The sequence below is a fragment of the Polypterus senegalus genome, chromosome 9 (assembly GCF_016835505.1).
Source record: "Polypterus senegalus isolate Bchr_013 chromosome 9, ASM1683550v1, whole genome shotgun sequence".
In the NCBI taxonomy this organism is placed as follows: domain Eukaryota; kingdom Metazoa; phylum Chordata; class Cladistia; order Polypteriformes; family Polypteridae; genus Polypterus; species Polypterus senegalus.
Window position 1 is genome coordinate 74,045,620 of NC_053162.1, and position 144,179 is coordinate 74,189,798.

General features: G+C 40.6%; 3 protein-coding genes across 7 annotated transcripts in view; 1 reads left to right on the forward strand and 2 right to left on the reverse strand.

Annotated features, from left to right (window-relative positions):
* The first annotated feature begins 11,722 nt into the window (after positions 1-11,722).
* cdh15 (cadherin 15, type 1, M-cadherin (myotubule)) lies at positions 11,723-59,620 on the forward strand. 2 transcript variants are annotated; one of them, XM_039763286.1, is made up of 14 exons: positions 11,723-11,886; positions 38,898-39,056; positions 39,134-39,289; positions 39,361-39,505; positions 39,598-39,779; positions 40,438-40,566; positions 42,669-42,854; positions 44,738-44,982; positions 48,043-48,185; positions 48,662-48,898; positions 51,496-51,735; positions 53,417-53,553; positions 54,634-54,810; positions 58,106-59,620. In XM_039763286.1, the coding sequence occupies exons 1-14, from the start codon at positions 11,836-11,838 to the stop codon at positions 58,310-58,312; spliced, it is 2,394 nt and encodes a 797-aa protein (XP_039619220.1). In that variant the 5' UTR covers positions 11,723-11,835; the 3' UTR covers positions 58,313-59,620. The 2 variants fall into 2 exon arrangements, with proteins under 2 accessions (XP_039619220.1, XP_039619221.1); XM_039763287.1 differs by lacking the exon at positions 11,723-11,886 and adding an exon at positions 26,528-26,618.
* A 4,657-nt stretch (positions 59,621-64,277) lies between these two features.
* slc22a31 (solute carrier family 22 member 31) lies at positions 64,278-113,476 on the reverse strand. Of its 2 annotated transcripts, none has more exons than XM_039763288.1 (9): positions 112,520-113,476; positions 78,437-78,540; positions 76,700-76,854; positions 72,956-73,124; positions 72,310-72,455; positions 71,613-71,721; positions 68,582-68,796; positions 68,247-68,358; positions 64,278-65,523 (listed from the first exon to the last, which is right to left on the reverse strand). In XM_039763288.1, the coding sequence occupies exons 1-9, from the start codon at positions 112,907-112,909 to the stop codon at positions 65,073-65,075; spliced, it is 1,851 nt and encodes a 616-aa protein (XP_039619222.1). In that variant the 5' UTR covers positions 112,910-113,476; the 3' UTR covers positions 64,278-65,072. The 2 variants fall into 2 exon arrangements, with proteins under 2 accessions (XP_039619222.1, XP_039619223.1); XM_039763289.1 differs by lacking the exon at positions 112,520-113,476 and adding an exon at positions 86,257-86,275.
* A 14,792-nt stretch (positions 113,477-128,268) lies between these two features.
* The window catches only part of ankrd11 (ankyrin repeat domain 11), a 402,782-nt gene continuing 386,871 nt past the window's right edge, over positions 128,269-144,179 (reverse strand). For all 3 annotated transcript variants that reach the window (XM_039763291.1, XM_039763292.1, XM_039763294.1), the window contains 4 exons: positions 132,509-132,607; positions 131,605-131,748; positions 131,318-131,410; positions 128,269-130,650 (listed from right to left, as the gene is read on the reverse strand). In XM_039763291.1, coding sequence (XP_039619225.1) covers positions 130,465-130,650; positions 131,318-131,410; positions 131,605-131,748; positions 132,509-132,607 — 522 coding nt within the window. In that variant the 3' untranslated portion in view covers positions 128,269-130,464. The remainder of the gene's footprint in view (positions 130,651-131,317; positions 131,411-131,604; positions 131,749-132,508; positions 132,608-144,179) is intronic.

Consider the following 144,179-nt stretch of genomic DNA (forward strand, 5'->3'; position numbering starts at 1 on the left):
GGCCATATGCACACTCTCTCCTGGATTCCACGTCAGCCAGCTGCTGTACTTCTGGAGCTGATATCAAAATGGACTAGCTGTGGCGTTTTTCACCCAATCACTTCAAAACATGCAAGACAGTAAACAACATAAGTCACATTATTCAGACATTGTTCCAAACGTCAGGCCTCAAACTATATGTTTCAACCTTCAACCATAATTACAAAGGTAATTGAAAACTTGTCTATTATGAACTTAAATGGGACAAATATGTGATAACATTAGGCTTTTAAAAAAAAAAAACAGATTAGTCATTAAACTTTACCCAGGGACAGATGAATACGCATATAAGCTGTCACACACGTGTGCATGGGAGGCAGCTAAAGGACTTGAGTGAAGGCAGTTCTGAGGCATGCCAGGATGTGGCAGAGTGCACTGACTATTATTTCTCCCTTTCCTGTAGACCATTCCCGGGAGATTCCACCTGGCTCTTTTGATGTCACGTCGGGCTTGATCCAATGGTTGATCAAAACATGCTCGATCCTTATGACCTCACTTCCTGTCTTTCCCTTTAAAAGCCTGCCCTTTTTCCCTTTTACCTCAGTCTTGTTTTGGACTCAATGGTATGCACATCAGTGCTGTTTACTGTGAGAAATAATGACTTTTGCAGCCAGGATACCAGAATATACGGGTGGCTGCCCCAAACCTTCATCTGAGTATGTCTCATCTTTGTGACAAAGCTTAATACTGCAATGGTGCTGAACAAGTTATATCAGCCAGGGATGATTTACCAAAAGAATGAGCTATCGTTACATTATCAATAGCATTTGCGACCTATAAAAACAGCAACTCTGCTGCACACGCTTCTTCCAACTAATGCAGCAAAAGGCAGGCAGTCCTTTTAAAGATAGCGAGCCACCTCAAACAGCCATGAAAAGAGGAGTGAATCCATCCATTGGGCCACTTGGCGCCGATGCTACAATACATACTAGCATGAGCCTGCTGGAGGTCTTACCTTGCAAGCAAACGTCTCTGTCTGAGCCAACAAAACAGTGAATGGCAGACCGCTGCTTCATTTTAAGGGTCTCAATTTGTTTCCTTAGCTGGAGGATCTCTAGGTCAACAACTGCTGGATGCGGAGTCAAAGCATAGTCGTGGTCTTCAAGGATTTTATCATCCTCATCCTCGCCCGGTGTGTCATCCTTCGTCGGTCGTTTTCTCCTCTCCCAAACCCCTGGTCTTTAAAGCGGAATGGAGAAATTGTTCCATTCAAACAATGCAGGAATCGCTCCCTTCATTAACAGTTGCTGTCCCGTCTTGCCTGGCTAGTGAAAATACTCTTTTTTTAAAATGCTGGCTACAAACTTGGGTATGGGGACTTACTCTCGAGAATCAGCGGCAAATGTATGAAAATTAAGTACCTTGTTGTAGTTACTGGAAGTTCAACACAAAGGTACACAAAAACATTCAGCTGTGGAGTGATGTGTATACTGAAACTTAAACTTACTTTTCTCTAACTTTTTCACCACTAAGCAAAAATCACAACTGCAGCATGGACAATGGAAGTAACTGAGCTGGCTGAAATTTACTGGAAGTATGTCAGCACTACCATGTGCATATAGCCTGTTTGGACATCTGCAGGACTGCATGGTACTGGCAGTTCAGAAAGGCAGCCCTGTTGGTTTCCTCAGTGTCATCAAGGGGAACTTCCAGGTGAAGATTTTCATATTTAATGGCAGTTCCACCTGACCCCGAAGTGCTTTCTGGAAGCAATGCTTTGGCACTGAAACCAGTCCAAGAGAAAGGAAGCCACTGTACTGGATGGGAGAAGGTGGTGAGAGGACAAGGACAATGTTTGCCTGCTAGGAAGAAAGAAAGAAAGAAAGAAAGAAAGAAAGAAAGAAAGAAAGAAAGAAAGAAAGAAAGAAAGAAAGAAAGAAAGACCTATTTTGGTATCTGTGTGAAAAAGCCTATAAGAGATATTTGTCAGTCAGTCAGTCGGTCAGTGTCCAACCCGCTATATCCTAACTACAAGGTCATGGGGGTCTGCTGGAGCCAATCCCATCCAGCACAGGGCACAAGGCAAGAACAAATCCCAGGGAGGGCGTCAGCCCAGCGCAGGGGGCACACACACACACCCACTCTAAGCACACACTAGGGACAATTTAGGATCGGCAATGCACCTGCATGTCTTTGGACTGTGTTAGGAAACCAAAGTATCCGGTGGAAACCCTCGCAGACACGGGGAGAACATGCAAACTCCACACAGGAAGGATCCGTGAAGCGAACCCAGGTCTCCTAACTGTGAGGCAGCAGTGCTGCCACTATGCCACTGTGCTGCCCATAAAGGGTATTTGCCACACTAAAAATAGTTTATTTGACCCCTGTGTCCATACAGTTATGTCTGGGGTTTGGGGCTTTGATACACCCCCTAGCGGTCACAATGCAAGCAGAGAAGAGCCCAACGAGTCGTGCGAGAGCCACCACAGCAGCAGTGGAGAGAGAGACGTCACATGCACAAGGAAGCCCACGCGCACACATACACACGCACACACTTGTGAGAAAAGTCTGAACTTAAACAGGAGGTCCCTATTTGGAAGTAGGATGATCATGACTAGTGTTGCTACACACCTAATGATCGGAAAACATTAAAAGTGGGATTGGATGGTGGAAACTTTTGTTGCTTTTGTTGGACAACAGGGGGCATCGTTTGGCCAGTCCTGACTGTTAATTTTGTATGCAATGTGGATAGTGAGAAGAGTAATTTTGTGGAGTTTGTGCCCAATTTCGATACAGAGGGAGACATGGGTGACTTGAAGAGCTGTGTGCTTATTATTTTTTTGTAAATATTTGGTTTTTCTCCTTGTTGATTTGCTTTGGAAGAAACTTGCTGGGCTTTATTGTTTTTGGGAAGAAAATGTCTGTTTGTCTTCAGTTATTTTCTTGCAGAGATCCTGAAGGTGCAGACTGTGTAAATATTTGTAAACAATCCCTTTTATTGCTTCTGTTTACATTTATTAATTTTTATTTTTGCACATCACTGCTGCACAAATTTAATATTGAAGTGTATGACACTTATTTTTGAGTATTATTTTTTGCACTTTAATATAATAAAGGACAGTTTTGTTTGAGGTAGCAAGAGGCATAACACTCAGCCACTTGGTGACAATGTTTCATTCAGGCAATGCACCCACAAAAGAGAGAATATTCTGGATTTTAGCTAATCTGCTTCTTGACTACATCTGTCAATCAATCCACATCTCCCCAAAAGGTACATGGTCGACTAACCTGCAGCAGACAGAAGGAAGAAACACACAGAAACACAGGGAGAACGTGCACACTATACAAAGAAAGTTGTCAAAAACATTTCAATTTTCATTGAAATTTATCGCACATATTGTGCTGTACAAAGTTATCACATTTCAAAATCTCCAATTGAAAAGCATTGGCGTATCTGCAGACTTGTTTGTCTTAAAATGGAGAAACATTGTGTGCGACTTCAACTGCAAATTCTCTTACCATTTCAATTGAACCTTGACAGAGTTACACGAACCTCGTTATTTTCCTGTTTATCACCTCCAATAGCCGCTACCGACTGCAGTGCAAATTAGGTCTCTAGTACAAACTAATGAAAACTCATGTATAACGCCATGCGTAGAACTCACACTATAACATGGCATAAGCACAAAAGCGGGAATGTGTGTATGCACAGGAAAATCCAGATGCATAAATCTGTGCGTACGCCAACTTTCACGTTCTTCCGCTACATAAATCCCGATCAGCGTGAAAAGTAATGTACATGCACACGCCTGCTGTCCTGCCCCAACTCCTCCCAGAATTACACCTCTTTAATATGTAAATCAATATAAATAGCCCTTAAGCTCAGCGCTCTGTGAAAAGATAATGGCAAAACCACGAGGAAAAATAGAACAATTTCAGCGAATACCAAGTGCAAAAACATATTATTTGTTGGTTTAAACAGTGGCATAAACAAGAAAAGGAAGCTGATCGAGTGACATAGTGTGCCGGAGAAACTTGAAAGCTCAAGTTCAGAAAGTCGCACAGTGCCCAAAATAAAAAAGTCGTATATCAAAGTCGACGTGAAAAGGCGAGTGGGTGCCCACCGTCTGAGTTTTATATAAAAGCTTATTATGGTACAGAGAAAAAAAAATAGGCACACAGTGGGAAAAAAGCACGAAATGTCAACTTTAATCTCGAAATTTCCACTTTAATCACGTAGTTTATTTTGTCATTAAAGTAGAAACATAAACATCATAAACTTCATCTTAAAATCGTTTAATTTACTAGTTTCTCAAATCTCATTGTAACTAAAGTAGTACGTTAAATGCTTTGTTTTGTAAATGTTCTTCTATGTGCTCTGTGTGTGAATCACTACGTGCTTCTTAAACTGGCTTTCTCTTCCTCCAACTGGACACAGAATCCATTACATTGTGGTATTACACCTCTCTGAATAACTAAAATACGTGAGATGTATACGTGATATCATTTTCATGATGATATCAGTTAAAGCACGTTATTAAACATGGGAAAATGGTGCGTGATTGTGTGCAACCTTCAATGAAATACTTTATTGTAGCAGTACTGTCTCTTTCAAACGTACTAACCTCCAATTCCTGTCCTTCCTTTTCTTTCTCCAAGTAACTGATCGCCACACAATCAGCTCTGTAATAGACGTTAAACCTTCTATAAGCTTAGAACGCCAATTCTTCAAAACATTTAAGGAACATTGAAATATCTTCGTAGTACATGTTTAATTATTCTATCCTTCACGCCAGTCCCAGTGAAGCATACAGTGAGAGGCAGGAACAATCCGTGAACGGAGCGCCAGATCCTTGCTAGCATAGCGACACCGTGTCCTTTAATTATTAATAATATAGATTATTTAAATGAAGTTAAAGTTTTATCTGTATAATATAATAAACATATTTTGCTTCATTTCATCTTAAAAATGATATCGTCATCGTATGTAAATACACGCTTTATAAAGTGGCTCAGATTGTGCAATATTATAACTGTATCGCAAGTTTACAGTGAGGTGATTGTACAAAAGTACAAACTGTTCTACAAGGAGCAGTTAATGGAGTGATTGTGCATTTATAGCTCTTGGGATGAAACTCTTTCTGAACCACGAGGTTCGTACAGGAAAGGTTTGAAGTATTTGCCGTGTGAGAAGCAGTTCAAGTAGGAAGCATGGCAGAGGCAGCATGTGCTTGATGCTGTATACCAATAATTCTGTTTCCGATCAGCTGATCCGCTGTGGCAACCCCTAACGGGAGCAACTGAAAGAAGAAGGTGCAGTGAGAGTAACAACGTTATAGCGGCTATGGTATTTAGAACAGTTTGACCATTCCGTGGACCATTATATTGTTACAGGTTAATTACAATCACATGCATTAAACTAATATACAATATGCGGTTAATTTCATTATATTTATAAAGCTGCGTTAGGGATGTGGATCTGAAAAAGAAAGATAAACCACACAGGAACAGTAGTATTGCTTTGACGCTGGGTGCCACCAGCCTGCAAAACCGAGAGGAGAACTTGCGTACGACAGGGTATGAGGTACTGTGGAAATGTGCGTGGCTTTATGCCAAGTTTAGATTTCATACATCGTGATTTGAACGTGGAAATGTTCGTATGCAACATTTCTGCGAGTACGCACCGTTTATACATGAGGCCCCAGCAGACTGCGTGCGTGTGTGCGGGCAGATCGCTGTCATTGGCTGCTTTCTGTCGGGCGGGTCATTGTCATTGGCTGATTGTGGGCAGGCGGTCAGTCCCTCTCCTGCAAGTCCACTTGGGTGCACGCGAGGAAACCTCAGTATTAGGAGATTGTTACCGCTTTATGAAGGCGAGTCAGCCGCTTCAGCACAAATGGAAAACCACCAGCACCTCAGTCCTTTCAGTGCTTTAAGTGGCAACAGGTAAGTTAACTGTAAAAGTAAAAAATACAAGCAAACGAAACAAACGGTTTTCCAGATAAGAATGAAGTACCCTGTTGCACCCAAGTCGTCACACGCAGAGCAAATAAACATGTATTCCGTATTTACGTCACACTAGCAGAGTCTCACAACTCATCCTTCACTATTACACTTTCCCTTTTTTTGGTGATTATGTTAATTGTCAATTGCAAATTGTCACTGTGTGTAAGTATGGTGTGTGTGTGTGTGTGTGTGTGTGTGAGTGAGAGTGGTCCCTGTCATGAACAACAGTCTTGTCCAGTCTTATTTTCAGCCTTTTGCCCAATCCTGGTGAGATTTTTGTCCCCCCTCAACCCTCAAATGGACTGCGAAGGTTCTAGGAAGAAACTCATTCATTGATAGCTACAGTGCCTGCACAGCCTTCAAGCACTCCTGATTTATTTAAATCTGCCATTCCTATTACAGGCTCATAGCAGCTTAAAAGGAACCAGAACTGGATGGGGTGGCAGGTTTATCAGGCCGTTACTGTCACATGCACAAATGTGCAGTGAATTTCTTACTTGCATGTGCTAGTCAAGGTGTTGCTTCACTCCAGCTCCATAATTAGTGAGTTTAAACTAACTGTGATAGACAACATGGGTTGGCTGGCAACCCAGCTGTGAAGGATGGTTCCTTACCTGGCCAGGAGGGCTTTTTAATGGAAGGATGTGGGCAGACAGGTATCCCGATCAGGTTGGTTAGTGGTACCTTTCCTGGTCAGTAGGTCGTTACAATGGATGGAAATGGGAATCTGCTTCCCAAGGCCCTGTGCTTCCCCAGTACACTGGGTGGCAACATCCCTCTGGTGTGCACCCCGTTGTATGGGAGTTGTAGTTTTGGTGAACATCCCTGTTGGGGTCCTCGGAGGCTGCTGTGAGGGGGTGTTGGGGGTAGACTGTCCTGTCATTGGGAGGTTTTGCCCGACCCAGAAGTGCTTCCAGGATGCAATGCGATTACACCAGAAATGCTCCCAGGTCCAGTATAAAAGAAGCTGCTCCACTTCCCCTAGGAGTGAGAGTTGGGAGAGTAGTGAGACGAAGCTCATCTGAGAGGAGTGAAGAGTGGAAGAGTTGTATTGTTGGAGCTGTAGATTGGTATTTGTGGCAATAAATCTCCTTACTGGTGTCTGGAATTGTGTCTGTGCTGTTGTGTCTGGGATTTGGGATGCTGTAATGTCCTCTAGTGGTGTACATACCTTACCTTGAAACTTACTTTACCCAAACAATTTCAGAACACATTTTTCATTACCTCACAGCTACTAATTATATTCCAGACAACAAATTATACACCAACTGTGGTATTTCAGTTGGATTTTGTCCTTGTTTTAATCAAATCTATCTAAAGAGTGGAAATAAAATTATGTTTTTAAATGCAGGTATTCGAAATCACATGTGGAAAAATGTAAAAATCTGGATGTTCAGGTGTTTATTCTACTTGTGCTAGGGAGTGTTCACCAAGTAGTAGCTGGGGTGAGCTGTAATGATTACATCTTGCCTGAAGAAGGGACCTTAGTTGCCTTGAAAGCTTGCATATTGTAATCTTTATAGTTAGCCAATAAAAAGTGTCATTTTGCTTGGCTTTTCTCCACATTCATAATGGCTAAGACGGTACAACACCCTAGTACTATAAGTTATTAGTAGAATTTTAGATTCGATTCTGTAAGATACAGGGAGCCTGTGAAGGTGGAGCAGGATGGGTTTTATGTGCTCGCTGTTGCTGATTCGAATAAGGACTCTTGCAGCCGAGTTTTGAATACGCTGGAGCTATGATATAAGATTAGAAGGGGGACCTGCCAGTTGGGACTTACAATAATCGATGCAGGATGTGATGAAAGCATGGACAAGTTTCTCAGCATTAGAAAGGGAGAGGAAGGAACGAACACGGGATGCGTTAAGGAGGTGAAAATAAGAAAGTTTCTTAATGTGATTTATGTGGGCGGAATAAGAAAGGGAGGAATCAAAATGACACCGAGGTTCTTTGCAGTAGACGCAGGTCGGATGAGATCACCGCCAAGATGGACTGGGAAGGAGCTCATTTTATTAAGTTGCACTTTAGTCCCAATTTGTAGGAGTTCAGTTTTGTTGCAGTTTAATTTTAAAGAGTTCTGCTCCATTCAGGTATTAATTTCACTGAGGCAGGTTGTGAGCTGAGAAAACTCTGATGAAGTTCGACTTTTAACATTGAAATAGAATTGAGTATCATCTACATAAAAATGATAACCCAGTCCAAAGCTACAAATAATATGGCCAAGGGGAAGCATATAAATACAGAAGAGAAGAGGACCGAGGACAGAGCTCTGAGGAACTCCTTGTGTGACTGGCGCTGAGCTGGATCTGCTTGTAATTAACCTGTAACAATATAATGGTCCACAGAATGGTCAAACTATTCCAAATACCATAGCTGCTTTAACGTTGTTGTTACTCTCACTGCACCGTCTTCTTCTTTCAGCTGCTCCCGTTAGGGGTTGCCACATCAGATCATCTATTTGCATATTACTCTCACTGAACCAATCAGACTATTTATATCACTGTATCTGAGTGTGAATCACAGCTCTACAGCAGCTAATCGGAAAGAGATTTATCAGTATACAGCATCAAGCACACACTGCCTCAGCCATGCTGTCTATTGAACTGCTCTCATATGGCATACACTTCAGAGCCTTTCCTCGCGGTTCAGAAACAGTTTCATCCCAACTGTTTGTACTTATAAGTACAATCACCTCACTGTAAACTTGCAATACAGTTATAATATTGCACAAACTGAGCCACTTTATAAAGCGTGTATTTACATATGATGACGATGTCATTTTTAAGATGAAATGCAGCATAATGTGTTTATTATATTATACACATAAAACTTTAACTTCATTTAAATAATCTGTATTGTTAATAATTAAACATGTGGAGACACGGTGCCGCAGCACTAGGGAGACTCTGGCGCTCCATTCACTGATTGTTCCTGCCTCACGCTGTATTCTTGCTGTGGCTGGTGCAACAAGGGAAAGATAGATGGATAGAATAATTAAATGCATACTACAAACATATTTCAATGTTCCTTAAAGTCTTGAAGAATCAGCGTTATAAGCTTACAGATGGCTTAACGTCTATTACAGAGTGGATTGTGTGGCGATTGGGTATTTGGAGAAAGAAAAGTAAGGACAAGAATTGGAGGTTAGCACGTTTGAAAGAAACAGTACTGCTACAATAAAGTATTTCATTGAAGGTCGCACACGGCGCAGCAACCATCTTGCGTGAGACATGAAAAATCACTGCGTCACCGTGTTCCCATGTTTAATAACGTGCTTTAACTCCTGTCATCATGAAAATGATATCAAGTATACATCTCAGTATTTTAATTATTCAGAGAGCTGTAATATCACAAATGTAATGGATTCTGTGTCCGTAATGATTCACACACATTCTGTACAGCACATAGAAGATCAAATACAAAACAAAGCATTTAACATGCTACTTTAGTTACAATGGGATTTGAGAAACTAGTAAATTGAACAATTTTAAGATGAAGTTTATGATGTTCTACTTTAATGACAAAATAAACTACATGATTAAAATAGAAATTTCAAGATTAAAGTTGACATTTTGTGCTTTTTTCCCCACTGTGTGCCTTTTTTTCTCTGTACCCTAAAAGTCTTTCATATGACACTCAGACTGTGGGCTACGACTCGCCTTTTCATGGTGACTTTGATATGTGACTTCTTTTTTATTTCGGGCACCGTGCGACTCTGTGAACTTGAGCTTTTGAGTTTCTCTGACACGCTATGTCACTCGATCAGCTTCCTTTTCTTGTTTATACCACTGTTTAAACCAACAAATAGTACGTTTTTCTTTGCCTCCACTTGGTATTTGCTGAAATTGTTCTATTTTCCCTCGTGCTTTTGCCATTGCCTTTTCACAGAACGCTAAGCTTAAGGGCTATTTATATTGACTTGCATATTCAAAGAGGCATAATTCTAGGAGGAACTGGGGTGGGACAGCAGGAGCGTGCACGAGAGTTAATTTTCACGCTGACCGGGATTTATGTAGCGGAAGAACATGGAAGCTGGCATTCGCACAGATTTATGCATGTGGATTTTTTTGTGCATAAGCACATTTCCACTTTTGTGCTTACGTCATGTTATAGTGCGAATTCTACGCATGCCGTTATGCATGAGGCCCCTGGATTTTGGCAGTTTGTCCCATACATCCTGGCAGATATTTTCTTTCTCTGTTAGACTGGATGGGAAGTGCCGGTAAACTGACATTTTCAGGTCTCTCCACAGATGTGATAAGGGATTAGGTCTTTGCTTTGGCTGGGTTACTCAGACTCTAGTGGTACCTTGGCTGTATGCTTTGGGTCACTGTTGTTCCTTCAGGTGAACTGTTACCTCAGCTCTGCAGCAGACTTTCTTCAAGGCCCTCTCTCCATTTGACTGCATTCATTATTCCCTCAATTCTCACGTTCAAGTCTTCCTGTCCCTGCTGCCAAGAAGCATCCCATCACATGATCCTGCCACCACCATGCTTGAGTGGAGGGATGGTACCAGGAAGGTGAAGAGCAGTGCCTGGTTTTTGCCATAATTAATGCTTGGAGTTCTGCTGAATTAGCTCAATTTGTGTCTCATTAGACCAGAGAATCTTTTCCCTTGTGCTCTCCGAGTCCTTTAAACTGTCAAATGCCTTTTATTCAAAAGTGGTTAAAAGCTGTCCACACTACAATAACCAACTAACTGATGGAGTGCTGCTGAGATGGTCATCCTTCTAACAGGTTCCCCCATTTTAACAAAAGGACTTCTGAAGCTCTGTTAGAGTGACCATTGGGTTCTTCGTTCCCTCCCTGACCAAGGCCCTTCTTGTCCAGTTATTTAGCTTGGCAGATTGTTACTGGTGGCATCAAACATCTTCCGTTTCACCAATATTGAGGCCATGGTGCTCCTGGGAGCACTCAAAGCTTTAGAAATAGTTTCATACCCTTGCCCTGATCTATGCCTCACCACAATTTGATCGCAGAGGTCTACAAAGAGTTCCTTGGACTTCATTCTGACATGCAGCATAAATTGTGAGACCTCATATTCATCAGGTGTGTGCCTTCCTAAACGATGCCCAATCCACTGGTGGACTGCAGTCAAGTTCTAGAAACATCTCCAGGAGAATTAAAGCAAACAGGATGCACCTGACCACAGTTTGGAGTGGTCTGAATACTATCACTTTTTAATTTTATAATACATTTTTTTATTATAGGGTTATTGAGTGTAGACTGATGGTCAAAAATGGCAAATAAGCATAAATCTAGAACACAATAAAGTGTGCAGACCGTGAAAGGGTCTGCATGGTTTCTGAATCCACTGTTCATCCAAGTCTCCTCCGTGTGAACTGCTTTGACTCTGTCATCTACAGCCCGTACAAATGAACAAACTGGGTGCTGAACTTGTGTTGATTCAGAACAGAATCCTAGATGACTTCCCCAGGCCCGGCGCTTCATGTGCTTCAAGTTGGCCAGAGCACACTGGCCTGAGGAGCGGCATTTCTGCTAGGAAGTGGGCACTTCTGATATTTGACCTTTATTGAGTTGGCGGGTGCTTTTTTTTTTTTTTGTGACCAGCTGCTCCTTCTTTCTCTCTCACTGTCTAAGCAGCCATCTCTCCACCCACCCACGTTTTTCTCTGTCGGGGGCTAGTATTTCAGTCCTACCATAGGCACTCAGCACTTGTGCTGTCATTCATTGCTAGATCTTTTTTTTTTTTTTTAGACTCCAACGTGAAACAAATCTTGTCTAGCCTAGCTCTGCCATAAGTTTCAGTTCCTGTTGGATGGCCCAGCCAGCACTTGGAGATTTTTTAAGCTGGAATCCTGAGCCAGTCCTGTGTGGTGAAGCAGCATGTTGATTCGGGGATTGACAGTCTGCCTTTGGCTATGCTTAGCCTGCCAGGTAAGTGTCCCACCTGCATGGGTATCTTGAGGGCGACCTTGCACAGATTTCTTCTATTGTGCTGTCATGAGAGCATTGCATGTGATTAGGACTGGAAAGTGAGAGGGGGCCATTAATATCTTTGAGAAAGCAACAGCGAAGCTCTAGCCAAGTCAGTCGTAAAAGTGAGGCATACTTGAGTCAAAGGCTTGCAGCACCACAATGTCCTAATCGGACAGCAGACCCCGCTGCTGCCCAGAGAGTGAAAGCTCTTCAATTAAAAAAAAAAAAAATCAAGGTGCTTCTCTTCTAAGTTGGTCAGTTAAACTTTCAATGGATAACATAATGTGAGGAAAAAATGAATGAGTCTAAGCTGGAACTAATATAAATAGAAATGAAGAACAAGAAATATCTGGGACGCTCCAAAGAAATAACTGAAAATCATCCTGCTCTTTTAACACATACTGTACGTGTTATGTGATATTCCAGTCAGGGTAGACTACTGAGGCAGTCTTGTTTTACTACTAGCACAATACTTTTGTTTTTTTTTACCTTTTCAATTTTTTCTCTACATGATTTCACAGATAACAAATATGAGAATGTTTAATCTTTTTCTTCTATGGTTAAAATGAATGCAGACAACCCTGACAGGGTTTACTATTTTATTACTATGGAAAGTGAATGGAATGCTTTTCAACCCAAATGTACCATTTTTACTGAGCTGCAGACACATTAGCTTCACTTCTTTAACTGTCTTCACTTCTGTGCTTCCACAGCGCATAACTCAAATTAATAATACCTCTAAAACACACGTGAACGTCACTTGTTTTCAGGAGCAGGCTGTGCACTATGTTTTGGTCCACAATGCCCAGTGATTTCCAGCTAAAGACCTGAACGTCTTGCAGTTTAAATGCACCACATGAATTACTGATCATTCCTAGGTTTTCTGGGACCACTGCTTTATTAATTATTTCCTGCCAATCCTGCTGCTTTTCAGTAGCCCCCCATGCACAGATTGCTACTGAACACTTCATGAATACTGAATTGAAATGCAATGACCAAATCATAAAATATATTTCCATTTATGGCTGATATTGTGACCCAAACTGTCCAGTCTTGAAGCGATTGGCATCACCATCAGTCTTCATGAAGACCACAATTGAAGGTCTTGTTTTTTCAATGTAGCTGATAATTTGTTGAAGCCCAAGACTACCTGAGTGCACTGCCATGCATGACCTCTCCTCATGGCTGTTCATAACCGCAATATAAGGTGCATCACTGTAGGCGTGAGCCCCCATGCTCGCTGTGCCTAGGAAAGTCCTCACTCCGCACCGTTCTCACACCAATACACTTCCAAGAATGACCTGAAAGACAGCAGTTACACAGTTTATCACTTTTTGAAACATATTCAAAAGTCGAAAAGAAAAAACTTGATATGCTTAGTGCTAACCTAAATTTGATATGTTGAACGTGACATGTTTGATTTAAGCAGGTAAATATCATCGAGGTTAAGCTAAATCTGATTTGTGCTCAAAACTGATGGACATCTAGTATTTTTCAATGCTAATAGCGTACAAAGTTTCATTCTCAAAACCTTTCTTTAATCATTTCTTATGTCCAGAGACTCGAATCCTAACACAATGACGCACAGATACAGACGGAGAAGAGACATCACTCTGAAAAGCAGTGCAGATTGTTCAGGGCTACTTATCATAGACATCTTCTAAACATCTTGTTTGTTCATACTCATAGCGTAAATAGGGAAAGTCAAAGAGTGCAATAAATTATTAAATTAAAGATTGTTTAAATATCTTTTATTGATTTTCTAATTGTCAACCACCAGCTGCTGGACTTCCTAAGCAATGCCTGTAACTTGGCACCATTTCTGATAGACTCTCTTAAGTCACATGTTTATGATTCATGATTTCTGTGGTTTGCATCCTTAAAAAACATTTAATATCAATGAAATAAAACATCTGATAAGATCACCAGTATCAAAAAAGTAATAAAAAGAAGGAAACTGGAATTGTTAAGTCAAATAAACTAAATGCTGATTTCCATGTATCTCACAGCACCTTTCAGATCTATCTGTCGATCATTCAATGTTTCCTTAGACTTCATTATGCATGCGGCTGTTTTTATTTTCATTTCAAGATTCTAGTCATTTAGTCCATGTTTGTCCTACAAGCATTAAATGTGGGGCTGTTTCCCCGATGGTGGTTTCAACTAGCAGGTGTCTTTTCTTACACAAGAACACGAACAAAGACTAAACACGCATTTCAGTGAGAGACAGCCAGTTCTAAAGCAATGGTGGGCCGTGATGAAAGAGAAGCTGGGTTAAAAGCTTGTGCTGGACTTTATTTTAAAGTCTATGTTGGGGTAAACACGCATGACATTCAGCTTAGCAGGCACTTGGATTCATTTCAAAGTTAACCCGCCGCGCCTGCCGTCATCACTTTGACTTTGTGCTGGAGGTGAATGTTGTTTTATTGTTTGTAAATCACACATGAAGGTGGTTGGTGGTCTCAGTACAAAGTATGACCACAGATCCTGTTCCATACGGAAGGTCATGAACCTTTCTACTGATTAATGAAGCAGTGTAAATCAGATGTTTGCTTGAACTTCACATGGTTATGTATTTGGTATGGGTTGGGTTACAGAGATTGATTTTGTCCCATTTAGCTCCAGCCACCCATTCCAGTCTCCCTTAATATTTCTTATCAGTCGTACTGTATCTGTGTGCTACTGAGCAGTCAGGAGGCTCAAACAGGGAGGCATTCTGGCTACCACACATCATGTCTACATCCACCATTTCAGAAAACAGGGTTTGTTTAGTGTTTGCATTTATTGGAAAAACTGAATATTTTCATAATGTGTGATGAATATGTCTATTTAAGCATGACTGTGGCTCTTTATGACAATTAAAAGACATATGAAGGCGTCTACATGTGCATATGGTGATGATGAGGGAACTCGAGCCCCAGTTAGATAAGTGAGTGCCTCTTTAATAGTGATGATGGAAAGCTAGTAACAGGTAATTAGCCAGTAGCTCACCATGATGGGAGGCCATTTGTTCAAAGATGTGATGACCAAGCATGTCTGTTCCATGGGGATCAAAGGCTACGATTTTAGACATGGTGAAAGACAGAATCCATTTGCCATGATAACCGGCAGTTAGCTTGCTCCTAATAAATGAATGTCGACTGACTCCCTCACTGGAGCAGGCAAGTTGCAGATGTGGTCAGCCTTATAAATCATCATTTGGCGCAATCAGATGTACTTGACACTTTGTAATTTAATATGGTGATGGGACAAGTAATGATAATGACGTGAAAAAGAATATGGTTGGAGCTCAGTGTATGCCATCCATGCCACACAATCTGTGACAGACTTTATGGACACTGCAGTTTCACTTGGGATTCATTTCTAAGTTCTACACCAGTGAAATCAAACCGACACTCACAGTAATTCATGAATAAACCAAATGTTCACAGATCAGGGCCTGCTTTGCTTGATCAGTTCACCATATGCTGCTTATGTGAACATTGAGAGAGCCTGCTCACTCTTCATTGGTTTTCTTTGGTGTACTTTGGGTTTCCAACTCACATCCCAAAAGTGAGCATGTTCGGTTTATAGCAGATCCCAAATGGCACTATGTAGGCATGTGTTTACGTGGGCCCTGTGACTAACTGCTGCCACATCCATGATTGGCTACTGCCTTGTACCCACTGCTGTTGGGATAACCATTGGCACCCTGCAACCCTGAATTGGATAAGCAGGTTTGCAAATGTTAAGTTGTTAAAAGTGCCTGATAATATCAGCATTTATAGGTAAACTATTCACAATACGGTCTTTTGCCAATTTATGGCAGACTGAGTTGAAGCCATTCAAACATATGGCCAATGTTCCCTCTAATTTTGTTTCTGTTGAGTGGTTGTGAATACTAAATGAGCTGGCACGTTCTTTTTACAATCCATTTTTTCAATCCCAGTGCACTGCATTAACTTTCCCCCATGAAGTATCGGTAGATCACCGCACAACACAAACAAATGAATGTCGTCGAGCACAGTTTCCTGTAGAGTTTCGGGAGCACAGCTACGTGGCACTTCACCCCAGACCCACAGAGCCTCAACTATAATGACCCATACACTTTGTGACCAACATATGTCCAAATGGCCCATCCCAAATGGAGCCTTAAGTCAGCACATGAATGTATTTGATTTTCTTCGAGAAATACATTATATATTATTACTCAGATGAGTGAATAATGTACATAAAAATAAAAATTCATTTTATTATAATGCATGTGTAAAAGCTGTCAGGCCATGCCCGGTAGTAGGATGGCTGCTCAACTCCAGTCATGCCGACTACAATCTTCCCCCACACCTCCAAAACATTCCTGGCATTCAGAGGATTTTTACAGCAGCTTTACTTGGTCTAAGCAAATAGCAGTGACCTAACCCCAAAAGGACCCTCACACCCTAACTATAAATCAGCATTTCAAAAAGACACAATTGCCCACTCATTGAATGTGCAGAAGTAGTCACCACTTGTAATCATTCCATCCCAAACACAGGCATGTTGAGTGAGTAAGTGAGGAGCTAACACCCCATCCAGGCTTAGGTTCTGCTTTGTACCCGATTCAGCACCTACAGCCATGAATGCAGGTTCAGTAAATGGAGGGTGAGATCATGTTCTGTAAAAAATGTTGAGGCTATTATTAATTCCAAACTGAATGTTCTAACCAAACCTTTCTTTGCATGAAAGTAATTCAGTATTACCGTGTCCTGCAGGAGGGCACACCCCAAATCCAGAAATAAGCCCAAGTAAAACAAGGTGTCAGGATGATGGGTTTATTTAACAAATAATGGAAGGATAACACAAAGGGGAGAATAACAGCCACCTACACGTCCACTAGTGTGAATTAGATAGCCATTTTTCAAGTCTAGGCATGGGATGGCTGGTCCATTTACCATTCATTCTTGCTTCTACCTCCATTCTTCTCATTTTGAGCTCTCGCCTCCCTTTGCGTGCTGAATTCTCATCTGCACTCAACTCCTAGAGGCAAAGAGCCACAAAGATCTTCTAAACTGCAGCCATGTAATACTGTCAGGTGTTTCCTCTGTACAACTTCTACTAGTAGGGGGTGCCACAGAGCCCCAGACTCCAGACACACAATCACAAGTTCATATAAAGTATATGTATTATGCAAAATACCTTTTCAGGTTCTTATTCCAACAACACAATTACAGTCCAAATCACAATCCCAGTTCCCTTCACCATTCCCCTGCAAGAAAGCCTTGTCTACCACATCCCAACTCCAACTCCCAGACTGAGGTGAGATGGCTACTTTTGTGCTGGACCCAGGAGTACATCTGTTGCCAGAGCAATGCACATTGGAAGCACTTCTGGATCAAAAACAGGGAGGTCTTCTCCTAGAAGCACCCTCTGGTGGTACCCAATGACCCCAAAAGACTTGGTCTTCTGAAAGACAAGTCCTATGCACCCCTGTGGTTGTCGATCCTTGGAGAACTGCCACATATTACACTGGCAGATGAATTGTTCCTGGCATACAGGCTCCTTCAGTACATCTATTATTCTTGGACTGGGAACCAACCCAGCTAGGTTGCGCCTCCATTCACGCTGTCCTTCCATAATGGCCTCTCAGCCTGGTAAGAGACCCCTCTACGTCAGGACGCCATTCTGTCGGTCACATCTATCACAACCTAGAGCACAATCTGGTGGCCCCAGGTGCACATGCACTCCCATGCTCTAAGCATTATTGAAAGCATCAGACATCCCACAGGTTGGACTTGTGTGTAGTGCACCAAAGTGCCCTGTGGTCTGCAATTCTGACATCAACATAATACTTTATTCCAGTTAACAAGAACAGGATAGAGGAATAACATCAAACATGTCTTATCTGAACCAAAATACAACAGAAACAAAATGAACACATTCACCCAACCCTAAGTCTTAGCACACAAGAACTGTACAATGTTCACCAACTCACCACTTCTAGATCTGTCAGATGGATTACGAATTCCTGCGTTTTTCCTTCCATCAAAACTGACCCAGTCACTGAAGCTCCTCCAACAGCGGCTTTGTGAAAGAGGTTCTGAACCTGCATAGCCACTCTATACTGAAGTATGATGTTCAATCATAAACCACATGCCCACTATGGTCTGCCTACCTAAAATAGTGTAGGTCGTGTGCAGACTGATGCCCAATCAACCAGAACTGCTTCCTGCCTTATACCCAGCGCTACCAGGGTAAGCTGGTTACTAAAAAGCTGAATGATGGATGACAGTTTGGTAATGCCAGAGCAGCAGGTGGTCCAAAAGCCTTTTTGCTGCAGATCTAACTAAATTGTTTCCCTCAAATATGGTAAATCCACAAAGATGGCCACCATTTCACAAAACGTTGTGTTGCTTGTTTCATTCTCCTTGGTATATGATGGCCGCCTACAACTTGTCCTTAGGCTTTTACAAGGAAAATGGTTGGTGTTGTGTTCCTTTGTGATTGTGATTTTTGTCTGAATATGAGGGTGTGATGTTTGCTTTGACAAGCGGTACGGTGGGTGATCTTCATGATGTTTTCACTAAAGCTGGGTCATTAAGCGTTATGTAAAAGTGGCCATGTCAGTGCAAGCTGGGAGAATGTCGTAGCCCCCTCAATACCCCTCTTCCCTCATTTATGCCTTCTGCTAAGCTTCTGCATTCTGATCTCTTGGCATGTAACATCTACACCACTCCACAGCTGTGCCATTAAACTCGCACAAAACAAATGAAGAGATTCAACACATTCACGACAAATAATATTTCAGTATATGTGATGTATGCTAAGCACTGGAATCTCTGCTGTCTTTTTTCAATGATGTCCTGGACTTCATTGTAGCCAGCAGCATTGCTGGTTGTAGCCAATTTGGAGCCCTAGGTGGGGTGGCAGGGAGGCACTCCTCAATACCCATAATGAGTAGTCATAGTAGCGAGTGTCTGGAGCACAAGCCCCTTCAGTTACATAATTGGCACCCCTTGGCATACATAGCAAGGACTTTAAGCACACCTCTTGGTGTTTGGAGCATGCACTCCTTAACTTTCATAAATGCCGCCTCTAATGGATTGAGAGGCTGAGGCTATAAACACCATTGTGAAGTTTTTGGTGCCCCATACCACCCATACCTAAACCCGCTAGTGGCCAGCAGTAAATAAATTAAATATTATGAGGAACAAGAGAAGAAATGTCCTAAGTGTTGAGTAAAAGGTGGTCAGAAAAACAAAGCTGAGGTGAGACACCAGAAGTGATTTGTGTGACAAAATCAAAGCAAAAATTAAAGGTTCAATTGAAAATACGATGCCAAAGTTCTTAACTTGAACTAAAAACCCTTTCCTTAACTAAACTAATTCAAAAGCCACATTAAAAAACATATGTGTGAAGATGCCACATGCCACTTCAGTGTCCAAACTAGCAACTAAGTAGACAACAGTATGCCCACAAGCAATAAAAGCACAACTAAAAATAGCAAAGAAAATAACAAAGAAAGGTAATAAAAATGAATTAATAATAACCAAAAGATTTTAGAGTATGCCAACATTCCACCATTCAGGGTACAGTACATTCATTACAGAATTCATCTGAGATTCAAGCCTGGAATGAAAAATAAAAACATGCAATCATTTCTAACTCATTTAAAGCAACTTAAATGGCAGTACAGGAATGTTTTTCTTAAAAACTTTCAAACATTTAATCTTCAAAAAATGTACCATTTAGACAAGTCACTCACATAATAAATTCATTACTCTAATAAGCAGGGTTGATGGACTTAGAATTGTTCAGAAGTGCTTTGGAGAAGCACTGTGGTACCATGCTTAGTGCTGCTGACTCTCTCTTCATAGCCGGGCACAGCCACAGTCTATACAGTGTGGAATCGGCCATTCTTGCCACGTCTACAGGGTTTTCGCCTGACTGCTTGAGTTTGTTCCCAGAGGCACACATGTTAGGTGACCTGGCAGCTCTACAGGTTTGGTTGTGAGTGTGTTGCTTCTTGCTGTGTCCCAAGTTCTGCCAGATTCTGTGTCCCTGAAGAACAGACGAATGGATGGACACTCTCAAGCACACCATTTGATTTGTTGTGATCTGACACACTGGTGCAGGTCGTCTCGCTCCACCTCTCTTTTTTTGAATTCCCATGTATTAAATAGTTGAAGCCACACAAGATTTCCAGATCCATTTTTTAGAACATGTTTGAAAAGCCACAATTTATTAACTCAACAGGCTTTGTTCTTCTAAGATTGTTTAAGCTCTTGGCCTAAGGGACATATCAGAGGTTCACTTGTAGACTGGGATCTGAAACACAATTAAGGGAACACCAAATTTGCTTAAACCTTCCTGGCCTTTCAAATGGACCACTTGGATTCACTTGCTGCTACGAATGGACCAGGTGATCAGGTCATTGGTGTAGAAAGCTGATAACAATTCCTTGTTCATTTCTTAAATTAATTGACTACCTTTAAGAAGTCTCTGGACAGTGTTGTGAAAGTTCACACCTCACAAGAACTAGCTCAAAGTTCAGTTTATACAGATTAAAATGAATAAATTCACGTTCACAGTTCACCAGTTCAATTTTGAACTAGTTCATGTTCAGTTCATTTTGGATTTGTTTAAGGAGTGAGAATAAAAGACCCATAAGTTTACTTTTTATCAATTTTGCATGCCTTATATTAACCTATTACAGTGTTCTTGAATAAAATACGATAATTATGAAGATGTTTTTATTTAAATACGCTTTATTGAGTGATACCCAGCAACAAACACGTTTAACCAAATATGCTAATATCCTGCCAGTCAAAAAAGAAATTAAATAGATGCAAGTACTGTATACATATAAATTACCACTCTATTTCCAACCGTGTGACACAAATGGTGATTGTGGAACCGGCGTGTAGGTGAACTAACCTAACCGGTCAAAATCTGCTTCACATATTGCATGTCCAACGGGGAAAAATGTAAAGTGGCCTCGCAAAGTACAACATTTTCCTAATAGTGAAAGCGGAGCTTCACCATGTGCTCGTGTCAGTGGGAGTGCAGCCTAAGCACAAGCAGGCAGACACAGAAAGGGCCAATTTAATTTTACGTTATTATTTTCCAAATACAAATAAATGGCAAAAAATTTGTATGAAATAAATATTCGTAAAAATCCACTATTTGTGATTATCCAAATACCATATTCGGATTCGTCTCCACACCTACATTACAATGTAAGGACCTAAACCAGATCCAGAATGTCACATAAAACTGAACTATCTCACATACAAGTTCTTCACTTGCAAATACGTTACGTTAAGTTCACCGTTCTTAGAAAGATGGGCTTGTTCAATGAACGTGCTCTTTTTTGAACTAGTTCATGCACAACACCAGATATTGGGATAGCTTAGCTATTAGCTAGAAAAAGCAAGGTTGACGAACTGAATGGGCTCTCTCGTTTGTTACATTGCTGATGTTCTTCACTGCTTTCCTTCGTTGAGCTGGTGTCCCTTATAATTATTCACTACTGACCTGTCTACAGGTATGTCCTGCGTAAGGAGACATTAATACTGTGTGATATGGTGTAACAATGGAGGGTACCTAGACATTTCTCACTCTTATTTCATCCCTGATTGTATACTCATTTATACTTTTTGTTGAGTTACTTGTTAAGTACACACTAATAATACACGTTTACACTAGAATTAGAGGAATTATTACAGTGAAGGTGGGCTATAAAATGAAACAATATAGTTTTGTCATGGGCATAATATGTGACAGGTTTCACTGTACTTTGTTCATGTGACAATAATGACCCAATATATTTACATATACCTAAATATAAAATGAAATAGGGATGTAGTAAAGAAATTCCTAATCCTCATTTCTACAACCTGAATGTACATAATAACCGATGAACTCCACTCCTTCTTCCCGTTTGGACAACAGGCTCATTGTTTTCTTCCCGCTTTCTGCGTTTTCTGGCACCGTTCAATAAAAAACAGCTGTGCATTGAGAAATGTTCTCCACTCCTGAAATACAAGCTGCAGCTGCCCCAGCAAATGGATTCTTCAAGTGAACCTGGGGCACACAGCTTGACCGTAATCCCTGCGTCTTCCACGTGCCGAAAAAAAACTGAAGGCATGAAATTCAAGTAACTGCGTTTAGACAGCGCTGAGCCATAAACCCACGGCAAACGGACAGCCGCTCTTGCAGCTATGAAATTTCCTTTATTTTTTTTTTTCCTTCCTTAGTGACTTATGGCCTCGTTTGGTAAATCTCATCTTGGTTTGCAGTGAAACGAAAGAAAATGCTCAACATCTGTGGCCACTGGGGTGAAAGTGCACCTGTATAACAACAGAGAGCGTGAAACACAATGTGTCATGGTGGAGGGCACCTGGTCATGAAGTTCTCTCAAGCAACTTAACAATGGTCAGCTTAGCAGCAGGAAGTATTTCTTCCTAGAAAAAGAAAAAATAAATACTGTAAATTTGAACAACTACTTTTTAAGAAAAAGAAAACCATAATCCTTCTATATAAAAACGATCAGGATTGTCCTTCCGTCCCGTGAGTGCTACGCAGGCGCGGAGTTTCACACACGCCCCGTTCATTTTGCAATGCACGATGGGATTTGTAGTTTTGTTTTTCCAGGTAAAAGATGATTTTCTACTCCAGACTGTGCGATATCTTCTTCTTCTTTCTTACCATATAAAAGCGGTCGGGATTGTCAGTGAGTGGAAAGCGGAGCGGTATTCCGCTTATCAAAGACTAACTACTTGCAGCTTGCGGTACGAAGCGACATGATGTGAGCAGAGTTCTGGTGCTCCCATCGTTCCCTTGCTTTTGTGCACAATGCACTGGAAAAATAGACAAAATTATGTCTCTGGAAATAATTAATGTTGATGGAGTAGAAATGCCTCACCGCGTAGTAAATATCAGGGGGGTTGAAAAGGGCAACCTCAATATAGAAAAAAAGTTTAAATTTCATCACAAAAATAACAGAAACTACGAGTATTAAAGTAATACTGCTCAAATGCAATATAACCAAATTAATGAGTTTGTATAAAATATCAAATTGATCTACATATTGAATTGCCTTGAGAAGTGGTCAATGTAAAAGTCAGCTAAGTATTACTAATTATGTGTTAGAACAGGCCAGAAGGATGAGGTATAAACTGTCATCTGGTCATCCCAGAACTGAAATGAAGTAAACAGCCAGCATTAAACAAGCAAGAAATCACACCCCTGGCGTAACATTGAGGTGCGTTTAGAGATGTGGGTAGTTACTTTACAAGTTGGAGCATTTTAAATTTCTAATCACTTCATCAAAGAGTTTCCGACCTCAATTTTGTTTATTACGCATTTTTGTAACAGCGAATTAAATTCAAAAATAACAGTAATAATAGAATGCAATTACATGTACTGGTAGTGTGCATGGAACATGTTTTAATTCTATCTTACAATATCAAATGGCTGAAGTTGCTTTCATAAACAACAAATTGTAACTAAAGTGATCAAAAGATTCATGTGCTGTTGTTAGCTGTTGGTTGTGGAGGGTCTGAGGCTAATTGGAGTTCAGATTTCTTAAACATAAAATATTTTAACAAAGTACCTTGTGGAGATTTAAAATCTTTCCTGAAGACTCAATCTAAAACTGTTGGATATATCCAAACATGACAGACAGTGGATCATTGTGACACTTTGCCGATAAACGACAGTGTCTGAGGAATATTGAATCATTCCATAATGCAGCCATGAGGTTGTGTTTAGTGTAACGGAAATACCGAGTACATGTTTAGTCACTGCAGCATAAAGCCTCACCGAGCTATGTTTCATACATTTCTACATAAATTTTATTTGTTACTTTTATAGACGTGAACTTTATGTCAGATCTCTGCTTCAATTCATGAGAACTGGCCTGCTGCACCTGAAGTTCACACAGGACGCAGTGTAGCCACAGAGACGAGCACAGGATGGCGTAAACTATTAGCATTTAACGAGAGTTAGTTCTGCATTCTTGTACAGTGATGGATAAATGAACAATATCGTTACTACTGTATTGAAAAAAACATATTATTGTTCGCAAACTGAATAAATAAATACACGTCTAACGTTGCACTGTTTTCATAGGCTAACCCTCGTCCTCCAACCCCGCCCACATCTGACCCCACCCCACGGTGTATTTGCCTCAGTGCGCACCACTGCAGGTGTTTGCTGCTGAATGAGCAAAAGAAAGAAATTAAAAGCATGAAGTCAAAGTGACGACTCTCATGGTAAAATTGAAATAGTAAACTAACGCGAGGTTGAAGTCACACAGAACACTCCTCTGTTTTAAGATAAATAAGTTCACAAATTTGCCAGTGCTTTTCAGTGGGAGATTTTGAAATTTTAAAAATGTGCACAGCACCCTGCATTCAAGATATCTCAAAAAAGAAAAGCATCTATTTGTGGACAGACACATTGCCTAACATCCCCATGAGACTTGTCTCCAACCCTGCCGCTGGCTACTGTGTGTGTGTGTGTGTGTGGACCTCTCCAGGTGAGCGTCTCTCGGGGTCCTTCCAATCTCCTTGCATATTTCACTGCTGACTGGCGACTCTGTATCAGTGCCGGTTTGTTGTGTACCGTGTGCAGACATCATTCCTGCCTTTCACTGGCTTAGATTCTGACGCTCTGCAACCCTAAAACTGGATTAAATGGATTCACTAGAATGCATTTGGGGATTTTTTTTTACAGTCATAAACTCTGTAAAAAATATATTTTTTAAAAAGAGTGGAAACTAAAGCTCCGAAGGCAGATAAATAGTGTTTATTATTAATTAGAATACCATCTTTTTAAAAATGCCATCAAAGAACGTGAATTGTCTCCTGATCAGACTCGCTTCATGTGCCACATATGCCCTTTGACCTGTTTTATTTATTTTATTTTTTTTTTGTATTAGTGATCTAGTTTCTCAACCACTGGGGCAGTCATAGCCTGCAGCTCCTGGGACACGAGTTACTATTGAATATAATGGTACTTGGTCATCTTGGGTCATTGTGCTCGATCCCCTTCCTCTGATAATCACACTTGATTCACCAAGGGAGACAGGAGGTTTGGGATCTGAAGACACGTTCATGGTAGAACGTGGGCCTTGACTCCAAAAAGGTTGAGAAACACTGCTCTCGTGTAATTCCTGGTACTGACTTGACCACCAATCTCATCAACACCCCTGAACTTGATGATAGACCTAAGGTGGACTTCACAACTTCTGAACAACACAGCCTCTCTATACTGTCCCAAAAATATCAGGTACTCAGTTTGGCTAATTTGACTTATTTGGACTCTTATGGAAACATCAGGGAGGCACAACAATTGCAAGACTTGATAACACACACCTATCAGTGAATGAAATCATTTAAACTGAGTCTGAAGTCCAGCAGCAGAATTTACTATTGAGTACTGAAGACTAAATAAGAACTGGGATCATAAAGGCCTAATCAATGCCCACCTCACCAGTCAAAGACAGGTAGGGACAGACTGCACAAGTGGTAGAGGTAATTGTTATCACAGCAGATATATGCAAATAAAGACTTGGATTAGGATTAAGTATGGTTGACAAGGAAAGACTAGAGTGTCTTGGTTCGACAGTCCCACAAGAAGTCACCTGTCTTGGCATGACTGATGCCACTTGGGGAGGTGGCTTCCTTGCTTACAGCCAGAGTACATCAAGGACTTAATGTTCCTGTGTCACAGAACAGAAAACAAGGCCATCCTGGTAGATAACAGCATCCAGTAGATATTTTAGAGCAGCACACCATATATAAAAATGTGGGGTGGGCACAACAGGTCACAGGCAGCAGAGAGGTGCGACACATCCAGTTAGCTCAGTATTGCCCATAAGGCTATTGAAGAATGTTTTGTGATAAACAGTGTCAAAAGGGTCAATAAGAGTCTGCAAGAAGCCACCTTAGTACGTGCAAGCAGGTCATTCAGAATTCAAACCTTAGCCAAATTCATGCTGTGGTGGGATCAAAATACAGTTTGGATCATGCTGGGCAGTGAACACTTCTGGCAGGAGGGGTTAGTTTAAGTAGACGCATGAGGAACTTTAAAACGTGTTTGTGGAGGATACAGACAGCAGGTAATGGGCCTGAGATTGGATTGTGTTCCAGTGGCAGTTTAGAGAGGGAAGTTAGACAAATAAGTAGTGAATCTCAATGGGGCAAATAAGAAGAGCCATGTTGCAATGGTGTGAATCTGAGCTTTAAGAGGTTAGAGAAAGGGGAGCTAGTGTGGGTCCAGGTGTAGGACCTGTGTTACACAGGAGACATGGATCACTCCCACCAGCTTTCTTATGATGCTACACATGGGGATGACGGCTCTGTTTGTGTGCACCGAGACCAGACGGGGGCATTTCTCTAACATCACCCTACCTTCAGTCCGGTGGCCTGATTCCCCTCATCCTCCTCTTTCCTTAAAGCAGAGCCAGGCCTTTACTGGAATGATTGACTCATTTCCTCCAAATTGAGAGAGAAATTCAATCCTCTGTGAGCAATAAGATGGAATCTGCAGGCACACTAGACATGAGGGAAAGCGTGATGGAGGAGAAGTCAGAATGGACAGAGGCGCCTAGCCAATGAGGGTTACAATGTCTTACTTTTCAAACTTTTACAAAACTTGTGTATAAAGCCCATATCGCTAGGGCTCCTGCTAAGGCCTGATGGGCCCTGAACTTCTTGAGCTTCATGGTAGGTCATTTAATTTAAATTTGAAATGGCTTTGTTTTATTGGATGTATTAACTAATCTGTATTTTTCTGTGCATGCTTTATGTAGTTAGTATTTTGTAAACTTTGTAATTGAGGTCTACGTTGATTACTTAGATTTCTTTCCATCTTATATGGCTAGTACAGCCAGTATAAAAATCAAAGGAACTCTAAAGAGCTCACGTTAAGCAGCAGCTTTAACTCAGCCCAGAGTGGCTGCGTGGGTGCATTAGTGTGCCCTGTGGTGGACCACAGAACCCGTTTTAGGTTTGACATCCAAAATAGACCCCGTGATCATAACAGATGGATGTGTTTGGATGAAAGGATGGACAAGCAATGCAAGTACACAAGCATCTGAATAAGAAGATGCCAGCAGATAGCATTCCCAGCACAACCAAAGTTTAGCCCCCCACCCCTTCATCACTTAACTATATTTATCTGCTTTGGTATTTCTACAACATCTCTTAGAATGAATGTAGTGCTCAGGCTTCGTGGTGACTCTGAGAGATTTGCTGCCTGCCCAGGGTTGCTTTCTACTTTTTGCCAAGTGCTACTGGGATTGGAAATCCTGAAATGGATAAGTAGGATGGATGAGTAAAATGAATCCTCATGCGGTAACCGAGTTAACGTGACAGATGGAGCAAAGCCTACTGCTGTGAATGGACGTGCCACTTGACAACTTGAGCTTTACTTCTAATTAAAAGACCAGAGGGCTATTTGCTGGTAATGTGATCTGCTTGTACCATTCAGGTTACAGCTGTGAAATGGCAGCTGGAGAACAGATGAAGAGTCCAGCAAGCATAAATCACACAGGCCTGAGCAGGAAAGGCGCTTTACTTTGAATTGGATTGTAACTGTCTTAACAATCAAATGATGAGACATTATGAATATGTTAGTACAACACAAGACCAATAACCCAGGCAGAAAAAGTACAGTGGGCTGCATTTCTTGCTTGCTTTTTATTTTGCATTTTAAAATATCTTGTGAATGCCAATGTGTGTTTGCCTACAGCTTGTAGATGAACACATTTCTGAATTTATGTGCATCTTTCGTTCTGTTCTAATCCAAAATGTGCACTGTAGGTGGACAAGCAACATAAAAGCACCAAAATGCAAACATGGCTAAAAAATGGCTAGCCTAAGGAATTATGAAGATTAAAGCACACAATGAAATCATTGAAGAAAGTTGCAGCACAGTGAACAATAGAAGCCCTGATGAATAAAGAATCCTGAATGAGATGCCATCAAACAATTAGCTTCCTCCAATGATTTTCGAAACACTGATGTTTGCCTACAGAGTAGTCAGAGGGTCAGCACCTCTAAATATGGAGACGCTTGTGATGGTCCTTCTTGACCACTCAGGTCTGGTTTTGAATGGTGTCTGGTGATGCCACCTCTGTGGGGTATCAAATGCCAGTCCAGACTCTTTTCCCATGTAAGCTTCAGGGTGGTGGAATGAGCTGCCCACCTCCATTCGGAATTCTGACTCCTTACTGTGTTTAAGAATTGACTCTTTTGTTGGCTGAATTTCTGTCTAACTTACATTTGGTTTTTACAATCTAGGAATTGCGAGAAAACTGGTATTTTGTTTGGAGCTCTTCACTTGTGATAATCCATTTTGTAACATAGTCCTGTAACACTTGTTCCCAAACAGTCCCCCAAGCTGATGGTTTCTCGATTATGGTTAACCACTTTTGTAGTCACTTTGGATAAAAAAGTCTGTTAAGTAGGAACAGGTAAATTAGTTGTGGGGAGTTCTGGGTGTAAGGCAGAGAACATTTCTGGTATGGGGCACCAGTGCATCACAGGGCACACTTACATGCACCTTCATGAAATGGGTATTTGGAAGGATCTGAGTGGCGAGGTGGGTACAGAAGCTAATGGTCAGTGTCCATAGACAAAATGGCTACTGACCTGTGACAAAATGATAGCCCTTTAGAGCAAGGACTGCCCATAGTGCATTAGTCACCCACAACAAAGACATGACTTTTCCAATGATTTGTGGGCATCTTTACTGTCAGCTGTGTGGTGACTCCCCAGTGACACAGTCGATGCGCTTTTAGCAGATTCCACAGCCCAACAAAAATCAAACAGGCTTATATTGTTCGTAGTGAGTCGCTAGTCCCAGGCGTAGCTCTTATGTCTGACAGAGTCAGCTGCCAGCAAGCGCCCAATCAGAAATCCAATACAAACAAGTCCCATGAACCATACGAGTCACTGGTGGCTGCGAGGAAAGAAGCCAAGCAAGTGTTTGGAAATGTGCAAACAGAAGAGAGGATCATCAAAATTTACAGTCAGCACAGATGTCCGCTCAAGGCGTTGTGATTGTTATCTCATAACGAAGCGCTCAATTATTATTGTGTATCTTTAGAGTTCATTATTCCACTTCGTAGAAATCTAATGAGTGTGTGTACAGATAATAATAATGCTCGTCATATCTTAGCTTATTTTCTTATAACTGTGTAACGATGTCCAAATTTCCTTTTGGGATAAAAAAGTGTACTTAACCTAAGTGGAAGAAGGAGATTACAACTTCCTCCAGTGTGCTACTCTTTGATGGCTGCCATTGTGGTGCTTTTGTGGCGCAAGACCAGACCTTGAACTGTGATGAAATGTCATATTGTCAAAAGACCAGCAGCCATAAACTGGCCTGGTGAGAGGGAGTGAGCCCTGCACCATAACTGGCATTAATTCCTGCCTTGCACCCAATGCTGCTGGGATAGGTTCTGGCCAGCTGTGACCATGAATTGATTTAAGTAAGTTAGGTGATGCATCCCAGCAGTGAGTAGGCAGCTGGACAACTGATAAGAAATCGTGTGGTGACAGAGCCACTCATGGCTGATGATCTAACAACAGTTGATGTCAAGTTAGGCAGCCTTAAGGATTCAGCTGGAGGGAGGCCTCGTCCAAACCGTTTTGTTTCAAGCCACAGTTTAGAGGCACAGGAGGAATGTCTGCCTACGTGGGGAGCCCTGAACCTCAACCCTGTGGTGGTGAACAGCAGGAATTTGGAGAAATATGAGTAGAAATTGATTACATCTGTTATTTTTATTTCATATTAACACTGAACAACTTTGTAATGTGTAATATGACCATTTGCAGATACCCTCTAACAAAAAAGAAAATGAAAGAAAAAGTGGCACTGCAGCATGTTGAAAAGCACACATCATTTACTTGGACTCCCAAAAAGCCTGAAGCTGTAGGCATCAGAAGTAGCTTACAAAACTGGACCTCTAGCTGGTTAACCAACAGGAGAAAAATATACAAATAAGAGGAGAATGCTCCCTCCACACGGAGCACGGTCATCAGCAGAGTCCCACAGAGGTCTGTCCTGGGATCATTACTATTTCTCATTTATATTAATACCATAGACTTTGGTATATTTAGTAAACTTCTGAAATTTGCAGATGACACTAAAATTGAAGGAAAGGCAAATGCTAAGGACTCAGCAAAGAGAATTGGAATTGGAAATTGCAGTTTAATGTAGAAAAGTGCAAAAGTGGTACCTAAGGGTAAAAGAAGCATTAAAGGACAAAAGACGCTGACGGAGAGGTGCAAAGCGTTTTAAGGTTTGTTGGATCTATGAGTTTTTTCATAGGCTCTGGTAATTCTAGTGTTAATCATAAATAAAAGATGGGAGTCACTGTTATGCAGGAAGAAATCTCTGAAAAGTATTTAGCAGTTTCTGTTAACACAACAGTTCAATCATGAAGTAATGTGTAGAAGCGATTAAAAAAGACAAATAAAGTGTCAGGTTATATCATAAAAACTGTTGAATTTATGTCAAGGGATGTTATATAATGCACTGGTAAGACCACATTTGGAGTACTATGTGCAGTTTGGGGCACCACGGTACAAGAAGACTTATCAGCACTTGAATCTATGCAGAGGAGAGCAACCAAGTGCATCCCAGGACTTACTGTTAAGGACATGTTACACACTCAAGACTCGGAGAATTAAACCTGTTTAGTCTCAAGCAGAGGAGGCTGTGTGGAGACTTAATCCAAGTTTTTAAAATCTTCAAAAGCATTGCAAAAGTAGATCCAGCAACATTCTTTCAGCTTAAGGGTGAATCACATACTCAAGAATATTAGTGGAAATTAAGGAGGAGTGCATTTAAAACTGAAGTCAGGAAGCACTTCACTCAAAGAGTTGTGGGGCTCTGAAACAAACTACTTTAAGAGTTAAAGCCAAAACCTTCACACCTTTTAAGAAGAGTCAGGGCGAGATACTGGGACAGCCTAGCCATCAGCTAAACAAACGAGCTGGATGGACTGAATGGTCTCCTCTCATTTGTCAGATTTCTTATGCTTTTATGTACATCTTTCCTAGCAGTTCATTAATCAGAACATTTCTAAAAGCTAGAGACCGCTCAACACTTTCATCTCACACAGGCAGACCTGGCCATCAGGACAAACCTGACAAATTTCTTCTGCTTCAACTTGTTAACATCCATCCACCTCATTTTGAACCTACTTAGTCTATTACATGGAGCCGGAGCATATTCTAGCAGCAACAGATGCAAAGCAGGAGCTGGGCACGCAATCAGAATTGGCTTTGGGGTGCCATGACTTTGTTTAAGAAAATGGATTGATGGATGCTTTATAAAGGTGGTTTCATTTTATAGCTGAAATGTTCAAAAAATTAAAGGCATGTTCAAATACTTGATTTAGAAAATAAAGCTATGCAGAAGAAAAAATAAGAAATGTTACACACAAGAGGAGTCAAATCCATCTATAAAGCTGGTCTGATTAATTACAAAGTTTCTTAAAATCTTCTCTAGATATTCCTCAAAGCTTTCAGGATCTCTACTTTGATTACATGACCTGTTGATTTGTTTCAAGTTCCCACAACTCTTTGCATGAAGAAATTCTTTCTGGCTCCACACTTAAATGCACTTTCTCTTAGTTTCTACTTGTGTCCTCAAGTAAGCGATTCACTGTTTAATGAAAATAATTAAACATTGACACCTTTGGGAATTGTGAAGATCTGGATTAGGCCCATGTGCAGCCTTCACTTACCCTGGAACAGCAGCTCCTGTCCTTTAGTCCCAGGATGTATTTGGTTGGCCTAATCTGTGCAGTTTCTAGTGCTGCTATGTCTTTTTTGTAGTGTGGTGACCAGAGCTGCCGGCAGTACTGCAGATACAGTCTCAACTGAGCACTGAGCAGTCTGAACATAATGTCTCTTGATTTATATAGAAACACTTTAAATTTAAACTCTGACCATTTATTGACTTTATGTCAATGCCTGGATAGTAGGAAAACTCAAAGTCAAGTCAAGTCAAAGTGAACTTTATTGTCATCTCAACCATATACAAGTATACAGTTAGACGAAATTGTGAAGCTCAGGGTCCACAGTGTAACAAAAAAATGTGCAAATAATTTAAAAAAGAATTAAAATTTAAACACAAACAAGACAAGACATTGTGCAAAGATAGGACAAAGAAGTAGCAGCAATATTGATGTGTAAGATATGTAATATAATAAATAAATAATAAATAATAGATATAGATAATACAGAGATTATCAGTGTATGATAATAGTTGTTTAAGACGTGTGTAAACAATGACAGGTCAGAATGTTTCACAGCAGAAGGATATCAAGAGTGTCAAAATACTTAAAGGTTAGTATGAGATTTTCAGTTCTTTTCTACATGCACACTCATCTTTGCAGGACAGTGGTTTTCATGTATAAAAGTTCTGTTTTTAAAGGTGGTTGAGGCTGTGTGGAAGGTCCCAGGGGGCAGCCTGGTGTTAAGGAGTCTAACAGCTTGGGGGTAAAAACTCTCCTGCAGCCTGGCAGATTTGGATTTGATGCTGCAATATCTTCTCTTGGATGGCAGAAGTGTGAAAAGTCCATGTGAGGGGTGTAAGGGGTCCTGCACAATGCTGCAGGCCTTGCGGACACCGCGTTTGTAAAATATGTCCGTAGTGAAGGGAGAGGCACCCCAATAATGTTCTCTGCTGTCTACACTATCCTTTGCAGGTGCTTGTGGTTGGATATGTTGCAGTTTCCATACCAGACAGTGATGTAGCTGGTCAGGACACTCTCCATGGTGCCTCTGTAGAACATGGTGAGGATGGAAGGGGGAAGAAGTGCTCGCTTCAGCCGCCTCAGGAAGTGTAGTCTCCCTGGGCTTTCTTGATTAGTGATGAGGTGTTGTGTCCATGTAAGTTCCTCAGTTATGTGCAAATGAGGAACTTGGTACTCCTAACAATCTCCACATCTAAACTGTTGATGCTGAGTGGGATGATGCTGGAATTGTTATTGATGAACTCCAGAATAAAAAAATGGTCTATATATTGAGATACGACCTTTTGCTTAGTCCACTCTGCTCTTTTCAACGTTTATTTACCAAAGACATGTGCCATGCAACACATTTGAAGATGAGGAGCTACAGGCTAGAGACAGAAGTATTCCCTTGCAAATAGCACCACTGTGGTTTCGTTTCCATTTTTGTGGGAAAAATGTTGGTGAGTACATTGTTGCGTTAAGGGCGGCCAGGGATCATCTCTTTTTCAGCCCTCTGCATTGTTTGCATGCACAGCATTCCATTCCAACATATTGGGAAAAACTCCAAGTCTAGCTGGACAACTGCAGACTCAGTACAATACTGTTATCTGCTTCAGGCCCGTCTTTCACAAACATCTCTTTGGGGAGAAGAAAAAAAATGCTTTTTAATCACATACTGTGTTTTACCTGGCAAATGTACCTGGAAACAGCTGGCAAGTAACTGACTGCCATCTTAACCAGGACAAGATCTTGACTTTCACAACTACTTCATAACCTGAATGGCATAACATGAAATTAAAATGGACTTGTACTGTAAAAAATATATCCTTTGAAAATGAATAAAAACACAGACAATGTGCAAATAGCCTTGGTGATGTAAAAATACATTCTTGAGGTTAGAAAGCAGAGTTTTTTATTTAAAATCAAGGAACTTGGGGTATCAGGCATTATCGCTTATTCCCTCTAAAAGTGAAGAAGTACACAATTCACTCAGCTTCAGTGATAAGGCAGCAGAACTGGGCAGGTTTGTGTTGTGCTTGACAGGAGTGGACACAGTTTATCAAAACAGGGGACTCCGGGGAAATTTGGGCAAAGAGTGGAGCTGTCAGGGATAAGAAATACTTGACTTCCCTGCACTTTGAGAGGTGTAAAGTGCAGCCGCAGCATTTCTCAGCACTCGCTAATAAGCTGGAATCCGACATATGCATTATATCAGTAAACCTCTGCTGAGCTTGAGGTTCTCACATTGATAGGAATCTTTCTAAATTTAGCCTTGAGCAGCAACTTTGATAAGCATAAAAATGTGAGTGTGTGTGTGTGTGTGTCAGTTTCCACCTGTTAGGAATGGCTGCTCTGGGCCCCTTTTCCGGAGTAACAGCTGTGTTAGGGTTGTCAACGCAGAAACCTCTCAGATGCCTCTGCTGACCGCTGGGCAGGGCATTCCTAGACCAGTGCTGAGAAGAATCCCTGATGGAATTCATCACACACTCTTCTGGCAAAGTTGTTTACTCTTAATCTATTAAGCAATTACTCAATTACAAGTCCATACATATTGTACAAATATATGCACATACATTTATGGTTTTGCTGCCCATTTGATCAAATGAATTCTGGGGTTTAATATGAAATTTACAGATAAGAAACAGTGCTGTTTATCTAGCTGAAGCACCATTAAGAGTGTGAAGCAAAAGGGAGACGTTGACCTTAGGAAGAGTGACCAGAGAACGGCGTTAAATGAGTGCAGCAGATCAGAAAAAGCCAAAAGGAATGAAGGGAGACGCAGTGGGGTGCTTGGGATCCGCAGGAATGATCTTTAAATGATAAAAACAGGAGGTTCACCTGTAAGAGTGTGTCAAGCATGCGAGGAATGGCCAGCTTCTGATAGAGTTCTGTGCCCCAGACCAAAGTGCAAGCAAGGTTGCCAAGATGATCATCACGATTGGATCAGCCTTTAATGATAGAGAGGAAAGGTAGCCAGCCTGGGAATCATGGGTATAGCCGGATGAGATTTTGGGCTTGAACCCTCTCCCACTATATATTCTCTGGCATTTCCAACCGATTGGTCATAGACAGAATTATTATTCATGTAGTCATCCCCCCGAAATTGCTTCCTGGCTACAACCCCGCTCGCATTTTGAAATATTGCTCTTCAGAGTTTGCATCAGTGCAATGTTTCACTTAAGCTGGCACTTAAGTCTTCAATCTGCCTCAAGAATGATTTAAGATATGAAGAGGTAGGGGAAGTGACGGCGAAGGTGGTAGGGAATGAGAACGGCACCCATACACATGTGCCGCAAGGCCGCCCTGCTGGCTGCCGAGAGTCGATTCTACACTTAAATAAAAAAAGGAATAACCTTAGTGGTCAGTCATCACCCCGAAAGCGGATAGTAGATGTCACGTAGTATATGTGTACCAAATTTCAGGTCAGTAGTTCAAAGGGTTTGCGAGCTACAAGTGATTTAAAATCCTGGACAGACAAACGGACAGCCATGGTAGCGTATTATATTAGAAGATATTTGGTTGCTTTTTTTGTAAGTAATAAGTAATGTAACTAAGTTGAGGCAGACCAACCTAATAAGTGCTGCCATCTCACACGCAGCGCATTTTCAGTAAAAACTAAAAACTGTTTCGGGGCTCTGTGACCAAAACTCATCCTCATTTATCAACTCACCACAAAAATCCCAGAGCAACACTCAACAATCAGTGATATGTATAAATAATGTATTAACAACAAATAACAAAACAATTACATGACAACACAAACCCTCTCAAACAACAAATACATTCTGAAATCAAAGCTTAATATTTACAAATCAGGATGCATGATGATATCGTGATTATTGTCCCATTTCAGCAGAAAATAAGTCTGCATTTAAGCCTTTTTAGTCGTGGTAGCCAGAAGAAATCTGTGCTAAGCCGTAACAAATATAAAGTAAATATTCATTACTACCAGGAAATATGGTGGGATGGCTCAGCAAAAAATATAAGAGAGTGAGATGCTTCTCACTTGTATGTCTGGGCGAAATCTCAGTAGGTGCTTCCCCCGTGGCCCTGTGTTCGGATTCAGCGGGTATGAAAATGGATGGATGCTTAGGACTCTAGTTGCGGCCCTCCAGAGCTCCACTCCATTGAGGAGGTTGTCCATTTGAATGTGGATGTCTGCAGCTGGACTCATCTCAGCCGGTCGGCTATGTTTGTGTGTCCCGCACTTCGGTGTTGTCTCTCTCTCTCTCTCACTGTATCTTTTCACATTAAATTCCCATCCTGTCCATGAAGTGTCTCCTCTTTAAAGGTGAACCCATGCCAACCCAAGTTCTCAGGCATGCACTTAAGGAGAGAACAAACAAACATAAGGCCTAAAGTACATGTGGCACTCACTGCTAAAAGTAATGTTCTGCTACATTGCGTTACAGAGAACCCCCAACTACTGGTCTGCCTGATGGCACCAGCACATTCAAACCCACTTGTCCATCTCCAGACAGTGCAGCCATTGGATGTTTGTGAGCATTTAATACAGCAGCCATCAGCACTGTTGAATACAATGGACTTTGCATTTCAACAAGGGGATCTTATTAAACCAAATTAATTCAACTGAAATCATCATTCAGTAAACATCTCTGTTTGCTTATTTGCTGGATGTGTGGCATCTCTGGCACACGTCTGAATGAGATTCTTGTTATTTCAAATTTCACGTGATAACGCATATAATCAGATAAAAATAGTTACACATAATATGAGTCTCACTGGTATCTTGAGTTGACTCACTTATGTCAAGTCTACATAAAAAAATAATTTGTTATTCCTGTCATTCTAAAGATGTAAGATCAGTTTCTTCAAAGAGTGCGAGCAAAACATATTCCAAGAAAAACACCCATCAAAATGCAGCAGATGCAGTCGAATCGCAGCCTTTGCATTTGACTGGAAAAAATAAGCATATAAAAGTGATGTGAGCTGACGTGTCTTCAGATTCCCAGTGAAGTAACAAAATTAGCCAAACTAGCATAAATATAATACGTCTTTCCTCTCTGCAAAATGTAAATAAGATTTTAAACATTCCCCAGGTCCATCATGACAAGAGATTAACAGTGTACTTTATAAAAGACATCGGCCTTCACAGGAGCTGGAGTGCCATCAGAGTTGTCATTACAGTTTACAGGAATGTCGACTGCTTTAAAAACTCCATACTGGCAGAAGCATAAAATGAACAAGTGTCTAGAATAGTTTGTTTCTTTTGGAATATCGAGAAACAACTTGTTTTCATCATCATACCTGATTACAAAGGTATTTTTCTAATTCTCACTGATGCAGGGAGTCACAGATTGGGCACGTTGCAAGCAGCTGCATTAGAGTAGTTTAGTTAAGATAAACTTTATTAAAGACCCCAGGAATAGTGGAAGAATGGTGGAATCAGGCTAAAAGTGCCCCAGGAGAGCACCCCCTGGGGGGATTCGGGGGGATTTTTCATAACAGCATCCAGTTTTACCACCATCTTCTTGTCCACAACAGGCTTTCCTGATAAGTTTGTTCAGGTATTGTGCGTCTTTTGTGCTCAGGTTGCTTCCTCAGGAGACTGCAGCGTAGACCACCACACTGGCTACTATGGGCTGATAGAACATTTCCAGCAGCTTGTTGCACAAATCAAAAGACCTACGTCTCCTTAGCAAGTGCAGTCTGCTCGGGCTGTCCTTGTGCTGTCAGACCAGTTTAGTTCTCTGAACCCCCAGGTACTTGTAGCTCTGCACCACTTTCACGTCCTCCCCCTGAATGGTGACTGGTCTCAGAGGCTTCTTGGCACGTCACAAATCCACCTCTAGTTCTTTTGTCATGCTGATGCACCAAAGGACAAAGTCCTGCATGATTTTCCTGTACTCTGACTCATCTCCATTTATATTCATAAAGTAAAGTACAATTCAAGGTAACAATTGTATTCACAAAGCATTCCCTCCACTTAATGCAAAATATAACATTTCAACTTAAATCGTTTTTTATTCTGGTAGAACCAAGTAAGTGAGAATCACACTTTGGCAGATCATTTACAGACATGATGAGGAACTTATGAAGCATCACAAAAGCTACCAGTAACCCAGTGTGAGTGTTAGTCTGATGTGGTTTAAACACCTCTTAAACTATTGATGAGGATCATTGCTCGTGTTTTCAAGGACTATAAGTCGGAATGAGGTGCTATACACAATAGGGTTCAATTATTGTGACTAATGAAAGCCTCCAAATGTATGTTTCACAAGCTAATTGGTGACTAATAATGAATTGATGACTGCATGCCCCGTGACTGACTGGCGTCTTGTTCAGTGGTTCTTGCACTCCCAGAATTAAGATAACAGATAAATGGATGGTCTTGTATAGTTAAGAAGATTACCAAACTGCATTTAAATAATTTCAACCTCCTTCTTGGTGGAGGCTCTCAGTCCGTTTATTGTGTTGATGGTTTCGAGAAGCTCCTTGTCATATGCTCCCCACGACTACCCCGACATTTCAAAGACATCTGCAGCGGCTCTCATTCCTTTTCTTGAATATCTTCATGATGACAGGTTTGCAGTAACAACCTGTCCATTCAGCCATTTTCTGACACCCTCACCTGGCAGCACTTGACACAAGGAAGCTTTAACATGGACGCCAGTCAATCGCAGGCCACACTCACACACAGCAAGCCACTTCACCTATCTGGCACATCTTTTGCACTTCAGAGGAAACCTTCAGAAATGCCATGTAGTCAGTGACTGGCTGTGAAGGGGACCGGGAAGCTTAGGTCAGCCTCTCATAGCTTCAGTGGCAGAGTCTCAGGATACGCATCTACAGTTATTGTATATAGCGCCCTGCAGGCAATGGTAACTTGTGCAGTGAGCCATATCTCCAGAGCAGCAGTAAATGTTTCAAAAAAATAAAAGTTTAATGTCTAACACAGTTGCTTTCACCATTAACACTTTCACAAATCCTCAATCTTCAGATCATAATCTGCTTTATTGAGTGCTGTCTTTCATTGTAAATATGCAATGCCTTTTCTTTTCTAATGCAGAGCCTTTCACGAAGCACACTACCAGTCAAAACTTCCAGTTTTGCATTCATTAAATGATGTTGCAAGCTGGGGTGGAAGGCTGTTTAAATGAGAAGAATCATGAAAACGGTAGTGGGCATGCTGACAAAGACGAGCGCAGAAACACATGGATAACAAAAATAGACCAGAGCACTGTGGGTACCCATCCTGCACTGCTAGTAACTGACTGAATCTTTTCAGGTGGCTTGTGCAGTGGAAAGCGAGGAGGAGGAGCAGAGCCCAGGCGTCCTGTTTCCATGGCGACTCATAGGGCTGGGGCACCGGGTGAAGAGGGCCTGGGTCATCCCCCCAGTAAACACCCCAGAGAATGCCAAACAGATCCCTAAGAGGCTGGTTCAGGTAAGGCGCCTCACTCATGGAGGAAGCGGATGGGTGGGAGGACAAGTAACCAAATGTTGAAACATTCCTGCTTTCAGATTAAATCCGACACGCTGAAACCGGGAGAGGTCATCTACAGGATTAAAGGTCCCGGAGTCGATGAAGATCCCAAAGGCTTTTTCAGTATTGAGGAAAAGACAGGATGGGTCATCCTGACAAATGTGCTGGACAGAGAAAAGCAAAGCAAGTTTAAGGTGAGTGCCGCCACACTTGAGGAGGGGTCGTCCCGAGTGAGCTTGTTGTCTTCAGCCCTGCTGTCTTTCAGATTAAAGCCTTCGCTTTGGATTTGAGTGGCAAAACACTGGAGGACCCGACTGAGCTAGAAATAGTCGTTGTGGACCAAAACGACAACCGACCTGTCTTCACAGAATCCGAATTTATTGGGAACATTCTGGAACATTCAGAACCAGGTGAGCAGGTCTGAGTGTACACGATAGGAGAAGCAGCCCCCGAATGTCCCTGTCTTGACACTTTAGTGTTTTGTTTGAATGATTCCACTCAGGGACATTCGTCATGAATGTGACAGCAACAGACGCAGACGACATTGAGACAGACAACGCCTTGCTTCGTTACTCCATTCACAGCACAGAGAGCATCCCCCCATTTCGAAACAACAAAACCATGTTTGGGATCGATGGGGAAACGGGGGTCATTTCCAGTCTGGATGTGGGTCTGGACCGGGAGGTGAGTTGCTCATTGGCTTTATAGGAGCATCTTAACACACTTACTGTATGATGTTCACCTGGGAACCACAGGTCAGTCCATAGCATGTGGAGATTGCATGTTCTCTTTGTGTTCAGTTCACTTTCCTCCTGGAGTCCAAATGGCCTTTTGGAAGCCACTGGCCAGAGAGAGAACACAAAGGTCCAACCTCTCACATGAAATGAGCAGTGCAAAGCAAAAGGCAGGCAGAAGATGAGAGTGCATGAAGCTGCTAGGAAGGAGTCGTGGAAACGGCCGACGGCCTTGGAGGGCGGCTGAGGAAAAAAATCATGTTTTTAATGCAGAATAGACCTTAGGGAGCAATATTTTTTGGTTTCCATCCCAAACAAGATAAAAATCCCAAAATACTCAATTTAATGAGTTTTATGTTTCACAATTGCAAAATTGAATGCAAAATGGATTTTAGGGGCAAAACTGTATGCAAAACATCGCTATTTATCTGATAATGTGGGGGCCCGTTTTCATTCAAGCCACTTAGTTGGAAAACAATTGGCAGAGAGGCAAAGATCACATACTTTGTAATGGAAAAGATGTTTCATTTATAAGGAGGACTTTATTTCAATGGTTATGTTGATGATAATCTAAAGCTCTCCATTCAAATGTGTACCTTTGTCTCCAGGATGTTGAAGGCTTCAACCTTACTATTCAGGTGGCTGACATGGAAGGAAACGGGCTGAGTAGCTTTTCCACGGCTCTTATATACATCACTGACATAAACGACAACGCTCCAAATTTTACTTTGGACGTGGTAAGTCCCAGTTTTTCACTTAAAGTGGCAAACTTTTTATTAGATATTCATTTTTTAGTAAACTAAGGGGCTCTGCCGCTCGCATATGGAGAAGCAGATGTATGATTTAAACAGATTGTTATTTTCATGAGAATTGTTACATATGCATAATAGAAGTAACTATTTTAAATTACAGAGAGTAATTAACCATAGTAAAAAATAGCAAAACGTAATAAATTGAAAGAAAATTATGTTTCATGTTATGTTAGAGGTATTCGTTGTGTTATACGCTTTCGTTCTATTTGGCTTTGAAATTAACACGTAAATACTTTTTAAAACTTACACTTTTACTGTAAAACTTCATTAAAAAACAGTATTTGGAATTACCTTTTCGTCAATATAGCATTGAATTTTGATTCCGTGCTTGGACTTACATCGTGACAACTCAACGCATTAACTGCCCGTGAGTGAATATTTTTCTTTCTCTCGAATAAAATGAACCAACGTTTTTGAATGTTTGTCCCCGTGATTTCTTAATTGTCATAGCAAAGGTTATTCTAACAGGAAACTGTAAACATTTTAATACAAACAGCATATCAAGATCTCCTTTGGTGTCTAATGTTATCTGCAATAGATGTACTACATTACCTTTCTTATCGTTTTTTTTTTATTTTACATGTCAGAATTGTTTGACCAATTTTGAATACAACTACAGTAACCTTGTCCTATTGCATAGCCCATCACTCAGACATAAATTACACGATAACATTACGATACAGCCTTCTTTTAACAGTAATTCGGCCGGTGGAAGACCGAATGGTGTTAACGGTTGTAGATATTCTACGGGATATTGTAAGTTGATGCTTTCATCTTCCGCACCATCATCGGCAACTGTGTCAGCATAGTCTATTGTTACATATATAACCAATTTGCTGTGTAACCAATCGACAATTTTCACATTAATTCGTTTGACTTCATCGTTTCTTGGTGCTAGGATTGCCCGTGTACTCATGTCTACTGTTGATAACCCTTCGAGATGAAATTCTTCATTTAGATTTGGACATAATAAGTCTTCTTTTATTGGGAACTTAAAGTGAAGAAAATGTAAAAATGTATAAGAGCTGAGAGCGCAGGAACTGTGTCTGACAAAAGCTTTCACATGAATGAGAGGTGAGAGGACTGTGAGCATGGGCCGTTAACCGTAAGATTTTCTTTTATAATAGAGAGATTCTTTTGAGTATTTTATTGAATTGCTTAATTGTTCCCATTATATCAGCTGAATAGTCTTTATTACAGCGTCTCTCAACCTTTAAGTATTTGCGACCCGAGTTTTCATAACAGTTTTAATCGCGAGCCCCTTACATTTTTTTGAAATGTAGATGCATATTTTATTATACCTTCTTAACTTTTATCGACATTTATCTATATTTATTGTTCTAGTATCATAATGTAGTTTAAGTTAATTTGTTTTGGTTTCAACAGAGGTTTTCCTTTTTCCACATCTTCGCGTCCCCCTAGGGAGGCCCGCCCCACTGCTTTATTAAATGTATTTGTTTTAATAAAGCCATTCAGTGAAGCTAATGTCATACCACAAGAATCCAGTCATCAGCAGTAATTCCAAGTACTTAACATTTCTGAAACTTAAAGGATTTATGAATACAGTATATGCACACAAATAAATAAATACGGTATATACTGATTAATTATCATTAATACCAAACATACTGTCAACTCAGCCATGTGTCAGTGTGGCAATTTTGTGCTTAAATTTGTTGGACATTATTTTTCTTTCAAACTCTGGCTTAAAAATTTTGAACTTCTCATCCATAACTTGTTGAATTTAAACTCTAAACCCCATATGAACAAACCCTTGGGCCACAAAGAATGACCATCAAGAAGAGCTGATCATGCGGGTACAGGATGGCAAGCGTGTCAGGGTCTTCAGCTCTCACAAGTGCGTTCATCACAGTGCAGTACCCCTGCTTTCACGCTCTTCGTCCGAGTCACATTGCTCCAAATTCACCTCCACTAAAGAGTCGCTCCATATTGTCAGGCTCTCCTGAACATGTGAGCCATTCTAACTGCAAGGCTTTTCTTGACCAGCTTCTTTTCCTGTTTTGCAGTTTTACATGTCAGTGCCAGAAAACAAAGCTCCAGTAGATATTGGCAGAATCACAGTGACAGACGAGGATGAGCCAATGACAGACAACTGGTGGGCAAAATTTACTATCACTATTGGAAACGAGGAAGGAAACTTTGTCATCACCACAGATACGCTGACCAATGAAGGCATAGTGACGGTGCTGAAGGTAAGCCTGAGGAGAGGATTGAGGGCTTCATGTGAGTAGATCTGATTAAAGGCAGATGTGACCTAAAGAACTGGAGGATCAGCCTCACCACGCTGACCGTAGGTGTGGGCCAACAAGTATGAAGCACATCAGCACTGGCTTGTGTTCTACAAATACACAGAAAAGTAAGATTGGGGCGCCATCTAGTGGTGAGAAAAAAGTCTAATTTTAAAATACAAACTGCAGACAGAACCCAATGCAACCATCCCTCCTTCATCTGTAGTATTAGTGATATTGTGACTTCTTATTCAACATCTGAGCAACAAGCAGCACACCATCACTGCTATGTTATAGAAGAGTGTATTAAAACTTCAATTTCATTAAAAGAAACTCAAATCAGCTTCCCTGATACAACTCCTTACTTCTCTTTCCAGACACCCTGTGGATAAAAGACCCTTATAAGGGACTCCATTTATCCGATTCAGTTCTCAAGGTGTACATTTAAAGAAATCACTTCATGAAAGGAGCTGCCGTAGTGCATTTCTTTCAGCCAGTTTTATACTCTCTGCGTTGGCCAAGCTGAGTAAGGAGGAACAGAACCTGCAGATAACAGGAAGAGACTGGTGTGGCTGTTTGAAGCATGCCTGCTGTAAATTACCAGAACAGAACAGTGCTTACATCTCACTCTCATGGAGAAAGAAATAATCAATCATATAAGGGAACAGAGGAAGTCATGCAAGAAACAGGCTGCCAGCCTCTACGCTGCAAGCGACGCAAGATGTTGTGCACGTGAGATGAACAAGGATGATAATAGCGTTCAGGCTAGTTGCTTTCATTTCACGCTAGTCAACAAGTGTATTCAGTTGGGTGTGCCCAATGTTTCTTCCCGTGCCAGTGAACACCTCCTGCTCCGTAACATGTGATTGCAGGGTGACGTCACTGGATGAGCATCTGCATGCACAAATAAGGGGGCACTACAGTGTGCCGAGTGGGCTCTGCTGCTCAAAACCAACACTGGCCAGCCATCAAATGATGATGACCTGCAGTCTGGTGAACACCAGGAATAAAGAACTTCCACTTTGTGTATGCCCTCCTAATTTTCTATTTTTATGGGCGTCACTTAAAATAAACCCAACAGCTGTGGCATAAAGTGCCCATAGTCCATGAATAAATGGAGTCAGTTTATTGGTTTAAATTTGAGTAGCCTAACAAACCTTCTGTCACACTTGTCCTTGGGCACTTGCAGAGAGGACCTTTAACACCCCCATTCCAGTCTCCATGAGATCAGGAGAAAGCGTTCTAAATAATCTGGGGTTGCTTCAAAAGTTTGTGAACCACCTGAGAAGTCGGAGGACCTAAAAGCAGTCAGACAATATTAGTTTATACACAGGAGTTCATACATACAAAGAGAAAAGGAATAAGCATCCCAGCAAACAAAAAGGGTCTCACGTACCCTGCAAACTAGAATCTCATCCTTCTTGATCTCTCGGCACCTCTTCCGACTGTTCAAAACTGGCGCTATGTTCCGCAGGTAGTCCAGAGCGGGCTGCGTTGCTCCATGATGAGGGTCCTGTTTTCCCAAGCAGTCTCTGGCACAGGGTGTGTGTGCGTGTGCGTGCCAGTCCTCCCATTAACTTCATATTTACATCCCTGAGTTGTTTGCGGCCTTCTTTTTGTCTCAGGATGGCCTGGGTGGGGGCGTTTTTCTGTCTTCTATATCTTAAAAACCATGCCGCATTTCTTCTAATGTTCTCCTTTGTATTTTGTTAATAAAAATGATTACATTAATAAAAGTTTGATCGCAAAAAGGCAAGTCTCATGCAAATGTCGCTCTAGCAACCATGATGGCAACATTCCAATATGTTTCAAACGTCTCTGCCTCCTCTTTCTTCTTCCTTTTACAGCCCCTGGACTACGAAGCAAAGCCGGCCTACAAGCTGATTGTGAAAGTGGAGAACACGAGCCCCCTTAGTGCGCTGGCACCCAAGGGCCCGCAGAGCAGTGCCACTGTGATCATTTCAGTGCTGAACCACAACGAGGCTCCTGTGTTCCGAACGAACCCCCTGACTTTGGCAATCCCTGAGGGGACACAGGCTGGAACGGTGCTTTTCAGAAATATTGCCTTTGACCCCGACAGACAAGCTCTCAGGTACGCCGTAGCGCTGTGTTTCACTGAGGAGGTTTGTCATGCCCACTTGCAGTCTCCATTGCACCTCTTCACCTAATCTTCATCTCCTTTAGTTAGAGTGCAGAATGTTTAGTTGAACTGTCATCATTCAAGCCTGCTCTCTTCAGGATGTTCCTTATTCAGAATTGTTAAAACATGAGAGATGTTTGTGCATATGGCCCCCCATGTTAATGTGTCCAGCACTTGTTCTAATTTACTTTACTTACTGCTTAGTGTGACGACAGCAGAACATCTTAAATCTGCCACTATTAGCACTGCTATTTTAAAGGTCTGGACCCCAAATACTCCTGAATTACAGCACTGCACATGAATCACTGGAGGCTCTTGGGATGAGGACTCCGCCAACTTCAGCTGCTTGACCGTCTATTAATAACACAGCACTGCACTGCCCAAAGTACAAAGCTCTGCAGCTTCAGGCTGGCTGTGACATCTAGGGACACACGCAATATCTGTTAACTGCATTTTAAAAATTGGCTGATAATAAACGTCCACAGATAAACAGTGGTACAACTTATCAACAGCACACATTAAAGTACCGAGATTGCCGTTTCCAATAACGTGAAGCATTTTCAAATTCTCACTCAACTTATAGCAGCAACACCAACAAGCACATGGCAGGATCAGACCCCATGTAAAATTTGGGATATGAGTATTTCTAAAATTTATTTCTCCATAAATAAGTAAATTTTTGGAATTTTGATACTTTGAGAATGGAAAGGTACGGTTTCTAAAAAAAATAAAGGCGTAAAAGAAACCATTTTTATTTTTGTTTTGTTATTTTTCCGTGAAGATATCGTGTGTGTATGTGGCCTCGGAAAGTCAAGTCCCAATGCGTCACGTCAGCAGCGGTACAAATTTCGACATCACAGCAGTTGGATAAACTGTCACATTTAAAAGTTTTGATTTTGACTCTTAGGCGACTAAAATCTCTTTGATTTGCATCCACGCCTTTTCTTAGCGATTTTAATTTGTTCCTAGTATTTTTTGGCTACCCATTACTGAACCAAACTATCCATACGACTCTGTCACCTGGTCCTTTCAGCCCACGTGGCCTGCCTTATTTCATCACCGTGCGCAGGATGAAATAATATTACCAGATGAAATATAAATACCAGAGCACTATTTGTCAAAATTCTTCAAGATGTGCCTTACGATCCATGCTGTACTTGAAAACTGGAATGTTGCTTTGTGCCAAAAACGTAATAACGCATATCTATATAATAAAAGCCCAGCGCGGTGTCCGTGTCCGCGTTCCTTTTGGCTGTATAGCCGCCCCGTAGAAAAGCCCCAGTCCGTCCCCTCTCAGAATTCTTGCTTACCCCCCTCTGGTCTTTCCCCTTTGCTTTTATTTTTCCTGTTCCCGAAAATCTTTTCAAAACAAAAGTGAAGAAATAGACAGAGCGTCACATTAACGTCTTCTCCCCTCTGCCTATTAAATAATCAATAAAATGAAATAAAAAAATCACGAAAGAAACAGAAACCACAACCTACCCTTACAGCGTCCACCCAGCTTCTGGCGTTACAGCCAAACACGTGGTGTATGCAGGTTATGAGGTGTGCCCGTACTACAACATATTATATTGTTCATATACTATTAACAGGGATCAACTCTTTTGGGGAAGTTCATAACAAAAAAAAAAATTATAAATAACATGTGCACTTGTGTATTTCGAGCCCCGCGTCTGAGTCGGATGGTTCCCCTGGTCACCAATTCGTGTGTTTCACTATGCCCACTATGCCTTTCCGTCTACAGCTACCCATGTGCACTTGTACGGGGGAGACCTTACGGAACAATGCCGAAACGAAACGCAACTAAACCTGCTGCTGCGAGAGAGGACACATTACAGCGTGATCATGAAGCAAAGTGGCAAAGGCTTGACAGTCGCTCGCAAGAAACGGACACTCAGCATTCACACAGATTAGCTCAACGACGCGTCTCTGCCGCACAACAAAAGGCAACTGAAACCCTTTACAGAGAGACAAGACAGATTACGCAGTGATCGCGAAAGAAAGAGGCAAAAGCGTGTCAATGAGACTCCCGACGAGAGGTCCTTACGATTGAGTCCTTCAACTGTGGTCATCCAACGAGCAGCGTAGCGCGCACCAAGTTGCTAGTTTATATATAATACGCTACCGTGGCTGTCCGTTTGTCTGTCCAGGATTTTAAATCACCTAAAGCTCTCAAACCATTTGACCTATTGACCTGAAATCTGGTACACATATACAACATGGCGTCTACTATCTGCTTTTGAGGTGACGATTGACCTCTAAGGTTATTCCTCTTTTTATGTTAATTTTATTTTTTATTGTAGAATCAACTCTCGGCAGTGGCCAGTAGGGCGGCTGTGCAGTGCAAGCGTATGGGCGCCATTCTCATCCTTACCACCTTCGTCGTCACTTTCCCTACCTCTTCAGATCTTAATTCATTCTTGAGGCAGATTGAACACTTAAGTGCCAGCTTAAGTGAAAATTTAAAGAAAACGTTCTAAGTAATTGTAACACAAACACTGATGGTTTTAATGTGAAAGATGCCAACGAAAGAAGAGAAGAAGTGGGCCGCTAGGGTGGAGAAAAGAAGAAAACTAGGAATACTCAAGTCAAGTGTACACACTGCATGTTATCGCGCAGTGCGCCGCTCCTGGTTGACATTCTAAAACCTTTCATCCACATATCTACCCGTGTTCTTAACTCACATTTGTCCAACACGGTTTATGGCAGAATTCAGTTCAAAGCAAGTATCGAGTCTGGAGACGACACTGCACAGTAAACTCCCTCCCATGTCTGCCCCCTTACAGCACCCACACGGCAACTAAACTACAGTGAAAAATCCCAAACAAACATGGCGAGAACAAGCAAACTCTACACAGACGGTGACCAGGCCACCCTTTCGACTTGTCAGGCAGCACCAGGAACCACTAAGCCGCCATCTTTAAGAATTTATGGTGAAGAAAAAAAAAAGTATACAGTAAAAGTGACTTTCTGGTGGGTTTCTGTCTGATACATTTGTCTTTGTTTGAACAGATACGCTTTAAAAAGTGATCCAGATGGCTGGCTTACACTTAACAGTGAAACGGGAGAGATTAGTGCCAAGAAGGATATTGGCAAGGGATCGCCGTTCCTGATTAATGACGTGTATGCCGCTGTTCTCACCGTGTCAGAACTGGGTGAGTCAAGAAGTCCTGGTATATTCTTTCCATTTTATGTGTGTTACGACTTTCTAAATCTATCAATTTAACGTTTCATTGTGTCAGACAACATAACATTGGCCAAGTACTGTGGGCTGTCTGGCACTCAGCTGGGCTTTGAGACAAAGGAAGATAGATCCTGGTTACAGTTGTGTAGCCTTCACCAAGGACAGAAGAGAAAAGTAGGGATGAGAATCGCAATGTCTGAAAAGCGAGCTCTGGAGTGAGTGGCGACAGGTCTGACGGCCCCAGTAAACGACAGACGTGCTAGTCATCAGCGGGGATGCAGAGGCTTCTCCTTAAGCTCAGACAGATGCTCTGTAGATGAGCTGACAGAACAAGAGGCAGTGGTCGATTAAGGGGGAGTGCTTGTATAGACACTGCTTAATTTCTCTGCTTTTTTAAAAGTAAACTGATCACTGTTTTCATATTATTATTTTTTTTTTAATTTACAGGACACGACAGTACCACAGCAACAGCCACAGTGGAGATTACTGTGCTGGAGGTGAACGACTTCCCACCTGAGTTATTCCCACTGACAGGCTCCATGTGTCATGACCCAAAAAAGGGTCCTGGTTTAGTGCTGACTGCAGTGGACCGAGACCATCCACCTCACTCAGCACCTTTTGAATTTGTTCTAGACCCCAACTACCCGGAGCAATCTCAGAACTGGACCATCAACCCTATCAACGGTACATGATTGCACTGCTTTACTTGTATCCACAAAATGAGTGCAAACATATACAGTACAAATAAATGGAGAAATGCAAAATATAGAGCAGATCCCCTATGAGGTCAGATGGAAAGATTTTTTGGAACAGTATAGCTGTAGATGACCCCCTGTGCTCTCTGTGTCTTTCTAGAGGAGTACATACATTAGCAGTTTGAATTCAAGAACAGAGTATTAAGAATTCTGAATTATATTTGAAATATAAAAGCAGTGGGCTTCATGTTGCTGGTAATGTGAATGTAGAACCTTTTATGGGAAGTTACAGCACAACATCTAGAGATGGGCTTCCTTGGGAGTTCACTGGCTCAGGATTCGAGTATCTAAGCAGGGCTATCAAGATCATTATAGGCAACTAAGAGGGCTGCCAATAGTTACTCTTGGGTAAAAAAAGAGGGGTGTTTTTGATGGTCTTTTATTTGTACTTTGAATATGATACAGCATTGTAGGTCTGACTGTCTTGAAATTCATTTATTGTAGTTTAAAAAAAATATCAAAAAAATTAGAATGATAAAATGATCCAACTGCAGAAGATGATATAACCTTGTGAATGAGAATACTGTATTAGAGTATCTCAAGAAAGGCAATACCACTGTACAAACATGTCACACAAATTCATGCATTTCCATATAAACTGCAGTGGAATCTCAGTCGTCAAACATAATTGATTCCTAAAGGCTCTTCAGAAATTAATTAGTTTAAAAACCGTTTTCCAGTAAGAATTAGTGTAAAATCGATTAATCTGCTCCCAAAACCCTGATGATTGCTTATTTAACATTAGAATTTTTGAAGCCTATGAAAAATCACGGCCCACCTTAAATCCCTTCGCACCTCTCCATCAGTGTCTTTTGGTTTGTAAATGCATTGATCAGCACAAGCAGCCTGCTGTCCTTTCCCCCCGCATTGACGGAGCTCAGCTTGGTTAAAAGTTCTTCCAGCTCAAGCCAAGGCTCCTTATCTGCATGTGACATGCCTGGAGTTGTACATAGTAAATAATACAGTATATCATTACTTGGAATGCATGTATTTCGTGTGTGTTCTGTGTCTACAAAGACCTGGGTAAGTGTAGGATGAAAGGAAATGCAAGAAATGCTGAACACATACCCAAAGCAGAAACTTTTTCCATGTTATACTAATAATGATGAGAAGCGTACGTGAAGACTTTAGTCCAAATATCAAATAAACACGTGCATTTTTATTCAAGAATATAACCAAAGTGAAAAACAAAAAACATTTGATTTCCATGTTACTGTCAATGAGTTACAAACCCAAGCTCAAATGTCAATCGCCAGGGAGTTTACACATATTCTTGAATGATGTAGAGGTAAGAGCTGCTGCCTTATACCCCCAAAGGTTCCGGGTTCGAGTCTGTGCGCTCCACTTTTTGAGTAGTGAGCTATTATTATTACTATAAACATATATTTGATTTGAGTCTGTAACACCCAGTGTAAATTCTGGCTACTTGTAAATGTTAGTGCTTGTTTTGTTTTTTAATAATTCAGTTTCATTCTCTCAGTGACGTTCACGTGGTACAACAATCTTGTCTCTCCCTCTCCGAGTTGAAGCCGCTTATCTTCAATCTTTTCACAAGAGCAGCACTGTGGCTCGTGACTGCTGAGAACTATTTATTGTTACCGGCAATCAAAGATACAATGTCCCGTGACCGCTATCAGACTGGACAAAGTCAGGGCCATAGCAACAGACAGCTTCTTCACAGTGCTTTTGCTGGCTAATAGACTGCTCTGCACCACAACACAACTCTGCTTGGCACCACAAGTGAAATGGGACTTCCACCTGCAGCTAAAGTCACTTCAGTATGCGAGTAATTCACCACGCTAGTGTTTAGATCTGGCTACTCTTATATTGAAGATCTTTCCTTCATAAGTACATGCCACCTGGAGCAGATTAGCAACCCTCAGTTGTTTGCTTTTTGTTTCTTTCATTTCTTTCCAAATTATTATATATTAAAACAGACACTTCATGCTGATCACACATAGGTGTAAATGTGTCCATACTAGATGGTGAGCTGTCAGATTTTTTGTCATTTGCATCTCACTGCTAATTGGCAGTTTATTAAGACTTAAAAGACCAATCAAATGTTAAGAATTCTAATGAGTGCTTTAACTAAATTCAAGCACAAATGCTACCAATTAAGAAACTGAGATAGAACAAAGACCTGCTGCCACTGAGGCACCTCCAACACTGTACCCGAGGACCCCTGCTTTAGTATACAATCGCAAGGTTCTAGGAGGGTCCTGCTCACAACAAGGCATTCTGGAGAGGACAACAGCAATGAGGCTGGTTAAGATGTGCCTACACGCAAGGTAAAGGAACAGCTAGAGACGAGCTAACCCTAACCCTAATTTTCTATTCTTCATTTTGTAAAGCACTTTGAGCTACATTTTTTGTATGAATATGTGCTATATAAATAAATGTTGTTGTTGTTTCATTTAGCACAAGAAACTCATGTTAACAAAAACAACTGTAATCCTTCATTTTCCATACCTGACATGGGTTACTACACTTTACTCATGAATATCTCACTTTGTCTTTCCTTTTCAGGCACTCATGCCATCCTGGGTCTGCTTTCACCTGTGGATGAAGGAATATACATTATATCTGTCTCTGTGGAGGACTCGGGTGAACCCACCAAATCAAGCATCCAGGAAGTCAATGTGACTGTTTGCCACTGCAACGGAGCCGGCAGCTGCCAGCCCATAGCAGCCGCCATCTTTCAAGTGGGAGCGGGCCTCAGCCTTGAAGCCCTCCTCATCATTCTGGGTAGCATCGTTCTCCTGCTCTGTAAGTACAAGGACCACTTTGACATCACGTACTGCTTGCTCTAGTTGAAGGGGCACAAAAGCAACATGTGAATGGCCGAACATGTGAAAACGGAATTGTAGTACTTTATACGCTTTACTGCTAAATTGTAAAATTAACACCAAATGTAAGGTTCTGTAGGGTGTAGAAGTCTAGCTTTCAGACATCAGTTATGAAAACAGACATTGTAGATTATGTAGAAATACTTTAGTTAAAATTAAACGAATAAATGATTGTATTGTGAAACGTGGCAATAAATAATAGCAAAATGATACATGAGCATAAATAGTTAAATACACCACATAGTGTTTTCCAGTTTTTATTTCTTTATATATTTATTTAATTATTTCAGTTACACCACACACTACATTAAATATGCCTTAAAACAAAAACTGCCATTTTCCCCCATTAAAGTTGAGAAGGTGGGCTCTAGCAAGTACTGTGTTTTAATTGGTAAATCTACAGAAGACACTTCAAATGCGCAGTCCCAAGGCTCAATTTCAAAGTAGCCACTATGTCCAGTAAATCTGCTGTCATGATTTGGTAGGACTTTGGCTCCTCAAACGCTGCCATTGTTTAATTCTGTCGTTAGGTCTGCTTCCCTCTGGGGTTGTGACCCAAGCATAATCGACACCTCGGGATTAAAAGACGACTAAGAGTTCAAATCCTTATCTGATCTGCAGATGCCAACACTCCAAAGATCTCAAAGTTTATTTATCACTGTGCTCCTTTCTCGTTTGCACTTATGGTTTTGATCCTCTTGTTCAATTGACCATGATTAATATCTCTTGTATTGGGCTTCAGTTTCATTTCGCTTTCTAGCTTTCTTCTTTAATTTGTTATTTTACGCATATCTCCTGGTTTTGCTTAAAATGTTTATCTGCCAGTTTGCTAACAGAACACTTGTACAGTCGTGTCTTTGAGCAACCGCTTCACTGATGATTCACCAATTAAAACATGGGACTCGCTAGAGTCCACCCTCTGAGTTCTGACATGGCGTATTTCAGGTTGTGTGTGGTGCCTCCTAAGTCAACAAATAAAGGAATAATTACATACATTAAGAATTAAGCAAACAAAGCATATGTCTTGTAGCATATTGAATTTAGTATGCTCACCGATCATTGTTTCTGTACTTATTGTCACATTTCACAATAGATTTATTTATTTTCGTATTTATTTTGTCCATGGCCCGGAAAACAGAAATGTGTTACAGTAGCATTCCAGAGTGCAATATGTCTTAGTCAATCAACTGCCTTCACTTGCTAGTCATTACTTTTAATTGCTAATTTTCTAAATGAAGCTCCCCAGATTCGGTTGTGTGCTTCTGTAAAACATAACTAGTCCATAAACTGGCCTAGCAATCAACTGAACGAGGTCACCCACTCTCAGTACAATCATCCATTTCTAATCAGTGCTTGGGTGTCCAGTCGAAGGAAACAAAAACAGAAAAACGGAGTTGTAAAAGACACACATTAGCCCACCTTTAAGTCACCAGTGAGAAAACATACCAGAAAGCAGTGGACGCTGTGGGGTCTGCTTGGTAACAAAACTTTCACCGAGCTGCCCTGACAAAGCTAGACAACGGTGAGGCAGATTAGCACCCAAGGTCAGCACAGAGCAGTAATTAAACTAATGCTCTGCTCGTCTCTCGCTCTCTTTCTAGTGTTTTTGCTGCTAATGACAACAGTGAGCCACTGTCGCCATGTCCCCGTCAAGCAAGGGCTGCTGGGAATATCTGATGATGACATTCGAGACAACATCCTCAACTATGATGAGCAGGGAGGTGGTGAGGAAGATGAGGTCAGTTTTTGCACCTCCACGAGTGGGAATGTTACAATTATTTCAGAGCACAAGCCTAGAACTTTAGTTTTTAGATCTTCTCAAGAGATCACCACACAGTCCCTAACATGCAGGATTTAAAAGATGTGAAAAAGTAGTTCACGTGAGACTGGTTGTGCAGGTTAAGAATCCTATCTGAATTACACAGCATTGTCTGCATCATCTGGGCAATAACGTCAAGGGAAGATCAGAACTCATTTATTGAAAGTAACCCAATACCAGCTCATGGGAATCTAGGATATGACAGCAAAAAAAAAAAAATTATAGATGGTGTCAGTTATGTCATGCTGTCCCAGTTGTGACAGTCCAAAACCTTAGCCAGTAATCCAGGAAAGGTGAAAACATCGACATGGGAGAGCCTGTGTTACAATCAGTCCAGTCTCTTTGTCCAGGACACACAGCAAAGACTCCCTGTGACCTTTTGTTCCAGCTCTGTCTTACTGTCACACCCATATGGCTTCTCCCACAGATTCTTGGTTTCTGTATTAGCGTCAGCAGCAGCAGCTGTGTTCCATGGTCGCCATTTCGCAAGGCAGTTCATGCTGTATGGCATGTCCAATGCACGGCCCTCTAGCAGCGGTTAGGAGAGTAACAGATATGTAAACTGAGCTGCATACCTGGACAGGCGGGTTATCCTGTGCCAGCTATCAGGTAAATGTGATCGCTACTTCTTGATGCAGCTATTTTGGTCAAGGAGTGTAATGAACTCAACACACCTTTTTTTTTTTTTTTTATTAAATTTACTTTATAGTCAGATGTTTACATTTTTTGCAAGTCAAGAAGTGCATAAAGAGTCAGAAAGACAAGCAGTAGAGTTTCAAAACTGAAGTTTCAATGAGTAATTTAAGCCCAGTAAGTACACAGAGAAAGGAGGATTTACCCACCACATGACACTCACTCGTGAGGTGTGTGGACCTTTTCCAGTCGCTATATGTTTTGCATCTCCTAGACTGAATGCAATGTTAGAGGTAAGCAGAGACAGGAAATGTTGTGCACCACACGCCAGAGATTCTGACTCTTTGCTCCTTTGCTTGGATACAGGATGGATACAACATTGACCAGCTGAGAAACCCCAACGATGTCATCCCATCTCCGATTGCCACCATGCCAAGAATGAAGCAGCCTCTCAGGAAGGATGCCCCCTACAACTACCCGTCACCATCCTACCCACGAAAAGCACCTAATGACCCCACGGATATCGAACACTTCATAAACGATGTAAGAGCAGGCCGGGTAAAGAAGGGTCAGAAGTTGGACACGGGGCTTTTTGTGGAAGAAGGGGTGATACACACACACACAAAGTCAGTAAAACAAGTCGTCAAGGCCTGTGTGAAAATTTACATGTTCGTGTTTGGTTAGGTATAGGGCTTCAACAACTAATAATCCACGATGGAAAGAGGCATCAAATTCTAATAACGATTAGTTACCTTGTCACATATCACAAACATTACTTTATGGACCAAGAGTAACGTTAATCTCATTTTGAAACATGGCAGACAGAAGGATGCACATATGGTGGAGAGATAAAGAGAAAAAAAAAAAAAATTAAGTTTTGAGTCATGTCAAGTTTACGTCTGATTAAGAAATGTGTGTCTGTATAAGGAGCTCATTCAGTATGGAATCACAACAGGGAAGCCTGGACGGCAAAAAGCACCCTGAGGTATCGGCGATTCTCTTCTCATTCACATTGGGGCTAATCCAGAAATACTCTCAATGTCTTTTTCTTACCTACTGGTCCAAAATCCAAGTCACCAATGACATGCAAAGCTTCCTTAGCAAAAGATATCTTTTGACAACAGCAATGGCGACTCAGTTCTTCTCACGACATTTAGTGTATAAAGTCAAACCGCACACTTGTGGCAGCTTTTGCAGAACCTCAACGATGGTTTCAGCCCTGTGCCCCTGATGTCAACAACGGCCTTAAAAATGTGAAGGCAGACCATACAGTTAATAACGTCGATTCACTTTTTGGGCAAATGTCATTTTACATCATACTGGTACTACAATTACGATGGACAGCTTTGTACAAGAAATTAATATTTTTCATTTTTAAATAAAAGGCTTGCACTTTTGCATGAACTGTACATTATTAATCAAAATAATAATTGGCCAAATAACTGATTAGCAAAATAGTTATTAGATGCAGACCTTGCTAAGAAACAATAAAAAGAGATGGAGTCATTTTGACAGCTTAGAATTTTCTCACATATTTAACACTAGCCATCCCCGGTGGCTTCGCCCTCAGAGTAGTGAAACAGGACAGTGAGGAGGTTCTCTGCCCAGCTCTCTACTCCTGACGTCATTCTTCCCCCCTCCCCTCGGCCTGCAGCCTCAGTCTCGGATTTACCACAAATATATCGCTCCTGCAGGTGAACTACGATTTTTAGCGCAATGAGTGAAGTCGTAAAATCAACTGGAATGTTAAAGCAAATTATTGAAGAAAAAAAAAAAAAAGATTTCAATCCGTTAAATAGTTCTCTCGTTCGCTAATTGAGCGGAGTTAAGTTTATGCCCCGAGGCAGACGCGTGAGTGAGGAGGGCCCCGCAGCCCAATGAGTCTCTCTCGGATTTTCACTAATAAATCAGTACCGCAAGCGAACTATGATACTTAGCGGGATGAGAAAGTCGCAAAATCAATAGAATGTTCAAGCAAATTATAGAAAAAAAACCCAATCTAAATCCGTTAAGTAGTTCTCTCGTAAAAAGTGGACAGACATACAAATGGGTCTAAAAAACTATAAGAAATTTCACGCCTGGACCACGATATTTTTTAAACCGTTTCTTAGTGAGCACCTATGGGCCAAAGGTAACCTACATTCCAAATTTCAAGTCCCAAGTCCTCATGGTTTGGGAGATTTTGTGATGAGTGGGTCAGTGGTATTTAGCTTTTATATAAATTATCAGCAAAGTGTCGTTACTTGCAATAGTCCAATGTTTCATGTTCAGCAGACATTTTGCTTTGTTATAATGTGTTACACTTTTGCTCCTCTTACTGTGTGCTGTACTGTGCGTGACTACAGTCACTTGAAAGTTAACAATGTCCTTATGGCTAAAATCAGCGACCAGCCTCCTCACTGCGTACCGAGGGCCATGCCATTTCCACTCTGGTAATCCATTAAGAGGACTTCACACACAGTGTGCAATAGCTCACTTGTGTTTAAAAAAATTCTACAAAGAATAAGATATGTTTATTATATCTTTATTATCATGAACTAATTAAACTTACAATAATGGAGGTAACCAGGAGAAGAAATGTCAAAATACTACCCAAGAAAAGCGTTACGGAGAGTCCATTCTATTGTCAAAATGAAAACGCTAGGCAAGCCAGAGCGAGCTCTTGAATAACGATAGCAAAACACCCCACTAGCCATGCAGTGAGTTCTTGAAATTACTCACAAATTCTGATGACCAGGAAGTGTACATTACATTGCCAAGCTTTTATCCCACCACAATGATGACGTCTGTCTGAGTGAAGCTGCACAGCAGTGTTTTCTATTAGCCACTGCTTGAAATGGCGATGTGCATGAAAATCAAATGGTGCCTGGGAAAGATGCAAAAGAAGACGAGAAGGGTCTAGCTACAGATGTCCAGAGCTCTGCCGAACAGCCAATTGGTTTGCACGTTTATGTCACATGGTTTACAGTCAACACCTTAGAGACAGTCACACTCCATGGCACACTCACAACAAGATGCTCCTACCTGACAGTCGTCACCAGTCAGAGAACTTAAACCTTAGCCACAGTGCAAGAATGTTTCATGAGAACAAAGCACAAGGTACGCCTTCAAAATGGCCAAGTTGAGAAAGACAAATTCCCAGGTGTATTGCATGGCATCACTGACGTGTAACATAAAGGACACTAAACATCACGGGATGTGCACAACTGGATTAGCTCCTCATCATAACCGAGCTATGGAGGTCTGCAGCTGGAAAAAGCAACTCTCTGAAAACAAAATCCTAGCTGAACAATAACGTCACATTCTGCAAACCAAATGACTTAAAATTAGCATAAAAGATTTTTTCAGGAAAATTAACAACAAATGAATAATGAACACAAATTGTTAACAGTATTTATTATATACATTGGACTATGGTGTAAAAAACAATTTTTAAAATGTTACATCCATTCAATAAGTGCCAGGAGCAGACACATGGCGATCATACGGACATATCAGGGAACTTACCAAGTCTGTTTTTAAGTTTCATTGCCCCATTTTAGAAGAAATAATCAATACACACACTCCCCATGTGGATCACCCGAAATGTAACTATTAGACATTTTACAAGCCTAATAAAATAGTGAGATACGGGGCGGAGAGGCATTCCATGCTTTAGTGATTCCCACATCCACTGGAGGAGACTTCACAGGGGTGAAAGTTACGACTGTTGCTGGTCCGCCACTCTTCTTTTCCTATGCAGCCTTGCAGTCTGCAAATCTACCTCCGCTCCTGGCAGTCAGACACTGCAGTTCATGTCTTTTTCCTTTTTATTTTTTACATTTTTTTGTATTGTCAGGCCCTGGACGCAGCAGACAATGATCCTAATGTTCCACCCTACGACACTGCGCTCATCTACGATTACGAGGGAGACGGATCCATGGCTGGCAGCCTCAGCTCAATAGCCACGGGAAGTTCAGATGGAGACCACGACTACGATTATCTCAATGACTGGGGCCCACGCTTCAAGAAACTGGCCGATCTCTACGACAGCCACGGTCACTGATTGGGCTTCACAGAAGTGACTGGTCTGCTGCAAGAACATTCGCTAAGCCCCCTTGTGCCTGACCCCTGCTGTCCCAAGACTGACCCCAGTGAATTGCAGAAGACCGTTCACTTAGTTGAGACTTCCATTTCTTCAGCACTGTAACCAGATTGTCACACCCCATATAAGGAGTTTACAGTAGCAGGGTGACATGTGACCGTGTCGTAATCATGAAATGACACTGTAGCCGTTCCAGTCGGCACATCCCTGATTCATTCCTATTCACCACTCCAGTCAGAAAGGAGAAGGAAATAAAGGGAAGTGCACAACGCCCAAAAGATGGCCATGTGGACTCCCCACTCGGTGGATTTTTAGCCCCATTAGTTCAAAAGAAGAAAGAACGCCTGCAATAGACTTGTCTCTGAGCCTGAAGACTCCCCTGCCAGTTCAATTTTCAGAGGGATTCACGTGCCCCCCTCGCAAAAGTTTATGTGGACCAGGCGCTGGGGGACGTTGCTCTTATTTTCAGTATGCTTGATGGTTCTTATTGATTTCTGTTAACACATGAAGTCACCTCAAGGAATGGAACACGAGAGAGTGGGGCCAATGATGGGTCAAAAGGAAGAAAATCTAATTCAGCTAAGCCTTACTTTTTTGTAAAGCCTGGAATGTTAGGACTGAAAGTCAATTCTTGTTGGCGTTTGTCGCCAACCCGCATGGACTCTAAAGTTCAATTTAAAGGACAGTACTAATAATGAAGGGTACACGTGTATGTGGCCTGTAGGTACATAAAAGGACAAGTGAGGAAGATGGACATGAAAAGGCTTGGTATGTTGTGATGGTGAACCACTTTAGTTGTGAAATGTGCTATAAACAAGAAGCAGAAGTCAAAATCATGCACTTGACAAAAAAAAAAAATATCTATTTCTAGTTGCTGTGGCCATTGTAGGGGAAAGTGAGAGGAATCTATTTGCTCTCAATGGGACGATATGGTGGAAAAAGGACAGCGATGCGGGCCTGCAGCCTTTGCCGCCTTGCCTCATGCCATTCTGGGGTTCCTTCTGTTTGGAGTTTACATGTTCTCCCTGTGTTCCTCGTGTGCAGGATAAGCGAAGTGCTGGCGCTAAACTGGCACCTGAATGAATGCGCGACTAAAATCCCATTTGGGGGTTGATGTCTGACTTTTGCTTGAGTTAAGATCTGGGCTTAGTGGGACTTTAAAATTGGACATAGCGGGTCAGAGCATGGCTGGATGGACAATTCTAGGGGGGCTTCATGTGTTCTCGTTTGATGTATTCTTTGTATTAAATAAACCAAACTGACACAAAATGTACAGTTTCATTACTTTCTGACAACTAAAAAGAGTTCCATTTTTATGGAATACGCATACCTGGGAAATGTGACAGTTAGTTTCTAACTAAAGCAAATCTGTTAAAAGTAAGTTCACTGTCTGCAAAATTACCCAGTTATGTGATTACATTAGACAATTACAAATAATAACACTAATGTGAAAAACTGAAGTCACCAGAACGTTGTGCGAGAAGAGAATGAGGTCAGCTAAAGTCAAGTCGAAAGGGTAATCATTACACAGGCTTGTTTATATCGTATCATAGACAGACAGAGTACACACACACACACACACTAATATCTATGAATGCACTGGTCAAGGCACAGTCCACCGGTGTCACTGTGCTGAACCCTCTTCCTCACACAACCCATCCAGCGCTAAGCTCAATAAGATACAAGTAATTAACAAAGAGCCCTGAACAGGCAATGTCTTGCGCTTTCTTTTCCTTAAAGGACACTCAATCAGTTCTCCTTCAATCAGAATGAATGGATTTCTTATTAGTCCATCATGCACCTTCATGTCGACATCGCACTTGAGGTCCGTGTTAAGCCTGAACTTTCTGGAGGAGTCTCTTAAGTGACTGTGGTGATTGCTGTGAGTGCCTGTGAAGTTAAGGCGCCGTTTGCTGATGGTGGGTGCTGTGTTAGTGATTTAAATAAGCAGATGAAACGATCAAAATACTAGCGAAGTGTGTCAGGTGAAGGGCACCTCAAATCTTTTTATTTCATACTTGGATTTCACTGCATGCATCTGGCAATACTGAACCGACTGACTGATTCCCTGACGTTAGGCCACTGCATTTTGCCCACAGTGTTACATGTTTATACTGACAGTTTTTTATTAAATACTTAAAACAGACGGATATATCAAAAAGTTCATTAACTGTGGTCCTATTTTTTTCAGAAATAAAATGCAACAACATAACAACAACGTTAGATCATTACAGATTTGCTTCCATTTCCTCACAAACGGACGTGTAGATTCATGAAAGGGAGGCCTGATGAGTCTGCACTGTAACTCTGGAGGTGCTCAGTCAGGCCTCTCCGCTCACTCGCTGTGTGATTTATTAAAAAGTACATTAAATGAAACACGGTGTATTGAAAGGCGCTATAAAATCCAAACTTCAAGGTACATGGTAGTATTCTTTAATGCAGAATTTCGAGACTTTGATATCAGTGTTACTTTGGAAGTGAGCAGGAAATGGCAACATACTGGATATCCCAGGAGGACATTTAAAACATCTACTCTCTCTATATACACGTATATAAAAAATCCTAAGCGTAAAAATGCAACGATTTTGTGCAACAATTTTTATCACGCTTTAAATTGGCCTTATTTTAAAACCTACATATATATGTTTGATATCATTCTTTTCAGAATTTATCGAACTTTAACGTGATGTTAGATTTTCAGATTCTTATTTCATTTTTAAATTATAAACTAAAATATCAAGAAAGTCATGGTTTTTAATATCAAGAAAGTTGTGCTTTTTAATTTCAATAAATCATTATTATTTCAATAATTTATTTTAATAATTCAATAAATTACATTATTTTTCTTTCACAGGAACAAACTATTTAAAAAAAAAAATCTATTCAGAACACCACTGTTTGTATTCAGGTGATTTAGTCAAGTTACGATGACCCACTGCATACCACTTTAGTTTTCACGTGATTTTTCCTGTTATTTAAATCAGTCATTTTTTTTTTTTTTAAGTTTTTTTATCTATAAGAATGTCAGTTAAAATGAATGGATCGTTTATTTAGTCTCCTATAAATACTCATCGAGCATAGTGAACCTCAGTTTAACGGGTATACTCCAAATCGGTAAGAAAGTACATAGTTTATTCTCATTTCATGATTTTACTCCGTTAAATATAAATTTTTCCTTTACATATTTATAGAATTTCGTGATTTTGGCCGCAAGTGGGGCAGCCTACTAGGCCGCAACTGGGGGTTGGGCACTGAAGGCACTGGGGGTGTGGGCGCTTGGCCCCCTAGTTTAGGTTATAAAAACAAAAATGTCTCAAGTGATCTTCCTTTGGAGCGTTTACTGAGAGACGTTAGAAAGACAGCAGGTTTGTTTGTCTTCTGCACTTGCCCTCAGTAAAGCAGGCTAATGTATACAACGGTAGGAGAAACAAAGACAAGGGGGCCAAAGCACAAGTGTAATGAACCTCAAACAGTGAGGCATGAAAGGTACAAACCGGATTCCAAAAAAGTTGGGACACTAAACAAATTGTGAATAAAAACTGAATGCAATGATGTGGAGATGGCAAATGTCAATATTTTATTTGTAATAGAACGTAGATGACAGATCAAACGTTTAATCCGAGTAAATGTATCATTTTAAAGGAAAAATATGTTGATTCAAAATTTCACGGTGTCAACAAATCCCAAAAAAGTTGGGACAAGTAGCAATAAGAGGCTGGAAAAAGTAAATTTGAGCATAACGAAGAGCTGGAAGACCAATAAACACTAATTAGGTCAATTGGCAACATGATTGGGTATAAAAAGAGCTTCTCAGAGTGGCAGTGTCTCTCAGAAGCCAAGATGGGTAGAGGATCACCAATTCCCACAATGTTGCAGAAAGATAGTGGAGCAATATCAGAAAGGTGTTACCCAGCGAAAAATTGCAAAGACTTTGCATCTATCATCATCAACTGTGCATAACATCATCCGAAGATTCAGAGAATCTGGAACAATCTCTGTGCCAGGGTCAAGGCCGTAAAACCATACTGGATGCCCGTGATCTCCGGGCCCTTAAACGACACTGCACCACAAACAGGAATGCTACTGTAAAGGAAATCACAGAATGGGCTCAGGAATACTTCCAGAAACCATTGTCAGTGAACACAATCCACCGTGCCATCCGCCGTTGCCAGCTGAAACTCTACAGTGCAAAGAAGAAGCCATTTCTAAGCAAGATCCACAAGCTCAGGTGTTGTCACTGGGCCAGGGATCATTTAAAATGGAGTGTGGCAAAATGGAAGACTGTTCTGTGGTCAGGCGAGTCACGATTCAAGTTCTTTTGGAAATCTGGGGCGCCATGTCATCCGGACCAAAGAGGACAAGGACAACCCAAGTTGTTATCAACGCTCAGTTCAGAAGCCTGCATCTCTGATGGTATGGGGTTGCATGAGTGCGTGTGGCATGGGCAGCTTGCATGTCTGGAAAGGCACCATCAATGCAGAAAAATATATTCAGGTTCTAGAACAACATATGCTCCCATCCAGACATCATCTCTTTCAGGGAAGACCCTGCATTTTTCAACAAGATAATGCCAGACCACATTCTGCATCAATCACAACATCATGGCTGCGTAGGAGAAGGATCCGGGTACTGAAATGGCCAGTCTGCAGTCAAGATCTTTCACCTATAGAGAACATTTGGCGCATCATAAAGAGGAAGGTGCGACAAAGAAGGCCCAAGACGATTGAACAGTTAGAGGCCTGTATTAGACAAGAATGGGAGAGCATTCCTATTTCTAAACTTGAGAAACTGGTCTCCTCGGTCCCCAGACGTCTGTTGAGTGTTGTAAGAAGAAGGGGAGATGCCACACAGTGGTGAAAATGGCCTTGTCCCAACTTTTTTGGGATTTGTTGACACCATGAAATTCTGAATCAACATATTTTTCCCTTAAAATGATACATTTTCTCAGTTTAAACTTTTGTTCCGTGATTTATGTTCTATTCTGAATAAAATATTAGAAGTTGGCACCTCCACATCATTGCATTCCGTTTTATTCACGATTTGTATAGTGTCCCAACTTTTTTGGAATCCGGTTTGTACTATGAAATGTCTGATCGTCACAAAATGAGTTCATCACTAGCTATAGCACTGGAACTCACTACTAGTTCTGGAGTCATTACTGGTCCATGAGAGTCCACCATTTGTTCCAGAGCCATTAGTCATTACTAGTCCCTTACTAGTACACTTTTCTACTTCTTGAACTCATTACTAATTTAAGAGACATTACCTCAGGATCTCTTCCTAGGTCTGCAGTCATTATTAGTTCAACTCACTAACAGTTCTAGAGCCATTCTTAGTTGTAGTACTAGATCCCATTACTAGTTCCAGAGTCATCCAGTCATTACTAGTATACCTTTATAGTTCTTCAACTCATTACTAGTTCTTGAGACATTACCATTTCATTAGGGTCCATTCCTAGGTCTACTAGTTCTTGTACAACACCTCACTAGTGGTTCTAAAGGCATTACTAGTCCATGCTAGCTATCTAGCTATCTATCCATCCATTACTAGTTCTAGTATTTGAACTCATTACTAATATGAACATTACTGTGAAATCTCTGATCACCACAAGACCATGCTAGTTCATGAGCTCACTACTAGTTCCAGAGTCACTACTGGTCAAATTAAAGTCCCTTTGCAGTTCTAGAGCCATTAGTCATTACTTGTATATCTAGCAGTGCCCTTTTCTAGTTTGTGACCTCATAAGCAGTTCATTGCTAATTCTAGTAGCAGAACGTATTTCTAGTTCTAGAGTCATTACTGGTATCTCTTACTGATACGTCTTTTTCTAGTTTGTGAGCTCGTTACTAGCTCCAGTACTAGAAGCCACTACTAAATTAGCAATCCCACCTATCTCCTAAAATAAGCTCATAGCAGACCACCGGAATTTCAGCAGCATGTTTATTTAACAACCCTTCCAGACAAAACCGAAGAGACTGCTTTGGTACACTTAGCATGTGCTCATGTTTCTGCGTTTACATTCTACAAATTAAAAAATGCATACAACAGCACCTTTTTTTTTTTTGGTAAGAAACACGATGAGTTACCTGAGTGGAGCGTTTGAGCTTTGGTTGGACTTTCTGCACACTCGCGAATGCTGGTGTGCATTTTGTGCACAATGAAATCCAGTGCTAGTGTCATAAAGTGTAAAGGAATGAAAAAAAGACATTTCACTGTGAGCAGAAAGCCTGTCCGTGTCATTGTCACCCTCTTAGAAATCACGTTCACTTGTGGTTACCAAGCACGCTTAGCGGGTCCAGCAGAGGGGCTTCCATGTGCGTTCAGAATTAAAGTAAGAAAAAAGAGAGAGGTCAGCCTGAGGCTTCTAAAGGTTTGCACCATTGCTATGGCGGTGGTGGCAGCAGGCAGGTGGTTCTGAAATTCAGTAGCCCCCTAACAGCAGTGACACCAACAGTATGGTATAATTTTGGGGTATCAACCTGCGTTTCAGGTCATGCTTCCCAAAAACTGGGAAGCCCAACTGTTCGATATAAGCAGTGCACCGTTTCATTTTCTTGGAGGTGGAAAAGGTTGTAGCTTATTCCTGGTTCACAGGGACGTATACAAGAAAATGAAGCAAAAAAACATCAATGACATCAATGTTCCTTTGCCAACCTCGCAGTTCACATCCCTAAAACATGGTGGCTTTTTCAACGGTTTCCTTTTGAAAACACAACTACCCTTAAGGAAGGTCTTCACTTAAAGCTGCATTTTCAATCCCATGTTGTTCTTCATTTTTCTCCAGGTCTGGAGGAGCAGGCGAGACCATCGGTTCAAATGGGTGGCCATTGCTTCCCAACATCTTCTTGGTGGCACTTACCAAGCTCGAGTAGCTATCCGAGTTGTAGTCCGATGTACTTTTAGGATGAGAATGGAGGAGGGGGAGGTCATCCTGCTCACGCTTTGAAAGGAACAGCGGTGGTCTGTGCAGAGATTCTCCATCCTTTAGCGAATCTGGCAGAGGTTTGCGCTTGCTCTCAGGAAGCAGCATGATGCACAGCACTGACAGTACTGCAAACGAGGCAAACACCACATGATGGAGGAAGTAGCCATGAGTGTCCTTGAGATCCATGAGGGATGATGTGGCCTTGCCAATACAGGCCACCGCCAAAATCAGCCCAAGACCCGCTCCCCTGTCAGAAAAGTGGATAAGCATAAGAACCAACACCCAATACAAGAACAATGCATGGCAAAATAAAGAAAAAAAAAAAACCAGTTAACTGAACACAAATAATTACGAGAGAGAAATGAGGACTCATGGGAGCTCCCTGAGAAGCGGTGGACTTTCAGAACTGAAACCCATCCCGTGGCCCCCACTAAAGGGCTGACATGACTAACTCTCTCAGGGCCTGATGAGCCTGTATAAATGGGGCGAGCATGGCATTAAGCGCAACCCCCGAGAATTGATTTGTTTTGAGGCCCTGCTTCAAGGCACAACAACAGACCTTTCTCGGTTGCCCTTTAGTTCAACTTTCCTACATTAAATTGTTCTGTTTGGTGAAGTTCTTTAAAGCTGCAGAGTCTGCAGGGCTGGTCATTTACGGCATGCACGGCTCTTCTTATGTACAGTATGTTACTGTTAAAATTATTGCCGAGTTTTTTTTTTACACCATTTGTGGATTATTACATTCGTCACATGTTAAGGTTTTTACAAAGTACAAATCTTGACGACTGTGTGGTGCAGTGTTGGGGGCCGAGTGAGAGACAGAGCTCAGCTGACGTCACCAAGTAGGGCTCTGCTCAAAGTGTTCAGAGGCAGTACCTGGGAATCTCCTATGAGCGCTTCTGAGAGGCCGCTGTAATCAAGACGTCATGGGTTTGGCCACCACAGGTCACCGACCCATATGAAAGTGCACATCGTGAATTCTGCTGTAAATCCTTCATAATACCCTTGGTGTAGTTGCACTGTGGACAGGTGGAGGGTAGTGTTGTGGCGCTGTGCAGTATGATGGGGGCTGAGTGAGAGACAAGAGCTCAAAGTGCTCAGACACAGTATCAGCTCAGCCAAGGCTGAGAGTCGCCCTTTAGCACAGCCTGGTAAGAGACTGCTTCTGAGGGCCATTGTAATTGAGATGTCGTGGCTGGCACAGAGTAAATCTGCAATCTGCAAAAGAGTCCATGACAAACTACTTGGCACTACAAGAGGTGGAGTGTGGTATGATGGAGCCACGCAATAAGGTGTGGGGCGAGTGAGAGAAAGAGCTCAGTTGACGTCACAAGGAAGTGCTCCGCTCTCAGTTTTCAGATATAGTACCTGTTTGGCCAAGGTCAGGATTCTCCTATAAGTTCAGGCTAATAACAGACCACCTCTGACGGCCATTGTAATTGAGAATTCACTGGTTTGTGGCTGGCCACCCGCAGTTACCACAGAGCAAATCTGCCAACTGAGATGGACTGTGGTGGAAGTCCATGACAAATAACTTAGCATAGTCGGCACGCTTTGCACTGTGGAAAGGTGGAGTGTGGTGTGGCAGAGCCATGCACTAAAGGTGTGGGGCGAGTTGACATCACCAGGAAGTGCTCCACTCGCAGTGTTCAGATATACGACCTGCTCGGCCAAGGCCAGGAGTCTCCTATAAGTTCAGGCTAATAACAGATCACCTTTGAGGGCCGCTGTAATCCAGAACCCTCAAGGTCCCTGGTAAACTTTCAGCTAATAAATAGCGGATCACTGCTCTCTGCTCTCCTTTGGCACAAACAGAGGATGGAGTGGCCACATTTACTTTTAGAAAGCAACAGGAGAAACGGACTGATCACCTTAGCACTGTGACCACAGACACACCAGGTTTCAACATGTGCACAGGGAAAGCTGTACAGCCAACCCGAACAAAATGATCCCAGAAGGACTGATAGTTATTGACCCCCCCCACCCCATATATCCAATAATAAAAGAATATTTCATGGTGTACCTGAGCGTTGGGTGACTGAAAGTGTTTCCTACACAAAGCTTCTTCTTTTTAGCTGCTGCTTATGTTTTCATTTTCCTGAGTACAGTCAACCCAAACAAAACGACTATAAAAGTGTGGATATTTGTTAATTTATCCCTTGCATTTATAGATTATTGTGTAGCTTAGAAACTACAATTTCTCCTTGGGATAAGGAAACTATTTATCCTTCGTCTCTATTTTGATCTATATTTGGCTAAAGCCTTTATCCATGGAGACTTATAAGATCACAATACTTTAAAATTAATTAGCTTTTTATTTTTTTTAACAGATGGCGCACAGGCAGAATAAATAACATGCTCAGGGTCAAACAGTGAACAGGGGCCTCGTGTTTTTAGACCTAGCGCCTTAGCCGCTGCACCACACTGCCTTATTTACTCTCATGGTCAGCCTCAAATGAATCGCTTTGCTATTTTAATACACTTAAACCAACACAGAGTCCCAGCAGCACTGGTCATAATGGCAGGACCCCACTGCAGGACAAATTCAGTAATACTGGGCTAACTTTGACCTGCCAGTTAACCAAACATGTAGATGTCTGGGATACGCGGGGAAACTGGAAAACATGGGGAACCCATGGAGCTTACAGGCAGGCAGCACGAGCCACTGTAACGGCTCAGATGGTAGGGGTGGTCTCGGTGCCCCCCCCCAACCCTTCCACCCAGCATTTGAGTCACATAAGAGTCAGTGAATCCTTACAATTCTGATTACAGCTAAAAGCCACTTATTAAGGGATTTGTTTGTGTTTCTCTTTTAGTGGAACGCAGGCACAGATGACAACAGTGAAAAAACATTAAAGTCATGTCACTTCCTCACAAAGCATTTTCCACCACTTGTAGATGCAAATAAAACAAAACTATGTTTCTCGTCCAGGTTTGCACTTTGTTCTTGCATCTACCAAATGTTCTCACCTAATGACAGTGGGCAGCACCTCACTTGCAAAAAATATGCTGAGCATTGCCATGGCGTGGGAGGCCAGGAGGCCAATAAGTGAGAGCAGCAGGACAACTCCGTCTTTGAGATCTGCAAAAGAGAGGAGCAGGTCGATTCAGAATTTAAAACATGTTTTGGACTCCATTTACAAGTAGTTCAGACTGCTGGCCCTAACATCTCCACTCAGGCTGACGGCTTTCTCCCATGTTTCAGCAGTACTAGTACAGCCGGCCTGGTCTACTTTCTCATCACGTGCAAGGTGTTAAGATGTGTCGGCGGATTAAGGAGAGCGGAGATCTGTGAAAACACTCACACTGTGTTAAAGCAAGCAGAAGCAGAGAGGCCATGCCAGTCAAGATGCTGCTCAGGAGAAGGATCCCACGGCGGCCAAAGCGGTTTACTGAGATACACAGTAGGAAGCAGGCCAAGCCTCCAGAAATGCAGCGGAGAAAGTAGCTGAAATAGAAGTCTGCTTGGAAGTTGCGCAAGTTCCTCGTGAAGCAGTACTGGATCCCGGTGCCGATGAACCTGCAGGAAAAGGAGAACGAAAAAGTGATAAGCTGCCAATATAACGTTCTATTGGTCTCATCTCAGTTCACAAGTACACAGACGTGAAAAAGTAAGAACACCCCAAGGAAATTGCTGAACAGGCAAACAGGAGACCTTCAAATAAAAGGTGCTGTACCTGAACAAGTGACACATAAAACTGACATACTGTATTAAATCTCATAATCTAAGTTAACACCAATGCAGGTTTGTCACATGGAAATAGTAAGTAAACCCCTACATTTATCACTACTTCAAATCCAGAAAATTAGAATTAGATGTTCCAGATTAGGTGCCAATGATAAGAACCTCCTTAGCGGGTATCCCGAGGGTCTGGTGTTCCCTTTGCTATTCGTGTATGGGGTGCTATCATGCCGAGGTCAAAATAGCTCTGAGAAAGAAGAGTGTGGATGGGCTTGACTCTGGCAAATTGGTCAAATTAGCTGAAATCAATCGTTCCACCATATGGAGAATCATCTGTAAGAGGTGTAGATTTCAAATGACAGCTAATTTATTCAGGAATGGCCAGCCCAGCAAATTCAGCCCAAGAGCTGATTGTTTCATACTAAAATAAAAGCTAAACAAACCTAAAATTTCATCACGGGAAACCTCTGCAAAAGCTGGTGTGACAGTTCACGAATCTCCAACCAGAAATGGATTGTACAAATCTGACCTGTATGTGAGCCATTTCAGGAAAATGTTTTTGCGGCCCAAAAAAAACCCATCAGATCAAGACTACAGCTTTCCACTGAAAATACAGGCAAAGACCAGACTTTCTGGAGCAGTGTGCTCTGGACAGATGAACCAAAGATACGGTTGTTCGGTCATAGTAACAATGTTTGGTGCAAACCAAAGATGGCATCTCTGGAGAAGACCCTCATATCAGCTGTGAGCATGGTGGGGGGAATGTTATGGATTGGAGATGCTTTACTGCCTCAGGGCCTACACAGCTTACAGCCTGCGTCATTTCAAAGTGTGCTTGAGGAGAGTGTGAGGCCATCTGTCAGAACTAGTAGTGGACCTCTGAGCACAGTAATAATCTGAAGCACACTAACAAATCTACAAGAAACGTTTCAAAAAAGAAATGGAGGGTTATCTTATGGACAAGCCTAATCACTTGAATCCCACTGAAATGTGAGATTTGAAACATGCAGTACGTGCAAGAAAACCCACAAACATCTCACAGCTGAAGGAATTTGGCACTGAGAAGTGGTCAAGAATTTCACTGCATCAATGTCAGACACTGATGGGCAGTTATGTAAAATGCCTACAAGCCGCCAATAGGGGCTTCGGAGGCTGTACATATATCTGTCCACATTTGTGAAGAATTAATGATTGAAAAGGCAAACTTTCTTTTTGTTTTTATTCAAGGTTGTCACCTTTATCCATAGGCGCTGTTTGCATGGAGATCTACTGTTGGCCTCTTCAGATACGTCAAAAAAGTCAACAGCTCCCATGGGGGTTACTTACTGTTTCACATGACTGCATGTAGACAAGAAGAAAACGGCCATCTCAGTGATTTATGGGGCATTGTAACTGGCACTAAAAACTGATCAGGTAACTTAAGAGGCGAGTTTCATTATCATCTTTACATTTAATTCTTCTTTTTGACTGGATGGTGCCGCCATCTTTAAATAAAATACAGTGGAAAAAATTAGATGCACCCACTGACACAGCCGGCCATGAGGCAGCACTTCACGCTCAAATATCTTAATGACCTACAACCCCAAAACAATTATACATGCAGTTAGACTTTACCTCAGCGTTATAAACTTTACATAAAAGATCAATTGTACTTCATAACAGCCTGCTTTATAAATTAACTGAAGTAGAATTGTTACTAAATAAATATGTTTTACAAAATATGCTAAAAAGTACAATTCCCTATGTTATTTCCTCAAGTACGCAACTCCAGTAACGAAAGTAAAGGAGGAAAGCATGCATAATGGAGGACATATTCAAGGGAAATACAACTGAAGCAGCAAGGCAGCAATTATTTTTGGACAATCTTACAGTCAAAAATGGCCCTGAAACATAAATAAGAGAAGCAATAAAAAAACTGCAGAAATTCAAAGTAACAGCAATGTTTAAATAATAGTTTTATGTTATTTTCATGCAATTATTATATTAGGCTCTGTGGTACTCCTCGGGCGGGTTGACATTTAAGCAATCCACGGAGACCTCAGCGTTAACGTTTGTAATGCGTATGTCTCAGTTATATGGGATTTGTAAAACCAGTGCTAATGTCTGTGGTACACCATCTGTTGGAATGACACATTCAATGCATTTTATTACTAAAAACAGTTGTGATGGAAAACACAGACACTCAATCCTTTTAATAAGGTGGGTAGTAATATATTCTTGATTCTTAAAAGTGTGAAATAAAGTGAAGAAATATTCTTCAAAATCCTTAACCGGATATAACTAAACACCTGCTAGTTCCCTGTACTTGTATTATGTATTTGTGCAAAACAGCTCATCTTTAATAATTTGACACCAGAATATGGTGCTTGATAGATTTCAGTAATTAACTTGGTGCTGGCTTCTACACAAGAGTCCTTCACGTGCTACTTGGAAATGTTTCAAGAGACTTAAATAAAAGAACTTCATTATAAACATTTAAAAGCTGACAAGGTTTCCAGGACCCAACATATTACGTGTGTATAACCCAGAGGTGAGAACCCATCAGGGCCATTTCTTCTCTGAAATGTAACACATAATAAACATCTCCCCACCACCACTGCGCAGGACGCTGAGAACTAAGGAGGTAAAGAAAGACAACCCTGACGGCTGCTCACGCTGTGAATCCCAAGATGAGACAATTCTTCCCGACTACTCGAACGTGGATCATCTCACAAATATTGTGAAAATGTGGCAGGTAGTTGTCACTGTAGGCAGTGTTGAACTCTGAAACAAAGCATATGAAGTCAGTATTTGTGACACCTTTAAGATCACCCAGGAGTCTTACCTACATAATAAAAACATCAAACAGTGAAATGACAACAAATAGTAAAAGTGACAAGATCAATGAAGTGATGCTGGAATAAACTGAAAATGTACAAAGCGCAGGAAATCAGCGGACTACACAGTCCAAGTGTACAAATAGCTCTGCCGAGTCTCCTGATGGGCTGTTTCCTTTATGATGTGGGGTTTACATTTCTACATACTCAGGACTGATGCTCCCATATATAAAATCATGTGAATCGTACATCTACACCTGGACCAGGCTGTGTTTGAATTTTATAAATAATATCCACATTAGAATCACAGGCCAGGTGTTACTCATGTGCAAGTTGTAGTTTGTTTTCTGGGCACCCCAAACTCCAAAGATGTGTGTTTTAGGTGATGGAAGGAACTACATGCTAGAGTCAGACATGATATTTACTAAGAGAGCTTAAAAAAAAGAAGACTGGATTTATTAGTAGCAGTGTCCGATTTAACTATAAACTTCACTCTGAATAGGAAAATACCATAAAAAAAATCTTTTTTTTTTACCTGATAGGAAAGACTCATGTGCAAAAATCTCTTCACTCAAACGCACGCCATTGCGAGATGAGAAGATTTGCAGGGTGCTCCTGGCTTTCCGGATTTGGCATGTGGCCAGAAGCCATCGAGGGGATTCAGGGAATATGGAGCTACACCTGTTGACCAGAGCCACAAGTACATAAAGAGAGTTTTACAATAATTGAAAAGCAAACATCTGGTCTCACAAAAGAAAAAAAGACAACTATGAACTAAAATGTCGCTGGAATATCTCCGTAACTGCAGAATAATACACTGGCGCTATAATAGGTTTCAGCCCTCTTGAAAGCCTGTAATGGAATTTGGAGAATAAGAACATGGATGGATTGTTTGTTTCATACTGAGCACTAGCACGAAATACTTTAGAAAATGACAAAGAACATGTCTAGCCCAGTAAATTAAAGAGCCAGAAAATACACTGGCAAAGGTCATGAAACTGCAGCACTACAAAACTGGCAAGACCTGGATCAAAATAACATTATTATACAAGGATGGCATTTCACATATGACTCATTTTTCATGCATGCCAAAAAGAGAAAATTCAGAAGACTAAAGTCACTTACTAAAATAATAGAATGTTAAGTGTTAAAAAGGCCTTTGTAAATAAGATTTCACTTACCACCAATAAGAAATTAGCAGCAACAAAGGCACAGTTACTATAGCCTGCAGAACCTGCCAATCAAGACAGACCACTGCCAACCCTGGCAACAGCAGCTCTCCACCAAAAGCGAACAGCCCACCAATCATAATGACCATCAGGCGATGGGGGGGATCACAAACCTCAAGCCCTTGAATGACAAAAGAGTAAGTATAAAAACCTGACATAAACAGCAGCAGGAGCATCACATTTTATTAATTTTTATTTATTTATTTAAGCTTCATACTGCTCTGCCGTCACATACTCAACTACAGAATGTTGGGCAACCAGCTTGGCCCAAGTCAGCAGAGCTTTGAGTCTGCACAATGAGACAGACTGCCAGGGGAGTATTTTCACAAAGGATGCTGCTGACAGAAGTTTTGTTTTTTTTTTCTTTTCTTTTCTAGTCGTAGCTCAGTTTTAATGCTTAGAAATGTAAGTTGGGCAGCACAGTAGAGCAATGGTAGTGCTACTGCCTCACAGTAAGGAGACCTGAGCCGTGCATAGAATTGACACTAAAATATGGCATACAGACAAAACTGGAAATGTGCGCACACACAAAAAAAAACTGAGATGCATAAAACTGTGTGTAAGCAAAGTTCCATGCACTTCCCCTTTATAAATCAGAATCAACATGAATTTTAATGTATTTGCATGAGCCTACAGCCTCACCTTGACTCCTCCCAGAATTTCACATATTTGAATATGCAAATCAATATTAAATAGCCTCTTCTGTTCAGTGTTTTGTTAAAAGACAGGAAAAGAACATGGAAACAAGAACTTCAGTGAATGCGAAATGGAGGTTCTGCTCAGTAAAGTGGAGGCAAGGAAAAAATTTGGTGGCTTAAGCAGCGGTATAAGCAACAAAAGGACATTGATGGAGTCCACAGTGTGATGGAGGCACTCAAAAGTTTAAGTTCAGAAAGTTGCACAGTGTCTGAAATAAAATAGAAGTGGTCAGATATCAAAGTCGACATGAAAAGGTGAGTTGCAGTCCACCATCTGGAGGAAAAAAAAGGTCCATGTTGAAATTTTCACTTTAATCTTGGTTGACCATTTGGATACAGGACAAAGTTCGGCGTCATCCTGCCAATCACCTGTCCTTGAAAGAAACAGCACGGCTTACAGAGCTCGCTAACGCTACACTGTCCAGATCTAAACACTAGCGTGGTGAATGTGCCCAAAAAAAGTCTAACTGCATTCTCGTACCATTGCTCGCGTACTAAAGTGTCAGTAGGTATTTTTCATGGCATTACATGTGTAATTTGTGAGCAAGCCCTTGACGATCAAACAGAGGAAGCCCTGCAGTATACTTGTGACTTTACGCTGTAGGAAGATAAGTAAATATATAAAAGCCAGATCGAATGTTACTTGATTTAAGTAACATATAAATGCTTCTTACGTAAAGACCATCACAAAACATAATCACAAACATGAGTTTCCACGATATGTTGGCGAGCTCTGTAAGCCGTGCTGTTTCTTTGAAGGACAGGTAATTGGCAGGATGATGCCGGACCTCAACCTGTATCCAAACGGTGCCATCTTTCACCTTTACACCTGGTTCAGCTGCGTTGTTCTTATATGTGTGAGTAGACGTTTCTTGCGGGGAGGGCTTCTGTTCTCTTTCTCCGATTCGAGTTCACCTCTGTTATAGCGCGTCTTTATTTGAAAACAGCCGTGTCAGATCAGGGCAAGCGTGAACGAGACTGAGAGAATAAAACTGAATAAAAAAAAACACTAACCTTTACCGTCTGTTACAGACTCAAATCAAATGTATGCTTTTATTGTATAATAGTAACAATAAGAACAGTTCACTACTCAAAACGTTTATTTTGGGAGACGTTAAGACTCGAACCCAGAACCTTCTGAATTGGAGTCTGCAGCTCTAACCAATATACTACCCGAGAAGTCAGGACAACAAGCAACACTAACCTGATTTCTTTTTCTTCAGTTATAGTCTTGAAAAAAAGCGCATTTGTTCTGTTATACTTGTATCTTTTGTAAAAGTGCTTATTTGATATTTGGACTTCAGTCTTCACACATTATACACTTCATGTCTACATTTTCTCGTTACTACTAAAACATGGAAAAAAATTGTCTTTTAGGTATGTGTTCAACATTTCTGTCATCCAACACTTACACAGATCTTTGCTGACACGGAACACATGTGAAATGCATGTGTTCTGAATAACAATATATTTTTTTAGCCTAGGTACCTGATTCACTGATAAACAAGGCTTCATTTGGGAGAGGTTTTTGCAGTTTCTCTGGCGGTGGGGGAATGGTATAGCAGGCTGCTTGGGATTATCAACACATTTATAAGACAAAAGACGCTGAATGGATACGTGCGAGTGGATTTAAGGTGGGCCGGAATTACGAGTTTTCTCATCAGCTTTGGTAATTCTAGTGTTAAAGGACTGATGGGAACCCAGCAGGCGAACCAGAGTTGGGAGCTGGACTTGCTGGGAGGGTGTGGAGGAGAGATTGTCTTTATTATTATTATTATTATTATTGTATATTCACTTGCTTGTTTATTGTGGCACCGCTCAAAAGAAAAAGTATTAAAATACTTCTTATTGCTTTTACCTTGTGTCCTGAACGTCTGTCTGTTGGGGTTAAAGGGGCAACAACGACCCCCTAGAGTTTACAGGGGTCTTATTCTTGACCCTGATCTTGACTGCAAGAAAGGCAAATACTTGACATACCTGTCAGTTACTTCTGGAAGCTCCAGTGTCATACCATGCTATGTGTACTCATGATCCCTTGGTTTCAAGTGTGTTTACTAACACTTCTGTGTATCGCATGCTTGAGTGGGGTATGAAATTCCAGAATGTTGCCTGGAATGGCAGTGCTGCCAGATTTGAATAATGAGAAACTGCAGTGACAAAGATCAACCAGAGGCACAGTCTACAAAGTATGGTAGTCACTGATGACGCTAATGTCTCTCATCCATTTGGAGGTCTTACCTCAAGGGCAGGTGGGATTACCTGGATCAAAGACCTAATTAGACTTAACTGTGATGAAGGCTTGTACCTGTATCGGCAGTAAAACAGTTTAGTAAAATAATGAGTCCTGATTAAACACCCTGGCTGAACAGACACCTCAGACCTTGGAAGAGTGTTCAGCTAGAGGCTGAATTGTGAAATGTAATAGCGCTCAAAAAATTGATTGACAGCTCATGTTGGTCGTCTGTTGAGATTTTGAAGAGAAAATGCTTTTTTTTTATCATCTGCATAGACTTTGATCTTAACCACAACAGGTTTTTCTGGAAAATAGTAATCACTCCGTGTGACAAATTGCACATTTAAATGGTAATTACTGTCACTTTACTCTGCGCACATGACCATACTGAACCTCATGCCTATTTCATATCTTTTGACGGCCCGCAATATAAGCATGGCAGACAAGGATTCTGTGTTTTGTCTGGAGTTACGCTATGGCCAAACTACACCCAGAAGCAAACATTAAAGTGTATGAAGTAAACTAAGCTGACAGAAGGAGTCCAAATGAGTTTTAAGATTGTCAGAATAAAATTTCAAAAAGGAGGAGCGGCTATTTCTTATCTGTTTTCAGATCTTGTTTTATGCAGTGTCATTAGGCAGCTCTATCTAAATTACGACAGGTAATTATTTATTTGAGTAATGTCACGTCACAAAGATAAATGTTAGGCTGGCTTTTATGTACTCAGTGGAGAAGCAGAAATGACTTTTATGAAACACAACTTACTGGCAACATACGCAGCAAGAAAGACACCGGCCAAGGCAGCACCTTGGAGCAGTCGTAACATGAGGAACACATCAGGATTCATCGAGAAGGAGACGGCCACCCCAAGCATCCCTGAGAGAACCACTGACAACAGAAATGTGCTCCGTCGGCCAACCCTGTGAGAAAAGCACAGTTAAAATGAACTGTTATTGCATATTCAGAGCACTAACATGGAGTTACATAGCTTACATTGCCAAAAAAAAGGCATCCAGAGACTGCAAGTGAAATAGCAATTTGATAGATTTGTGTATTATTAGTCTTACTGAGCAAGATGTATAATGCATATGTCTGAAGACAACCTTGACTGGATTTTGCTTTAAACTAGGTGTGGACAATTACTGTCACTGAGTGTCACATTTCTAAATCATTTCAGCTCCTCAGGACGACATTCAAAGTAGGGGCAGCCATCTTGAACTGCAAAGAACAATGATACTCTTGTTAACCTGGTCTGACAGACAGAAAGCTTCTGAGTATTATAAACTGTATTCAGCTAAAAAGTCTTCCAAAAAGACCTTTATTAAGCATATATACTGTATGTGTGTGACATGTGCGGAGAGCACAATGAAGGAATTAAAAATAAACAACTTGCTGCAAGGGAATATCGGATTATAAATTGTTATTCAAAAACATCACTGGACGAGTGGTAAACGTGAACTTTAACTTATCCCAGATACCGTATGTGTTCTCTGTGGTTCAGTTACAATAATAGTGTCAGAGTCAATGTAAGGATGAAAAATATGGCAGCTATGCTTGTGAAAATATGATTTGCAAAATATGCATTCAAAGTAAACTTTGTGTCACACGCCGTCAAAAAGAGGTGAAATGGACTATTAAGAGAGTTGATGATGAAGAGCCACAGGAGATGCAGATTTTCAAAATTTCCTCTCTACTAAATATTCCACGGTCAACTGTTAGTGGGATTACAACAATGTGGAGGCAATTGAGAACAGCAGCAACTCAGCCATGAAGTGGTAGGCCACGTACAATCACAGAGCGGGGACAGTTCATGCGGAGGCGCACAGTGTGCAGAAGTCGCCAACTTTCTGCAGAGTCAATAGCTATGGACCTGTGTGTACGGTGGTCCCACTGCGTGTGGCTTTTACCACTTTGCTTTAGAAAGCTGGACACGGTGTTGCAGTATTCAGAAGGAACTATAAATTAAATAAGTACTAAAAGTAAAATGAACAGAAGTAAAGACAAGAACAGATTTGTTTTGTTGTAGGCTAGTACAGGATTTTTTTTTTGTCCTAGATTGGCTCGGGCAAATCTGTCAGAAAGACTCAATGAGTGAGAGAAAGAAACTGGCAGCCATTCCAAAAGACCCACGGCAGTCATCAGCTGTAGCTCTGACGGCCCCGGGTAATATGCAACCACAGTAATGTACTGGATGACATATAACAAACTCACCAGGAAAGAAAAATGAGGAAAATGTTATCAGACATATAAAGAAAGTATATGTTTTTTCATTTCAGCTAAATCTCAAAGCTATTTCATTAATACACAATTTGCAAAGCGAGTATTTACTGTATAAGACACAAAGCCTGCTGATGGAGTAAAACTTTAAACTGGCCTACACTTGTGTATGTGAGAGAAACAGCTGACATTGTAGACGTAGTGATTAAAATGATTTTAAAAAGCATTAAGTCAGCTGTTTGTCATAAATAGTCGAGCAATGCTGAAGATTTAAGAGCCACTTACCGGTCACAAGCGAAGCCTAGGATAAGGTACCCAAAGATCCAGCCAATCATGAAGAAGATATGCTGCAGTGGGATCTTCCAGTAGTTCTGACACACTAAGTTCCACTGGAATTAAAGAGGACAAGAGTTATTAAAGAGGGGGAGTTGTCTGTCAAAAGCTGACTTTCATGAGGTACCTTTCACGGATAGCCATAATGGAGATCACATTACTATAATCACTAGGGGTGGGGAAAAAAGTCGATTCAATTACAAATCATGCTTCTAAAGTATGCCGATTATCAGATCACCATGCGGATTTAAAAAATCGTTTTTTATAAGTATACAGTGGAACCTCGGGTCACGACCATAATTTGTTCCAAAACTCTGGTCGTAAACCAATTTGGTTGTGAACCGAAGACTACATTTATGACTTTTTTATGTTTTAATTTATGTTGTTCAAACATTCTGGCACAAAAAAAGTCGTCACTTGAAAGCCCAATACTGCCCTGATGTAAATGTCTATTATGAGTGTATACAAACTTTTCACCACAATTGTACAGATGTCATGTCTACCACATGAGTGAAATGGGCTGACTGGCATGTTCCTTCCATAATAAAGCTTCTGACTGAATGTCTCCAAAGGTCCTTATTGGACAGAAACGAGGGATGAGGTGGGTGGCTCTAATGACACATCAAATGGGTTAGCAGAAGTGGAGAATCACAGAGACGCACAGTCAGCATTCTTCTAGATTCAGTTCGCTTTTTCAGTTTATGGACCAGTCATACAATACCAAAAATGTGGCCAAGTATATATGGCTCGTATCAGAATGATACAGGCAGGAATCAGAAGCAGTGTGCATTGCCAGTTGTAGCAGTGCTACTTAAATTGCCTACAATTCCCAGCAGTCCTGGCACTATTAGGCCAATGTTCACCATTGAGTCAGAGGGTGCAGGGGTTGCTGGGAAGGAGGACAATTAACCAGTCTCTTTAAAAAGAAGCCAAAAAGATGCCAAGTGAATCGCAATCATCTGTCTGTGTTTGTTTCTACGATGTCACACAGTATTGGATTACAACCACTGTGGATTATAGTAACTTTGTGGATGTATGTGCTGCCCAGTGCCTGCTTGTCAGACAGTGTGGACTCATCTCGGTTGGATACGTCGTTATCTACAAGTGCTCCCAATAACATCAACTCTTCAAACTGCAATGAGAACCTGGTAGGACAAAACTTTACATTTCATTTGGAGGGCTGTTTACAGGGGGTTTCATGCCACACAACACCGTCATCATGCTGCATGGGATTGTGTTGGACTTTATCGTTGGTGTTGTTTACTGCGTAGCATCCATGGTTTCTTTTGGTTTGTTGTATGTAGTGTATGTAAATAATTGTCATCAGCGGAATATGGTAGGGGGGGCATCTTTTGCATAAGCATTTTTTTTCTTTATTTGATAAATATAAACTTTATTATATCTTTAATACTGATTGATCCATTGAGCTACTAATCAGTGTCTCTGTGTCCCGGGTCAAGGCTGGGTGTGTTCCTGGGGTCCCCCTTAATAAAATGAACAACCCGCCGTCTTCAAACGGTGTGGATCTTAGCATCCTTGTGACCGTTTACACAGTTACCTCACTGCAGATGAGGCCCACCCTGTTGTATCCCGGTCTGATGACAACAACAACTGGATTAAAGTGCATGCATGATGATCAAACACAAAAAGGCAGCTTTAAAGTGGAAACAAATGTGAAAAAGGGTGGAAGAGATTTCAAAAAGTGACACATCTTTAGTTATTGAAATGAATGAATTTGTTCACCATTAAACATTACTTTTTGGTATGTGTTTATTAATCAACTAATGTTTTCTGAATTTAGAGATGTAAACAAAATTACCAACAGTAAGTTTCCTAAACCTGCCAGAGTGACAAACTGATAAGGCGCTATTCAATAAGGGCGCGCACAAAAAGGCGACCTCAATTGGGAGCAGCGAATAAAGGCGTTCGTAGATAATTTAGTTCAAATGGCTCTGGAATATGTGAAGAGCAACAAAGTTCTTTGTCAACAATTACAGAGACATCTAATGTCTAATAAATTTTCTGTAATAGTTTTGTTGCGTTTTCCTTTATTCGCTGCGCCCAATTGAGGTCGTCCTTTTGAAGCTTGCCTTAATTTACGCGCCCTTATTGAAGGATACCAATTGATAATAACATTTATTTCATCCATCCATCATCCAACCCGCTATATCCTAACTATAGGGTCACGGGGGTCTGCTGGAGCCAATTCCAGCCAACACAGGGCGCAAGGCAGGAAACAAACCCCAGGCAGGGCGCCAGCCCACCGCAGGGCACACACCCACACACCAAGCATACACCAGGGACAATTTAGAATCGCCAATGCATCTAACCTGCATGTCTTTGGACTGTGGGAGGAAACCCACGCAGACACGGTGAGAACATGCAAACTCCACACAGGGAGGACCCGGGAAGCAAACCCGGGTCTCCTAACTGTGAGGCAGCAGTGCTACCCACTGCACCACCCTAACATTTATTTCTACAACACAATATCATACCAAGAAAGTAGCTAAAAAAAGGTTCACAAGAGATCAAAGAAAAAAGTTCCAAGAAAAGAAAAACAAATTAAAATAGATAAGAACAGAAATGAATAAACAGCATACCAAAATTGGTAAATAAGAATAAATCAATACACATGACACAGATAGATTAAGTGGAGTTGTTTCAAAAGGGTTCTACAGAACTGCTCATGCACTGATTTACGACAATTTGTACCTACGGCCGAAGGCCAATGGAAAACAATGAGGTAAAAATGTGCTATAAATTGATAAAACCAGCTGTAGTAATAAATCTTTATTATTATTATTATTTCACAGGGCCTCAAATATTTCCTGACTCGTCTGCTTTGATTGCTGCTGCTCAAAGCAGCTATTTCTTATATATTCAGCCTGCGTCGCCTTGCTTATGCTAGTACTTCTCAACCTTTCTGGTCCCACACTCAAGTTTTGTCTTTTAAATTCATTTGATGATCCACTAGCAGAAATTGCAAATCACCCCCTTGCTGAAACAAGCTCACTTAGAAAATGGAAAACATAATGCGCAAAAGTGCCGGTCGCTTACGTGACTGACCCACTTGTAACCATTTGTGGCCCACTGGCAGCACAATCTGGAAGCTGAGAATTGCTGCCTTATGTGGACCCCAGTGTGCAACTGCTGAGACTTCAAGACTGGCTTGTGCTACTCCATAGCAGCAGTTAAAGTATGCGTATCAGTGTCCTACAGCAGACGAGAGAGCAATCAAATGTAATGATTTTGCCTAAAGAAGGGGCCTGAATTGCCTCAAAAGCTTGAATATTGTAATTTTTTTAGTCAGCCAATAAAAGGTGCCATTTTGCTTGACTTCTCACTACATTCATAATGGCTAACATGGTACAACACCCTAGTACTACTGTTACGAAAGAAAACTTTTCAGAATACAATTAAAAGCCTTGTCACAGTAAATGATTTTTTCAGTGAATCATCATCATCATCATAGACTTCATTTACATAACCTTGGCTACTTGGGGCAGTCGCAGTGCTCTCCCGTAACTTCCAGATCCCCGACGACTCAATCTGTGATTCATCCTGACAAAATCAAAACAGGACTGATCTTGTCTCAAGTCATAAGGGTGGGCTTGTGTGTCCGTGGCAGATGACAACCAATAAATGCTCATCCAGAAGTACAATGCATGTAATACAGCAATGAGAAATAAGGAATGCAGGTGTTTTTAGACCTGACAACCTCAACAGAGACTCATCTGGATGGGAATGAAAAAAGGGCAACAATCAGGGCTGAAATGGGTGTGCCTGGAAAGCCTTCACACTGGCACCACATTAATGGCTCCCACAAAAAGAGAGAGCCTGCAAAACTCTGGAAATGTAAAATTAGACACACTAATCTCATTTGCTATATCCTGTCATCTCTAGTCGTGTGACCGGACTTGAAGTCATGTAATGTGACAATGACGTAAGATAATCCCGGAACTTTAAAATGATTCCCTCATTCTTTAGAAAACAAGTGAAAACCCCTGAAAGCCAACAAAATTCTCAAACAACCAAGAAGCCAAATTCAGGCCTCTTTGCACACACGGTGTGGTGTTTTGATAATGCGGATGGCAGTACTGCAGAGTTTACATGTGCTTTAGCGTAGAAATCTCAACAGCACCATCTTCTGGAACACCATGGAAATGCAGAGTGCTTGGGAGTGGGATATGCTAAGGGGACACATGCCAACGTCAGAATGGAACAAGATGATTTTTAAGATTTTAAGAAGCTTACCTCTGGTCTTAATGAACTGGTGAGATTTAAGGTGCGATTTAAAAATACCTCGGCAAGGTCAACACAAACAGTGGTGTAGGGTATGAAGGGGAAAAAAGGAGGAAAAAAATGAAGAAAACACACAACTAGGACAGAAAATACATTACTGTATATAAATAACCTGCATTTGACTGTGGCTCAGAAGAGATGAGAATTCTAGAACAATGCATGAAAACCAGTCAAATGACTCAAACTTAAACAATGACTCGAAACTGGATGGAGTAGATGAACAAAGCACAGAAAATATTTGCACATTGCAAAATGAAAATAAATGCTGATACCACTGTGCAACATGCAAAACTACTCACGGTGACAAACCTGCTTTTCAACTATAAAATCTCCTTTTTCCTCCCCAGCTAACTCTCCATGAGAACTACTCATGGGCAGCAGGACTGCACTTAAAAAACAAACTCCATTTGACATGGCCTAGTGGTACTATGACTAGCTAGGACATAAGCCTTTGAGGCAACACATCGATTTATTGTGAAATAATGAAGGCAGTAAAGACGTGGATGGGCACTACACTTGTGTTGGGTGTCAAGATGATGTAAACATCTACAGACAGAGAGGGAATCTTGCTTTCTCCAGGGTAAGCCTTATAATAAATTTTGTGAAATCTTAAGCAAGCTCGACCCACTGAGTCATAACTTTACAGGTTTTACTTTGTCGTTGTTTTTTCTGAACAGACTGTGCCAACATGCAGAACGTTAAGTACCCCACTTACTGTTTTCATACCAGCTAAGAAGGTGCTTCTCCTTGATGAGCTGACAATCAGAAAGTGCTACCCCGAGTCTCAGATTCACATCTGAGGTCACCTCAAGCCAAGAATGAAAGGCATCTGCAGTGATCTGACAGAAGCGGCCATTGCTGGTAAGCAGCCTGTGAATTGTCAAAGGCCATTTGTCAACAATTTGAAGTTTACCATTCTACAGTGAGGGTACTTACAAATGGAGAACCCCCAGAACAGTTGTCAATATTTCTAGGAATGGCCATCCCAACAAGGTCACCCACGTTTTAGAACATATGAGGTTCTGAGAAATCACAGGCACCACAAAAGCTATATCTAGGTATTAATAGGCCTGTCAACATGGTAAATGTTACAATTGCTAAATCAGGGAAAGCTGGAACAGGTGGGCTTTCATGGAAGAGAAACCAGGAGAAAGGACTGAAAAGGACACAGTAGCACAGCTTATGTCTGAAAAGTAATCTAAATGAAGTTCTCAAAAACATCTTCTCAGAACAGACGGGTTGTGCAGTTCTGCACATCTTTATATTCAGAAGAAAGTACCAGTACAAGAACATCATACGATCCATCAAACAGAATTCCGAAGGCGTGATGATTTAGGTTGACCCTCAGCCTACTGTACTACAATTACTGAGTCTATCATGAAATTCTATTGATAGCAACAGTTATCTACCTGAAAATTATTATGGCCAACAACTTGAAGTAGCTTGGCCAAAACTAAATGAGGCAAAAGGTCAATGTTCCTCAGCAACAAACCTTCTGAAAAACCTAAGAATAATAGTCCAGAACTTCATTCTAATGGCCTTAAACATCAAAGAGCTGAAGCACTGCTGTAAGGAGGAGTAGGCTGAAATTCCTTCACTGTTAGGCTACGTTCACACTACTGCATAGTCAACTGAATACAATTTCTGCTCACACTAGCGTTTTCACATTGTTTATGAAAGTACCTCCACTCACACTAAAATGACAGAAACCGCATATGACTTGAACATTCGCTTACGCAGGGCATGCGCATATGGGCAGAAAAATACTTGAAATGATGGTAACTTGGCTGGCCATGGAGTTTATTCAAAACTTTAGTGACCAATAAATTATTTGACCTTCTGCACAAGTATGCAACAGTCAAACTGAAAAAAACTCAAGTAGGATGCATACATTTCAGAATCGTCTTTTCCATGTTGCAGAGGACACTGGTATTTGGCATGTCTTTCTATTATAAAAAAATTGTTCACAGACATCTAATCTAGCAGTTGTTGGATTGCTTTTGGCAGACACACTTCATGTGCTCCCAGCTCTTAAAAAACGACAAGCAGAACACGCCGCTCGCCAGCAGCAGCAAGCCAGCAGATGATCCGACCGCTTCTCCTTAGCATGCGTTCAGCCACCCCCCTTACACAACGCAAACGACAGATATGAAATGGAAAAAGGACGGCTGCTGTACAGGCTTTTAAATGATCAACGTGCAGCGCGACAAAAAGAACACTCAGCTCACCAGCAGCAGCAGAAAGACAGCAGCTGATCCGACGGCATCTCCTTAGTGTGCGTTTAGCCGGCCCCCTTTACAACATGAGCAGCGCTATACGTCCTGCGAGAAAGATTTAACCACGCCCAGGGCCAGAAATAAAGGACAAGTATTGCTTTTTCGAAAGTTTTAAAGTAAAACTGAAAATAATGCATATGTAACAATTCCCATGAAAATAACAAACTAATAATAAAGTATATCCGGTAAACCAAACCAGGGGTGTGCGATCGAAGCGAGCAGGGGGCAGAGCCCCCTAGTATTTAAATAAGAACACAACTGAGGACCTTGAAGGCATTTGTTTCTCAAACTACAACTTCTGATGTCCTTGTCCTCTTATGCAGTTGTCCATCTTGGCCTTCCCCCTCTTTCTATACTGGTGAGATCCAAATTTGCCTCCTTCTCTCAACACAGTAATATATACTGTATGAAATCTTCAGTTTCTAGGCAGTCTGTCATATTGAACAGGCTTCATTCTGCAAAAACATGTTTCTTGAGAAAGCCCCTTCATTTGGTTTTTGAACCCAGAACTGAACTTTACCTTACAACCAAACTGAACAGGATAGCAGGTTTCAGCAGCGCTAATGCATTTAGTAAGGTCCCTCTAATGTCAGTGGGCCACTGGAGCCTCAACCCTTCTTTTGCTTATTTCACAAACTATTACAGAGGAGTGATCACAACACACTCGCATCTGCATGCAAAGCCTTTGTTTATCTGCACACAGCATGTCATAACACCGAAAGAGAAATATTGTAGTTATGAGAGTGGTTGATCTGGACGTGCAAGTGGCAGAACAAGGATATCCTGTTTGGTGTTGAGCACATTTGATGTCGGGCTGCAGTTCTGCGTAAATCCAAGTTTCTAGAAGGTTAAACACAAAGCAAAGGAAGGCCTTAACAATTAGCTGGTGACATCATAGAATGAAAATGTATCACAAGGCAGGCTGTTACTGGGATCTGTGAGAGAGGAAGGCATCTGCTTCTGGCAAGGTGAAACGCTGGGAAGGGTGGGCAGAGGGAGACTACAGCAAACTGCTCAGTTGAGGCCATGCGGTGGTCAATTAGGAAACGGCCGGTTCAGCTTTGGGTGTGGGGACGGGGACTGCATTGTTTCCACTTTGCTCTTCTAAATCCTTTTCCATGACTCATTTGCAAATAACTAACAAGGCACTACAGCAAAAAAAAAAACAAAAACAAAGAGGTCATCTTCACATACCTGAGAAGAGACTCCTCTCCATTGAAAGCGGAGGTCTTTGTTCTGCTGCCATGGAGAATGAGACACAACTGATAATCTGGAGAGTAAACACCAAAGGCAGCTGGGAACGTGGCGCAGCAGGTTAACGCAAACTGGCCAACTTTAGCTTCAGTCTGTCATGAGTGAAAGATGGGAGATTAAGAGGCTGTGAAAAATTGCACAAAGGAATTCAGCTGGAGGCTATGGGTTAAAGATATTTACTAAAAAAAAAAATTAGAAAGCGTGCTTCTTCAGAAATGTCTTGTTTTTCCTAAAAGAATGTGACAACAAAAAGGGCGTGTAGGCCCGGTCTGTCTGGTGGTAGCACATAATGGACTTTTTGGTTTAGTGTGGAACCCAATTACAGACAGACTTTAGTCACATAAATCACTTTGTATTTTTTTTTCTTGTATATAAAATTTATTAAAGAAATTTTACATAAATAAAATAGTGAGCTTCAAATACAAAATATCTCAAGACGCCTACACTTTGTCAATTTCACTTGGGCACAGCCATCAGCAGTGTGTTTGTCTGCGGAGAGAGTGTCGACCTTGTCGAGAGGTTTACTTACCTCGGCAGTGACATTCATGTCTCTGGTGACTCTTCCTATAAAGTCAGGGGATGGACTGAAAGAGAATGGGGGGTCATGAGGTCGCTGGAAAGGGGTGTGTGGCGCTCCCGATATCTAAGCAAAAGGACAAAGGTCCAAGTCTTGTAGAGTCCTGGTGCTTCCTGTCTTGCTATAAAGTTGCAAGACATGGACGCTATCCAGTGACCTAAGATGGACTGGACTCCTTTGGTACTGTGTCTCTCTGGAAAATCCTTGGGTACCGCTGGTTTGACTTTGTGTCGAAGGAGTGGTTGCTCATGGAGTCCTGAATCTGACACATTACCTGCATTGTGAGGGAGCGACAGTTACGGCACTATGGCCATGTGGTGTGATTTCCTGAGGGTGATCCACCTTGCAAGATCCTCATTGTTGAGGACTACAGTAGCTGGACCAGGCCAAGGGGCCAAAACATAACACCTTGCTGCAGCAGATAGATGGCCACTTCGAGAGAGTGGAACTGGACTGCGAGTCTGCCTGGTGGGTTGCCAACTAGGATTGGCAGCTGTTTCATCGTGTGGTACGAGTGCATGCTCACCAACCTAACCTGCAGCACTTTGTGTATTGAGTGAGATCCATTATAACATTGATAAAGGCTTTAACAGATAATAATAAATATGAATAGACAGTAGTCTGAGCTGAGTTTGCTGAAGCATTTCCAGTCCTGTACAGGCTAGCTTCACTAGATTGGATTTCAAGTTATACTATGTCCTTTCCTACTAGAATTCCAGCTTGGGGCATTAAGAAGTCCAAGTAAGAACACAGTGTGGACTGTGAAATAAAAGGTCCCACAGTTATCACTAATTCCGGCATGATAAAACACGACAAACGCTTTGAAAGGCAAGACAAAACATACACTAGGGATAACAGAGGACCATACGGATGGCAGGGGAAGGGTGCAAAAAATGTTCTTACTGTAATAAAAATACAGTATTAGAAGGTAAATTCTATTAAAACTGCACCAAAGGACAGATTTCTGTACACATATAAAACAACAAAACATTTGGCATCCATTGGTGCCTGGGAAAAACATAGCAGAATCTACATGTGCCAACGCCACTCATGTCATCCAGCTTCCACAAGAAGATCTTTGCAAAAGTAGTTACGTTGAACTAATCCCCAATTGGAAGTTAATACAACTTAAAATGAATAGTACTTCGAACGTCGAGCAATTGGACCATGAGAGTGGATTAAAAAAAGAAGGGCAGAACGAAGAAACGAAAGACAAGCTAGAATGTCTAATGACAGAGAAGCACAAAGGAAGAGGGATGTAAGGATTAGCAACAGTTAACAAACGGACTCCATAGATATTAAAACAAATGAGATGGAGAACATTACACCCATCAATAGCTCTGTTGCATTTGGGTGCCAGGATCACACCTCTCCCCGGGCATTCGCCCATATTGTTTCAAGATTAATGATGTGATTTAGCATTGTGCCAGTGCAGTACATCCAGCTAATGGAGAAAGACGACCATTTACCAAAAACATCATATACAAAGAAACCTTTAACCCTAATCTGTAAAATAAAGAAATGAATAAAAACAAAAATTAAAACGTACTATAAAGAAATGTTCACCTTACACTTCCAGTAACAAAGGCAGAACTTCTGCGCTCTCAGTTGATTCTGCCTTTAACAGAATTGCTATATTTTGACATCCTGGAATAAACTGAGGCGTTCTAAAGCTTTGGACCGGCAGGGTACGTCTGAGGTGACAGCGAGTCAAATTTAAAATCTCTCCGAGTGCCTTTTGATGAGTTTGCTCTCATTACAATCCAATCGAAAATGTGAGTTTTTCTTTTTGTTCCAACTAGAAGTCAAGCAAAATGACCCCTTTAATTGTCTAACTAAAAAGATTACAATATGCCAGCTTTCGAGGCAACTCACATCTTGCCTGAAGAAGGGGCCTACGCTGCCTTGAAAGCTTAAATATTGTAATCTGTTCAGTTAACCAATAAAAGGGTCACTGCTGAAAACACATTACTTTAACATGGCCTTTTCATAACTTCACTTTAACTTAATCCTGATACTCTGTATGTTCAATTCTTCATAATAATTATTCATGGTGGCTCTAAAATCCGTACTCTCTCTTCTGTTTCTTTTTCCGGTTTCTTTGTGGTAGTGGGCCTGCGCCACCTCCACCTACTCAAAGCTTCATGATGCTCCAACAATGATGGATGGATCAAAAGCCAGAAGTCTACGTGACCACCATCATCAAGCCCTTCCGTGAGAATCCTAAATCCAAAGAGGACTGTTTCATTTATGTGAGGGAGAATGCCCAGAGGGGACTGGGCAGTCTAATGGTCTCGAATCCCTACAGATTTTATTTTTTCGCCAGCCGTCTGGAGTTTTTTTGTTTTTTCTGTCCACCCTGACCTTTGGACCTTACTCCTATTCTATGTTAATTAATGTTGACTTATTTTATTTTCTTACTGTGTCTTTTATTCTTCTATTCTTTAATATGTAAAGTACTTTGAGCTAAATTTTTTTTGTATGAAAATGTGCTATATAAATAAATGTTGTTGTTGTTGTTTGTTAAGACTTCTCATTGCATCCATAACGGCTAACACAGTATGACTACTTTTTGTTCAAAACAACATTTTTTTTATTATTACAACTACAGTAATCCCTCCTCGATCGCGGGGGTTGTGTTCCAGACCCCCCCGCGATAGGTGAAAATCCGCAAAGTAGAAACCATTGTTTGTATGGTTATTTTTATATATTTTAAGCCCTTATAAACTCTTCCACACTGTTAACATTATTAGAGCCCTCTAGACATGAAATAACACCCTTTAGTCAAACGTTTAAACTGTGCTCCATGACAAGACAGAGATGACAGTTCTTTCTCACAATTAAAAGAAGCAAATATATCTTATCTTCAAAGGAGCGCCGTCATAAAGTAGCGCCGTCAGGAGCAGAGAATGTCAGAGAGAGCGCTTGCTAAGAAAAGCAAACAATCAAAAAATCAATACGTGCTTTTAAGTATACAGAAGCACCGCGATAAAGCGGCATTTTGTAGAGGAGCCTCCGTGTCCTCTGTGCAAACAGCCCCTCTGCTCACACAGAGTGAGAGAGATAGAGAGAAGCAAACAATCAAGCACCGCGCGGGAAGCATATCTTATATCGTTGAGGAGTTTTAGTTAATATGCAATACATGCTCCGATTGGGTAGCTTCTAAGCCATCCGCCAATAGCGTCCCTTGTATGAAATCAACTGGGCAAACAAACTGAGGAAGTGTGTAGCATAAATTAAAAGACCAATTGTCCGCATAAATCCACGAATCAGCGAAAAATCCGTGATATATATTTAGATGTGCTTACATTTAAAATCCGCGATAGAGTGAAGCCGCGAAAGTCGAAGCGCGATATAGCGAGGGATTACTGTATTATTTCCTAATTTATCAGCACCGCCTTTGCATATAAAAACACCTCCTACAACCTCCACCCTACTGGGTAAGCAATCGGTGCCATCCACTAATCAGAACTTTGTGGGGGAAACATAATGGGACCCTATTTTTATTGTTTGCCATTCACTTTTGTCATCTGGAATTAGAGCGGTTAGGCACTAAATTCACAAATAAAGGAGGGGTGGCGCAGTGGTAGTGCTGCTGCTTCATAGCAAGGAGATTGTGGGTTTACGTCCCAGAGCCCCGACACCACGTGGACCTTGCAAAACCCTTTGTTTGGGTGGTGAGAAACGTGCTTTATAAATATAAAGAGTCATTGTGTGGCAGAGTGGTTAAGGCTTTGCACTTCAAACCCGGAGGTTGTAGGCTTAAATCTTGTCATTGTCACTGTGTGACCAGGAGCAAGTCACTTCACCTGCCTGTGCTCCAAATGAACCAATTGTATCAAAAATATTGCAAGTCACTTTAGATAAAGGCGTCAGTCAAATATATAAAATTAAATATATTCTAGGGGATTGTGGATTTATGGTAGAGTTTCAACAGGCCTCATGGTGTTTGTGTTTTTCTCTAAAAGTCTGGTAACACTGAGCTCTGTTCAACATAAACAGTGGCCATGTTTCTTTTGTTGCTTATGTTCATAAAGACAGACAAGAGACGTTTTCTTTGCTGTTTTTCCCCACTTGCAGCTTTTTAGCAGCAAGTGCACACACCCGGCTCATGTTATTGAAACAAAATCATTGATAGCAAAGTCTGTTATCAGTCTGATTAACAACACAAGCCGTGCAATGCCAAGCCCTGGCTCATCGCCTACATGCCCACCTCGCTCTTAAGTGTTTGTCAAGGTCACACAGCGCTGCACACTGAACGGTGAATGTGCAACGACTTAAAGCAGGCAATGTGGGCCTTACTTCCCAGAATCCCGATGATCAGTTCAGCTTTATTTAATGGGAGTATCGAGGTACTCAACCTGATGCCCACTGTCATCTCATTTCTCTTCTTTCTTCAGGACACGTTTGCGTTTTCATTTTGCATCTTTTGAAACACATTGGTAGTTCACCTGAGAAGCGAAGAACTGCATTTGCAAGTGGAGTTTTTCCGTCCTTCTCTTTTCATTTCATTAGACTAGCAGTTGGGATGCCACAACATGCCACCCTCTCCTCCTGTGAAGTCAGGGCATTCTGCAGCATTCTTCTTCACTCTTCTACATGCCAGTTCTTTACTCGGCTGTGTTTTTAAAGGGGGAAAAAAAAAAACCTGTTAGGGGCTTAAAATCAATGGAGACCTCAAATCAAACTGGTGTGACGCAACAGTTGAGGCAGGGGGGATACTGGGAGTAAAAAAGTATTAATTAATTGAAATCCGGGGGGTTTCTAGCTATGCCAAAGCAGGTTTTCATCCATTATACCCAGAAGGACACGTTGGAAGGTGCAAGTGTCTGATGGCTCCAAGAATGGCTACCATCCAACAGCTCTTTGTTTTAAAAGGCTCAGTCAAAGACTTGTAGCTTTTAGGCCTGCTAATGCACTCACGGCTGCGGCTGCGGTGTGGTGACGTCTTTGACAAACAATGAAGCTGAGGGACTCTGTTTAATGTTAAATAGACTGATGGAAATAAGCTTAAAAGCACACAAAGAGGCAGGCTAAGTCAACAAGGCAACAGCCAGGGCTCAAATCTGGGAAAGACGCAAGTGCTTTTGTAGGCATCCGAGATGAATTCCTCTTGCTTGCATGACAATGTTTACAGTTCTCATTTGATAAAACGTTACAGAATGGAAAGGGAGACGCAGACGTACACTGCCTCTGACACACAGACAGAAGGCGCCAGAAAGCGGTACTACCGACTTGAGAAAACTATGAAGAAAGAAGCCAAAAGAATCGAAAGGAGTTGCCACACCGCGGTGCCTCACGTAGTCCACGTCAGAAAGTCGCTCAGTTTCTACAGTTGAACATTAGTCAGACATTTTATTTACTCTGGAACCCTGTTCTGACAATGGCTACTTGACTACTTAGGCCTGCACAGATGAAAGGTTGAGCATCCAGAATCCGAAAAGCCTGGCACCAGAAGTATTTCAGATTTTAGAATATTTGCATATATAAAATGAGATATCTTGGGGACACCATTGATCAAGTAGGGAGACGTAGCCAAACCTGATAAGTGATGACAGTGAGCCATTATTGTAATGTGCATTGACATGACAAACATATTACACTTCACAAGTAATAAATATGATGCATATTTGCACTGAAGAACTTTATTGGCTATTCATCAGCTACATTGGCTACCTGTTTTAACTTCTCGGCTAAGCTTCAGTCCTTTGTGCCAACTATGCAAGGAACCATTAACTGATTGATGAGGTGCTGCATCCAGTTTTCATATGGTGTGGGTGTACATGTTTTTGCCAGCATGAAAAAGCAATTTGTAGCAGTGTCCAGTTCTCCTAATGTAAATGGAGCAATTTACTGCACTCACATCGCAATAAGGGCACTTGGAGAGATCAGTGACATTCATTAACGCATAGTACAGGTTTGATCATTTCGCTCCTGAAACCTCCATGCAGCACATTTAAACTGCCATGCAGTATCTATTCAGCACTTGATGCCACCCTGATATTCCATCGAGTGATGGTGCTTTGGGGTGCTCACTGCTTAATGGGGGACCTCAACCCCGGTTCATCGATCTTGTGCCCCAAAGAGGACAACCCACCCCTTCCAGCTCAGAATGAAAGAATCTGTTTGGAATCTGCTGAACAACAAAAAAAACATGACATTAGAAGGACCATAGGTGGCATCATGTCACAGCTCAAAAAGTTCTGGATTTTGGAATTTCAGAAATTAGGGGCACTCAACCTATATTTCAATAAAAATAATGTACTTGTTCAGCATAAATCTGGCCACTCCGTGAACTTGTCCAGTCCAATTTGAGTTTGTCCTGTTTGGCAACATCAGGCACAATGCAGGAACCAACAGAGGAGGAAGGGTCAGTCCATTAAAGCGCACAAATAAGTTCTACTAAAGCAAGATTTACAGGCAAGACTGTATTTTCAAGTCTAATTACACATGAACATTAAATCTTATGAGAGATGAATTTGCATTTAAAACTTAACTCCATTGGTTTTCCATGTGTTACTGAAAAAGCGTTTTTTGTACCTCACATCACAGCAGATGTAAGTAAAGTATACAACATGTCAGCTCTGGCAAATCGAATATTCAGTGAATAATCTCACTATGATGGGGAGTGACGCTCCTCCAAATTGGATGACTTCTCCTCCTAATGGCACAGTCAAGCGTCTCCAAACTGGCCGATGTCAAAAATGATTTTTCTTTTGGGTTCGCCTTATTTTTTTGCACGGAAGTTGCAGAGCTGCTATAGTCAAAGTACTACAGGAACTGAGAAAGCGCAGGGCTAGAGAAGGCAGCCTGCAAAATGGCAGGAGCCAGGCAGAGAGCACTCACTCCACAGGACGAGAAGGTTTACTTGGGAGCAGCAACTGCAGGAATGAGGAGAACTGCTTCTGATGAACTCCCAAGGTCTAAGAGCCGTGTAGGACTGACTGACATTATTCATTATGCTATGGCAGGAACCACTCAAGTGCTTGGGTTCAAAAGCCATTGTCAGACACTCGTTATGAGTGGGCCTCTCTTTGTAATGAAGCCTAAGTATCTTATCTGATAAAATGATCAATCACATGCTAAGTGACATCCCAGAGCTGGCTCACCGAGGTACCATCTGAATACTCAAACAAAGAGCCATAACTCAAAGGTTGGCAACCTTGATGGACAAAACTTTGCTCCACTAGTCAACCAAAAAAGGATGGGCTTAAACACATCTATTCCTTCATTTAAAAGCATTTGTAAAGCTCACCGTTTTCAACATGGCTGAAACTTCTGCTGTCCAAAGCTGGCCATCACAGCCTATAGGCTGTGGCAGCAACAAAGGGTGGAACAATCCTTTTTAATCCAAAGGACAACAAGTGCAGAATTGTAAGGGTGGAAGACTTGTCAATTTTGGATATGGACAAGGAGACCGCAAATCTGAACTGTGCCAAGGAAAGCAACTGCACGAGCGAGAGTGAGAATGGACGAGAAAGGGACACAGTTGTCTTGTTTAAAAATTATAACACACTTACTAGAATACCAGTGGCCCAGCAGACAGGATTTTGCTAGCAACAAGAGAACCGACATAGAGACCATGAACCTGAGAGAGAAACTGCAGGACCACTCCCAACCAAAAGGTGCAATGAAGGAGTAGAGCTCCTGAACAAACAACGAAAAGCAGACTGAAGACATGTCTGGAGAAAAATGACCAGGAAAGGAGCAAAGCATCGCCGACATCAAGCCATCAGTACACCTGCTTTGATTCCGACAACTATTCATTGTAACTTAGTAGTTAGGATGAAGACGACACCTTCACCTTTCCTTATTTTCAGGTATTAAAAGATGGACACAGGTTAGCTGGTCACCTGTTGGGTCATATGGCATCTAACTATTGCTAGGCTGCAAATTAAAAAAAAATTGAGGGGTATGAGTCTTAAATAGCAAATCAAATCAAATTAAAGGCAATAGCTAATCTGCAGCAAAAACTTGTCAGTAATAAAATAAAAAAAAAAGCTTGAATGAATCCCTGCAGCTATGGTAGCCCTCCAGGATGGGAGTTGGATACCCTTGAACGCCAAAGATTGAATTTATAAGCTATGGGTCTTTTTCTGTAAAGAGAATAAGTTCAACTGAGCTACTGTAATTTTATTTTTTGTGTTGTTTGATAATGTTCATTTATATACACGTTAATATCAATATATCTCTATCTAGATCTATATATCTATTATAATAAAAAAAAGACTTTTTACCCTGCGATGAGATCTTTTGAAGAGAGATACTTTCACGTCCTGCGAGACGAGACTTTGTGCCACGAGATTTAACCACACCCAGGGCCGGAAATAGAAGACAAAGAGTAGATGACAAAGTAGAACGTTGTAAAAAAATTCAAAAACGTTGGCGTGATACACATGCATAGCAGGTTAGAGATAATGGAAGTACGAAAATTCAAACAAAATGATAGTAAAGATCGCATTAGCACAAACAAACAGAAATTATTACTCAGTGAAATAAAGGAACAGCAAAAAGAGATCAAATGTATCGTTTGGATTTAAACTTTAAGTCAGAGACTTGTAGATTGTCTACTTCATGTTGCCATCAGGGAAAGGTAGTGTTTCTTCAAGATGAAGAGGCCTATCCACGGGAATTAAAAGATTGGTTGTTTGTGAGTGGCAGAGACACGAAGTTGCTGGCGCGTAGCGCAGGGAAGGGGGGTTGGCGAGTGAGGTGAAGCCCCTTAGTATGTATGTAGGTACACACGTGGACAAAATTGTTGGTACCCTTCAGTCCATGAAAGAAAAACTCAAAATGGTCACAGAAATAACTTTAATCTGACAAAAGTAATAATAAATAAAAATTCTATGAAATTTAACCAATTAAAGTCAGACATTGATGTTCAACCATGCTTCAACAGAATTATTTAAAAAATAAACTAATGAAACAGGCCTGGACAAAAATGATGGTACCCCTAGAAAAGACTGAAAATAATGTGACCAAAGGGACATGTTAATCCAAGGTGTGTCCACTAATTAGCATCACAGGTGTCTACAATCTTGTAATCAGTCAGTGGACCTATATATAGGGCTCCAGGTAGTCACTGTGTTGTTTGGTGACATGGTGTGTACCACACTCAACATGGACCAGAGGAAGCGAAGGAAAGAGTTGTCTCAGGAGATTAGAAAGAAAATTATAGACAAGCATGTCAAAGGTAAAGGCTATAAGACCATCTCGAAGCAGCTTGATGTTCCTGTGACTACAGTTGCACATATTATTCAGAAATTTAAGATCCATGGGACTGTAGCCAACCTCCCTGGACGTGGCCGCAGGAGGAAAATTGATGACAAATCAAAGAGACGGATAATACGAATGGTAACAAAAGAGCCCAGAAAAACTTCTAAAGAGATCCAAGGTGAACTTCAAGCTCAAGGAACATCAGTGTCAGATCGCACCATCCGTCGTTGTTTGAGCCAAAGTGGACTTCATGGGAGACGACCAAGGAGGACACCATTGTTGAAAACAAATCATAAAAAGCCAGACTGGAATTTGCCAAACTACATGTGGACAAGCCACAAAGATTCTGGGAGAATGTCCTATGGACAGATGAGACAAAATTGAACTTTTTGCCAAGGCACATCAGCTCTATGTTCACAGACGGAAAAATGAAGCATATCAAGAAAAGAACACTGTCCCTTCTGTGAAACATGGAGGAGGCTCTGTTATGTTCTGGGGCTGCTTTGCTGCATCTGGCACAGGGTGTCTTGAATCTGTGCAGGGTACAATGAAATCTCAAGACTATCAAGGGATTCTAGAGAGAAATGTGCTGGCCAGTGTCAGAAAGCTTGGTCTCAGTCGCAGGTCATGGGTCTTGCAACAGGACAATGACCCAAAACACACAGCTAAAAACACCAAGAATGGCTAAGAGGAAAACATTGGACTATTCTAAAGTGGCCTTCTATGAGCCCTGACCTCAATCCTATTGAGCATCTTTGGAAAGAGCTGGAAAAGGCACCCTTCAAACCTGAGACAACTGGAGCAGTTTGCTCATGAGGAGTGGGCCAAAATACCTGCTGAGAAGTGCAGAAGTCTCATTGACAGTTACAGGAATCGTTTGATTGCAGTGATTGCCTCAAAAGGTTGTGCAACAAAATATTAAGTTAGGGGTACCATCATTTTTGTCCAGGCCTGTTTCATGAGTTTATTTTTTTTAAATAATTCCGTTGAAGCATGGTTGAAAATCAATGTCTGACTTTCATTGGTTACATTTCATAGAATTTTTATTTATTATTAATTTTGTCAGATTAAAGTTATTTCTGTGACCATTTGAGTTTTTCTTTCATTGACTGAAGGGTACCAACAATTTTGTCCACGTGTGTATGTATGTATGTGTGTGTATAAATATATATAATATATGTAGATATATACACACACATACACACAGAGGCAGATATTCATTTTCTTTTATCCTTACATTATAAATAAATTGTATTACTTTGTTTATTGAAACAAGCATGTTTGGGTTATTTGTTGAAAATACGTCTACCACCACATCCAAACGGCAACAGAGACAGCAGATGTGTTTATTGCAGAACTTCGATGATTTATGAGCCCTATTCATAATTTGTACAGATCTCTTCACATATCTGCCTTTCTGGCTGGAAAGTGAAAGAGTGGTCCCTCACTCAACTGACATTAATTTGGAGTCCCTGGTGCGGGCGTCTTATTAATGGTTTTAATCAATTACTGACAATCAAAGGTAAAACTGATAATCAACTGACTGATCCATTCAACTCTTTTCCTACATTTTTGACATCACATTTAACTTTTAAGAACAGTGAAAGAAGGAAAAAAAAAACAACTGATAAATGAAAACTCCCAGTTGAAGTGTGAAAATCCTGCTTAAAATCTTTATGGGGTTTTCTCCCACACAATCAGCAAGTGTTTATTTAGTCAAACAATTTGTCAAAGAATAGAAATATCTCCATAAAACATTCTGTTAATTTTCTTAAAGTGGTTATTTTTCCAGAAATCTTCTAAAATCACAATGCAAGTCTGTTAACAGCGGGTGATTGACTTTTCTGGGCTTTTACCTAATGATGAAGTGAAACTGACTTCAAACAGAGGATTCAGAATAAACCGACACAAGATGAGCAGCGTGTACTGGAGCACTTCATCTGAACCTTCAAAAACGGGCCATGCAGTGGTGCCGCTTGAACTCTCCATTCATGCTGTTTGCCCACCTCAGACGTGCAGACGTTTCCGAGCTTTCACATGACACTCAGGAATGTGACATAAGAATTCAAGAAATCTGACAAACAAGAGGTCCATCAAGCTTGTTGGACATGCAAACTGAAATCGCAGTGAAAGCGGAGGTGACGTCTCCAATGGCATCTCACATTCATAAGAAAGGCTTTTGTGTCTTCCAGTTAACTTCCATCCCAGCTGGAGATTCTGGCTGAATTGGTAGCCGAGTAATAGTATGAACACCTTCATGACCGACTCCGACTTGTCTTCTTAAATGTTGAATTAATAACCTCAGCATGCCTTGGCACTCGCTTACCATTTTAACATATTTATTATGTAGACATGCAGGTGCAGTCATTCCTGGGTAGCTAGTCATGTTAAAGATCTAGCAGTCCACTCCAACGGATTCCTTCCATTTCTGAAATATTTATGAAGTCTTAAAATGGTAACTTTTCAGTGTATGTTTCTAAGTTCTTCACAATGTGTCACTTATGCATTCCTGGCGGGTTTTTTTTTCTGTTATGTGTATGATTTTAGTGGTGTGGCAGTAGGGGGCGCTAGTGCTCCCTTGAACCCTCAGGTACAACTCCAGACACGGGGTAAAAGTCCAAGACTCTTTATTTTCCTTTATCACAAATGTGCACCAAGCACCCTCCACACTACTCATACAGTAAACTCTTTTTAACTAATCCACTACTAATAAACTCAATAACCTCTCCTCCTCGCCCAGACACTTTGCTCCTCTCCCACCCAGCACAGCTCAGTGTCTGGACTGAGGCACCATCCCTTTTATAGCCCCTGACCCGGAGGGGTTCCTGTCCCAGCAGTCCACAGTTCCTTATTCCTTCTGGGTCAGGGCAATCAGTCTTTTACTTCACCCCGGGAGTACGCCATTCCTTCCCGTCACGTGACCGCGACGTACTCCCGGGTCATAAGACACAACAGAGCCCATAAGTCCCCCCACAGCGACTCCTGGTGGTCCCCAAGGTATCCAGCAGGGCTGTGTATAAACACTACAGAGTCCATAAGGCCCTGCTGGACCTCGGGGCACGATCCTGCTGTCGGGAGAGCTCCTCCTGGCGGCCTGGGGTGAGGACTGGCATGGGAAGCCGGCAGTCCTCCACAGTGGTTACTAGAATGGGCTGTGCATGTGAAACAATACAGAGTTAAATGGGGGTATTTTGAAGATTCACAACGTGCAACATCTAAAATCCAGTCTTGTAATATTCTAGGGGATGTATATTTGAAATATCAGTCATCTTAGAAACAAATAAAACAGGCATACAAAGTAGTGTGGAGCAGACGGTCTGAGCAGATATCACACTGAGGTGATTTTTTGCAAACTGGCATGTAAGTGACCCATGGTTGCCGGTTTTATGAGGCACGTGGGCCCAGTTCATGCTCAGGCATCAACATTTAAAAGTACTGTATAGGCAATATCCCGAAGGATGAGATGCATTTTAAATATGTCACCGCTCACCTGTCACCAGCTTTGCTTATACGCCTGTTGTTGGTAAACAGAAATAGCTGTCATGTATAAACTGAGGCGAGTACATGAAGGTCATAACATAACACGCTGCACTTCTTAAGCAGCTGGTGGTGTTGACTAACATATGCCAGTAAGTGAAGCTGATGATGTGACAGAGACACGTCATTAACCTGACAGAGATGACGATGCAGACTTAACATCTGGCCACTGATCAGCTCCTACATAGGGCTCACCGGAGTTAGGAGTATGCTGAGGAGGCGCTGCATTTACTAAGCATCTACCATTTATTTATTAACATGGGCTCTTAAGTAAAGCTGAACTCTAGCACAGAGTCGGCACTTCTCGAGCATTTGTACAGTGGATGTACTCAACGCAAAGTCAGCAGCTCTGGAGAGAAATGAAGTAAGGCAGAGGTCAGCGGGGGACTGACAAACAGCTGCCAAGTGAATGAAGGGTAAGGCCTGACACACTTCAGTCAAGTTACATGTTACCAAATGTGAGTCTTTATTTTAATACAATTTCCAGCTCGATTCCTGGAACTTTAAAGGAAGATAGTTTCATATGTTTTACTCTGCAGTTCACTCTGGCCCTAATAGCTTGACGTAGAAGGAGAAAAAAACAGCAGTTTCAGCTCTTTCTGGAGAAAAATCTAAAGAAGAGAACCGATCAATTTGGCACTGAATGAATGGCCCAATCACAGCTAGTTAACAGCAAGGAAATGAGTAACGTAATCCTGAGCGGCCCCATTTGCGCCTTAGAAAGCAGAACACACGCTGTTCACAGCTGAATTAGCCATCATGGAATCAAAAATATTTTAAAATCAATTTTACTCATGATTTAGTTTTTAGGATTTTAAGTCGATTCGGCCACAGAATTTGACTTCTATGAATCAAATAAGAAACTGAAATCATGCTAAATCTGAATTGGTGCAGTTTTATTGAGAACCAAAAATGCCCTTTTCTATACCAACCACAGGCCAGAACACATCAACAAACAGCTATGGCCACACTTACGTTACCAACTAGACATACGGGGACCTTGCTGCTCATCACAATCATATGTTCTGCCTTGTCTCTCTCTTGAAACGGACTTCACTTTTCATCAACTTTTCTTTTCTTGGACATTGTGACATCAGCAGCCATGGGACCAAAATGAGAAATAAATAAAACTAACTAAATAATAAATAAGTAAGAAAAAAAATAAAATTAAAGCGACAGCAGCAGTCTAGACACATGTGAGAATTTGTCGCTAAAGCAAAGAACATCTGTTTACACCTGCATTTAACATGCGTCACAACCGGATGGCACCTGATATGACCAAATTCAAAAGCCAGGTGTAAATACGCTGATGATGAATCACACGGACTACAATCAGAGTTGGTCAGATACAGACAGCGACCATATTTAACTCGAGTGGGAATGCAAATGTGTTTTCTATCCACATACAACAAATAAAGAAGAAGAAGAAGAAAAAAAAAAGTGTTATGTAGCAGCCTGCCAGGTAAGTCACAGAAGGGTGGCCAGCCTTGACCCCAGTGCTGTGGAGTGCCAGTAGAGAAGGGTGTGTGAAGACAACCTCTTTCATAAGACAGGGCTGGCTATGAGGATTGTGTCAGTTCCCATGGGTCTGGCAACCGTGGTGAAAGTGGCTCCATGTTCCTTGACTTTGCAAAAGGTCAGGTATTGCGGATCACTGGATCCTGGTTCAAGCTCCCTGAGCCGGATCATTGGACTTGGTACTCCAACACTGGTAGTGCAGTGAATGAGACTGATCACATCCTCGTGGGCAGATGCTGGTGGCTCCTGCAAAACTGCAGAGTCTACAGAAGTGCCCAGTTTGAGAATTCTGATCACAAACTTGTTGCTGCTACTCTGAAGATTCAGCTTAGATCCAATAGACTACCACCTACTAGGAGAATGAGGCTGGACCTGGCCAGACTTCAAGATCAGGCTGTTTCTAAATAGTTTGCATGCAGTTTGTGTGAGGAACTTACAGACTTGGGTGTGATTACTGATTACAGTGTGATATGGGAGACCTTCCATGACAAAACTCTGAAGGTTGTTGAGGGTTGTGTTAGTGTTGCCGGTGTTCCCAGAAGGAGGCGTTTCATCTCGCAGGGAACCCTGGAAATCATCGAGAGGAGTCGTAACACATGGCTTGATGGCAATTCTGGTCTGTACCGGCAACTCAGAAGAATGGCTGCGAGGGTTCTGAGGGCAGATAAGGAGGCGTTTGTTAGAGGAATCTGTTTGCAAGTGACACACCATCTATGGTCTAGTGACACACATCCTGCTTATAGAGAAATCGAAGCATTACGAAGCATCAGAATCTGTTCCTTAGAGAGTTCTTGAGGTTGATCCTCCAATTAGCTTTGAACCACCCAATCTCACTGAGATTGCACAGGCGGTGAACCAGCTTATGGTAAGGGAAGCTGCAGGGATCTGTGGTATCTGGGGAGAACTTCTCCAGGCTGGTGGTAAGGCTGTCCTCCTGGCATTGCCAGCAATCTTTGCTTCCATTTGGGAGACTGGCATCATCCTAGCTGAGTGGAAAAACAGGAATTATTGTCCCTATCTAGAAAGGGAAGGGTGATTGCCTAGATTGTGGCAACTACAGGGGATAACACTGCTCTTGGTGCCAGGTAAAGGTCCTTGCTAGGGTCATCCTCAATAGGATCTGCAATCACTTGCTCACCTACCAGCAACCAACACAGTCTGATTTTACACCTAAGAAGTCTACCATCAAATGTGTCCTAGCAATGAGGGTTTTATGGAGTGTAAATGTGAATACTGGCAGAGATTCTTTGCAGCCTTTCTCAATTATTTCATAAAGCATTCAGCTCATTTGATCGAGCTGCCCTGTGGGACATCGTGAGACTTCGCAGGATCCCCCAAAGCTGCTGGATATCACGGCCGGCCTGTAAACCAATAGTGTGAGTGCTGTGCAGAGTGGAGGCAGTGCCTCTGCATTTTTCCTACTTGATTCTGGGGTTTGTCAGGGGTGTGTTCTTGGGGTCCAGTGGCTGTGTGGCATCTATTGTTGAAGAAAGATTCACTGATCTTGACTTTCCTGATGGAGTCAATGGAGGCTCTGATCAGGGCTTTCGAAAGACTACGCGAGTATCCTGGATAAAAACCAAGATCCAGGCCTTTAATGACCTCTTGGGCATAACCATTAGCAGTGTGTCTGTCTGCAGAGAAAATGTCGACCTGTTCGAGAGGTTTACTTACCTTAGCAGCAACATTCATGTCTCTGGTGAATCTTTCTATGAAGTCAGTAGATGGACTGGGAGAGCATTGGGGGGTCATGAAGTTGCTGGAAAAGGGTGCGAGGTGCTCGCAATATCTTTGCACAAGGACGAAGGTCCAAGTCATTAGAATCATGGGCACTATCCAGTAACCTGAGACATAGAATGGACTCCTTTGGTAGTATCTCTCTTCAGAGAATTCTTTGGTACCACTGGTTTGACTTTGTCTCAAACAAGCAGTTGCTCATAGAGTCCCAAATGATGCACATTACCTGCACTGTGAGGGAGCGTCAGTTACGGCACTACGGCTATGTGGTGCGATTCCCTAAGGATAATCTGGCTCACGGGATTCTCATTGCTGAGGACCCTGGACCAGGCCAAAAGGGTTGCCTACATAACACCTGGCTCAGGCAGAGAGATGGTCTTTATTGGGGGGTTGCCAAACAGGATCCCAAGCTGTTTCGTTGTGGTCTGTGTGGCAATGCACTGTACTAGTGCATGCTCCCAAACCTGACCTAACCTGTTGTATTTGCTTGGTTATTGGTATTTGATTTGACTGAGTTGTATTGTGTTGTAATGTTTTACTCTCAAAAGCCATTATTAAGCAGAAATGCCATTTACACTGTGCTAAATGGTGGGGTTGGGACAGCAGGACTCTGAAACATGGAGTGCAACAAATCAAACAGGAGTGCACTACCTCAATGGCATGGCCAAAACACATCACCACAGTAGTGACTCCTCCCTAAATGTGTGATTTGGTTTAAAGGAGCGGACATGTGCGACGGCCCAGGATGGTTCCACTCTCCCTTATCTGAGACCCTCTTCGACCCGAGATGAGGACACACACATCCAGTGAAGGGGTAGGTGCAAAAATGTCAAGCGCTTTAACTGCAATTCATCAGGGTTTAGATTCTACTGCAGTGCATCCAAATTGTCTTCTCATAAATAAATACAGTCGACCCTTGATATACGACCGGCCTGACATGCGAACAACTTGATTTACGACCAAAATTTTTGTTTTGATTTACAACCAACATCTTGCGTTACGACCCGAATGCGGTCACGTGTATCCGCTTGTGCGATTGTAAACAAACAGCCAAGAGCGTTCAGAAGCGTCGGAGCCCAGATACATGTGTTTGTGGACGTAATTTCGGTCAGTGCAGTGATTTATCTATCCATCTATAATCTATATCTCTATCTATATCTCTATATATATCTCTATATATATATATCTCTCTCTATATATATATATATATATATATATATATATATACACATACACACACACACACACACACACACTGTATATATATAATAATTAATAATAATAATAATAATAATATATATAATTTACTAAGACCATGGCAAGCAAGACGCATAATTGCTAAGGAAGGAAGAGAAGGTAATGAAGGTAAAGAAAGCGATTGTTAAGGGATGTTAGGTAGCGGGCTGGCACGGCACATGATGATGTCATCAGGCTGAGACAGCACCGGCTTGCTTTGGAGTGTATTATTACAGCAGTTCACAACACGACCAGCTTTGAACTGAGTGCTCGACTACTGTCATTATTAATTTGAGAAACAGCGATCACAATCAAAACGAAGAAAATATGCGGAAATATGAGAGTGGCGTTCGTGTTACCGATCTCGCTAATATGTACAGCATGTCGAAATCCACCATCTCGACAATTTTACAAAGAAAAGATTTGCATAAGGAGGCTCCTTCTAAACAATAACCACCTTCCTTTTCATTCTCCTCCTCCTCCCTTCCTGCAGCCCTAAGATGTTAACTTAAATGGTGAGTACAGTATGAAATTGTTGTTTCTGGTAGGCTAGGCACTTTTTATAGCTTTTTGGTTAGTACATTAGAAAAATTATTGGTGTTTTGGTAATTTATGCACATTACACAACCCTTTTTTATTATGAAATGGTTAAGTAAGTGTTGCTGTGGGAGGTTTGGAGCGCATTATGGGTATTTCCATTATTTCTTATGGGAAAAATAGTCTTGATTTATAACCAACTTGAGTTTTAACCAGCCCTCGCGAACGAATTGAGTTCGTAAGTCAAGGGTCTACTGTAATCCATAAAACCAGTTAAAATGTGGAGGTCAAAAAATCCAAGTCCAATAAATAAATCCTTTAAAACAAAGTTAAAATCCAGAGACAGTCTTTTTTCTAAAAAATATGAGCCCCACTACTTCCTTTTAAAACCAACGTCTACCCGGCTCACCCTCTTCGGATCCCGCAGCACGAGGAGACGTCCTAACAACAGGTACAATCAATCTTTAAATTGCTGGTTCAGGTCCCCACTGCCAGGCCTTAAGCATCCACAGTGTGCTACACTGCGCCACACCCACGTCCCCTGCAACCAGTTCTTTGGCATCCGTGGGAGACACTGCATAATGGGCTACTCCTAATCCCCAGCGTAGCACAGTAGCAGCGCCCCATCTTCAGCCCCTGGCTCTTCAGCCTGAGGCTCAGTCATAAGCACTTGCGTGCATCCCTCTTTAACCAGGCTTTTCCAGCCCGGCCTCTGTTCTCTCTTTCATTACTTCACCTTAACCATCTACAGTATGTTGTTCTTTTCTTTTTCTCTGTCTGTCCCTCTGTCCACTGTGCAGTTTTCTTTCATTCAGCCTGACTAGATGCTGATGTGACCCTTCATCCAGTCCGAGGGGTGAACACGGCACCTAACCGATCAATTTGCATTTGCACGTGAGTGCACAAATCAGCCAAGCACCGCAATCGACCCCAGAGCAGTGCCATCATGTGCACCCGTTCTGAGTCTACACACTCTTGGGATGCAATTATTTAATACCGGCACAATGCAATGGACAACTTATCACGACATGGCAAATGTGTAAAATATTAACTACCGACATTATCTTACGCCTTTATCTTACTAAATCTATTTATGCAAGTTGTGCAAATGAGTTAGAAAACATCATCTTTACTTAAGCCCCAATTACACTACACAGGTTTTCCAGAAATTTTCAGTCAGGGCCTTTAATCTCCCTAGCGTTACGCCCGAAGATTACTCAGGCTGTAAAAGAGCTAATAGCGTTAGTCCCGAGCGTAACTCGGACAATGATATAGGCATGTCTTACGAAAGCATCAGACCCAAGTGTTACCCAGGTAACAGTGTAGACGCGTCTTCTCCTAGCTTCATAAAGGCGTCTCGTAAGAAACATTCTTCAGAAGCCCAAGGATTGCACACTCTTGATAATACAAGCAGGGATGACGACGTGAATTGGTCTTCAGGCAGTGAAATTGAAAGTGATTCTGATGTAGAGAAAAGCCAAGCAAAATGATAACTTTTACTGGCTAACTAAAAAGATTACAATATGCAAGCTTTCGAGGCAACTCGGGCCCCTTCTTCAGGCAAGATGTAATACAGAAACTGAAGTTCTCTGTGTTTATATACACACTAGGACAAGTAACAACATTGGTAAATCTTTAAATGAAAAATCTTAAATGTAAAAAATTAATAGGTTCATTCAGGCTAAGATTAACTTAACAAAAGAGAGAACAACAATGTATGGTCAAGATCTTTGGATAAGATAACTGTCCAACAAAGTCCTTTGAAGTCTGTGATAAGTTTTTCAAAACAATGTGGGTTTGTAGTCAGGTTGTCTGTGTCAGTCTGAGAGATGCAAACAGACCTCATACCTGGCCATTACACTCTTGTCTCTATTCAAGCCATGCTGTAATGTATTAAATTTTAGCAAGACGTGATCGAAAAAAATTGTTGTTGAGATGAACCATTGTGTTGAACATTGTTGAGTAAATGATCGTATACCTATGCAGTTTTCTCATTGAAAGAGATATCACACAAAAGACATATTCAATACAACTCTAAGTCCTGCCACGTGCAAACATTTGCTGACGACGCTGCTATCGTGGGCTGCATCAGGAGTGGGCAGGAGGAGGAGTATAAGAACCTAATCAAGAACTTTAAGTGGTGCGACTCAAACCACCTACAACTGAACACCAGCAAAACCAAGGAGCTGGTAATGGATTTTAGGAGGCCCAGGCCCCTCATGGACCCCGTGATCATCAGAGGAGACTGTGTGCAGAGGATACAGACCTATAAATACCTGGGAGTGCAGCTGGATGACAAATTGGACTGGACTGCCAATACTGATGCCCTGTGTAAGAAAGGTCAGAGCCGACTATACTTCCTTAGAAGGTTGGCGTCCTTCAACATCTGCAATAAGATGCTGCAGATGTTCTACCGGACGGTTGTGGCGAGCGCCCTGCTCTATGTGGTGGTGTGCTGGGGAGGTAGCATAAAGAAGAAGGACGCCTCACGCCTGGACAAACTTGTTAGGAAGGCAGGCTCTATTGTAGGAATGAAACTGGACAGTTTGACATTTGTGGCAGAGCGACGGGCGCTAAGCAAACTCCTGTCAATTATGGAGAATTCACTGCATCCACTGAACAGTGTCATCTCCAGACAGAGGAGCAGCTTTAGCGACAGACTGCTGTCACTTTCCTGCTCCACTGACAGACTGTGGAGATCATTCCTCCCCCACACTATGCGACTCTTCAATTCCACATGGGGGAGTAAATGCTAACATTGTTCAAAGATATTGTCAGTTTTTACATGCATTTTTATTACTCTTTAATTTTACTTTTTGTATCAGTATACTGCTGCTGGATTATGTGAATTTCCCCTTGGGATTAATAAAGTATCTCTCTCTCTCTATCTTCATATTATTATAATTATTATTTCTACTATTATTATACTTTTTACACTTCTGACATTGTACTTGCAGTGTTCTGCATGTTTTACAGTAGAAAGATGGGATTTAATAAAGATGTCATTTTTCAAGCCAAAAAATACAACGCTTTTTACATTTTTTTTGTTCTTTTTGAGAAAAAATGTAACGCTAAGGAGTTTTATTTAGCCAAACAGTTGTGTAGTTTGACATTCCCAGGTTTTGTAGGGGTGGGCTGCAATGTGTGCCAGAGTTTGCAACCCAAAGGTGACAAGCCAGAGGTGCAATGCATACAATTCCCACAAACCGAGAACAGTCCAATCAAACGCTCAAGAAGAAGAGAGAAAAGCAAAGTCATACAGAGGACAGCCTATTGAATGTCTCATAACTTTGATGTCCCATGAAAAAGGAAAAGATGCTTACACGTTCACATGCTGCCAACCTCATGATACATCTGTGGCACAGAAGGAAATCTGAAATAGTGCCGAGGTCACAAGGCAGTCACGTAAACAGCTACCTCCTGCAATTTTTCTAGTTGTGTAATCTGACACCTCAAAATGACGAGAGGGTAACTGAAGTTGTGCAGTGCGACTCAAAGTCGGGTTGTGTGACACTGGCCTTAGAAGGCTACTCAAACCACAGAAAAGTATAAAAAGAACTGCAGTTAAATTTAGACCCTTGAGAACCTTCAAACCCTCATTAGGATGAAGACATTAGGACGACGACGCCAGATCCCTTGTGTTCTCCACATTGGCCTGCCTTTGGTTTGGTTTTTCCTTAGGCTGTTGTGTACAGACATGCTATCACTTCACTGGTACTACTCAATACTCTAAAATAAACCGCATGTCTCATGAGGTCACTGTGACGATGCAGGTTCTGCTCCATGCTCCCATCTTACTTTTGGGAGCCCTTGAACCCGACACTGTCGGTAATGTCACCGATGAGCTAGGCAGTGAAGACATCAACCATGAAGCAAGGGGATGGTGCAAAAAGTGTAAAGTGCTTTTATTATAAAAACAAAACCAAAACAAAGTGTTCAAATAAATAGTGCAGTGCTTCAAATAAGTCATTAAATAAATAATCCATAAAAACAAGTGAACTGTGGAGGTTAAAAACACACAACAAAAAAAATCCTTTAAAAACCGAGGTTAAAATAACGGATAGCAGCAGTCTTTTCTTTCTTTAAAACTAAAGCCAGGTGCGTTCCTCTACTGGCGGCTCCCCTGCTTCTCCCATTCGGGCCCCGCTACAGGGGAGTCGCCCTACCAGCAAATGCAGCTCCTTCTTTTCTGGTCCGGTAGCCCTCCGATCCCCAGCTACATCGAGCTCCAGCTGGACTGAGACTTGGGTTCCTTCCCCAGCGGCCAGGGCGCTCACGCTAGGGCTCAACGTGCCCAAAACCTTCATGACTCCTGCTAACTTCTGCGCCGAGTCGTTTCCTCTGCCGGTCACACCAGCTCCTCTAAACTGCTCAGCTGGAGCGACCGCTTCCAACAGCCCTCCCTCGAGAGTTGGCCAAACACTCCTCTGGGGCTCTCCTACCAGCTGCCTTCCATTGTAATACAGCCTGTTCTTGCTCACGCTCTCACTCTCCTGCACCGGCCTTCTCCTTCCTCCTCCTTTAACCACCCCACACGTTCTCGTCTCTCTCTTCTTTCTTTCCTCCCTTTCATCCGCCTCACGCTTCTATTAAATATTAAGGGGACGTGGATCAGGTGTGGCAATCAGCAGCTCCCGGCAACAATTACGGATGTGGACGACTCCTCACCTGTGCACTTAAGCAAGGACCGCCCGCATCACAAATTCACCCAGGAACCACTCCGGCCACACTACTACACCCCCTTCTCAAAGCCGAGAGGGCAGCGATTATTTATTTAAAAAGTGGCCTTTTTGACTTGAGCTGTGGACCCGCTACACCACAGTCACTTGATAGGCCCTGCACACAAGTCAAGCCACACTCCTAGCCTGTACCATCTGTGGTGTTATGGGTCCACAGCTCGTGGAGAAAAGGCCATTGATTTTAAATAAATAATCACCGCACCCGAGGCGGCTTGGTGAGGGGTTGTTGTAGCGAGCCGCGGGGCAGTCGTCGATGTGGGCGTTTCTCACCGTGTGCACAGGTGAGGAACTGCCCACATTCGTGATTGCTCCCGTGGCTAATGCTACAGCTGTAATGGCCCCTCACGTTTTAAAAAGAAGTGCGAGTCAGTTGTGGGGGGAAGAAAGAAACGTTCGGAGGTGTAAAAAAAAAAACGATCGGGGAGAAAAAGGAAAGGAGAGGACGGAGGTTATCGGGAGCAATAGAGGAAGCAGGTCGGTGAGAGAGCCGCGAGAGCGAGCGGACGGGCGGCGAATGGCCGTGGGCAGCTGCGTTGAAGCTGGGTGTTAGGCCGACACCCAGACGTTTGTGTTGATGTCGCTCCCGCTGGCGATCAGGTAGCGGAGTGACCAGGGAAGGCGACTGGCCGCAGAGAGGCCATGGAAAGGCAGCGAAGTCGGGAGACTTGGTGCTGGAATCCCAGCGTGGGCGACCTGGCCGTTGGTTGGAAACCAAGTTCTCCGGGACTGGGATGAGTGCCATACCGGAGCCAGGGTTCGGGAGGTCTCCAGTCTCGTGCATGTGTTTCAGTAGGGCAGCTGCAGAGAGCGTCTTGCCTGCTGCGATGCCCAAACGGGATTAGCAGGTGAGACGCTAACAAATGATGCACCAGATTTGTTGATTGGTTTTAAGACTGCTTCCTAAAAGAAGATTTTAACCTCTCGTTTTTAAAGGATTGTTTTTTTTCCAATGGTTTTAACCTCCACGTGTTCTTTTTATGGATTATTTATTTAATGAACTTTGAAACTGCACTATTTATTTATGGAACACTGTTTTTGTTGGTTTTTAATAAAAGCACTGTTACACTTTCTGCCTTCTCCTTGCTCAGTAATTTGCCTCCATTGACTAGCTCACTCGGCAACATTATCGACGGTGTTGGGTTCAAGTGCTTCCGACAGCAAAGGGAGTGTGGAGCCAGAACCCACATCGTCACACCATCTTGTCACTTTGTACATTTCTGTCCATATCCAGTACCATAATCTGATGTGCCATTCCTGGACAGTTGAGTCTGGGTATCGTTAGAAATCTCAAGGAGGCCCAAGTCTGTCAGACATCAGATCTATGGATCATCCTGGGCTTTGTTATTCTCCATATGAGAGTCTTTTTTGGGGTCCTCATTTCACCAGTTTTCATTATACAAATTGTGCACAATGCCAATCACCAGTTGGTAAAGTTCATGACCTTTGTTTAACGCATTTAATGAAATCGGCCGGCAGCCATCCAACATGACCAACAGACAGGAACAGACCACAGCCTACAAGGTAAAGCATGACGAGGAGCTTCACAGTGCCAAGAAAAACACAGCGCGGTATTACTGAGAGTCAAAAGTACAGGATAACACGCACTTCTGTTACGCCACCAACTTGCTCTGCAGTCTTACAACAGCAAGACAAAGTGCAGCTCTATTTAGAGTTCAACATTTTCAGATGTTTGGCAACCTGTCCTTGACATCGCCCTCAACCTTCCTAACCCTGCCCTAGCTTATCAAGCTTCATTTTTTCTTTTCTTTTGGATTTGAAAGGCACTGACACACTAAGACACATTCTTTTATCAAATACATTCTGAACATTCAAAGACCATTATTTATGGACATGTGTCTTAAACTTAATGAATTAACTCTAAAGCAACTTTCTCAGAATACCTCAGCACGTGTGTGCAGACTGGCCATAAAAATGAACTGCAGACCCTGAAGACCCCTTAAAACCTTTTCAGTGGTCCGATCTCAAACAAATAGTACCTGACAGGCCAAGTGTAAATACACTTGTAACCAAATGATGCAGACCACTTCCACAGGTGAATATCTACCACAGTCAACACAAGCGTTAACTGCAAATATGTCTTTTATCTCAACCATCAACAATTATAGGAAACGGAAGGAGATTTGAAATTTGCATGGCCTTGGGGGTGTGTAATAACGGACCTCAGTTCTGGACATCCAGGCTACAGTATATCCAGATACAAAACACTCAATGTCATGGTCTAAGATTTACTAAGGCAATGCGAGTTTTCATTCATTACAAGGTCTCGTCTCCCATAATTAAAAGTGACAATCCCAGTCCGCCCCTTCGTTCAGATCACACTGCTGGGAGAATAATTGTAAAACATCCAAACATTTATACCTCTAGCGATGTGACTCATGGAGACACCAGATCCCTGCTGGGACACTTGGGACAATTAATTAAAAAAAAAAAAAAAAGTCAGAGTGGCACCGGTTCAGATTTCACATCAGGTGGGACTGTGCGGAGTACATAAAAAATTTGGCCCACTGAACAATGCAGAGAAATGCTAAAGAAGCTGGTCAGACAGCAGAATTGATTCTTTGCTTTGAAGTTGAAACATCAGACACTTTCGAGCAGTGACATTTTAAAACAAACTATATATGCCACTAGATGACCAAACCTTTCTCATTTACTGTCTAAATAGGCAGCTTTCCCAACAGTCATGCCGATATATCCAGCATTACAAGGGATCCACTTATTTTCTCACCACCGTGACATCTGGGAACGAGTCGCCAATGAATGAATGGATAAAACGTGACACAGCAGGACTAAAAGAATCGAGGGCTGCGGAGTGTCTTTCTCTCTCGATTGCCATGTGTAACCCATTAGCCAACCAATTCTAAAATGAACGCCCCGTCCTGCTCGCACCGTGTCAGGCGCCTTACAGCATCGAAATCCAACGGCGGTTACTTCACTCTACTTGAAACACTAAAAAACAATTCTCAAGAAAGCCACGCGAAACTGTCAACACCTCATACGAACTGCCAAGACCTCGAAAGTGAGGAGCAAGTGATCTTCGCCATAAACGGGCAGAGCCCGGCGCGTGACCCCCTCAAGGCCGCCTCACCTGCGTGACGATGGAGCTGCGCAGCCCGGCGCTCAAGCTGAACTCCCAGCCCTCGGTGCATGGCACGGTCTCGTTGGGCAAGTCCTCTCCGAACCGGGAGAAGTTGGCCGGGTACTTGTACAGTTCACAGTGGCTGAAGCCCTGTTCTCTCGTCTGCGGGATGCTGACATTTAACAACTGCTTCTCGGATAGATTGAACGAGCTGATGCCTGCTGGAAGCAGTGCTGGATCCAGGCGACAACGGTAAGATCGCGGGAGCAGCGTCAGGAAGACCTCGGAAAGTAAACTCTCGGCCACGGCGAAGCAGGGAATCCAGCTGAAAGCAGCAATTGCCTTATTATAAGGGCCATAGCCACCGATCCTGGGCAGAACCTTAGCTTCGAAGTCCATTACTGTAGACACGCCGCGGGCTGGCGAGAAAGCAGCTTCACTCCGCTGCAGCTGGGTCGGAGTTTGCAAGTAAGTGTTCGGGCGGGTCTATGCAAATACGCTAGCGGCTCCTCGCCGCTAGGTGGTGAACTTTGACTTGCTATGCGCCGGCCCGCGTGATGAAGAATGACACGATCCTACGACTCCCCCGTTTATCATCTGGACACGATTTAACATGTGCTCGATTCAATTTAATTAGCTTTTATTAGGAGCACCTCCATTTATCAGCACCAACGTGCTGAACGCTGTTACCAATACAACACTTTTAAAACACAACGCGATTACAGAGCAAAATGCTGAAGGATACAGAAACACTTTGTGTACAATATACAGTATCTAACTATAAAAAAATGCTAAGGGTTGTCTGTCTGTCACGCAAAAACTTGCACACCCCTGACCCCTGAAGATTCATCTTGGTCTCAGTGGGCAGCTTATGCAGTGACACATGCAACACGATCCATGAGTTGGCTGTGCAGGCCACAGCAGCTCCCCTCCTCAGAGCCAGCAGAGACACAACAGCGCACCTTGACTCCTGCTCACCTGCTCAAGTTAACTGACCTGAAAACAATGGCCAAGCGATCACGCCAAGAAGAATGGAGGCGAGTGCAGGACCAGCAACAAACTTCAATAAGCACTTGCACAGGCCGCTTTGTGTCCTTGTAAAAAGGTTGAACGTCGCGGCAGGAGCACTCGCCTTGATGGGCATCAAAGGAATGCCAACAGGGCCACAACTGCACCCACGACCAGTGTGGACACTGAGACACGTTAAACACCCCAATGACTCGCATGTGGACTACAGGACACAGAATGCAGGCATGACACTGACCGCTTCCTGCACAAACCTCCACTCTGATTCCAAAACAAAATGGTAGAAACAACTGGATCAATAACCTCAGCTCAGCTCAGGTCAGTCCAAATGAGGGAGACAACGCTTGGGGCATGCATAGGTGTTCACATGAGTTGTGGACTACATCAACACACACAGATGCCTGGCAGGTTGAATAACTTATGTACTGTACATACCTGTTCAGATGCAGCGCTTAAGCAAATACTTTCATGTCCCAACAATATATACAACTCCCCTCACTTGCGTAGAAAATTACAGGAGTTTATTAACTCAATGATCCCTTACAGCCAAATCTTTACAAGCAAGACGACATGTTAAAGCAGCACAAACACAACAAGCACAGACAGGTGACAGGCAGGTTCAAGAAGATGCTGAGTGCTTCCTCGTCGCTTTTACGCAGCACTAGCACAGTTAGAATGCAGAATACATTTGATGAGCACTACTTTACTACTAAACAAATTATAACTTCCACCACCATTTATACCACATGCGCAGTATCCAAAGCTCCTTATCTTATGTATCCAGGGTAGACTCTGTTGATAATCTCATACTGTAGGACATCTTACCGACATGTTCAAAATTCGTTATCAAGTTCATTATATTGGCTGTCTACTCCACTACAATGACTAATGTCCAGTGCACAGCAACATTTTCATCATAAATCCTAATGAAGGTCTGAAAATAAAGATCTCTCTCCTCATTTGCTTCAAAAACTATTTAATTCATGCTCTCAATCTTTATGTTTGAACAATTACAAATATGAGACAAGTTCAAGAAGGAGAAAAACAAAAACCACAGACAGAAGACAGAGAGGCTGAAGAAGTAAAGATGTACTTCCATTTTTCTCCATTCATCTTCTCAAAACTGCTCAGGCTCTGTCACATTTCATAGATGTTATGAGTGAGCAGCATTTTAGAAGATAATCCATACATTTTCAGTTGGACTGAGATCTGGACTCTGACTTGGCCACTCCAGGACATTCACACTGAGGTTTTTAAGGTGTTCTTCTGCTCACTTGCTGGAACAAAAATCTCCTGCCAATGCACAGTTTTATTGTAGATTATCTCAGGTTTTCTTCCAGGATTTCCTTGTGTTTTGCTGCATTCGTTTTACCCTCACAAGCCTTCCAGAGTCTGCTACAGAGAAGCAGACCACCAGCATGCTTCATTGTGAGATGGTTTGTTTTTAATAATTTGCAGTGTTCAAACATGGTGTTTAATCTCATAACCAAAAAGCTCCATTTTGATATCACCAGACCACAGACCCTTCTTCGGATGACTTCGGAGTCTCCTTTTGGCTGACTCTACCTGTGGCATCGTTTGCTTTTTTTAAACAATGGCTTTCTCTTTGATACTCACATAATGCTACAACTGGTGAAGCACCCAAGCAACAGTCTCTCCAATCTCAGTCACTGTAGATTGTTACTTCTTCAATTTCTCACTAGTTGTCATTTTGCACAAATATTCTGTTTTTGGGGATAGTCTACTTTGGGCAGATTTACAGCTATGCCATACTCTTTGCCTTTCTTAATGACTTTAAAGGATATTCAGTAAATTGGATATTTTCTTGTCTCCATCCAGTCACTTGTGCTTTTCAGCCAGTGAGATGCGTGGAGTGTTCTTTTGTCTTCATTGTGTAGGTTAGACCACCATATTGAATCACCACAAATTGGACTTTTCATGTTGGGTGCATTTATACTACACTCAGTTGACTTTGTCGGCAAAGAACATTGAACAACTGAAGTGAAATGTGATACCTATGATACAGGTGACGAATGAGCCTGGAGAAGTGGATCAGGTTTAGTTTCAAATAGTCCTAGACTGTGTCATACTATTCAGTAATATGGTATTAAATTACATTAAAAACATGTATTTTATATTACAACCTTACAGCGTGTTTTATTAATAGCCATTTTAACACTGGTGCATAAAGTACAAAAGTATTTATATTTTTTTATTGTTAGAAGATTGAGAGAAATGGTAAAAACTACTGTATTCAATTAAGCCTTGTTTCATATTACAAAAATGAAAACAATATGACAGCTTGTAATTATGAGTAGCATTTTTTTTTCTTTAACACCTGCAGTGTATAGTTTAATTACAAAAATGCACTTTAATATAGGACATGAGACTTCTGTTTGTCTGGTTATGCAGGAGAATAGTATAAAAAGTTTTTAAAGGAATAAAGAAAAAAAAACTGAATCGATACTGGAATCAGCTAATCAAGTAACATGAATTCGGTGATCAGTATCAGCCTTAAAAAAACAGATTGGAGCATCCCTACCTAAGCCTCTGTGAATATTTAATCTGTTTGTCTTCTCTCTACAAGCACTTAAAGACCTTCGGTTGTTCATCCATGTCAGATGGTCACTGTGGAGAAAAAGGGCAGCAGTTTACTTTAGTGAACATTTCAGAAATGACAAAAAGGCTCACATACAGTACACATTAAGATGTTGTTAGCTTTATGTTTTTTACCTTTCAAATCAAAACATGTCCGACTTAATTGGGGTATTTAACTGTTAGTACTGATATATGAACAGCAGTCACTTTTAAACTTTTTGGAAGGAATTGTTCATAGCATAGCACAGTACTGTACAAGGGTTTGTGGAGCGTGTGTAACATATTGTTGCATGTTTGACCACAGTTTCATTTTTCACTTTCAGTAAAAAAAATGTACCTTTTTAGTATAAAACAAATCTTTTCAATGGTAAAATCACAATATACAAGGCTTATACTCCATAACTGAAATCACTTTTTTTTTGTGCAGTAAACATGTAATAGATACATTATTACTAAGGTGGGCTTATCTATCTTACCTTTGAGGTTAAAGTTTTGTGTGCATTTGTCACAATGTGCCTTTATTGTCACACAGCCCTGCTGGCTGGAGAGTGGAATCACACAACATTGTGTAAAAATATTTTCTTCTGTCCAAGTTTGTTGTGTCCTTTATCCATGACTTTTCCTGCTCTATTGAACAATAATAATAAAACTATTTACATTTTTAACAATTTTATGTTTCCATGCGACAGTAACTGACTCAGACAAGTGATTTATAACTAATTTTGGGGGAAGAGGAAGTGGTCATGCTGCAGCTTTGGAACAACATAGGCAAGCAAATTTTCATGCAGTATTTGGCTGTCAGTTTTTCTCAAGAGTTTGTCTTTACTGACTTCTGCAAAACATCAAGGAAGCATAATACTGATTGGTCATGTGGTCCTTTTGGGGCACAAAAAAATATGGATTGCACTATCAATGCCATAAAAACTGTGCACACGATCTTGCAGGTACAGAACTTGGCCACACCTCTTCGGGGGAGCAACGAGTGGAAGCACAGAGCAGCGGTGTCTCCCACAGGAACGTAGCCCTTCACAAACACTGAGTAAGTTCAACTGAAGTAAAGCCAGTAGCTGACCAGGAAAAATAACCGGCAGTGAGAGATCAAAGTCGATTGCTCAGGGGGTGGTGAAAACTTAAAGCCGATGGTCTCTTAGTGATTCAGCTGAACACGGAAAGCGCAGAAGCACCAAAGTTACTACAAAAACGGAGAAAATGATATCAACACTAAACGTAAGTTTTATCTGGTCTCTGCCCGTTGAGGGCACGTTTATATGTTGTGTGTCCTGCAGTATGTACAGTTCAGGTATTACGGCCGACAGTGTAGACAGCTTCACCTGTCAAAAGTGTTTAGTTAATTTAGAGTTGGTTGGGAAAATACACAAATTGGAGGACCACATTATGAACCTGATAGCAATTAGGCAAACCGAAAATTGGATCGACTCGGTTTGTTTAGACAATTCGGCTACTTCTGATTTTAATTCAGTCACTCCAGGTCCCACTGTAGTCAGTGCTCGGCTGAAGTCAGCAGCACCAATTCAACTACAGGGCGAGTGGGTAACAGTAAGACGGGGGTCTAAGAAGTCAAAATTTAGTCCCACGGCATCCAGGTCACCAATTCAGACCCAGAACAGATTCTCAGCATTCTGCAGTGCACCTGTGGAAACTGAGAACAATAAAGTGCTCATAACTGGCGATTGCCTTGTGCCCTGTGTTGGCTGGGATTGGCTCCAGCAGACCCCCGTGACCCTATATTCGGATTCAACGGGTTAGAAAATGGATGGTTGGATAGTGCGGAATGTTAGAATTCCAAACTATGTTAAACCAGCAGTTAATGTTAAATGCCTCGCGGGGCCAAGATTTCTGACATAGAGGCCGCATTGGACCGTATTGCTGACGATGAAGTATCTACCTTATTGCTGCATGTCGGCACTAATCATATTTATTTACAGCAATCTGAGGTATTAAAGAGGAACTTCATCTCTCTGTGCACCAAAGATAAAAGAAAATGTCGGAATTTAGTTGTATCTGGCCCCTTACCAAGATTATATAGAGGGGATGTGATTTATAGCAGATTTCATTCCCTTCACAGCTGGCTAGAAACCTGGTGTGCAAATAAAAGCATAGCGTTTGTGAACAATTGGGATGATTTTTGGGAAAGGCCTGGATTTTTCAAAAGAGATGGTCTTCATCCTAACTGGAGGGGATCTTATGTATTATCCCAAAATATGGCAGCAAAACTGCCTGGTTGACTCATCAGAACACCATCCAGGCCACAGTCATGTGATCTTAAATCACAGGCTGTTGCTTATCCCACCTGTTACTATACTGAAGCTGTTACCCATAATCCCTCTTGTGGGGCATCCAGTGAATTAATTCTTGATACAAACCTTAAATTAATTGATAACCAAAAAAGAAGGTATATAATTAGACCAAGGGATTTAACCAGACCCTCCACCAGGGGCATCTGTAATAGAAATTTACTACAGATTAAAATAAAAAAATATATCACCAGTTCAGAAAGAAGCATGCAGTTTTAAATGCTGCTTATTGAACATTCACTCTCTTGGCAGTAAAGCTGTTTTGGTAAATGATATTATATTAAGTACAAAATCTGATCTGTGTCTTCTCACTGAAACCTGGCTTAGTAAATGTGACACTGTTCCCTAGCTGAGGTGTCACCGGATGGATACTCGTTCCTTCATAAGTCTAGAGATTCTGGTTGAGGAGGAGGACTTGGAATAATTCATTGTAACAAAATGCAAATCACTCCTAAAAATTTAGGCAACTTTACATCCTTTGAGGCATTCATTTTAAATATTAAAACAGATTCCAACACAATTATAGTGCTAGTCTACAGACCACCAGGGCCATATTCATTGTTCATGACTGAATTTAGCAACCTTTTATCTGATTTGGCTATAAATTATGATCACGTAGTTCTGATGGGGGATTTTAATGTACACATTGATGTGGAAACTGACACTTTTAGCAAATGTTTTACTTATTTGTTAAATTCAGTAGGATTTTGTCAGAATGTCAAAGATCCAACTCATAATCATAACCACATAATAGATTTAATTATAACTTACAAAGTTGAAATTAAATGAAGTTATTTCCGATTACTACTTAATTACATTTGTTTTAGTCCTGCCTTTGCCAACTTACTCAAAGATTAAAACAAAGACAGTGTGACATCTAGAGTGTAATTCTGCTTCAAAATTTATAGATACCTTGAGTAAGTCGAGTGTAAATGTGGAAAACAATTTAGATCAGCTAACATCACATTATAATGTGACCTTGAGAGATGCTCTGGACACAGTGGCTCCCCTAAAAACAAAAGTGATCAAAGCACATAGAAACTCTCCCTGGTTTAATGAAAACACTCGAGCTCTTAAATTAGAGTGTCGAAAACTGGAGCGCAGATGGAGAACAACAAAGCTACATGTCTTTCAAATTGCATGGACAGAGAGTGTAAATAAATATAAAAAAGCCCTCTTTAAAGCTCGCTCAGAATACTATTCTACATTAATAGATAGCAATAATAAAAATCCTAGGGTACTGTTTAGAACAGTGGCTAAATTAACAAATGGGAATTCAGATCTTCAGTGCAAAATACCAACAGATATCAGCAGTACAGTCTTTATGAACTTCTTCAATGAGAAAATTAAAAATATAAGATCTCAGCATCACAGTACAAACCACATACTAGCTTAGCAGACCCTGCCTCACATTGCATTCAGCACTTAAGTAATTTTAATCCTGTAACTGAGCAGTAAGTCTTAACTTTAATTTCTAAAATGAAGCCCACTACTTGTTCCCTAGATCCAGTGCCAACAAAACTCATAAAAAGTGCAATAGATGTTCTTGCAGCGCCTATTTTAAATATTATCAATAGTTTATTATTGCATGGCACAGTACCTGATGCACTAAAAGTGTCAGTCATTAAACCATTACCTAAAAAATCAACTCAATTTACATGCTTCCACTGGGATCTCTCATTAGGAAACATAGTTAATTTTAACTCGTATGCAGATGACACCCAGTTATATCTTTCATTTACATCAAATGAAGTTTCTCCGATGTTGTCTTTAATTAGTTGTGTTAGTGAATTTAAAAAGTGGATGAATGAGAACTACTTGTCTTTAAACAAAGATAAAACAGAGATGTTAATTGTTGGAGGGAATGACGCTGATCACAACAATATTTTGTCAGCATTTAACTCAGTTGGAATCACCATTAATTTTACTGAATCAGCCCGCAATCTAAGAGTTATCTTTGACTGTAGCATGTCACTTAAAGCACATATTACAAAGTTGTCCAAATCATGTTTCTTCCATCTTAAAAATGTTGGGAAATTAAGGCGCTTTCTAAATAAACAGGATTCTGAGAAATTAATTCATGCATTTATTTCTAATAGGATTGCAGTGTTCACTGAATGTACAAGCTGTTCTTTATACACCCTCCAGTTAATCCAAAATGCTGCTGCAAGAATTATTATTTGAGCAAGAAAATACAAACACATAACTCCAGTTCTTAAATCCTTACACTGGCTCCCAGTTAAGTTTAGGGAAGATTTCAAAATCCTCCTTTTAACATATAAAGCATTAAACGGCCAAGGTCTGGCTTACTTGTCTGAACTTATCACGACTTACAAACCTGAGCGCACATTAAGATCTCAAGATGCCAGCCTGCTTAGGATTCCAAGGATTAATAAAATAACAGTGGGAGGTCAAGCTTTTAGTCACAGGGCCCCTAAACTGTGGAATGGTCTGCCTGCTACTATAAGAGATGCCCCTTCTGTCTCAGCTTTTAAATTCTGGCTGAAGACTCATTACTTCAGTTTAGCATATCCTGACTAGAGCTGCTGATTAACTGTACAGACTGCATCTCTGTTGTTAGTCATTAGCACTAAAACATAAGTAACATAATAGTTATAATTGGATACTAACCCTCACCTATTCTATTTCTTTTCTCGGTACTCACCTGCCAGGTTGTTTTGCCTGCCTAAGGTAAAGTCATCCCTGATGGAGGATCGCAGGAATCGTGGGAAAGAGGGGTTCTTTCATTGGATTAGTGATGTTTCAGTTGTGGAATGGCGAAATGGGTGAGGCAGCTTGATGAATGAGGTCTCCAGGACTCTAAACATATCCAAATCATATTATGTGATATCATCTACTGTTAAACCTGTGCTCCGTACTTCTACAATTTTTATACTGTATTGAGGATTTGTTCTGTTCTGTGTATTGTATTGTATTGACCCCCTTCTTTTTGACACCCACTACACGCCCAACCTACCTGGAAAGGGGTATCTCTTTGAACTGCCTTTCCCAAAGTTTCTTCCATTTTTTCCCTAAAAGGGATTTTTTTTTCTTTGGGAGTTTTTTCTTGTCTTCCTAGAAAGTCAATGCTGGGGGGCTGTCAAGAGGCACGGCCTGTTAAAGCCCATTGCAGCACTTCTTGTGTGATTTTGGGCTATACAAAAAATAAATTGTATTGTATTGGGTCTTGAAAAATTATTGCATTTTCATTGTTTTTTGAACTTTGTAATATATAGATGTATTCAAATTTCATCCTCAATTATGAAAGTTTTTTTTTTATTATCTTCAAGTTGAAATTTTTTTATATCTTGAGTTTCATTTAGGAACACTGGATGCAGTAATGGTTCAACATTATATGCACCCAATATAAGCAGACATTCATCATGTTTAATTGTTTATAAAGAATGGTGTCAATATAACTAATTCCTAAACTGCCTTCCATCTCAAACACTATTGTTGTTTGATTCTCCATTATTATTCATTTTACAATGGCAACATTTTCCTCTTTCATTGATGTTGAAAGTGAGTCAGTCACAGTTTGGGTTATCTTTGAAAGATGTCCTGCTAGGAGTGAATTTGCAAAGTACACGTAGACTGCCCAAAACTCCTATGATACTACATATATTTGAACAAAAACAATTATCTCTAATTCACTGTTTCGTGTACTTTATATTGGCATTAGATGAGGTGGTTCACTGGTACAATTCATGGCAAGTCAGGTTTGGGGAGCATGCACTAGTACAGTGCGTTGCTGCACCCAACACACAATAAGACAGCTGTAGGATCCTGGTTGGCAACTCCCCAGGCAGGTATGCAGTCCAGTCTCACGGGTCCTCAATGAGGATCCTTCAAGCTGGATCGCACAAAATGGCTGTAGTGCCGTAACTGACACTCCCTTACAATGCTAGTAATGTGCCTCCCTTAGGAAACCATGAGCAACAGCTCATTCAACACGAAGTCAAACCAGTGGTACCCACGGATTCTCCAAAAAGACACAGTACCAAGGGATTCTTTGTCTTCGGTCACTGCATAGCATTCATGTCTTGCAACCATATAGCAAGACAGGAAGCACAAGGGCTCTAAAGACTTGGACTTTTGTCCTTTTGCAAAGATATTGGGAGCAGCACAAACCCCTTTCCAGTGATCTCTTGACCCACCATGCTCTCCCCATCCATGTACTGACTGCATAGGAAGAGTCACCAGAGACATGAATGTCACTGCCAAGGTAAGTAAACTACTCAACAAGGTCGACACTCTCTCTAAAGACAGACACACTGCTGTTGGCTGTGCTTAAGAGATCATTAAAGGCCTGGATTGTTTTTTTATCCAGGACACTCGCAAGCCCAGACACTCAGTCTCTCGAGAGCCCCGATCAGAGCCTTCATTGACTCTGTGAAGATCACAGTATCATCAGCAAAGGCAAGACTAGTAAATCTTTCTTCACCAACAGATGCCCCACAGCCACAGAACTCCATGACCTTGCTCAATACCCAGTCCATTCAAGCACTGAACAGAGTAAAAGCAAGAACATACCCCTGATGAACCCCAGAACTGACAGGTAAAAACGCAGAGGTTCTGCCTCCACTCTGTACAGCACTCACAGTACCATTGTACAGGCCGGCCATGATATCCAGCAACCTTGGAGATCCCGCAAAGTCTCAGGATGTTCCACAGGGCAGCTCGTTTAACTGAATCAACGCTTTTTGAAAACTGACAAAGCCTGCAAAGAAACTCTGCTGATATTCGCGTTTGTGCTCCATGAGTACTCTCAGTGCCAGACAGGCATAAAACCAGACAGCTCCAGTCGCTGGTACGTTAGCAAGTGATCACGGGTCCTATTGACGTCAACCCTAGCAAGGACGTCAACTAGCACCGAGATCAGTGTTACTCCCCCTGTAGTTGCACATTTTACTTATTTACAATACACAAAAGAATGAGCAACACTCAAGTGAACATGCAACATGATTGACAGAAAATCTAAAGTTCTACTCCACCCCAAAATTACATTTTTGCATGTTACTTACCCACATGTAGTTTTTATTGATGGTAGAGAAAAAAAATGTAATCTCATGTTTTCATGCACAAGAGAGAAGAAAAAGTTGATGATATTAACAGAACCCAAGGCCTAATTAAGATTCCCATTGGCCCCTTGGTGACTTAGCTCCTTAAAGTAGCTAAGTGGGTAGACAGTGGGTAAATTCAATGCAGCACTGTATTTCCCATGTTTTATTTCAGAATGAGACTTAATCGCTTTATCATCAAATTGGAGGTTATCTCCCTTGATCATTTTGATTCGCAGACACTTGATACTTTGGAGGGCTTCAACTCAGTCATTTCTGCGTGAGGACAACTGTTTAAAAAAATGGTTAGGGCCTTTTCATGGGTGGACACCCAGAATTTGCTGATGGTAGATCTGCCCCAGACAGAACCCAATGTTGTTCAAAGCTGTACGGTTTTGGCCAAAAGTTTTAACAATGACACAAATATCTGTTTTCACGTTTGCTGCTTCAGTGTTTTTAGATCTTTTTGTCAGACGTTTCTATGGTATACTAAAGTATAATTACAAGAATTTCATAAGTTTCAAAGGCGTAAATATTTGAAGTGTTGGCCCTTCTTTCTGCAATTCGCCCTAGCATGCTGTCAATCAACTTCTGAGTCAAATCCTGACTGATGGCAGCCCATTCTTGTATAATCAATGTTTGGTGTTTGTCAGAATTTGTGGGTTTTTGTTTGTCCACCTGCCTCTTGAGGATTGACCACAAGTTCTCAATGGGATTAAGGTCTGGGGATTTTCCTGGCCATGGACCCAAAATTTCGATGTTTTGTTCCCACTTAGTTATCACTTTTCCCTTAGGGCACGGGGCTCCATCATGCTGGAAAAGGCATCATCACCAAACTGTTCTTGGATGGTTGGGAGAAGTTGCTCTCGGACGATGTTTGGGTCCCATTCTTTATTCATGGCTGTGTTCTTAGGTTGGCTGAGAAGCAACCCCATGCATGAATGGTCTCAGAATGCTTTACTGTTGGAATGACACAAGACTGATGGTAGCGCTCACCTTTTCTTCTCTGGACAATTGTTTTTCCGGATGACTCAAACAATCGGAAAGGGGATTCATCAGAGAGAATTACTGTACCCCAGTCCCCAGAAGTCCAATCCCTGTACCTTTTGCAGAATAACAGTCTGTCCCTGATGTTTATTTTGGAGAAGTTGCTTCTTTGCTGTCCTTCTTGACACCATGCCATCCTTCATAAGTCTTCGCCTTACTGAACATGGAGATGCACTCACACCCACCTGCTGCCATTTCTGAGAAAGCTCTGCACTGGTGGTGCTCCGATCTCGTAGCTGAATCAACTTTAGGAAAGAGGGCCTTTGCAATTAATTGAAATTCATCTGATCACTCTTCATAACATTCCGGAGTATATGCAAATTGCCCTCATAAATACCGAGGCAGCAAACTTTATGAAAATTAATATTTTTGTTATTCTCTAAACTTTTGGCCACAACGTTACAAATGCAAATGATACAAAAAACATATAAGGGAAAAATAAAAAAAAAAATGGAAAGGAATGGGAAATGCATTCTCATAATAGTGCACCTCTGAATTGAAGACAGGACTCTTGACCAGTGAATGTGAGAAAGAGGCAGATTTTCAAATCAAATCATGGGAATACATTTCCTGCTTATGATGTGCACTAAGTATTCAGGAGGTATCTAACAATATTTTAGCATGTATTTTGCACGTTTTAAGCATACAACTGGATAACTAATATGTGGTTTATGAGATACGAGTAATAACATTTTTTTATCCTTAATTTTTCCATGGGCATTTTATAAATCAGTTGCTATTGTAAAACATTTTTTACCATTGGGTTTTATTATATCATAAACATTTTCTCTCTGTTAAGCATTAAAACATGAGAATAAAAACTTTACTTGTTTCCATCACTACAAACTACTTGGGGCATTGAACATATTAAAAAAATAATAAATAAAGTAATAAATTAAAACAATGTAAATATTATTTGTTAACTTAAGGAACATATTAATAATCATTGTGTATATTAATTCATTTTTTTTTCTAACACACATCTGTTTTTGTCTTGCAAAATAATTAATACATGCAAACCAATGTATTTACATCTAAAGGACTGAAAAAAACAGAGTTAGGAAATCAGGGATTTTTCTAGGGAAATGCCCAATTTTAAAACTTCATTGCATAATTTCTAATTAGAATTTGTATATTTTATAAAATCTCATTTAAAAACTAGAAGCAATGCAAACATTTTTTTTTACAACTGCTTCATTACAATGTAAATTACTCAGTTTTAGCTGCTTATGTAGGAATAAAAACTCAACAACAATTATATTTTAAAAATTTATTTACGAACATAATCTCTGAGGGACAACAGCATTTCTTGCGCTCTCTGTACATGCAACTGTAGAAAATAACAATTTAGCCTTTTTTTTTTCATTTTACTTTTTTGTTATAATTTTAACTTTTTCGCTTTTTCAGAAACTTATATAGCTAGGTGACATTGCGATAGCTGCAGCTGCACAGGAGGAAGTCGCAATAACCTCACAGCTGCCTGAACAATATGTACACAATTAACTACATTGTACAAAAAATTACATTGTTACATCACCGACAGCGCACGACCTGGCCGCTGTTATACCCCACATTCTACGCAAGTTTAGACTAGTACAAAGATAAGGGTGCAAAATGACCTGTGAGTTATTTACAGCTATATACAATGTCTCATATGCATTACAAGAGGGAAATTTACACAGCAGAGACTTGACGCCAACATACCACAGGTGTCAGAAAGATAAAATAAATATTTTTTTAACCATTTAAAGAGTAGATCTCCATGCTTTAAAAAGCAAAAACACACACAAAAAAAAAAACACAAACAAAAGACCCCCATCTAATTTTTGATTCAGATTAATATCAAATGAAGAGCTTGAAATTATGAAGTTGATTCTTAGTACTTGACATGTCAAAAGCAAGAAAAGGAATATGAACTGCTATAGAATTAAGAGCCAAATAAAGGTATTCATATTGAGGATCTTTAACTAGTAAAGATTTGACATTAAAGGTGTGAAGTATTAAAGGCACAGAAACACATAGCTTAAATCTGTAGATGTAAATAAAATTATTCACAGTGTGCCCAAAAACATCAAAAATCCTCAAAACTGAAACAGCAAATCAGTAATTTGGTACATTATTTTTCAGATTGATGTTGCAAAATACCTAATATAATATTTGTTGTCCTCTTCATAATTTCATGCCCTTTAGAAAATTTTAAAATAAGAACAGGGCTCAAACAATTTAAAATCAAAATTCACTGTAAGAGTTTTGTATGTTATATAAACCATAGTTGGTGGGGGGATACATACTAACAGTATACATTCGACTATAAGCATGGCTCTGACAACAAGCTACAATAGTTTATGCTTTCCATGAGAGCACAGGTCTTCTACATTTATATTCAAAAATAATGACTTTGCAGTAGCACAGACATACAGGATTCATTATGCAGAAGTGACCAGTGTCAAAATGAGTGCAATATTTTAAGACTTACAGTTTACACTGAGATAGTTAATCTGTAAATGAAAAATCTCTCTTAAGATGTGCCATTTGTTTTTCTGAAAGTCTTCCAACATAAAACAGACAGAAAAGACAAATACAAATCTGACATTTTATATAAAGCTATACACTATTTCTTTTAACATGAAATTCATACAGTATCATACAGGAGCTTGGGAGCGAAAAAAAACAAAAAAAAAGGAGTTAACCCTAATAAATCCTATTCAAACCTATTATATTTTTATCTGTTTAATGTTGTTTTTTTTTTACAAAAGTTTAAAAAATAAACTACTCTAATTTTCTTAAATATTTTTGCAGCAAAATATGCCGTAAAAAAAAAGTAATATAATTTTGGTACAGCAAATGTTTGTTCTGCAGCATTTTACATCAGTGGGCACATAATAAAAAATTAAAATATCACTAAAGGTATAAATGTTAAAAGACAACTGAAAATACAATACATTGGTACATGAATTAATCATGGAGGTAGTACCATTGGGTATCAATGGAATGGAGACTGTACTGCCTTTCAGCTCTGTGCATGATGAATTCTGTTTGTCTGTACTGGTGAAAGAATACCTTTACAGGATTAATGATGTATAAATAACAATGACTGAGCCCTACAATTAAAATGAATTCAAAATGTACATGATACACTTGTTAACTGCTAAGTCAGAGGATTAAATTTGTAACATTCATATAGACTTGAAGATTTATACGTTCTGACATTTTAAAGGAGGCACCATTAAGACATTAATCATTTTAGTCAGCTTTAAATCTCTTTTCCTGAACAACCATTTAAAAAAGGGAAATATTTGTTTTCAACTGGAAATGATTAAAATCTTAAACCATATATTGTTAATGTAAGGTTTGTACACCACACACACATGAACATTAGACAATGGAATTCTGGATAATGCAAAATGTTCAGCATTTTAAACTAAATAATATATCAACTGAAAAGACTGAAATTAAACAACTCTTAAAAAGAGCAACAATCAATTTTCTGAAAACGAAGAATGAAGTAGCAGTAGTAAACAAAAATTAGCAAGAAAGTAGAAATGTGATAAAGTATTTTATATTAGCATAATTAAAACACATGATTTAAATTTAAAGTTATTTGTTGTAACTGTGGCAACATAATTCTGATGAAACTGAACCATAGTATTTTAACAACTGTTTTTTATTGTTTAACAATTTAGTATACTGAATGCTCTTTTTATAAAGACAACTTTTTAAGATAAACTGCTTTTCATAATAGGTCAGTTCCATTACCATTTATAAACTATATAGATAAGAGAGAACAACAATTTATCAGTTTTGTTTGATGATAGTGGTTATTTGTAAAGAACTGTAAAAGTGCAGTCATCGGGCAGGAACAGACATACTATAGCAGTCACCAGAGAGTGCAATAGTTACTTTCATAACATAGCCTAATGATAGGACACTGCAGATTCAGCTGTGCATCAGTAAATTTTATAGTTGTGCTGGTAACAAACATACATTATTTTATGTTTAAATGGTTTGCATTTGAATGCTGAAAATATTATTTGTCCTATCTATAAACAAACACATCACAGTCTGAAACTCTATCTTAGCACTGTGTTCAAAATTGTATAAAAGTGATTCCTTCTAACTGTTGCTAGAAAGGAAGTGAGTAAATATACAGTATAAACATTTTTTAACTATAAAAGAATGTAATGTATAACTTAAGAAGATCCATTTATTTTTGTGTGGGTGTTCAGAAAAAGAGACTTTACAGCAAATTAACAATTGGGCACCAAAACTAAACCAAGCTCATTATTGCCTGGCTTTAGTTGAACGCAAAAAGGCTCATTTTTGTATTTAAAGAATTTAAATTTAAATGTCATTTCTTATTTTAGAACAGATGAGGATTAATACATAAGCTTAAACAGACAGACAATTACTTTCATTTTTATGATGCCACTATAAACAGGAGAAATAATAAACAATGATCTACTAACATTATTACAAGCTTTGCTTACTAGACAAATGCAACAGCAGCATAAAGCGTAACTAAAATATCAACAAATGGCGTTAACATTTTGTGCAATGCTTGGGAAAAATGGAGAGACAATAAAAAGGCATTTTCTTGGTTTAAAATATTTTCATTTCAGACACTCCTGTGTTAAAGCAAGGGTTAGCACATATTTCAGTTTATCCTATCATTTAAGTTGCTTCTTAGGAATGCAGCTGTTAATTTCTGCAAAAATATTACCTAAGTAGTGAGGGTTACTAAAATACTTTTGATTCATAAAACTTTGTGAAATACCAAACTGCATTATGCTCGAGTTGGTGAATGCTGAGGGTCAATATTAGTTAGGTGCACAGGAGACCATCTTTAAATACTGAAAATGTGTACACATTTTGGCCCATTGTTAAAAGGGAAAGTGCTGCCCAAAAGTGAACTGTACAAAGATAATTTTATTCATTTATTTATTTTTTACATTTAACTGAGAGTGATGTTACAGTACATAAGTTATTTACAACTGTGCAGTAATGTGTGGCAAAATAAATTATCTAGAAGGCAGCGAGAGTACATTGGTTAACAAATATAAAAACTGTACAGAATTTACGGGATACAATTTTATTTCCTCTTAAAACTAATATTGGCTCTGTAGTGTTTCAAGTTAGTTTCTCAGAGTGAGAAAACATGAAATGCCCAAGTAAAGAAATAGACCAAAAAGAATAAACTCCATTAAAACACTATATTAATTTTCTGAAAAAGCCACTGCCTCTTAATCAAATTTTCTTCTTTGCAGGTTTATTTTACACTTGTGCCTGTAGCCAAAGTGTATCAAATACTAAGATGAAAAGTAGAGGCTTACAAAAAAACTGCATCTAGACTTTAAAACTTGCAGTTGTAATGCAAAGTTTTCTTGTTGATTTTAAAGTCTTGTATTAATTGGTTTAACTGCCTGGGTATTCACAATATATTATATTAAAGAATATATCTGAAGAAAACAATTACACATTTTTGCTATTATTTAATTAATATGACAGGGAAGTTTTTGCAGGTTTGCATATCCTTCCACTTTTTTCAGATTTATCCTCAAAACCACATATTGTTTTACTTTTTAAGCAAATTACCCAGTTACTTGCTCTAGAGTTGCTTTGATTTTCAGGGAACAAAACTGTAACAATAAATATATAAACATATACCAAACGGTATGATTAATCACACATCCATCTCATTGTTTTGTTTGAAGAGGAACATTGACTCTTGTAGGATAAAAGTGCAATTTGTGTTTTCCCAGCAAAAAATGATGCTTCCTCCTCATATAGGAATCATTAGCACTTATTAAATTTTACCATTCTTTAAAAAAAAAAAAAAAATTCCTGACTAGCCCTTTCCATACGTTCTAGTTGCAGATATTTTATTACAATGAACTTTTGAGTATCCTTGTCATGCTGGCAACAGCACAAAATCATCATTGACATCAACCATTGGCACGTAAAATGAAGGGACCTCATTGACGCAGAGTGACTTGTGTCCAGCGGGATCTAGTTCTTGTACCTTCAGTTGCCACTCCATTCTTTGAACGGCATTCAAAGCAGCTGCCTCATGCTGTTGTCTCATTAAAAGGCATGTCTATTAATGAAAAAATGTGTTAGAATATCTGAATATCAAATTTACATACATTACTATAACCATTTCCAAATTACCTCTTCCTTATTTATATATATAAAATTCTGATATCTGTTCGTCTGTCACTTGATTACTCGCAAACTAATGAGCCTAGAACCATGATATTGGACTTAATTGAAAGCTTATCACCTGATATGCTCTGGAGATTCAACAAATTTTAGGTAGCAGCAACCTGGTGGCCACTTTACTGGCGGTCAAAAATGTTTATGGTAACTAAAGCATGGTCCCTGTGAACCTTATTTTCAGAAGGCTGCTTTTACACCTCTGGGTCAATAATAATTATCATTATGATAATCCAAGGATATAGTACATATATGTTCAAAATTCATAAACAAGTTTAAGCTCTTACATTTGTAAACAACAAGTGAAGAGTTTGCTGTTGTTTATGTCCAGCCTTTTGTAGCATTTTCTTTTAGGATTGTAGGTTCATGTGCTTCACAACTTAAGTTATAATACTGTCAAATGATGTTGGATTTTAATCAAATACATTGTAAAAGTAAAGGACTACAAGCAACATAACGCAAACTGATAAAATGTCTGATAATAAAAACAGTGTTCATAACACTGAACACTACTTTTAGTTGAACAATGAATAAGCACAAAATCTTACCTTCATTCTATCATATTTGTCATCAACATCCTGAAGCCATGATATAAACTGTCGAGCATTAAAACGGTCTCTTACAGACTTATTTTCATCACCCTAAAAAATAAAGAAACAGGTAAATATTTCAAAATGCAGCTTGTAAAACTGTTCCTACTTAAAAAAAAAATTAAAAACTTACATTTTCCTAATTTGGGCATTTTAGCATGACCACACTTAATATCCAAATATAATTCTGCACAGATATGGAAATTAAAGAAATCCAATTGAAAATAGTTTCACATCATACTAACCTGATTTTCTGAAGGCATGTTGTACACCTCTGAATCAAGCAACATAGTACAGGCACTAAAGGGCACAGCTTGGTTTGCTATCGTCCTTGCTGCCCTACAATGCACTCTGAGAATTTCCTGCTCACAAGACACTATCAGTTTTTCCTAAAAAAAAAAAAAAATAAAAAAATAAAAAAAAATACTTTTCTAAAAGATAAAATATTCCATCTCTGTAATTGTGGAGTCCCTTCTAATAAGCTGTTTCATGCATGTGACGCAAAGCCTTATTTAAAGTAGAGAGTATTATCTCTGAAATGTTTGTAAAATATTAACCATGTAACAGTTTTAGAAACAATGGCTATCATCATTTTACAGTGCATAGGACAAACTGCTTCAAGTATTAAAATAACAATATTGTAGTTTTATTTCCATCACATCGTTCAAAACTAAGTTCATAATAAGAATTTTTTAATTTGTATTTTTTTTTTTACATGAGCAGGTAACTGGTAATTTTTGAGCCTTTTCCATTTATATCACAATATTGCAAAAGCTGTACATACACGGTGCAATTTCACGTTAAAGAACTAAGAAAAAAATGATGATGCTTCATGATGTAAAATTTTAAACCTAAAGTAAAAATATTAATAATGCACAACATTAAAAGGCTATGCTTGTGTTTACCCAAAAAAACTACCTTATCAGGTGCTACAAACAGCTGAACTTGAATCAATCCATTAAACACCTAGTTTCTCTAACAAAAACGAAAAATTTAGTAAAATCTGCTTCTTTTTTGTTTTCCTAATATGCATGAATATTATATATTGCAAAAGTTCAATGGAAGGAGCTGCACCATTGCTTTTGCAAAAATATCAGACTATATCTGTTCAAATAGATTAAGCATAATCTTGCAATGTACATGCATTACCCGTTCTATACTGTGCTGAAGTCGCAGTTTCCCACGTACAGCTTCTTGCTGCCTAAAAAGTTCTTTCAAAGGCTCTGACAAAGATGGAGGTGGCGCAATCTAGAAAGAAATAAAAGGATTATTGTAAGAATAGATTTGAAATATACAGGATTATTATAGTTACAAGTTGGCCTAAATACTATTTACTATTCAATAAACTCAGCAGATATCTGCTGTAAAATCAAAATGTGCTTTTTCATTAATTAAAGTTTATTACCTTGTAATTTATGATAGATTAGATGATATTGAAATTCAACCATGTATTATTGATTATTATTAGTTGAAAATTGTATTTCCAAGCATGCAGGTTTTGTAAATCTGAACCAAAGAAAACAAAAACCTTGGTGGCTGAAACTCTTTTACAATTTTTTTTTTTAAATTTGAATTGCACATCTGAATAGTGTATATATTAAATAGGGCACTGTGATAAAGCAGCTTATAAAACAAGGACAATGCGGGAAAAGCTAACAAGCTATTATTAAAACAGAATGGTGTATTAGCGCACATGCTTTCTTTTTTTTGCATCTGCATTTGAAAAAATTTGAAAATCCCAGAACACCTCTCTTCAGTGTTTTTCAAACAAATTAAATACTCTGAAAATCACATTCTAGCTATGGTGAAGAATAATCAAGTGTTAAGGATAACTAAAGCAGTCATCTACATTCCAATATGAACCCCAAAAAAAGATCAAATATTAGAAGTCCTGTCATATGTAGAGAGTACAGTAAAATTCTTAATAATTATTAGTATGAATTACCAATGATATGGTAAAAAAATCTATTCTGAGTTAAACAGGTTTACACAGTCATGCTTGAATGCTTATGAAGTCACTGCATATTTATTGATATATAACATTATAACTTGTAACCTTGCAAGAGGCTGAGAAATTAATTCAAACTTTTCTCTGGACTACCTTAGAGTGTTAGTCCAGAATGCAGCAAATCAAATCTTAACCAAAAAGAAAAAAATTGAGCATAACTCATCCATCTTAGCATTACTGCACTGATTACCTGACTAAAAATACCATTACTAGTATACAGAGGTCTAAGTAATATTGCTCCATCCTAAATTTTAAACTGTCTGTTCCACTACATTCCTTGTTTTTTTACCTTAGATCTTCTAATAGAGGCTTGCTTATTGTTCCAAGACCTAAGTATAACAGAAGTGGTGAGTCAGCCTTTTGCTGTTATGAATCAAAAATCTACTTTACAGGTATCTTGGCTTTTTCTCATTTGTATTTTAGTTCTAATTCTAATAGATTATACTTGCACAGAAATGTCATATTCATCGCAAGTTTTCAACCATTATTAACCTCTACTTTTCTCTGCTTTCTCTTCTTGCTTTAGTTACAACCATCTGACCAAAGTACTCTGCAACCACCTGTGATGTTGGAACCCACTGCACCAAATTTACTAATGAGGAACTACTTAAGTACATTTATGTTAGGTAGAATGCCCAGCGAAAGTATTTTGTCACTGGAGTGTTATTTTTTCTTTTTTCCCTGACCTCCCAGGAGATCTGACCATAATATAAGACTTAACTTTAGACTTATAAAAAAAATCAATATATAATTTGTTTTTTCTTTGATATCCTGTACAGTAGTTTGAGTTACATCCTTCTGTAAGAAAATGTCCTATAGAAATAGATGTTGTTCTTGATATATATATATATATATTTTTAAAGCAAACTGCACATTTAATCACAACTTGTCCCTTCGTAGCTGAAATTAAAAAAATTAAAAAAGTACAATTATTCACCAATTTGAGTTTTTTAAGGTATCAATCTTAAGATCTGAAATGATGTGCTGGGAAAGAGCAAACGTGAATAACTGCAAGAAAGCAGGTATGCTATTATTTCTGTAAATCTAGTATCATACCTTGAACTAAGGAAACATCAGCAGAACTGAGGATAAATGAAGCTCATCAATCTGGGCAAGGCTATGAAGAATTTCAAAAAGACTGAGATCTCGTAAATCCAATGTCAGGCACACGGTTCTGAAGTGGGAAAGTGGGTGCCTGGGTCTCCTAAAATTAACACCAGGTTCACAAGGGGAATAATAAATAAGGTAAAGAAGTGATCCTAAAATACCATACTAGAGATAGCTCTATAGGAGGATTACCAGGATGTGCGAAGCATGCCTGAAAAATGCCGGATAAAGCACTTAAAATGTTTCAATGTATAGTAGAAGAAATATCCCATGTACACATTACAGTGAGTTTTACTTGTATGTTCAACCAACACATTCATATATGATGAACTGTTGTTCATGCACTTAAAGCAATCTGAAAAGATATGGGAGATGATGTCAGTTTCTTTATGGTAAAAGTTCAATTTTGTTTTTTAAGATGATCAAATTGAAGTGCCTTAAAATTGGATAGATTTTGAAGTGTGAGTTATGTTCATTCTAAGATGTGTAAGAAATGCTGATCATTACCAATGGACACAACCAAATATACTGCCTCTTTCACAGTATGTTTTAAGCCAGAGACGGTAAATACAGACTATTTGAAAAAGTAAAAATTCATCAATATAGGTCTTCAAAGCCTTGCTACTTTATTTCTGGCTTTTCCATTTTCCATTCATACTATTATTTATGTCTTAAATGTGTCTTTTGTGATTACAGTAGATGATGTAACATTAAATAAAACCAATAATCTCATCACTTTAACATTACTGCTTACAAATGTTTTCTTCCAGATAAAAAGAGGCAGAAGGTTGTCATGGACCTTTTAAGTAACTGTTAGCAACACTGCAGCCTTTCCCGAGATTACACAATCATCAGTAAATGCTAATGACCAGAAAATTGCTGGGCCATCCTGGGATGTGAAAGAATGAACCTCAGTAAACTTAGGTAATTTCTGGCTGAATGTATTAACACTAGAATTACCAAAGCCTACGAAATAACTTGTAATTCCGGCCCACCTTAAATCCATTCACACCTCTCAGTCAGCGTCTTTTGTGTTGTAAATGTGTTGATCAGCAGAAGCAGCAAGTAGTCTGTTTCTCCCATCCCCCCACCAACACAGAAAGGGCAGGAAGTTCTCTCAGCTCAAGTCTGTTTACCTGCGTGTGAGTTGCCTGGAGTTGTATAGAGTAAATAATATATCGTTATTTGGAATACATGCACTTCATGTGTGTTACGTGTCTAGAACAATCTATGTAAACACTTTGTTAAAACAGAAACGTTTTTTATATTTTAGTAATAATTGACAAAATGTAGACCAGAAGTGTATAATGTGTGAAGCCTGAAGTCCAAATATCAAATAAACACTTTCACAAAAAGGTACAAGTATAACAAAACAAGTGCACTTTTATTCAAGAATATAACCGAAGAAAAAGAAAGCAGGTTAGGGTAGGCTGTTGATACGACAGCTTGCTTGGTGCAATGGTAAGAACTGCTGACTCCCAATCAAGACGTTGTGGGTTCGATACCAGCTGTTTCCCAAATTCACCGTTTTGAGTATTGAGCTGCTCATACTGTTAATATTATACACTAAAAACAAACATTTGATTTGTGTCTCTAACAGCCGGTTAGCTCATCCCCCCATACCCCTCCCCGCCCAATAAACCGAAGCTGTTTTCAGATACAAATGTATTATAATAAACTTGTTTTGTTATACCATCTCTTTATTTAAAAATAGTGTCAGGTCTTGTGCGTGAATGAGACCGGGACTAGTAAAACTGTGGACGTGAGTGTGCCTGGTGTGCATGACTGAGAATGATCGTGGATGTGAATTGATACTGAAGTGAATTTAGCTGCAGGTGGAAGCTCCACGCTACTGTTGTTACAATTCTGTCTTTGTCCACGGTTTCATAACATTTATGACCTTAGTCTCTGAAAGTCTTTCTTTGGTGGGGCAACTAGGATCTTTTCCTGAATGGGATCAAACACAGATGCGTAGGGTGCGACAGGAGCTTCCACCTGCAGCAAAAGTCACTTCAGTACACATGTACTACTTGTAACTTTACGCTGTAGGAAGTAAATGAATCAAGGTAAATACCATTCGATCTGACTTTTATATAAGTTCAGAGTTCAACTCTGATATAGCATGTTTTTATTTGAAAACAGCAGTGTCAGATTGGGGTGAATGTGACTGAGAGAATAAAACCAAATTAAAAAAAAATGCTAACCTTTACAAGTACCATAAATTTACACCGGCTATTACAGACTCTCTTATTCTTACTTTATAGAATAAAAACATACTCTCTTATTCTTACTATTATAGAATAAAAACGTATTATTATAGAGTAGTACAAAACATACATTTGATTTGAGTCTATAATAGCCAGTGTAAATTTATGGTACTTGTAAAGGTTAGCATTTTGTTTTTTTTTACTTAATTTTATTCTCTCAGTCACGTTCATGCTCTATATATAGATTAGAGCAGGGGTTCTCAAAGTTGGTCCTGGGGGCCCACTGTGACTTCAGGTTTTAATTCCATCTAGATTCATAATCAGTGACAACAACAGATAACACTGATCTCATTTAATAAATGCATTTTTTTCTCAATTTTTATTATATATTCATAAAAGCACAGCAGCATGATTTTTACATTTATAATATACTAGCAAAATACCCGCGATTCGCAGCGGAGAAGTAGTGTGTCAAAGAAGCAATGAAAAAGAAAAGGAAACATTTTGAAAATAACGTAACATGATTGTCAATGTAATTGTTTTGCCACTGTTGTGAGTGATGAGTGTTGCTGTCATATATATATATATATATATATATATATATATATATATATATATATATATATATATATATATATTTACACACACACACAAACATATATATATACATATCTATACATATACACATATATATACACACACATATACATACATATATATATATCTACATATATACACATACATATACATACACACATACATACACACACACACATATATATAAACATATATATACATATACATACATATCTACATATATACACACACAGCTATTTCAGATCAGTGCAATACCCTGCTTGTTAAAACGGATAACTCCGCTCTTACGTGCAAGTCTGCGTGGATATTATGAACTATCGTATTTGTTCAAGTTCTATTTAAATTTTAAATAGAAGGAATTTTTATTTAGTCGACAGAAATATCTTTGGTAGGAATGGTAAAACAGACAGGAATATTATTCCTGAATAAATCAACTCAAACCTTAAACAACTTATAATATTTTGCTCTCCATAAAAATATATCCTGTCTAAATTATACAAGTTAGAAATAAAGTAAGCGTTAAAAGAACAAACATTCAAATTTCTTTACTCTTATGTAATTTTATATAAAAATAAACTTATATTTTAAATATCCCAAAAGATTTTGCTCTCCATAAAAATATATCCTGTCAAAATTATACAAATTCAAATATGAACATGCTGCATAACAAAACCTGGAAATATAAATAAAATGTGTTCCTTTCAGCAATAACAAATCAAATCATTCAGTTGTCTTTGCTCATATGTCATTTTAGAGCTGGACGCCTGGCATCTTTTTGGCAACAAGTTCGTTTATGTTTGGTGTGAGGTTCTGTGTTGTGGAGATTCTCAGGATGGATTGCAGGTGCTCATCAGTGAGGCGACTCCTGTGTGCTGTTTTGTTAGTCTTTATCACTGAGAAGAGCTTCTCACACAGATATGTGCTACCAAACATGCACAAGGTTCGAGCCGCATGTAGACGGACTTTTTTTGTTCTTCAAAGTCACCAAAGCGCCGTGCAAACTCAGTGCGCTCAGTTTATCAGCAAAGTGCGTATTTGGGAACACCGTAGTGACGACTTGGTTTAACATTACTTGGCAACAGGGAAAGTGGGGCAAGTTGCACTGGTGCATTTGTGTCTCCCATAAAAGCAGCTTCACTTGAAATCACTTTGTGATTGTGCAGGTAAAACGTCCGCTGAAGTGTCAGATTCTTATTTAATTCTTCTGCTTTCTGTATCTTCTGCATTGCATTCAGGTTACCCTGATGTTTTGTCTCATAGTGCCGTCTTAGATTAAATTCTGTAATTACAGCCACATTAGCTCCACAAATGAGACACACGGGTTCAGTAAACATATACTCAGCCTCCCATCGGTATTTTAAAGGCTCTATTTTCAGAATCAACTTTTCTCTTCAGCATCGTGTGAGCTAGCTTCGCAATAACTTGCAGCATCATAAGCTAGACTTGATTAACGCGGTTAATGTTCGGCAAGGCAGCTGAAGCGCTGCATTATAGGATCTGTAGTTTATTGTGTTACCAGCGCTTCATATACCGGGCCATTAATAACAATAATACAGTATATAAAATGATCTCGCATGCCCCTTGAGTTTGACACATATGGACTAAATAGAACTTGAAAAGATATATTTTTCAAATGTGATCGCAATTCAGATAGAGTTGACGCACTACAGCCTGCATGCCTCAATAAGTCATCCTCCCTGCTCTTACTTTTTACCGTTCATCTAATGAATACACTGAGTATGGCTTTACCAAAACAATCATTGATGGCGAATAAAGTATCCATTATTCAGTATGTAGATCGGGTATATATATACATATATATATATACCCGCGTATCAGCGAGACGTAGTGTGTTAAAAAGCTATGAAAAGAAAAGGGAACATTTTAAAAATAACGTAACATGACTGTCAATATACAGTATTTGTTTTGTGAGTTTTACTGAGTGTTGCTGTCATCAAGGATTTGATTATCATTATTTCTTTCAATCAGGTTCGTATTTGTAGGATGTGTTGTGTTCAAGTTACATTCCGTGTTTGTCAATCGTTGTAAAGATGACAGGTTTCATTCATCGATTCGTTTCTTACTGCATCAATAAACAGCTTGTCTTCTTCTTTATCTGAGACCTGACACACTGCATGCACGGGTTTTTTACACTGTCTTCCTTTAGCGGGACATTGACTTTTTCCACCGTGTGCTTTGTTTCCACAGTAGCTGCATTTATGAATATGCTTGTATGTATCAGGCGCTTCATATTTTTTGCTGCCTTTTCAATTGTGTAATTCGTTTTTGTTCAGCTCTTTGGAACTGTTGCTTTTTGTCTGTGCACTGCGTCAGTTCACGGAGCCGCTTGGTGTACATGCATCGAAGTTTCCCAGTTGTGCTGGTGCCATGTCGTGCTATGTCCATGGCTGTATCTAACGTTACCGAAGTCCCGGCACTTAAAACTTTCTCTCGCAGTTTCGCTGAGTTTGTGCCAAACACCACCCTGACCATCTCATCTTCCTCTGCATAAGCACAGTCCTTCACCCGTGAATATTTACCCGTGGCAGTTTGCTATTGGATTGCCGCTGACGGACGGCCTTATATGGGTAGGCACTAAATTACAAACGCCAGCGGCAGCCTGTCTATGAACTTAATTTAAAAGTTTAGGTTTACATCGTGCTTTGTTTCCGAAGTAGCAGAACTCATGAATATGGTTGTATAGGTCACTCGCTCGCTTCTTATTGTTTCGCTGCCTTCTCAATTTTATAATGCATGTTTTCTTCAGCGCTTTTTGGGCCTCTTCCTGGTTTTCTACGTACTGCGTGATTACGTGGAAGGCGTGATGATGTCACACGAAACTCCGCCCCCCACGGGTTTCAAGCTCATCTCCATTACAGTAAATGGAGAAAAACAGCTTCCAGTTATGACCATTATGTGTAGAATTTCGATAAGAAACCTGCCCAACTTTTGTTAGGAACCTGTAAGGAATAACCTTACCAAATTTCAGCCTTCTACCTACACGGGAAGTTGGAGAATTAGTGATGAGTCAGTCAGTCAGTCAGTCAGTCAGTGAGTGAGTCAGTGAGGGCTTTGCCGTTTATTAGTATAGATTTAGAAATATTTCTATTTTTGTTATAGATTTAAACGCTTAACTCTCATTTGTTGAGATCATTATATTTTGCCCTATCTCTGTGCAGTTTGCTTGCTTCATGACAATTAAAAATCAGCAGAGCAGACACCCAGGCAAACAACACTGAATCATGAAAGGCTGCAACTACTTTAGCATCAGACCCACTAATTAGTAAATAATGGATTAAATAACTAGAACACATGGGAAAGTAGGATGAAAATATTGTTAAAAAGAAAAATACATGCATTATCCCCATATAACTGCTTAGTACATTTTAATATATCTATTTTTTTAACCAAACTTAGCTTTCTAATTTCTATATTATTCCCAAAACACAGAACCTGGGAAATAACAGTTAACTTAATTAGCACAGGAAACCAAATAAATACAAGCCGGTTGGAACAGAAACCTGCAGACACAGTGGGTCCCCAGGACCGACTTTGAGAATCACTGGATTAGAACAACTGTGACAAGAAAGGGACATTCAGCCCACCAACCTCAGTGAACCTATTGAAGAGTTTTAAAAATAACATTAATGTGGCATTTGCTCCTGGCCAAGTAAGTATTTAGTAACACCCCTTTTGGCAAAAATCACAGTTTGCAAACTTTTTTTTTATAGCTAGCTACCATGTTTTCCCGAAAATAAGATCTACGCCAAAAATAAGCCCTAGCATGATTTTCAGGCTGCTCTGTAATATAAGCCCTACCCCCAAAATAAGCCCTAGTCAAGGTTGTCAGATGAAGAGTAAGGCACCTAAGGCCAGGTTTACACTTCACGCTATGTGATGCGTGTGCCTGAAACATCCATTAAATTCCGAGGACACCTTGCCACAATATCTCTGAAAAGGATGTTTAATGATTACATCCATCAATTCGGGGATGGGCCCTTTCCAGCAGCATCGGCGCAAAACAGAAACAAAATCCCTGGATGGGGCTTCGGCTCATCGCAAGGTGAACACAAGCACACACACATACACTGGTGTAATTGTAGATTCACCAAATCCCCAAACCTTTATATGTCTTTGGATGAAAAACTGAGCACACTGTGGAAACCCACCAGGATAACATGTAAACTCCAAGCAGTGATCACATGGGACGTGACTCCCTGCAAGACAGCCACTGCCACCGTGCCACCCCATATGTGTAACTATTAACAGTATTCATTATTTAAACAAAGTTAATGATTTATCTGTAAAATGTAACAGACATATTTTAATGCAATTCATCATGAAAGTGATATTAAGTATAAACCTAAAAATTCTAAATGTGCAGAGAGCTGGAATATCATAAATGTAATGTGTTCTGTGGGGCAATTACTGCTGTCAGTTCAGGAGGAAGCCTCAGAAGCGTGTAGTGATTTAAGGTTTAAGATGACGTTTACGATTGTCTCCTTTAATGATAAAGTAAACTACGAGGTTAAAGTGGACATTTCGAGTTTAAAGCCGAAATTTCCAATTTAAACACAAATGGACCTTTTCACCATGCCCTGAATTTTTTTGTCTGTGGCTCAAATATGCTGTCATACATTCTGATGCTGTTGTGAAAGTGCAAAAAAATAAATAAAAAGATGGCACAGAAGATGGTATGTGAGACTTTTAAAATGTTTTGTGTCATTATGTTGGGGAATATGCGGCGCTTGAATATAAAAGCACCAAGAATCCATGTATGTCGCCATTTTGCTTCACCACATTGAACCATTCATCGAACATCGACACACGCAGGATCCTGGAGGATCCTAAAAGCGACTGGAGTAGCAAGAAATTCAGGCTGAAATTCAGGCTTTGAATTAAAGTGTCAATGGTTTAGTTTGTTTGCTGCTGAAAATGTACTTACTATTTTATACTTCAAACGCCAGTAAAGAATGTAATTTGTCCAGGAATGTCTAATAAAAACATACTTTAACGCATACTGTATGTTCTATATATACACACACAAGGGGTGATGAAAAGAACACTAGTGATGATTTTGTAAGGTTCAAAGATTAGTTTGTTCTATAAAGAAGTATATTCTATATCTTTCAGAATTTCGTCATCATACCTGTCAAAAATCACAAAATCAATTACTGAACAATATACCTAAAGAGATATACTCAATGTGTATCCGGACCAGTATCCTTTATATACAGTGGGTACGGAAAAAGTATTCAGACCCCCTTCAATTTTTCACTGTTATATTGCAGACATTTGCTAAAATCATTTAAATTAAGTTTTTTCCTCATTAATATACACACAGCACCCCATATTGACAGACAAAAAAAAGAATTTTTGAAATTGTTGCAGATTTATTAAAAAAGAAAAACTGAAATATCACATGGTCTTAAGTATTCAGACCCTTTGCTGTGACACTCGTATATTTAACTCAGGTGCTTTCCATTTCTTCTGATCATCCCTTGAGATCACCTTCATTTGAGTCCAGCTGTGTTTGATTATACTGATTGGACTTGATTAGGAAAGCCACACACCTGTCTATATAAGACCTCACATCTCACAATGCATGTCAGAGCAAATGAGAATCATGAGGAAGAGCTCAGAGACAGAATTGTGGCAAGGCACAGATCTGGCCAAGGTTACAAAAAAATTTCTTCTGCACTTAAGATTCCCAAGAGCACAGTGGCCTCCATAATCCTTAAATGGAAGACGTTTGGGACGACCAGAACCCTTCCTAGAGCTGAGCTACCGGGGGAGAAGAGCCTTGGTGAGAGAGGTAAAGAAGAACCCAAAGATCACTTTGGCTGAGCTCCAGAGATGCAGTCAGGAGATGGGAGAAAGTTGTAGAAAGACAACCATCACTGCAGCCCTCCACCAGTCAGGGCTTTATGGCAGAGTGGCCTGTCAGAAGCCTCTCCTCAGTGCAAGACACATGACAGCCCGCATAGAGTTTGCTAAAAGACACCTGAAGGACTCTGAGATGGTGAGAAATAAGATTCTCTGGTCTGATGAGACCAAGATAGAACTTTTTGGCCTTAATTCTAGGCAGTATGTGTGGCGACAGCCAGGCACTGCTCATCACTTGTCCAATACAGTCCCCACAGTGAAGCATGGCGGTGGCAGCATCATGCTGTGGGGGTGTTTTTCAGCTGCAGGGACAGGACTACTGGTTGCAATTGAGGGAAAGATGAATGCGGCCAAGTACAGGGATATCCTGGACAAAAACCTTCTCCAGAGTGCTAAGGACCTCAGACTGGGCCGAAGATTTACCTTCCAACAAGACAATGACCCTAAGCACACAGCTAAAATAACGAAGGAGTGGCTTCACAACAACTCTGTGACTGTTCTTGAATGGCCCAGCCAGAGCCCTGACTTAAACCCAATTGAGCATCTCTGGAGAGACCTAAAAATGGCTGTCCACCAACGTTTACCATCCAACCTGACAGAACTGGAGAGGATCTGCAAGGAGGAATGGCAGAGGATCTCCAAATCCAGGTGTGAAAAACTTGTTGCATCTTTCCCATGAAGACTCATGGCTGTATTAGCTCAAAAGGGTGCTTCTACTAAATACTGAGCAAAGGGTCTGAATACTTAGGACCATGTGATATTTCAGTTTTTCTTTTTTAATAAATCTGCAACAATTTCAAAAATTCTTTTTTTTGTCTGTCAATATGGGGTGCTGTGTGTACATTAATGAGGGAAAAAAATTATTTAAATGATTTTAGCAAATGGCTATAATATAACAAAGAGTGAAAAATTGAAGGGGGTCTGAATACTTTCCGTACCCACTGTAGCTCAGTCAAGAGATAGGTTGCAAACTTTCATCATGGCAAGACAACACTCACAAATAAACTAAGATCTC

What these genes read in the sequence shown, in the direction of transcription:
- cdh15 (XM_039763286.1), top strand. Translation starts at nt 11,836, where the DNA reads ATGTTGATTCGGGGATTGACAGTCTGCCTTTGGCTATGCTTAGCCTGC. An exon ending in TCCCTAAGAGGCTGGTTCAG is followed by an intron (nt 39,057 to 39,133) that starts GTAAGGCGCCTC and finishes TCCTGCTTTCAG; the next exon opens with ATTAAATCCGACACGCTGAA. An exon ending in GAGGTGGTGAGGAAGATGAG is followed by an intron (nt 53,554 to 54,633) that starts GTCAGTTTTTGC and finishes GCTTGGATACAG; the next exon opens with GATGGATACAACATTGACCA.
- slc22a31 (XM_039763288.1), bottom strand. Translation starts at nt 112,909, where the DNA reads ATGGACTTCGAAGCTAAGGTTCTGCCCAGGATCGGTGGCTATGGCCCT. An exon ending in CTAGGCTTCGCTTGTGACCG is followed by an intron (nt 76,855 to 78,436) that starts GTAAGTGGCTCT and finishes CTTTTCTCACAG; the next exon opens with GGTTGGCCGACGGAGCACAT. An exon ending in ACATGAGTCTTTCCTATCAG is followed by an intron (nt 71,722 to 72,309) that starts GTAAAAAAAAAA and finishes GCTTTGTTTCAG; the next exon opens with AGTTCAACACTGCCTACAGT.